The 118,289-nt window shown below is 43.8% G+C and overlaps 1 protein-coding gene and 1 pseudogene across 1 annotated transcript; one reads left to right on the top strand and one right to left on the bottom strand.

Annotated features, from left to right (window-relative positions):
- Positions 1 to 5,211: 5,211 nt before the first annotated feature.
- Positions 5,212 to 34,747, bottom strand: LOC139580273 (probable G-protein coupled receptor 142; annotated as a pseudogene).
- Positions 34,748 to 57,279: 22,532 nt separating this feature from the next.
- LOC139580374 (dual specificity mitogen-activated protein kinase kinase 6-like) lies at positions 57,280 to 110,235 on the top strand. The gene is made up of 12 exons (XM_071408989.1): positions 57,280 to 57,652; positions 71,650 to 71,716; positions 74,121 to 74,169; positions 75,934 to 76,047; positions 76,452 to 76,571; positions 78,822 to 78,938; positions 89,883 to 89,934; positions 90,380 to 90,507; positions 94,305 to 94,382; positions 95,119 to 95,276; positions 101,712 to 101,757; positions 102,784 to 110,235. The coding sequence occupies exons 1-12, from the start codon at positions 57,562 to 57,564 to the stop codon at positions 102,859 to 102,861; spliced, it is 1,098 nt and encodes a 365-aa protein (XP_071265090.1). The 5' UTR covers positions 57,280 to 57,561; the 3' UTR covers positions 102,862 to 110,235.
- The last annotated feature ends 8,054 nt before the right edge of the window (positions 110,236 to 118,289 follow it).

The following is a 118,289-nucleotide window of genomic DNA, read 5'->3' as shown; positions in this document are numbered from 1 at the left end:
TCTAACCATTAAAACAGAGGGGATGGCTCTAACCATTAAAACAGAGGGGATGGCTCTAACCATTAAAACAGAGGGGATGGCTCTAACCATTAAAACAGACGGGATGGCTCTAATCATTATCAAACAGAGGGGATGGCTCTAACCATTAAAAGAGAGGGGATGGCTCTAACCATTAAAACAGAGGGGATGCTCTAACCATTAAAACAGAGGGGATGGCTCTTATCATTATCACACAGAGGGATGGCTCTTATCATTATCACACAGAGGGATGGCTCTTATCATTATCAAACAGACGGGATGGCTCTAATCATTATCAAACAGAGAGGATGGCTCTAACCATTAAAACAGAGGGGATGGCTCTAACCATTAAAACAGAGGGGATGGCTCTAACCATTAAAACAGAGGGGATGGCTCTAATCATTATCACACAGAGGGATGGCTCTTATCATTATCAAACAGAGGGATGGCTCTTATCATTATTAAACAGACAGGATGGCTCTAATCATTATCAAACAGAGAGGATGGCTCTAACCATTAAAACAGAGGGGATGGCTCTAATCATTATCACACAGAGGGGATGGCTCTTATCATTATCAAACAGAGGGGATGGCTCTAACCATTAAAACAGAGGGGATGGCTCTTATCATTATCACACAGAGGGGATGGCTCTTATCATTATCACACAGAGGGATGGCTCTAATCATTATCAAACAGAGGGATGGCTCTAATCATTATCAAACAGAGGGGATGGCTCTAACCATTAAAACAGAGGGATGGCTCTAATCATTATCACACAGAGGGATGGCTCTAACCATTAAAACAGAGGGGATGGCTCTAATCATTATCACACAGAGGGATGGCTCTAATCATTATCAAACAGAGGGATGGCTCTAACCATTAAAACAGAGGGATGGCTCTAATCATTATCACACAGAGGGATGGCTCTAACCATTAAAACAGAGGGGATGGCTCTAATCATTATCAGACAGAGGGAATGGCTCTTATCGTTATCACACAGAGGGTGTGGCTCTTATCATTATCACACAGAGTTTGTTAGAGTCTATTTGAGATAATAATAACATAATTTCTATGCTTCTCTAATGTTGGCATTGAACCATATACTGTACGTATCAAACAACTACATTCACGTAAGTTGACCGAACTACTTAACCCTATAGTACCATACCAAACATGTACTGTACAGTCACGTAAGTTGACCGAACTACTTAACCCTATAGTACCATACCAAACATGTACTGTACAGTCACGTTAGTTGACCGAACTACTTAACCCTATAGTACCATACCAAACATGTACTGTACAGTCACGTAAGTTGACCGAACTACTTAACCCTATAGTACCATACCAAACATGTACTGTACAGTCACGTTAGTTGACTGTCAAAGAAGCTTACAGAGATTGGTATAAGGTTGGTTGGTCTGGTGCTCATGTATGAATACTGTAGATATTACACTTTGACTATGGGAAATCCAACACAGTATCATGTTGATTACTCATCCAACTGGTGATATACACACACAAGTTATTTACAAACATTAATCAGATATAAATGATCCAGGTACATAGTGAAGGATAAGTATTTAGGCTGCCATTTGAAAGACTGGTTATAACGATAGTGTGGGATAAGTATTTAGGCTGCCATTTGAAAGACATGTTAAAACGATAGTGTAGGATAAGTATTTAGGCTGCCATTTGAAAGACTGGTTATAACGATAGTGTAGGATAAGTATTTAGGCTGCCATTTGAAAGACATGTTAAAACGATAGTGTAGGATAAGTATTTAGGCTGCCATTTGAAAGACAGGTTAAAACGATAGTGTAGGATAAGTATTTAGGCTGCCATTTGAAAGACTGGTTAAAACGAGAGTGTAGGATAAGTATTTAGGCTGCCATTTGAAAGACAGGTTTAAACAATAGTGTAGGATAAGTATTTAGGCTGCCATTTGAAAGACAGGTTAAAACGATAGTGTAGGATAAGTATTTAGGCTGCCATTTGAAAGACTGGTTAAAACGATAATCATGTCAGGGAGTAATTTTTGCGTGCGTATATATGATTTAAAATGTGAGATTATGTGCAGCTATTGTAATTTTTTATAGTAATATTTTATAGTAAGTATTTTATAGTAAGTCTTTATGGTAAGTATTTTATAGTATACTTTTTAGTGGTCTTTTATAGTAAGTCTTTATGTTAAGTATTTTATAGTAAGTATTCTATAGTAAATATTTTATAGTAACTATTTTATAGTAACTATTTTATAGTATTCTTTTATAGTGGTATTTTATAGTAAGTCTTTATGGTAAGTATTTTATAGTAAGTATTTTATAGTAGTCTTTTATAGTAGTGTTTTATAGTAAGTATTTTATAGTAAATATTTTATAGTAAGTATTTTAAAGTATTCTTTTATACTAGTATTTTTATACTTTACTTTATTGTTTACATTTCTTTAGATCGATTTCAAAAGTAATCCACATTGGGGGGTGTTTAATAAATGCAAATACACCAGCAATGAGCTCCCTCTGAATACTACATCCTTATTTAGAAGCTTTTCACTGAGGAATTATTGATGAGCCAGAGCTGCATGATCAATCGATTCATTCCAGATAAAAACCTAAACATGGTTCATCATCCCTTAATGAATTCAACAACAGACTACATTTGCCAAGTGTTGTCACAGATCCCTCCGGAACTGTCATTACGCCACACCTTGTCCCCATTCCCACTGATTGTAATTGTACAAATGTGCCCTTTGGTTTCCATTGTCCTGTCGATTATTGTTACAATGTCCGTTGGTGGTGTGAGTACCTGTGCTGTGATGTTTTGGCTTACGCGTGCGCATGCGCTGCGCAGACGATTACAGGTCTCGTCCCGTGTGTTACTCATTCTGCCCTTGTGTATTTATTCAAGGTACTCCTCGCTCTTTTGTTTGGGTCTCAACCCTGTGTTTTGTATACGTGTTTGTTTGGTCTTGGTCCCCGTGCCTTTACACGGCACGCTGTAATTTGGGTAAATAAAAACCCCTATTACGCATTCCTGCGCCTGTCTCCCGATCCCTTTATACCAAGCGTGACAAGTGTTGATTAACATATGGAATGATTAGTTAGAACCAGAGATATGTATAGAGAATAGAAATAGAGCCGGGTAGAACACTCAGCTCCAAATAAATACTGAGGTCACAAAGTGCTTGGTTATCTCATATTTAAAAACGGTAATACAAATTTGTAAGTGGATGTTTCTTGATGATCACAGTAAACCCACAGGTCCTCATGCCCTATTCCTGGGATATATCTCATTTAAAAATGTTCATTTGAATTTGTCCGTATCGTCTTATTGATGTTTCTAGGGTCTTGTACTGACTGGATGGATCCATGTATGTATGTATGTATGTATGTATGTCTGTCTGTCTGTCTGTCTGTCTGTCTGTCTGTCTGTCTGTCTGTCTGTCTGTCTGTCTGTCTGTCTGTCTGTCTGTCTGTCTGTCTGTCTGTCTGTCTGTCTGTCTGTCTGTCTGTCTGTCTGTCTGTCTGTCTGTCTGTCTGTCTGTCTGTCTGTCTGTCTGTCTGTCTGTCTCTGTCTGTCTCTGTCTGTCTCTGTCTGTCTGTCTGTCGACAGTCAGTCTGACGTTAGGTTTGTTTAGGTAGCTGAGATGAAGTGGGGACTGTGTTTTGTAGAAATGGTATTCGCTCCTGCGGCTTTTAGACAGTCACTCACAGCCAGCATTTATTCAAACCTCCATCCAGTTGCCTTTTCATGAGAAATAAACACCAGAGCTAACAGCTGTTGTTTGACCTCACTGTCGCCGTGGAAATGAAGTGCTTAGTGCCATTTCTTTGCTTGATTGGTTTGGGTGTGCTGCTCAGCGAGCCGGATGTTCTGTCATGTTCATGTCCTCTCCATAACAACACCGTATGAACATAATGTCTCACTATCATTTAGCTTACGTTCCGTCCCTGTACCTTGATATGATCAATGTGCAACTAGATGAAGGATTCACATGAAGCAGCGTGCACATGAAAGCGTCATCTCCTTTTCAATGTCTCTTCTCTCTGTGTGCTAACCAAAGCACGTTGAGCCAGTACCTGCTGCAAAACGGACCGAAAAACAAGAAAATAAAACTATGTCCATATGTCTTTCTTCTTAAACAATAAAAAATGATATCATGTTGCGTAATTATGAGTAGCTACCGTATATGGTAAACATAAAAACGCCAGGCCAAGTGCTCATGACGTCACAAGCCAAATGTTCCCCTAAGGATAAATAAATAGTTTGTGAGCCATTTAATTGGATTCCCGCTGGGACATCATAAAATCATAAATAACACGTTAATCAGTTACAAAAAAAAACATGCTGCTTAGTTTTCAGACCAACAGCAGTTCAGTTAAAGGCTCTTTGAGAATGTTCAGCTCAGAGGGCGATTGTCAGCTGTCCACAGAACATGGTTGGAATACACTCTGTAGTTCAGAGGTCATAAGTGTTTAGGGGGACCGTGGGATGGAGGGACGGGATTGGTCTCAATTAGGGCTGGTCTAAGGGTCAAGGTCACATGGTCCGTGGGATGGGCTGATGGAGGGATAGAGGTTTGGGGTTAAGGGAGGGTTGGTTCTCAATTAGGGCTGGTCTAAGGGTCAAGGTCACATGGTCCGTGGGATGGGGTGTTGGGGGAAACGTGAAGTGGGGTGTTTGGGGGGGGGGGGGGGGGACTAAGACAGATGGAAAAGGTGACGTAGGGAAGAGGGTACTGTGTTGGTCACAATTAGGAAGGACCCAGGGTTAAGGTCAAGGTTACATTGTCTGTGGGATGGAGGGATGGGGTGGACGAGTGGGTTGAAGGGATGGAGGGATGAGGGATGGAGGGATGGGGTGGACGAGTGGGTTGGAGGGATGGAGGGATGGGTTGGACGAGTGGGTTGGAGGGATGGAGGGATGGGTTGGACGAGTGGGTTGGAGGGATGGAGGGATGGGTTGGACGAGTGGGTTAGAGGGATGGAGGGATGGGGGGATGGGGTGGACGAGTGGGTTGGAGGGATGGAGGGATGGGTTGGACGAGTGGGTTGGAGGGATGGAGGGATGGGTTGGACGAGTGGGTTAGAGGGATGGAGGGATGGGGTGGACGAGTGGGTTGGAGGGATGGAGGGATGGGGGATGGAGGGATGGGGTAGATGAGTGGGTTGTTCTCAAATAGAGGGTCTCGTCCCATAGTCAAAGGCCAAGGTCAGAGTCACACCCTGCGGAGTGGTAGGGGGTGGGGTTGGTTGAGTCTCGGTGCCAGCACGTGTTTGTCCCGTTAGACATCGAGGATGTGGAGGCGTTGGCGGGGGCATCCTGAGCAATAGAACATCCCTTTACGGCCACTCAGAGTGGCTTACTGACAAAACTTTAGAGAAAGAAGTTGACTACAGTGTTGAGCATGGCCAGCATATTAACAGGTTGTAGGCCAGGTGAACCCGTCTGTCCTTGTGGACCGAGGACACGCACAGTATAGATGATAGATGACCACTAGAGTCCTGGGGTCCCACAGGATGGCGAACACTCTTACCCAGGCACCATAGCCATGCCAACTGAGGCCCACCGCCACCACACTCCTCCTGGCACGGGGCCTGTCTCTGCCGCGCTCTCAGCCGGCGGAGAATCAGCAAGTGCAGAACCAGGAAGATGCTACACGGCAGGAAGTATATTATAGTCACGTGTGTCCATTTGAGGGCGGAGTCAAGGGAGGTGGGCGGTAACATGTCAGAACACCAGAAGAACGGCACGCCCGACAACAGCGGCAGGAATAAGACGATGGCGATGATCCACCGCACCGCAGCGTCGGGTAGCTAATCTGGAGGTGGAGGAGAGAGTGGTACTGCGCCACTTAGCGGTCCATGGTAAGAGGTACGGTGGCCCAGATGGAGGTATGGTTGTCAGTGAACTCCACCACGCTGACCTAGTGCAACAGGAGGGTGGGGATCTAGAAATTCAGTACAATAATTTATTGTCCATTCCTTAACCACTGGGCTGCCATGGTGACCTAGTGCAGCAGGAGGGTGGGGATCTAGAAAATCAGTACAATACTTTATTGTCCATTCTTTAACCACTGGGCTGCCATGCTGACCTAGTGCAGCAGGAGGGTGGGGATCTAGACAATCAGTACAATACTTTATTGTCCATTCTTTAACCACTGGGCTGCCTACCTCCCACTGGAACACGGCTGTTTCCAGCAGGAAGCCCACCAAAATGATGCACCGCTGGGAGAGGATGTCAGAGCCGGTTAGAGCCAGCAGGTACATGTACAGAACTTTCTTACAGTCTGCAAGCTGGGATAGAGCCACCGGAGTGAGGATGTTAACTGAGAGAGAGGGAAGGGGGGGGGACAGGGAGGGAGGGTGAAGAGAGAGGCTGAGGGTAGAGAAAAAAGGGGGAAGTGGGAGAGGGGAAAGAGAGAGAGAGAGAACATTTACTCAAACACCATTTGAAGTCCATTATACTTGGCTTGTGGCTGTGTTACGGTAGACATTCTGTGGAGGGGGGAGATATTTGTTCTCAGCAAGCAGATAGTCCTTCTAAGAGACCCATAACAGTGTGTGTGTGTGTTCAGTGTGAAATACAGGAGCTACATTGATGTGTATTTCCTTCAATATAAAGAGCTCATGTATCCTCCAATGGATAATATCACTGTCACAGCCTTGTCAACAACAGGATATTCCCACTAAAGTCAATTGGAGCACATTGTGAGCACAGTCGGTCTCAGACCTTCGACCTCAACACAGACCTCTCAATGCGCACTGGGGGAAATTAGTACGCTGTGTCTTGGGGTGGGTGTGTGTGTCTTGGGGTGGGTGTGTGTGTCTTGGGGTGGGTGTGTGTGTCTTGGGGTGTGTGTGTGTGTGTGTCTTGGAGTAGGTGTGTGTGTCTTGGTGTGGGTGTGTGTGTCTTGGGGTGGGTGTGTGTGTCTTGGGGTGGGTGTGTGTGTCTTGGGGTGGGTGTGTGTGTCTTGGGGTGGGTGTGTGTGTCTTGGGGTGGGTGTGTGTGTCTTGGGGTGGGTGTGTGTGTCTTGGAGTGGGTGTGTGTGTCTTGGGGTGGGTGTGTGTGTCTTGGGGTGGGTGTGTGTGTCTTGGGGTGGGTGTGTGTGTTTTGGGGTGGGTGTGTGTGTGTTGGGGTGGGTGTGTGTGTCTTGGAGTGGGTGTGTGTGTCTTGGGGTGGGTGTGTGTGTCTTGGGGTGTGTGTGTGTCTTGGAGTGGGTGTGTGTGTCTTGGGGTGGGTGTGTGTGTCTTGGGGTGGGTGTGTGTGTGTCTTGGAGTAGGTGTGTGTGTCTTGGGGTTGGTGTGTGTGTCTTGGGGTGGGTGTGTGTGTGTCTTGGAGTAGGTGTGTGTGTCTTGGGGTGGGTGTGTGTGTCTTGGGGTGGGTGTGTGTGTCTTGGGGTGGGTGTGTGTGTCTTGGGGTGGGTGTGTGTGTCTTGGGGTGGGTGTGTGTGTCTTGGGGTGGGTGTGTGTGTCTTGGGGTGGGTGTGTGTGTCTTGGGGTGGGTGTGTGTGTCTTGGGGTGGGTGTGTGTGTCTTGGGGTGGGTGTGTGTGTCTTGGGGTGGATGTGTGTGTGTCTTGGAGTAGGTGTGTGTGTCTTGGGGTGGGTGTGTGTGTGTCTTGGGGTGGGTGTGTGTGTCTTGGGGTGGGTGTGTGTGTCTTGGGGTGGGTGTGTGTGTCTTGGGGTGGGTGTGTGTGTGTCTTGGAGTGGGTGTGTGTGTCTTGGGGTGGGTGTGTGTGTCTTGGGGTGGGTGTGTGTGTCTTGGGGTGGGTGTGTGTGTCTTGGGGTGGGTGTGTGTGTGTCTTGGAGTAGGTGTGTGTGTCTTGGGGTGGGTGTGTGTGTCTTGGGGTGGGTGTGTGTGTCTTGGAGTGGGTGTGTGTGTCTTGGGGTGGGTGTGTGTGTCTTGGGGTGGGTGTGTGTGTGTCTTGGAGTAGGTGTGTGTGTCTTGGGGTGGGTGTGTGTGTCTTGGGGTGGGTGTGTGTGTGTCTTGGAGTAGGTGTGTGTGTCTTGGGGTGGGTGTGTGTGTCTTGGGGTGGGTGTGTGTGTCTTGGGGTGGGTGTGTGTGTCTTGGGGTGGGTGTGTGTGTCTTGGGGTGGGTGTGTGTGTCTTGGGGTGGGTGTGTGTGTCTTGGGGTGGGTGTGTGTGTCTTGGGGTGGGTGTGTGTGTCTTGGGGTGGGTGTGTGTGTCTTGGAGTGGGTGTGTGTGTCTTGGGGTGGGTGTGTGTGTCTTGGGGTGGGTGTGTGTGTGTCTTGGGGTGGGTGTGTGTGTCTTGGGGTGGGTGTGTGTGTCTTGGGGTGGGTGTGTGTGTCTTGGGGTGGGTGTGTGTGTCTTGGGGTGGGTGTGTGTGTCTTGGGGTGGGTGTGTGTGTCTTGGGGTGGGTGTGTGTGTCTTGGGGTGGGTGTGTGTGTCTTGGAGTGGGTGTTTGTGTCTTGGGGTGGGTGTGTGTGTCTTGGAGTGGGTGTGTGTGTCTTGGGGTGGGTGTGTGTGTCTTGGAGTGGGTGTGTGTGTCTTGGGGTGGGTGTGTGTGTCTTGGGGTGGGTGTGTGTGTCTTGGGGTGGGTGTGTGTGTCTTGGGGTGTGTGTGTGTTTCTTGGAGTGGGTGTGTGTGTCTTGGGGTGGGTGTGTGTGTCTTGGAGTGGGTGTGTGTGTGTCTTGGGGTGGGTGTGTGTGTCTTGGGGTGGGTGTGTGTGTCTTGGGGTGGGTGTGTGTGTGTCTTTGGGTGTGTGTGTGTCTTGGAGTAGGTGTGTGTGTCTTGGGGTGGGTGTGTGTGTCTTGGGGTGGGTGTGTGTGTGTCTTGGAGTAGGTGTGTGTGTCTTGGGGTGGGTGTGTGTGTCTTGGGGTGGGTGTGTGTGTCTTGGGGTGGGTGTGTGTGTCTTGGGGTGGGTGTGTGTGTCTTGGGGTGGGTGTGTGTGTCTTGGGGTGGGTGTGTGTGTATTGGGGTGGGTGTGTGTGTCTTGGGGTGGGTGTGTGTGTCTTGGGGTGGGTGTGTGTGTCTTGGGGTGGGTGTGTGTGTCTTGGGGTGGGTGTGTGTGTCTTGGAGTGGGTGTGTGTGTCTTGGCGTGGGCTTGGGGTGGGTGTGTGTGTCTTGGGGTGGGTGTGTGTGTCTTGGGGTGGGTGTGTGTGTCTTGGGGTGGGTGTGTGTGTCTTGGGGTGGGTGTGTGTGTCTTGGGGTGGGTGTGTGTGTCTTGGGGTGGGTGTGTGTGTCTTGGAGTGGGTGTGTGTGTCTTGGGGTGGGTGTGTGTGTCTTGGGGTGGGTGTGTGTGTCTTGGAGTAGGTGTGTGTGTCTTGGGGTGGGTGTGTGTGTATTGGGGTGGGTGTGTGTGTCTTGGGGTGGGTGTGTGTGTCTTGGGGTGGGTGTGTGTGTCTTGGAGTGGGTGTGTGTGTCTTGGGGTGGGTGTGTGTGTCTTGGGGTGGGTGTGTGTGTCTTGGGGTGGGTGTGTGTGTCTTGGGGTGGGTGTGTGTGTCTTGGAGTGGGTCTGTGTGTCTTGGGGTGGGTGTGTGTGTCTTGGGGTGGGTGTGTGTGTCTTGGAGTGGGTGTGTGTGTCTTGGGGTATGTGTGTGTGTGTGTGTGTGTGTGTGTGTGTGTGTGTGTGTGTGTGTGTGTGTGTGTGTGTGTGTGTGTGTGTGTGTGTGTGTGTGTGTGTGTGTGTGTGTGTGTGTGTGTGTGTGTGTGTGTGTGTGTGTGTTCTTGGTTAATTCCAAAAGGTAATCTGGAGGATTGAGTGAGCAACGCAGCTCTCCCCTCCTCCACCCTCCCTCCAATCTTTAAATAGCACACACATCCCCATATTATTACTTAACCTCTTGCTCTTTTGCACCCCAGTATCTCTACTTGCACATCGTCATCTGTTCATCTATCACTCCAGTATTAATGCTAAATTGTAATTATTTCACCTCTATGGCCTATTTATTGCCTTACCTCCCTACTCTTCTACATTTGCACACATTGTACATAGATTTTTCTATTGTGTTTTTGACTGTACGTTTGTTTATTTGTAACTCTGTGTTGTTGTTTTTGTCGCACTGCTTTGCTTGATCTTGGCCAGGTCGCAGTTGTAATTGAGAACTTGTTCTCAACTGGCCAACCTGGTCTTTTCGGCTTCCGGCGCCGAAAAGAGATGGCTGCCTCGCTTCGTGTTCCTTGGAAAATATGCAGTATTTTGTTTTTTTACGTGTTATTTCTTACATCGGTACCCCGGGTAATCTTAGGTTTCATTACATACAGTCGGGAGGAACTACTGAACATACGATTAACGTCAACTCATCATCGTTCCTACCAGGAATATGACTTTCCCGAAACGGATCCAGTGTTTTGCCTTCCACACAATACAATGGATCTGATCCCAGCCGGCGACCCTGTGCGACGCCGAAAAAGGGGAAAACGTGGCGGTCTCGTGGTCAGGCTTCGGAGACGGGCACATCGCGCTCCACTCCCTAGCATACTACTCGCCAATGTCCAGTCTCTTGACAATAAGGTTGATGAAATCCGAGCACGGGTAGCATTCCAGAGAGACATCAGGGATTGCAACGTGCTCTGCTTCACGGAAACATGGCTAACTCAAGGGACGCTAACGGAGTCGGTGCAGCCAGCTGGTTTCTTCATGCATCGCGCCGACAGAAACAAACATCTTTCCGGTAAGAAGAGGGGCGGGGGGGTATGCCTTATGATTAACGAGAAGTGGTGTGATCATCATAACAACACACAAGAACTCAAGTCGTTCTGTTCACCTGATCTAGAACTCCTCACAATCAAATGTCGACCGCATTATCTACCAAGGGAATTCTCGTCAATCATAATCACAGCCGTATACATTCCCCCCCAAGCAGACACATCGATGGCCCTGAACGAACTTTATCTGACTCTTTGTAAACTGGAAACCACACACCCTGAGGCTGCATTCATCGTAGCTGGGGATTTTAACAAGGCTAATCTAAAAACAAAACTCCCTAAATTCTATCAGCATATCGATTGTGCTACCAGGGCTGGAAAAACACTAGACCATTGTTATACTAATTTCCGCGACGCTTATAAGGCCCTCCCCCGCCCCCCTTTCGGAAAAGCTGACCACGACTCCATTTTGTTGATTCCAGCCTACAAACAAAAACTCAAACAACAAGCTCCCGCGCTCAGGTCTGTTCAACGCTGGTCCGACCAATCTGAATCCACGCTTCAAGACTGCTTCGATCACGCGGATTGGAATATGTTCCGCATCGCGTCCAACAACAATATTGACGAATATGCTGATTCGGTGAGCGAGTTCATTAGGAAGTGCATTGACGATGTCGTACCCACAGCAACGATAAAAACATTCCCAAACCAGAAACCGTGGATTGACGGCAGCATTCGCGTGAAACTGAAAGCGCGAACCACTGCTTTTAACCAGGGCAAGGTGACCGGAAGCATGACCGAATACAAACAGTGTAGCTATTCTCTCCGCAAGGCAATCAAACAGGCTAAGTCTCAGTACAGAGACAAAATCGAGTCGAAATTCAACAGCTCAGACACAAGAGGTATGTGGCAGGGTCTACAGTCAATCACGGATTACAAAAAGAAAACCAGCCCCGTCGAGGACCAGGATGTCTTGCTCCCAGACAGGCTAAACAACTTTTTTGCCCGCTTTGAGGACAATACAGTGCCACTGACACGGCCCCCTACCAAAACCTGCGGGCTCTCCTTCACTGCAGCCGAGGTGAGTAAAACATTTAAACGTGTTAACCCTCGCAAGGCTGCAGGCCCAGACGGCATTCCCAGCCGCGTCCTCAGAGCATGCGCAGACCAGCTGGCTGGTGTGTTTACGGACATATTCAATCAATCCTTATCCCAGTCTGCTGTTCCCACATGCTTCAAGAGGGCCACCATTGTTCCTGTTCCCAAGAAAGCTAAGGTAACTGAGCTAAACGACTACCGCCCCGTAGCACTCACTTCCGTCATCATGAAGTGCTTTGAGAGACTAGTCAAGGACCATATCACCTCCACCCTACCGGACACCCTAGACCCACTCCAATTTGCTTACCGACCCAATAGGTCCACAGACGACGCAATCGCAACCACACTGCACACTGCCCTAACCCATCTGGACAAGAGGAATACCCATGTGAGAATGCTGTTCATCGATTACAGCTCAGCATTTAACACCATAGTACCCTCCAAACTCGTCATCAAGCTCGAGACCCTGGGTCTCGACCCCGCCCTGTGCAACTGGGTCCTGGACTTCCTGACGGGCCGCCCCCAGGTGGTGAGGGTAGGTAACAACATCTCCACCCCGCTGATCCTCAACACTGGGGCCCCACAAGGGTGCGTTCTGAGCCCTCTCCTGTACTCCCTGTTCACCCACGACTGCGTGGCCATGCACGCCTCCAACTCAATCATCAAGTTTGCGGATGACACTACAGTGGTAGGCTTGATCACCAACAACGACGAGACGGCCTACAGGGAGGAGGTGAGGGCCCTCGGAGTGTGGTGTCAGGAAAATAACCTCATACTCAACGTCAACAAAACAAAGGAGATGATTGTGGACTTCAGGAAACAGCAGAGGGAGCACCCCCCTATCCACATCGACGGGTCAGTAGTGGAGAAGGTGGAAAGTTTTAAGTTCCTCGGTGTACACATCACGGACAAACTGAACTGGTCCACCCACACAGACAGCCTCAGGAGGCTGAAGAAATTCGGCTTGTCACCAAAAGCACTCACAAACTTCTACAGATGCACAATCGAGAGCATCCTGTCGGGCTGTATCACCGCCTGGTACGGCAACTGCTCCGCCCACAACCGTAAGGCTCTCCAGAGGGTAGTGAGGTCTGCAGAACGCATCACCAGGGGCAAACTACCTGCCCTCCAGGACACCTACACCACCCGATGTCACAGGAAGGCCATAAAGATCATCAAGGACAACAACCACCCAAGCCACTGCCTGTTCACCCCGCTATCATCCAGAAGGCGAGGTCAGTACAGGTGCATCAAAGCAGGGACCGAGAGACTGAAAAACAGCTTCTATCTCAAGGCCATCAGACTGTTAAACAGCCACCACTAACATTTAGCGGCCGCTGCCAACATACTGACTCAACTCCAGCCACTTTAAAAATGGGAATTGATGGAAATTATGTAAAAATGTACCACTAGCCACTTTAAGCAATGCCACTTAATACAATGTTTACATACCCTACAATGCCCATCTCATATGTATATATACTGTACTCTATATCATCTACTGCATCTTGCCATCTTTATGCAATACATGTACCACTAGCCACTTTAAACTATGCCACTTATGTTTACATACCCTACAGTACTCATCTCATATGTATATACCGTACTCTATACCATCTACTGCATCTGCCATGCCGTTCTGTACCACCACTCATTCATATATCTTTATGTACATATTCTTTATCCCTTTACACTTGTGTGTGTGTGTAAGGTAGTAGTGTGGAATTGTTAGGTTAGATTACTGTTGGTTATTACTGCATTGTCGGAACTAGAAGCACAAGCATTTCGCTACACTCGCATTAACATCTGCTAACCATGTGTATGTGACTAATAAAATTTGATTTGATTTGATTTGATTTAAATAAATGTGAAATAAAAAATAAATAAAATATCCTGCCGGATCAATAGTGATCACCCATGACAACAATTGTTATATATATTATTTTATCTTTATTTAACTAGTCAGTTAAGAACAAATTCTTATTTACAATGACAGCCTAGGAACAGTGGGTAAACTGCCTTGTTCAGGGGCAGAACAACAGATTTGTACCTTCTTAGCTCGGGGATTTGATCTTGCAACCTTCCGGTTACTAGTCCAACACCCTAACCACTAGGCTACCTGCCGCCCCAATGACAACATAATATTGGTGGACTGGGGCTGTGTGTGTGTGTGTGTGTGTGTGTGTGTGTGTGTGTGTGTGTGTGTGTGTGTGTGTGTGTGTGTGTGTGTGTGTGTGTGTGTGTGTGTGTGTGTGTGTGTGTGTGTGTGTGTGTGTGTGTGTGTGTGTGTGTGTGTGTGTGTGTGTGTGTGTGTGTGTGTGTTGTGTGTGCGTGCGTGCGTGCGTGCGTGCGTGCGTGCGTGCGTGCGTGCGTGCGTGCGTGCGTGCGTGCGTGCGTGCGTGCGTGCGTGCGTGTGTGTGTGTATATATACAGTATATAGTGTGATGGGATGTATAGACATTATTGACAGTATATTAGTATATGTAGTATATCTGTAAAATATTATATTACAGTAATAGATAGGATAGGCCTTGACTAGAATACAGTATATACATATGAAATGAGTAAAACAGTATGTAAACATTATTAATGTGATCAGTATTCCATGACTATGTACATAGGGCAGCAGCCTATAAGGTGCAGGGGTGAGTAACTGGGTGGCAGTCGGCTAGTGACTAAAGTTCAGGGCAGGGTACTGGGCGGAGGCCGGCTAGTGGTGACTATTTAACAGTCTGTGTGTGTGTGTGTGTGTGTGTGTGTGTGTGTGTGTGTGTGTGTGTGTGTGTGTGTGTGTGTGTGTGTGTGTGTGTGTGTGTGTGTGTGTGTGTGTGTGTGTGTGTGTGTGTGTGTGTGTGTGTGTGTGTGTGTGTGTGTGTGTGTGTGGGTGTGTGTGTGTGTGTGTGTGTGTGTGTGTGTGTGCGTACTCGCTCCACACAGAGAAGGGCGTTGCAGTAGATGACCGGGACATCTAGACCTCTGCAGCGCTTCACCTCCTGGTTTCAGGCCCTGCTCTGAAGGGTCTCTGTGATATTGGGCCAGTCAAACAAGACCTCAGTGCTTCTCCTGAAAGGGAGATAACTATTTTGAGAGAGGAGGACCATGGTCAGAATACTGCAAAAAAAGATCTGATTTGACTGAAACGTCACTAGTTTTATTAGTCAGTGAACTGTATAGTAAGACTGTTTAGCCATTGTATAGTTTCTTCATTTAAGGCTGCACCTCTTGTCAGCGTTCTAGGGGAATGGATAAGGCCGAGTCAGGCGCAGGACACAGGTATGAGTAAAAATCAGAGCTTTACTCAAAATAAGCAATGTTCCAACAAGGATAAACATAAATATCCAGAGCACATAAAAGAATCCACTTGACAACGACAATCACGCACAAAACAGAAAGGGGAAGCCAGAGGGTTAAATAAGGAACATTGATTATGGAATGGAAACCAGGTGTGAACAATGAAGACAAAACAAAACGAAAATGAAACATGGATCGGTGGTGACTAGAAAGCCGGTGACGTCGACCGCCGAACGCCGCCCGAACAAGGAGAGGCACCAACTTCGGCGGAAGTCGTGACACCTCTACTGTAGTTTGAGCACAAATCCATTTTTTTTCTTTCACTTACAATTTTAAAGATTGAATGATCAAACTATTAAAAAGTGTAAATTAAACGGTATGCTAGGAACTGTCAAACTGCTGCTATGGAATGAAAGTCTTGCTAGATTACCACTCCACATTGAACCACAGCCAGATGGCTTCTACATTACTACTCCACATTGAACCACAGCCGGATAGCTGCTACATTACCACTCCACATTGAACCACAGCCAGATGGCTTCTACATTACCACTCCACATTGAACCACAGCCAGATGGCTGCTACATTACTACTCCACATTGAACCACAGCCGGATGGCTGTTACATTACCACTCCACATTGAACCACAGCCAGATGGCTGCTACATTACCACTCCACATTGAACCACAGCTAGATGGCTGCTACATTACTACTCCACATTGAACCACATCGGGAGGATAGAAACATTACTTCTCCCCATTGAACCATAGCCAGTTGGCTGCTACATTACTACTCCACATTGAACCACAGCCAGATGGCTTCTACATTACTACTCCACATTGAACCACAGCCAGATGGCTGCTACATTACCACTCCACATTGAACCACAGCCAGATGGCTGCTACATTATCACTCCACATTGAAACACAGCCAGATGGCTGCTACATTACCATTCCACATTGAACCACAGCCAGATGGCTGCTACATTACCACTCCACATTGAACCACAGCCAGATGGCTTCTACATTACTACTCCACATTGAACCACAGCCAGATGGCTGCTACATTACCACTCCACATTGAACCACAGCTAGATGGCTGCTACATTACTACTCCACATTGAACCACAGCCGGATGGCTGCTACATTACCATTCCACATTGAACCACAGCCCGATGGCTGCTACATTACTACTCCACATTGAACCACAGCCAGATGGCTGCTATATTACTACTCCACATTGAACCACAGCCAGATGGCTGCTACATTACCACTCCATATTGAACCACAGCCAGATGGCTGCTACATTACCACTCCACATTGAACCACAGCCAGATGGCTGCTACATTACCATTCCACATTGAACCACAGCCAGATGGCTGCTACATTACCATTCCACATTGAACCACAGCCAGATGGCTGCTACATTACCACTCCACATTGAACCACAGCCAGATGGCATCTACATTACTACTCCACATTGAACCACAGCCAGATGGCTGCTACATTACCACTCCACATTGAACCACAGCTAGATGGCTGCTACATTACTACTCCACATTGAACCACAGCCGGATGGCTGCTACATTACCATTCCACATTGAACCACAGCCCGATGGCTGCTACATTACCACTCCACATTGAACCACAGCCAGATGGCTGCTATATTACTACTCCACATTGAACCACAGCCAGATGGCTGCTACATTACCACTCCATATTGAACCACAGCCAGATGGCTGCTACATTACCACTCCACATTGAACCACAGCCAGATGGCTGCTACATTACCATTCCACATTGAACCACAGCCAGATGGCTGCTACATTACCACTCCACATTGAACCACAGCCAGATGGCTGCTACATTACCACTCCACATTGAACCACAGCCAGATGGCTTTTACATTACTACTCCACATTGAACCACATCGGGAGGATAGAAACATTACTACTCCCCATTGAACCATAGCCAGTTGGCTGCTACATTACTACTCCACATTGAACCACAGCCAGATGGCTTCTACATTACTACTCCACATTGAACCACAGCCAGATGGCTGCTACATTACCACTCCACATTGAACCACAGCCAGATGGCTGCTACATTATCACTCCACATTGAAACACAGCCAGATGGCTGCTACATTACCATTCCACATTGAACCACAGCCAGATGGCTGCTACATTACCACTGCACATTGAACCACAGCCAGATGGCTGCTACATTACCATTCCACATTCAACCACAGCCAGATGGCTGCTACATTACCACTCCACATTGAACCACAGCCAGATGGCTGCTACATTACTACTCCACATTGAACCACAGCCGGAGGATAGCAACATTACCACTCCACATTGAACCACAGCCAGATGGCTGCTACATTACTACTCCACATTGAACCACAGCCACATGGCTGCTACATTACCACTCCACATTGAACAACAGCCAGATGGCTGCTACATTACTACTCCACATTGAACCACAGCTGGAGGATAGCGACATTACCATTCCACATTGAACCACAGCCACAGGACTGCCGCAGTCTGGATGGTTTTTGTTTGTCGCACCATTCTCAGTAAACCCTGGACACTGCCGTGCGTAAAAAGCCCAGTAGGCCGTTTCTGAGATACTGGAACGCTCACACCACGCTCAAAGTCGCTTCTGTCACTCGTTTTGTCCATTCTAACGTTCAATGGAACAGTAACTGAATGCCTCGATGTCTGTCTGCCTGCTTTATATAGCAAGCCACGACCACGTGACTCACTGCCTGTAGGAGCGAACCGTTTTCGTGAACGATGGTGTACCTAATAAACTGGCTACTGAGTCTATTTCAGTACAGTATGTCATCAGTGGTTTTGCAGATCAGAGATGCGTACTTAGCCATTTTAATGAAGGAAAAAAAGACTAATCAAATGTTATTGGTCGCATTCACATATTTAGCAGATGTATGTATGTATGCATGTGTGTGTGTATATATATACATATATATGTGTATATATGTTTGTGTGTATATACTCAGCAAAAAAAGAAACGTCTCTTTTTCAGGACCCTGTCTTTCAAAGATAATTTGTAAAAATCCAAATAACTTCACAGATCTTTATTATAAAGGGTTTAAACACTGTTTCCCATGCATCACAGTTATGAAAACTTAGGCCACTAATGAGGCCTTTCTACTGACTCTGAAAAACACCAAAAGAAAGATGCCCAGGGTCCTTGCTCATCTGCGTGAACGTGCCTTAGGCATGCTGCAAGGAGGCATGAGGACTGCAGATGTGGCCAGGACAATAAATTGTAATGTCCATACTGTGAGACGCCTAAGACAGCACTACAGGGAGACAGGACGGACAGCTGATCGTCCTCGCAGTGGCAGACCAGGTGTAACAACACCTGCACAGGATGGGTACTTCCGAACATCACACTTGCGGGACAGGTACAGGATGGCAACAACAGCTGCCTGAGTTACACCAGGAACGCACAATCTCTCCATCAGTGCTCAGATGCCGCAATAGGCTGAGAGAGGCTGAACTGAGGGCTTGTAGGCCTGTTGTAAGGCAGGTCCTCACCAGACATCACCGGCAACAAAGTCGCCTATGGGCACAAACCCACCGTCGCTGGACCAGACAGGACTGGCAAAAGTGCTCTTCACTGACAAGTCGCGATTTTGTCTCACCAGGGGTGATGTTAGGTTTCGCGTTTATTGTCGAAGGAATGAGCGTTACACCGAGGTCTGTACTCTGGAGTGGAATCGAGGTGGAGGGTCCGTCATGGTCTGGGGCGGTGTGTCACAGCATCATCGGACTGAGCTTGTTGTCATTGCAAGCAATCTCAACGCTGTGCGTTACAGGGAAGACATCCTCCTCCCTCATGTGGTACCCTTCCTGCAGGTTCATCCTGACATGACCCTCCAGCATGACAATGCCACCAGCCATACTGCTCGTTCTGTGCGTGATTTCCTGTAAGACAGGAATGTCAGTGTTCTGCCATCGCCAGCGAAGACCCCGGATCTCAATCCCATTGAGCACGTCTGGGACCTGTTGGATCGGAGGGTGAGGGCTAGGGCCAATCCCACCAGAAATGTCTGGGAACTTGCAGGTGCCTTGTTGGAAGATTATGGTAACATCTCACAGCAAGAACTGGCAAATCTGGTGCAGTCCATGAGGAGGAGATGCACTGCAGTACTTAATGCAGCTGGTGGCCACACCACATACTGTCTGTTACTTTTGATTTTGACCCCCCCTTTTGTTCAGGGACACATTATTCAATTTCTGTTAGTCACATGTCTGTGGAACTTGTTCAGTTTATGTCTCAGTTGTTGAATCTTGTTATGTTCATACAAATATTTACACATGTTAAGTTTGCTGAAAATAAACGCAGTTGACAGTGAGAGGACGTTTCTTTTTTTGCTGAGTTTATATGTGTGTGTGTGTGTGTGTATATACAGTGGGGAGAACAAGTATTTGATACACTGACAATTTTGCAGGTTTTCCTACTTACAAAGCATGTAGAGGTCTGTAATTTTTATCATAGGTACACTTCAACTGTGAGAGAAGGAATCTAAAACAAAAATCCAGAAAATCACATTGTATGATTTTTAATTAATTAATTTGCATTTTATTGCATGACATAAGTATTTGATACATCAGAAAAGCAGAACTGAATATTTGGTACAGAAACCTTAGTTTGCAATTACAGAGATCATACGTTTCCTGTAGTTCTTGACCAGGTTTGCACACACTGCAGCAGGGATTTTGGCCCACTCCTCCATACAGACCTTCTCCAGATCCTTCAGGTTTCGGGGCTGTCGCTGGGCAATACGGATTTTCGGCTCCCTCCAAAGATTTTCTATTGGGTTCAGGTCTGGAGACTGGCTAGGCCACTCCAGGACCTTGAGATGCTTCTTACGGAGCCACTCCTTAGTTGCCCTGGCTGTGTGTTTCGGGTCGTTGTCATGCTGGAAGACCCAGCCACGACCCATCTTCAATGCTCTTACTGAGGGAAGGAGGTTGTTGGTCAAGATCTCGCGATACATGGCCCCATCCATCCTCCCTTCAATACGGTGCAGTCGTCCTGTCCCCTTTGCAGAAAAGCATCCCCAAATAATGATGTTTCCACCTCCATGCTTCACGGTTGGGATGGTGTTCTTGGGGTTGTACTCATCCTTCTATTCCTCCAAACACGGCGAGTGGAGTTTAGAGCAAAAAGCTCTATTTTTGTCTCAACAGACCACATGACCTTCTCCCATTCCTCCTCTGGATCATCCAGATGGTCATTGGCAAACTTCAGACGGGCCTGGACATGCGCTGGCTTGAGCAGGGGGACCTTGCGTGCGCTGCAGGATTTTAATCCATGACGGCGTAGTGTGTTACTAATGGTTTTCTTTGAGACTGTGGTCCCAGCTCTCTTCAGGTCATTGACCAGGTCCTGCCGTGTAGTTCTGGGCTGATCCCTCACATTCCTCATGATCATTGATGCCCCACGAGGTGAGATCTTGCATGGAGCCCCAGACCGAGGGTGATTGACCGTCATCTTGAACTTCTTCCATTTTCTAATAATTGTGCCAACAGTTGTTGCCTTCTCACCAAGCTGCTTGGCTATTGTCCTGTAGCCCATCCCAGCCTTGTACAGGTCTACAATTTATCCCTGATGTCCTTACACAGCTCTCTGGTCTTGGCCATTGTGGAGAGGTTGGAGTCTGTTTGATTGAGTGTGTGGACAGGTGTCTTTTATACAGGTAACGAGTTCAAACAGGTGCAGTTAATACAGGTAATGAGTGGAGAACAGGAGGGCTTCTTAAAGAAAAACTAACAGGTCTGTGAGAGCCGGAATTCTTACTGGTTGGTAGGTGATCAAATACTTATGTCATGCAATAAAATGCAAATTAATTACTTAAAAATCATACAATGTGATTTTCTGGATTTTTGTTTTAGATTCTGTCTCTCACAGTTGAAGTGTACCTATGATAAAAATGACAGACCTCTACATGCTTTGTAAGTAGGAAAACCTGCAAAATCGGCAGTGTATCAAATACTTGTTCTCCCCACTGTATATATATAGTATATAGTGTGATGGGATGTATAGACATTATTGACAGTATATTAGTATATGTAGTATATCTGTAGAATATATAGAATATTATATGTACAGTAATAGATAGGATAGGCCTTGACTAGAATACAGTATATACATATGAAATTAGTAAAACAGTATGTAAACATTATTAATGTGATCAGTATTCCATGACTATGTACATAGTGCAGCAGCCTATAAGGTGCAGGGGTGAGTAACTGGGTGGCAGCCGGCTAGTGACTAAAGTTCAGGGAAGGGTACTGGGCGGAGGCCGGCTAGCAGTGGCGTGCCGTGGGCCTGGGGCCTAGGCCTTCAGTGAGGTACTACACAGTCCCACCCGAATTAATCCACCTCTTATTATCATCAATTATGCCATGGCTCTAGACACTATACATTTAGACAGAAACGCAGTATAACCAGGCGTTGCGTCACCTTGAAATTGACAAATTGAAATTTTTGGGTAAACAGTGTTTAACAGACAACTCAAGTTTGCAAAGCCAGTGTGGCTCCAAACACCAAATCGATCACTTGCAAATAATAGGCATTCCCAGCAGTACAGTTTGCAGTGCTTCTCGGAGCCTTTGAGCCATTGACAGCGCTCGTAGTTGAAACTTTGAAAGTGGCGAGCGAACGAACCCCTTTCTCGCCTGTGACAGGCTTTGTGGCGTCGGGCGACCTCTCCTTACAATGTCTAACTTTTCTTGAAAAGTTCGTCTTGAGAATGGCGTTATAATTATATCCTCGACGAAATCGATATTTTCTCCTCCTTCCGCCATTGTGGGTTCAAAAAACAGCTTAGTAGAGTTTCCTAGATCTGCATAGACCTGCCCATAGGACCTGCCTCTCAATATTGGTAATCCAATCAAAAGACGTGGACGCCCTAGGCCTGCTAGCTGGCTCCTGTGTAACACTGGAGCCAGCCAGCAGGCGTACAATAGCCAACTCTAAAGCTGATTGGTTGACACAAAATTTTAATTTCCATTCACTTTAAGCTACAAGCGCCCGCACTGTTGATTCTGAAGGCCTGAGAGCAGATTTTAGACCCCTGGCAACACATGATGGCTGAATATGATTGGATAAAAGATCTAACATAAAGACCAGCCCTCCAAATCTCAACCTGGGGCTGGAAGCAGTGCAACCAAGAGGAAAGCTATGAAATGAAGAGTATAACTCTTACTCTGGGGAATAATTTAATACATATTTGTGGGAAAATATATTTAAAAAAAAATTATATTCTGATGATGTTTAGGCCAGCAGAGAAGGCCTTGCAGGCCCTGACGGCCCACCACTGCCGGCTAGTGGTGACTATTTAACAGTCTGATGGCCTTGAGATTAGAAACTGGTTTTCAGGCAACAAAGATACCAAAGATAACACTGAAGGAGCTACAAAGCTCCACAGCGGAGATTGGAGTATCTGTCCATAGGACCACTTGATGCCGTACACTCCACAGAGCTGGGCTTTACGGAAGAGTGGCCAGAAAAAAAGCAATTTCTTAAAGAAAAAAAAAAGAAAACATGTTTTGTGTTCGCCAAAAGGCATGAGGGAGACTCCCCAAACACATGGAAGAATGTACTCTTGTCAGATGAGATTAAAATGTAGCTTTTTGGCCATCAAGGAAAACGCTATGTCTGGCACAAACCCAACACCTCTCATCACCACAAGAACACCACGTGGCAGCATCATGCTGTGGGGATGTTTTTCATCGGCAGGGACTGGGAAACCGGTCAGAATTGAAGGAATGATGGATGGCGCTAAATACAGGGAAATTCTTGAGGGAAACCTGTTTCAGTCTTCCGGAGATTTGAGACTGGGACGGAGGTTCACCTTCCAGCAGGACAATGACCCTAATCATACTGCTAAAGCAACACTCGAGTGGTTTAAGGGGAAACATTTAAATGTCTTGGAATGGCCTAGTCAAAGGCCAGATCTCAATCCAATTGAGAATCTGTGGTATGACTTAAAGATTGCTGTACACCAGCAGGAACCCATCCAACTTGAAGGAGCTGGAGCAGTTTTGCCTTGAAGAATGGGCAAAAATCCCAGTGTCTAGATGTGCCAAGCTTATAGAGACATACCCCAAGAGACTTGCAGCTGTAATTGCTGCAAAAGGTGGCTCTACAAGGTATTGACTTTGGGGGGGGGGGGTGAATAGTTATGCACGCTCTAGTTTTCAATTTGTTTTGTCTTTTTCTTGTTAGTTTCACAATAAAAAACATATTTTGCATCTTCAAAGTGGTAGGCATGATGTGTAAATCAAATGATACGACCCCACCAAAAAAAATCTATTTTAGTTCCAGGTTGTAAGGCAACAAAATAGGAAGAATGCCAAGGGGGGTGAATACTTTCTCAAGGCACTGTAGGTAGGGCATAGTCATTTGGGATGCATCCAGGTGTTTAATAGGAGAACGTGGGCTCCCAGTAGGGCTGGCAGGAATACAAAACCCACATTTTCCCTTCTAGCTATCGATCCGTTCGACCTGTGTAAAACCAGGCATTGCAGATATTCCTGGTACAAGGCAAAACACGTGATGCAAGGCCATATTCATTAGGCATGAACTGTCTACGGATTGAAACAGGGAGAGACTACCTGGACTTTCTTTTCCTATGAAAAATACTTTTCTTTAACGTTGTGTCTTAATGAACATGACCCAGGTCTGTTTTCTCATATTAGGACAAGAAGTGAGAAATATCATAGTTATGAGAGACCACACCGACACGGCAATTATTACAGTAGCTAGCCGTCGTCAGGCAATAAACCTGCTATCCTCTCCGTGGTACAAGATCTTCTTCAAGAGGTAGACGTATCCACAGAAAAGCATTGAACAATATACAAATCAAAGTCCAGACACTAATATTGGTTTTACTTAAAAGCCTCCATATCAATGGAAAATGCACTAGATATTGGTTTTACTTAAAAGCCTCTACATCAATGGAAAGCGCACTAGATACTGGTTTTACTTAAAAGCCTGTTAAAAAGTGCATGCCCTATAAAGTGACTATATGGATGACTTAGTCATTTTATCTTGTGGATAGAATTCATAATTTTTCAGACCATTACTCTCTGATTCCAAGAATCACCTGTGGATGTTTAGATTATTTTTGTTGTTGTTGTTGCAAGATGTTTTTTATTACAGGAGTCAGTATATATATATATATATATATATATATATATATATATATATATATATACACTGAATAGTCAAATATAAAACTATCTAAGCCTGACACATTCTGTGCCAGGTCAGTGTCTATTTACGAGGAGGTTGTTAGTCATACATACACACTGGAAACCAATGGTTCACCTGATTTCAACTTGTTAATAAAACACATTGGAATTTTAACAATATAACACAGCTATTAAACCAGAATACAAATGCTTTATCGTTCGACAAAGAACTTCTGAGATTGAGAAAGGTTCTTTATAGGAGGCTGTTAGTCATACGTACACACTGAAAACCTAACCTCCTGTAAATGTTTATTTGAATTAAATGTAACCTTTATTTAACTAGGCAAGTCAGTTAAGAACAAATTCTTATTTTACAATGACGGCCTACCCCGGCCAAACCCAGACGACGCTGGGCCAATTTTGCGCCGCCTTATCGGACTCCCAATCACAGCCGATTGTGATACAGCCTGGAATCGAACCAGGGTCTGTAGTGACACCTCTAGCACTGAGATGCAGTGACTGAGACCGCTGCGCCACTCGGGAGCCTTAAGATCTCAGGTTCTATGTAGAACGATAAAGCACTTTTATTCTGGTTTAATAGCTGTGTTATTTTGTTAAAATTCCATTGTGTTTTATTACCAAGTTGAATCAGGTGTTCTAGCTCTGGAACAGCTGGGGGTCCCTGAGGAGAGAAGAGAGAACTACTGCCTCAGTAGCCGTTCTCAAGTGACACAAGGCCATACACGAGTCTTTCACGAGACACCATCACAGGTCATAGTCGTATCTAACATGTAATAGCGTAACACAACAGATAAACCGGAATGACACTCTCACTCTCGGTTGCACAGAAAGAGCTGTGAGCAAACCACGACACAAAATATTCTTATGAGCTACCGACCCCTACATTTGAACTATTGCTAAAATTTAAAAGAACACTTTTCTGAACTGTAAAGAACCACTGAAGGGCTTAAAGGGTTATTTGGGTCAGTATGGTTCCAGAATCATCATTCTAGAACCATCATCCTTCCTAAAGAACCCTTGAGGAACCCTCATTGGTTTTGTATGTAATGGGTGATATCACCATTTTCAGATGAAGATCGGAGAAAGAAGAGAAGACAGAAGAGCCTTTCACTGTTTGCGAGGGAGGTGAGGCTCCATGGTGTAAACCTTTCCAATCCTGTTCACTTTTAAGGACGAACAATAAAAATAAAACAAAAGACGGCGCTGACTGTTAACTGCATCTCAAAGAACAGTGAAACAGCCATTTAAGAATCCAGTATGTAAACATTTGAAGAGATATCCAGCATGTAAACATTTGAAGAGATATCCAGTATGTAAACATTTGAAGAGATATCCAGTATGTAAACATTTGAAGAGATATCCTGTATGTAAACATTTGAAGAGATATCCAGTATGTAAACATTTGAAGAGATATCCAGCATGTAAACATTTGAAGAGATATCCAGTATGTAAACATTTGAAGAGATATCCAGTATGTAAACACTTGAAGAGATATCCAGTATGTAAACATTTGAAGAGATATCCAGCATGTAAACATTTGAAGAGATATCCAGCATGTAAACATTTGAAGAGATATCCAGTATGTAAACATTTGAAGAGATATCCAGCATGTAAACATTTGAAGAGATTTCCAGTATGTAAACATTTGAAGAGATGGAAGCCTTTCCCTTCTCCTCTATTCCCTTTGTACGGACAGCATCTGTTATACCTGTGATGCCAGACAAAACTGTGATGCCAGACAAACCTGTGATGCCAGACAAAACTGTGATGCCAGACAAAACGGTGATGCCAGACAAAACTGTGATGCCAGACAAACCTGTGATGCCAGACAAACCTGTGATGCCAGACAAACCTGTGATGCCAGACAAAACTGTGATGCCAGACAAAACTAGCCGTGTCATATCAGGTAAAAGGATAAGTAAGACTTGTACCTTTTACAGCCGGTCTTCACAGTATCTCCCCACCTGTCTCATAGGTCCCCGTGTCTGTGGTCCTGCCAGGTCCCTACCACTGCAGCTGCCGGTGACAGTAACGACCCACACAGCCACTGGAGAGGAGGAAGAAGAACATCACTACGGCGAGTGTAAGAGTGAGTGAAGGAGGAGAGGAGAGATGAGACAGAGAGGAGCGAGAGAGAGAGAGAGAGAGAGAGAGAGAGAGAGAGAGAGAGAGAGAGAGAGAGAGAGAGAGCACGAGGGACGAGGGAAGAGAGACAGAGAGTGAGATGGACAGAGAGGAGAGAGGGAGAGCACGAGGGAAGAGAGACAGAAAGAGATGGACAGAGAAGAGAGAGGGAGAGCACGAGGGAAGAGAGACAGAAAGAGAGAGAGAGAGCATGAGGGAAGAGAGACAGAATGAGATGGACAGAGAAGAGAGAGAGAGAGCAGGAGGGAAGAGAGAGAGGGAGATGGACAGAGAAGAAAGGGTGGGGATAAAGAAAAGGATATTGATCTATGGATAGATTGAACAGGTAAAGGAGGGGAAGTGGTCGTCGTGAGAGATATAAAGAAACAGAGAAACAGAGAGAGAGAAATTAGAAAGGATATCCAATGGCAAACTATATAGAAAGTAAAAGCCTTCAGTCACCCAGTGTCACCTGTTGTGTCCTGAAACGTGCTATGGCTTGCCTACGTCTGCTCTGCTTTAATGAGATCTTAGAGCCATTCACATGTTGTGATCAGAATGCAAATAACCATACAGTCCAAATATAGCTGCTCCCTAGACTGACACCAGGACGTGAGACAGACCAAATGACACACAGGCAAACCAAGGTGATTATTTAGCTGGATTCAGTATGAATACAGACATACAGTAGGACCACTAATACAGTTACATAGAGTAGAGCCACTAATACAGTTACATACAGGAGGACCACTAATACAGTTACATACAGTAGGACCACTAATACAGCTACATACAGTAGGACCACTAATACAGTTACATACAGTAGGATCACTAATACAGTTACATACAGTAGGATCACTAATACAGTTACATACAGTAGGGCCACTAATACAGTTACATACAGTAGGGCCACTAATACAGTTACATACAGTAGGACCACTAATACAGTTACATACAGTAGGACCACTAATATAGTTACATACAGTAGGACCAATAATACAGTTACATACAGTAGGACCACTAATACAGTTACATACAGTAGGACCACTAATACAGTTACATACAGTAGGACCACTAATACAGCTACATACAGTAGGATCTCTAATACAGTTACATACAGTAGGATCTCTAATACAGTTATACAGTAGGACCACTAATACAGTTACATACAGTAGGATCTCTAATACAGTTACATACAGTAGGATCTCTAATACAGTTACATACAGTAGGACCACTAATACAGTTACATACAGTAGGATCTCTAATACAGTTACATACAGTAGGATCTCTAATACAGTTACATACAGTAGGATCTCTAATATAGTTACATACAGTAGGATCTCAAATACAGTTACATACAGTAGGATCTCTAATACAGTTACATACAGTAGGATCTCTAATACAGTTACATACAGTAGGATCTCTAATACAGTTACATACAGTAGGGCCACTAATACAGTTACATACAGTAGGATCTCTAATACAGTTACATACAGTAGGATCTATAATACAGTTACATACAGTGGGATCTCTAATACAGTTACATACAGTAGGACCACTAATACAGTTACATACAGTAGGACCACTAATACAGTTACATACAGTAGGATCTCTAATATAGTTACATACAGTAGGATCTCAAATACAGTTACATACAGTAGGATCTCTAATACAGTTACATACAGTAGGATCTCTAATACAGTTACATACAGTAGGATCTCTAATACAGTTACATACAGTAGGATCTCTAATACAGTTACATACAGTAGGATCTCTAATACAGTTACATACAGTTGGATCTCTAATATAGTTACATACAGTAGGATCTCTAATACAGTAGGATCTCTAATACAGGTACATACAGTAGGATCTCTAATACAGTAGGATCTCTAATACAGTTACATACAGTAGGATCTCTAATACAGTGCCCTCCATAATTATTGGGAAAGTGAAGAATGTTTTCTTATTTTGGTTCTATACTCCAAATGTTTGTATTGAAATCAAACAATGACCATGAGGCTAAAGTGTGACTGTCAGCTTTAAATTGAGGCTATTTTCATCCATATCCGGTGAACCGTATTCCAAATTACAGCACTTTCTGAACAAATTCCCAACATTTTAGAGGACTAAAAGTATTGGGCCAAATTCACGTGTGTGTTAAAGTACTTAAAAGTGAACTATTTGGTCCTATGTTCATAGCACTGAATGACTACATCAAGCGTGTGACTCTACAAATGTGTTGCATGCATTTGCTGTTTGTTTTGGTTGTCTTTCAGATTATTTTGTGCCCAATAGAAAGGAATGGTAAATAATGTATTGTGTCATTTTGGAGTCACTTTCATTGTAAATAAGAATATAATATATTGCTAAACACGTCTACATTAATGTGGATGCTACCATGAATATGGAATCAAATACTTTACTTTCTATTACTTGAATAGGTTGGACACATAGGTGGATTTGTCCCAATACTTCTGGTCCCCTAAAATGGGGGGGGGTTCACCGGATATATGGATAATTAAAAAAAACTCTAATTAAAGCTGACAGTCTGCACTTTAGCCTCATAGTCGTTTGATTACAAATCCAAACTTTTGGAGTTTAAAGCCATAAGAAGAAACAATGCTTCACTGTCCCAATAATTACAGAGGGCACTGTATTAGCTTCTTCCATACATTATGTAGGTCATTTGTTTGGACCACTCCTCTTGTACAAACTGCTCCAGTTCTCCAGGTGTTGAACGGTGCCTTGTCCCAGCTGCTGTTTTCAGATCTCTACACCCGTTTTCAATGGGATTTAGATCTGGACTCATTTGATGACCACTTCAAAACAGTCCAGTGTTTTGTCTTGAACCGTTCCTGGGTGTTTTTTGAAGTGTGTTTGGGGTCATTGTCCTGCTGGAAGACCCATGACCTTTCGACGGAGACCCAGCTTTCTGACACTGTGTCCGACATTGCACTCCAAAATACCTTGGTATTCACCTGATTTCATGATGCCATGAACACGTTCAAGGCACCCAGTGCCAATGGCGGCAAAGCAACCCCAAAACATCACTGGACCTTCTCCATATTTAACTATAGGGAAGGTGTTATTTTCTTTGAAGGCTTAATTTTGTTTTCTGTAAACATAAAAATGGTGTGCTTTACCAAAAAGCTATAATTTGGTCTCATCTGTTCACAGGACATTCTCCCAGAGGGATATTGACTTGTTCTGGTGTGTTTTGACACATTGCAGCCAGGCTTTCTCATGTCTCTCTCATCAGTGGGCTCCTTCTGGGTCTCCTAGCATATAACCCCCTTTCATTGAGTTGGCAACGGATGGTGCGAGTTGAAACTGTCTTACCTTGTGTCTGAAGGTCAGCTTGAAACTGTCTTACCTTGTGTCTGAAGGTCAGCTTGAAACTGTCTTACCTTGTGTCTGAAGGTCACCTTGAAACTGTCTTACCTTGTGTCTGCAGGTCAGCTTGAAACTGTCTTACCTTGTGTCTGAAGGTCAGCTTGAAACTGTCTTACCTTGTGTCTGAAGGTCAGCTTGAAACTGTCTTACCTTGTGTCTGAAGGTCAGCTTGAAACTGTCTTACCTTGTGTCTGAAGGTCAGCTTAAACTGTCTTACCTTGTGTCTGAAGGTCAGCTTGAAACTGTCTTACCTTGTGTCTGAAGGTCAGCTTGAAACTGTCTTACCTTGTGTCTGAAGGTCAGCTTGAAACTGTCTTACCTTGTGTCTGAAAGTCAGCTTGAAACTGTCTTACCTTGTGTCTGAAGGTCAGCTTGAAACTGTCTTACCTTGTGTCTGAAGGTCAGCTTGAAACTGTCTTATCTTGTGTCTGAAGGTCAGCTTGAAACTGTCTTACCTTGTGTCTGAAGGTCAACTTGAATCTTTGTGGCAGTTGATCGAGATGCTTTCTCCACCATTCGAACAATCCTTCGCTGCAATATTCCATCAAGTTTTCTCTTGCGGCCACGTCCAGGGAGGTTGGCTACAGTGGTATGGGCCTTAAACTTCTTGATAACATTACGTACGGTGGAAACAGGAACACCTGCGACTCACCACAGGTGATTTCAATTCCAAAGTAAAGAAGTATCACCTGCTTGAAATCTCATTATTTCAAACTAATTCTAGAAGGTTGCCGATAATATTGTCCGGACCTTTTTAGGATTTATTTTGTTGAATAAGCTAATATTTTAGTAAATTATTCAGATGTGTTTTGTTGAATAAGCTAATATTTTAGTAAATTATTCAGATTTGTTTTGTTGAATAAGCTAATATTTTAGTAAATTATTCAAATTTGTTTTGTTCAACTGCAACACAAAGACATACATATGTGGATACCTAAAGTGTTTTTATTTTTTTCTCAAACGTTTTTCTGGAAGAAAGTGCAAGGGTGACAATATTTTCGTCCATGACTGTATGTGTGGATAACCATGTGCCTGACGAACAGTCCAGTTGATCTATTATGGCTGCCCTACTGTGTCATGTAGGGTGGGGTGGTGAGGTGGGTTGAGGGGGATCGGAGATTGGTGGGGGCCACTAGACCCACGTGTTTTACATGCGATTTGCTCCATTATGGCTGTGCTGTGGTAGGACTGCAGATTACAGTACACAGCAGGGGGGGGGGACGGAGATAGATGGGGGTCGTCAGAGTGAAGCAGGGGGGCTCTTCATAATCACTATATGTACTATAACTCTACGTACCGCCCCCCTCACCTCTCCCATCACAGGCTCAGTCAAGCACGTAATGAACCCCAGAGCCAATGATCGTGCACAGGCATGGGTCGCTATCAATCAGGCAGGGCCGATGGGCCGGGGCAGGGGGGGTGGTGTGTGGGAGGAAGAAGAGGTGTTAGGGTGGTCTTGACACACACACACACACACACACACACACACACACACACACACACACACACACACACACACACACACACACACTCACACACACAGGGCGGATGCTGATTCTGAACGTACACTTTTATGAAGAAGGCTGTAGTCATGGGCCATGTTAGTAGTACCAGGGGTTATGTTAGTAGTACCAGAGGTTATGTTAGTAGCACCAGGGGTTACGTTAGTAGTACCAGGGGTTACGTTAGTAGTACCAGGGGTTATGTTAGTAGTACCAGGGGTTATGTTAGTAGTACCAGGGGTTATGTTAGTAGTACCAGGGGTTATGTTAGTAGCACCAGGGGTTACGTTAGTAGCACCAGGGGTTATGTTAGTAGTACCAGGGGTTATGTTAGTAGTACCAGGGGTTATGTTAGTAGTACCAGGGGTTACTTTAGTAGCACCAGGGGTTATGTTAGTAGTACCAGGGGTTACGTTAGTAGCACCAGGGGTTATGTTAGTAGTACCAGGGGTTACTTTAGTAGTACCAGGGGTTATGTTAGTAGTACCAGGGGTTATGTTAGTAGCACCAGGGGTTATGTTAGTAGTACCAGGGGTTATGTTAGTAGTACCAGGGGTTATGTTAGTAGTACCAGGGGTTATGTTAGTAGTACCAGGGGTTACTTTAGTAGTACCAGGGGTTATGTTAGTAGTACCAGGGGTTATGTTAGTAGCACCAGGGGTTACGTTAGTAGTACCAGGGGTTATGTTAGTAGTACCAGGGGTTACGTTAGTAGTACCAGGGGTTACGTTAGTAGTACCAGGGGTTATGTTAGTAGTACCAGGGGTTATGTTAGTAGTACCAGGGGTTACGTTAGTAGTACCAGAGGTTATGTTAGTAGTACCAGGGGTTACGTTAGTAGTACCAGGGGTTACGTTAGTAGTACCAGGGGTTACTTTAGTAGTACCAGGGGTTATGTTAGTAGTACCAGGGGTTATGTTAGTAGTACCAGGGGTTATGTTAGTAGTACCAGGGGTTACGTTAGTAGTACCAGGGGTTATGTTAGTAGTACCAGGGGTTACGTTAGTAGTACCAGGGGCCACGTTAGTAGTATCTGGGGTTACGTTAGTAGTACCAGGGGTTATGCTAATAGTACCAGGGGCCACGTTAGTAGTACCAGGGGTTATGTTAGTAGTACCAGGGGTTATGTTAGTAGTACCAGGGGTTACTTTAGTAGTACCAGGGGTTACGTTAGTAGTACCAGGGGTTACGTTAGTAGTACCAGGGGTTATGTTAGTAGTACCAGGGGTTATGTTAGTAGTACCAGGGGTTACGTTAGTAGTACCAGGGGTTACGTTAGTAGTACCAGGGGTTACTTTAGTAGTACCAGGGGTTATGTTAGTAGTACCAGGGGTTATGTTAGTAGTACCAGGGGTTACGTTAGTAGTACCAGGGGTTATGTTAGTAGTACCAGGGGTTACGTTAGTAGTACCAGGGGTTATGTTAGTAGTACCAGGGGTTACGTTAGTAGTACCAGGGGTTACGTTAGTAGTACCAGGGGTTATGCTAATAGTACCAGGGGCCACGTTAGTAGTACCAGGGGTTATGTTAGTAGTACCAGGGGTTATGTTAGTAGTACCAGGGGTTACTTTAGTAGTACCAGGGGTTATGTTAGTAGTACCTGGGGTTACGTTAGTAGTACCAGGGGTTATGTTAGTAGTACCTGGGGTTACGTTAGTAGTACCAGGGGTTACGTTAGTAGTACCAGGGGTTACGTTAGTAGTACCAGGGGTTACGTTAGTAGTACCTGGGGTTACGTTAGTAGTACCAGGGGTTATGTTAGTAGTACCAGGGGTTATGTTAGTAGTACCAGAGGTTATGTTAGTAGCACCAGGGGTTACGTTAGTAGTACCAGGGGTTACGTTAGTAGTACCAGGGGTTATGTTAGTAGTACCAGGGGTTATGTTAGTAGTACCAGGGGTTACTTTAGTAGTACCAGGGGTTATGTTAGTAGTACCAGGGGTTACGTTAGTAGTACCAGGGGTTATGTTAGTAGCACCAGGGGTTACGTTAGTAGTACCAGGGGTTATGTTAGTAGTACCAGGGGTTATGTTAGTAGTACCAGGGGTTATGTTAGTAGTACCAGGGGTTACGTTAGTAGTACCAGGGGTTACGTTAGTAGTACCAGGGGTTATGTTAGTAGTACCAGGGGTTATGTTAGTAGTACCAGGGGTTACGTTAGTAGTACCAGGGGTTATGTTAGTAGTACCAGGGGTTACGTTAGTAGTACCAGGGGTTATGTTAGTAGTACCAGGGGTTACGTTAGTAGTACCAGGGGCCACGTTAGTAGTACCTGGGGTTACGTTAGTAGTACCAGGGGTTATGCTAATAGTACCAGGGGCCACGTTAGTAGTACCAGGGGTTATGTTAGTAGTACCAGGGGTTATGTTAGTAGTACCAGGGGTTACTTTAGTAGTACCAGGGGTTATGTTAGTAGTACCTGGGGTTACGTTAGTAGTACCAGGGGTTATGTTAGTAGTACCTGGGGTTACGTTAGTAGTACCAGGGGTTAAGTTAGTAGTACCAGGGGTTACGTTAGTAGTACCAGGGGTTACGTTAGTAGTACCTGGGGTTACGTTAGTAGTACCAGGGGTTACGTTAGTAGTACCAGGGGTTACTTTAGTAGTACCAGGGGTCACGTTAGTAGTACCAAGGGTTATGTTAGTAGTACCTGGGGTTACGTTAGTAGTACCAGGGGTTACGTTAGTAGTACCAGGGGTTATGTTAGTAGTACCTGGGGTTACGTTAGTAGTACCAGGGGTTACGTTAGTAGTACCTGGGGTTACGTTAGTAGTACCAGGGGTTACGTTAGTAGTACCTGGGGTTACGTTAGTAGTACCTGGGGTTACGTTAGTAGTACCTGGGGTTACGTTAGTAGTACCAGGGGTTACGTTAGTAGTACCAGGGGTTACGTTAGTAGTACCAGGGGTTATGTTAGTAGTACCAGGGGTTACGTTAGTAGTACCAGGGGTTATGTTAGTAGTACCAGGGGTTACGTTAGTAGTACCAGGGGTTACGTTAGTAGTACCAGAGGTTACGTTAGTAGCATTGTTGGGAGATCAATTTATGAGGGCTCATGTCACATGGCTTGGTAGCTGGTAACTGGGAGACCGATGGGGGTACCGGGGGGCTGTTATTCGCATGTCACAAATTAGTAATCTGGCCATAATGGGAGAGTCTATGTTGTCCTGTTGTCAGGAAATGACCCGTGCGTTGCAGTGTGTACAGTATTTCCCCAGGTGAAAGCTGCACATGAGGAGCAGGAGATAACCAAGAGCACGGGCTGAATTCTGGACATTGAGTGTACATCAAGATACATCAGTTGGGGGTGTTGGGACAGCGTTGGTCTGGTCCACACACAGGACACCTTACAGCTCCTGCAGCGGTGTAGATCGTCATGTCTCTCCTCGACGGGTTCATAGTTCTCACAGGAAGTGAAGTCCAGCTCATTAATGGGTGAGCTTGAAGACGTCATGACAGAGGAAGCGGAGCTAAAGAGAGAGAGAGAGAGAGGGAGACTAGATTCCACTGTAGACATACAGATGGGTTGGGTCTGGGAGCTACTTTAACCGCCATAGTTGGGTTGAGTTAGTTGCTTTATTGGTTAATGCATCATATAAAAGGATATATGTCGGGGTAATTGTACTCTGGACAACATTCTGAAGGCATTGATGTGAAACGTAGATACAATGCTGATTAGGGATGCGCACTTGCCTATCGGGTGACGTGCCTATCAGGTGGCAATGGAGGAAGAAGGAGATGGGGAACAAAGTGAAAATGACATGGCTTGGGAACACTTCTCGGAGCCTGTGGCCAGAAAGGGGAAGACTGGGTGAAATGATGAGGTTTTCTTGGGCCTTCATTTTTGTGGAATCCAGCAGAAAAGTATCCTGAAGGCATAGAGTCAGGCGAAGAGAGAAAACACTTTGTGTTTTCAGGCTTATATAATTATGCATAGCTTACCACCTTGTTAATACTGTTATGTTTTGTGTTTCTTTTTGCTTGTCAAGTTTTGTGCTATCACTCTCTTAGGAACCAGAAGGAGAACGTTGAAATGGTAGAAGAAAGGGAAATAAGAGTGTGCTTGGTGTGACTATAGAACAGAGGCCATATGTCTCTGAGTTTGTAAACCTCACTGTGAATGTTAATCATGTTTTATTTTTGGTTCATGTTTATTTTTATCATTGTTTGTTCGTTTATAAGTAATTTCCAATTTTATGTCAGTTGAACAGTAGGAAGCTATTGTTCAAGAGGAGGGACTGTTGGGTCTGATTTCTTGACTAATTGACTGAAATATACGTATTCATAATCTGAGGGAAGGAGGGGAATGTATAATGTATATGATGGATGCAATTAAGCTTGGAATGTACTGAGGGCAGCGAAGACTATCACAGGTGGCAGGCGCCGATAAGAGTGGAGAGCTGGGGATTAGTGAGGAAGGGGGTCGAGGTCAGGTCACGTTAAGGGAGAAGGAACAGTTTATTGCCCGCGTCACTTCATTTCCTGCCTGGCAACAGAGATGTAATGGTCAGAGAGAAGGAGGAGATTCCACACCAAACTGGAGTATATATACCATCAGTGGTGGAACCATGTCTTTGTCTGATGCAGCTGTATTGACCCAATGGACGAATAAACTTGTTTTAAGCTTTCATAGTGTCCGTTGAGTTCTTACTCTGATAATTAGAACCTAACACTACTAATCTCTCAGCAGATATGCCTTATCACAGACAATAAAAAAAGTAACAAATCCTGGTTGAAGATTTTCCTGCTTATTCCCTACCGTTTATAGGAATCTTTCAACAAATGATTTCTGGAAAACTTGGGAAAATTACCAGAATTTTGCAACCTTACCTGCAAGTCACATTATGCTTGCTTGCAAAATGGTTTGTAATTCCTATTGGTATCCAGCCAGAGTTAGGATACCCAACAGTTGAAATTGTTATTCACCCGTAATCTGCGTTCATAATGTCTAGCCAAGTTGCCATCCAATTGGCAGAAGATTCATGTGAATATTCTAAAATATGTGCATTTGCTTATTTTCTTCACAATACGACAAACATAAGCGCATTATGTTCAGGACAATCCAGGGTATAACCTAACGCCATGTCATCCTTGTAACTGTGGATCAAACATAGGCTATTATTAGTTAGTTTATTATTAGTTTTTAGCATAGGCCTTCATTTTCTGCAAAAACACTCCCTCATGACAATCTAGGCTAAGCCAGGTAGAATGGCAACTAGGCTGGGCTGTTAGATGAATCAGTTAGATGAATCAGCCAGTTGGCTATGATGTAAAAAAAAAAAGCTAACTAATCTTTACATGATTTGAATTACCCAGAAGCAAGCACTAATTCCAGAGTATCTCTTGGTCAGCACAGGGGAGGTGTGTGTGTCACTTCACATACAGTGCCTTTGGAAAGTATTCAGACACCTTGATTCTTTCCACATTTTATTACATTACATTACAGCCTCATTCTAAAATTGATTTAAAAAAAAAAAAGTTCTCTACACACAATACCCCATAATGACAAAGCAAAAATAGGTTTTTAGAAATGTTTACACATTTATTATGAATAAAAACTGAAATATCACATTTACATAAGTATTCAGACCCTTTAGTTAAGTCAATACTTTGTTGAAGCAACTTTGTCAGCATCAAGTATTCCTGGGTATAACACTACAACCTTGGCACACCTGTTTTTTGGGAGTGCTTCCATTCTTCTCTGCAGATCCTCTCTGTCAGGTTGGATGGGGAGCGTTTCTGCACAGCTATTTTCAGACCAAAAATACATACCTTATTTACATAAGTATTCAGACCCTTTGCTATGAGACTAAAATTGAACTCAGGTGCATCCTGTTTCCATTGATCATTCTTGAGATGTTTCTACAACTTGATTGGAGTCCACTTGTGGTAAATTAAATATATTGGACATGATTTGGAAAGACAAACACCTTATATAAGGTCCCACAGTTGACAGTGCATGTCAAAGCAAAAGCCAAGCCACGAGGTCGAAGGAATTGTCCGTAGAGCTCCGAGACAGGATTGTGTCGAGGCACAGATGTGGGGAAGGGTACCAAAACATTTCTGCAGCATCAAAGGTGCCCAAGAACACAGTGGCTTCCATCATTCTTAAATGGATGAAGTTTGGAACGAACAAAAGACTCTTCCTAGAGCTGGCCACCCGGTCAAACTGAGCAATCAAGGGAGAAGGGCCTTGGTCAGAAGGACAACCATCTCTGCAGCACTCCACCAATCAGGCCTTTATGGTCGAGTGGCCAGGCGGAAGCCAGTCTTCAGTAAAAGGAACAAGACAGCCCGCTTGGAGTTTGCCAAAAGTACTCTCAGACCATGAGAAACAAGATTCTCTGGTCTGATGAAACCAAGATTGAACTCTTTGGCCTGAATGCCAAGCGTCTGGAGGAAACCTGATACCATCCCGACGTTGAAGCATGGTGATGACAGCATCATGTTGTAGGGATGTTTTTCAGCGGCAGGAACTGGGAGACTAGACAGGATCGAGGGAAAGATGAATGGAGCAAAGTACAGAGAGATCCTTGATGAAAACCTGCTCCAGAGCGCTTAGGACCTCATAATGGGGCGAAGGTTCCCCTTCCAACAGGACAACACAGGAGTGGCTTTGGACAAGTCTCTGAATGTCACTGAGTGGCCCAGCCAGAGCCCGGACTTGAACCCCATCGATCTCTGGAGAGACCTGAAAATAGCTGTGCAGCGACGCTCCCAATCCAACCTAACAGAGTTTGATCGGCAGAGAAGAATGGAAGAAACTCCACAACTACAGGTGTGCCAAGTTTGTAGCATCATACCCAAGAAGACTCAAGGCTGTAATCGCTGCCAATATAAGGGCACAAGGCGAGACCCAAATGCAGACACAGGAGGCAGATGGTTGAGCTCCGATATTTATCATAACAAAAGGGGTAGGCAAAAGGCAGGTCGGGGACAGGCGAGATTCCATAAACCGGGTCAGAGTCCAAACAGTACCATCCGATAGGCAGGCTTGAGTATAAGGGGATAGGCAGGTTCGAGGTCAGAACAGGCAGAGTGGTCAGGCAGGTGGGTTCGGCGTCAGAACAGGCAAGGGTCAAAACCAGGAGGGCTAGGGGAAAAAATATGGAGCTAGGAAAAATGCTGGTTGACTTGGCAAGACAAGATGAACTGGCACAGAGAGACAGGAAACACAGGGATAATACCCCGGGGATAATAAGCGACACCTGGATGGGGGTGGAGACAAGCACAAGGACAGGTGAAACAGATCAGGGCGTGACAGCCAATGGTGCTTCAACAAAGTAAAGAGTTTGAATACTTATGTAAATGTCATATTTCTTTCATTTTTTTATACATTTGCAAACATTTCTAAAACGCTGTTTTGCTTTGTCATTATGGGGTATTGTGTTTAGACTGATGAGGGGGGAAAAAACTATTACATCGATTTTAGAATAAGTCTGTAAGGTACAGTATTGACTCTTAAGGTACAAACTGCAATTGGACAATTGTGTACAGTGGGGTATTATTGACATCCTTGATAAAGACGAGCAAAATTGACTGTATAAAATATTTTCAATGGTGTGTTTGGTGTCGAAATGAGACTACACGAGCAGAAAAGTCTTCTGATGAGAATCAGGAGCTTGAAGAATTGAGTTTGTCGGAAAAGCCAGATCCACTGGGTTTGTCACTTCCGCTTGTTGAGGATGTAGGTCTAGTGTGTCTTCTGATATGGTGGAGGTAAGTGGAGTATGGTGGAGGTAAGGATATAGCTAACGGTTCCCCTACAATCCACATGGATGGTCTTTGGGAGTTGGCTGAAGTTGTCGTCAATGTTCACTTGTCCCTGGTGGTATGTTACGAAACCAATAACTAGCCTACTGATTTTGCTAAACTCGTTATGTCTAGGGGTCTAAGGCCTAGTTATATGGTCTGGAACCTGACTCGTTATGTCTAGGGGTCTAAGGCCTAGCTATATGGTCTGGAACCTGACTCGTTATGTCTAGGGGTCTAAGGCCTAGCTATATGGTCTGGAACCTGACTCGTTATGTCTAGGGGTCTAAGGCCTAGTTATATGGTCTGGAACCTGACTCGTTATGTCTAGGGGTCTAAGGCCTAGCTATATGGTCTGGAACCTGACTCGTTATGTCTAGGGGTCTAAGGCCTAGCTATATGGTCTGGATCCTGACTCGTTATGTCTAGGGGTCTAAGGCCTAGCTATATGGTCTGGAACCTGACTCGTTATGTCTAGGGGTCTAAGGCCGAGCTATATGGTCTGGAACCTGACTCGTTATGTCTAGGGGTCTAAGGCCTAGCTATATGGTCTGGAACCTGACTCGTTATGTCTAGGGGTCTAAGGCCTAGCTATATGGTCTGGAACCTGACTCGTTATGTCTAGGGGTCTAAGGCCTAGCTATATGGTCTGGAACCTGACTCGTTATGTCTAGGGGTCTAAGGCCTAGCTATATGGTCTGGAACCTGACTCGTTATGTCTAGGGGTCTAAGGCCTAGCTATATGGTCTGGAACCTGACTCGTTCCAGTCACCCCCACCCCCCCACCCCCACCATTTGGTTTCAGGTTTTGCGGCCGGAGTCCGCACCTTTGGGGGGGGGGGTACTGTCACGCCCTGACCATAGAGAGCCCTTGGTTCTCTATGGTGTAGTAGGTCAGGGCTTGACTAAGGGGTGTTCTAGGTCACTATTTCTATGTTGGTGTTTTGTATGGTTATGGTTGCCTCTAATTGGGGATCATATTTAGGTAGTCATTTTTCCCACCTGTGTTTGTGGGATATTGTTTTGTGTTTGTGCATGTGCATGACTACTTTCACGTTTCGTTATTGGTTTATTGTCTTTTTGTTTAAAATTTCACCGTAATAAAGATGTGGAACTTCAATCACACTGCGCCTTGGTCCGCTCATTACGACGATCGTGACAATCGCGCAAAATTCCTTTTTCTGGACACTGGATGAAGTCAGCCTAAATATGTTAGTTTCATTTTGAAAAGACCTTTCAGGACCCTCTAGAGCAGATTGTAAATAAATACCTTTTTTAAATCTTTCTATGTGTAGATAATAGGTAGAATATATTGCACACCCAAAGCTGACTTATGAAGGGACCTTTCTATCTGTAAAATACAGTTGTCTCTTCTCTCCTCAGGGACCTCCAGCCATTCCAGAGCTAGAACACCTGATTCAACAAGTTAATAAACACATTAATAAAACCTATGGAATTATAATTTTGCTATTCAACCAGAATGAAAAACCCTGTATGGTTCTACAAAGAACCTTTGCGATTGAGAAGTTATTCATAGAACCATTATCCATAAAGGTTATTTAAAGAACAATAAAAAAAAGTGTAACCGTAGCAGAACCCTTTTTTGTTGCTATATAAAACCTTTTTTATGTAAAACCTTAGGAAAAGGTTATTTATAGAACCATACATTTACTTATTTTACCTTTATTTAAATAGGCAAGTCAGTTAAGAACAAATTCATATTTTCAATGACGGCCTAGGAACAGTGGGTTAACTGCCTTGTTCAGGGGCAGAACGACAGAACGACCTTGTCGGCTCGGGGATTCGATCTTGTAACCTTTCGGTTACTAGTCTAACGCTCTAACCACTAGGCTACGCTGCCGCCCCAATGTCCTTTTAGAACCAGATGAGCATCGTTCTTTATAGAACATTCAAAAAAAGGTTCCATGTAGCATCATAATGTCACGCCCTGACCTTAGAGAGCCATTTTATTTCTCTATTTGGTTAGGTCAGGGTGTGATTAGGGTGGGCATTCTAGTTTTTGCATTTCTATGTTGGCCTAGTATGGTTCCCAATCAAAGGCAGCTGTCTATCGTTGTCTCTGATTGGGGATCATATTTAGTCAGCCTTTTCCCACCTGTTGTTTGTGGGATCTTGTTTTGTGTTTAGTTGTGGTGAGCACTGCATTACTGCACATTTGTTATTCTTTGTTGTTTTGGTTGTAAGTTTTCACTATTAAATAATACGTGGAACTCTACGCACGCTGCGCCCTGGTCCACTCATTTCAACAATCGTGACACATAAAGGGTTCCGCTATGGTTACAAGCCAATAAACCCTTATTTGACACTAGATAGAACCATTTTAGTGTGTACTCAGAGGTATCGTGGCAAGGACCAACATCATTACGTTGTCATCCAGAGTCCCATTTGTTTATTTCCAAGCTACACACAATATGTTACCTACAGCAGGTTTTTAAAGGACTAAAGAGTTTGGTCTGCTTTCTGTTTTCATTTTGGCCATGGAAATTCAAGTATTGGGATATCCTGATACTGGTATCGGGAAATCCCGATACTAGTAGCGTCACAACCCTACTATTGGGACACACCAAATTATTATTGGCGTAAGTGATTTCTCTGACTCACAGTAAGCTGATTTGCTATGAGAATGAATTAATCTGTTCATCTACAATGTGTACATACACTAATGTGATTGGTTATGGAAGAACACACACAGAATTCATTTCGTTTTTAGTTAATTAAAATTAATTGATTTAGCAGGGGTTTAAAAATGGTCTAAACATGTAATCAAACACACGTGTGCATTCATGCACGCAAACACATGCACGCACACGCATGGACGTACACACACACACACACACACACACACACACACACACACACACACACACACACACACACACACACACACACACACACTGGAGAGAGCTCAGATAGAGAGAGGAATCACAGATAGACATCGTTATCTTCTTACTGTTTCCATGGCGAACGCAAGGCCCGGTGCAATGCCCAGAATTAGATAGCCTTTGTCGCCTCTGTGCGGCGACTCCTTTCTATCATACAGACGGTCAGGCAGTTTGTGTTATATATGAAGTGAGCCTGCCCTCTTGTGGCAATGAGATGCTAGTTTTTATGATCGGCCAGATTCAAGACTCCCATGCAAAATGTATAATCAAAACCAATGGGATTATTGAATATTTTCTGTGAAATAAATTCAGCAATCTGAACACACATTATAAAAAGAGGGAAGAAAATAGAAGAGGAAATAAAAAAGGAGAGGTCTCTGAGACCCTTCTGGGCTTCTTGCCCAGGTTGTAAAAGTCCATAATGCACTCTCTGTCAAGCAGCCATTTTTGTACTTTGGGATCCCAGACAGACAAGGTTACCCTCTCTCACAGTACATCTCCTTTCCAAAAACAGATGGAGGTAAATAAAACCCCTAAAGATACTGACTTTGACAGGTTCATCACGCGGGATCATTAAATCTCCCCAGGACAGGCAGAATAGACTAGCGTCAACATTGGCATGATACTGGACTACTGACTGCTCATGCTTCGGCTACTTTAGCAGCCAGCCATTGATTATATTCTGTCTCAGTCTCTGCCTGTACTTTTTATGTTGTGTTTGAGTCATTGTGGGATCTTGGGGTAAATTAAAGCCAGTGTATATTTAACTGGCAGAAAGGAATGGCGGCAGACGGCGCTAAACTAACCGAATGTTAATCCTGATGCCTTTCCACTAACCCAAACCTGAACCTGAACCTGAAACTACATAACCTAAACCTAAACCTGAACCTGAACCTAGTTCCTAAACTTCATTTGAACTCGTATCTTCTGTAGTGTGGTCACAAGACCTGTGTTTCAGCCACGTTCCAAAGATGTTTGTAAGACACAATAATATGGAATAATTGGTCATTGATCATCACATTTATTTTGCATCTAATTAATTAAACGTGCAACTAATTAATTAAACGTGCATCTAATTAATTAAACGTGCTCTCTCTTGTTGCCTGTAGCAGCTCATACGTTAATACCTTGGGTCGCCGTGTCACGCTTATGGACCAATCTAGCTGTTTACACAATCACATGTGCCAACAATCAAATGTGCAGACTATCGCTACCACAACTAATCAATCAGTTTTATGGCCTCAATTGTCCCCTTTTGTAGGCCTAAGCACCTGATGTTGCCAGCATACAGTACTAGCTTTAATCCTCTTGAATCGATCAGATACACGGTATTTTGTTGGGTTGATAATAGGCCTACAATGTAACAAATTGCTGTACATTTACAGCAAAACGTTCACAGTTAGCTACTGAAATTCTATATTACAGTACAGTACTGTAAAGAGCAATGCATTAATGGGGGCTCAATGGCGTTCCGCTACACTGCTACACTACAATTTTACACTAAAATACTGTTCTGCTGTATATTTACAGCAGCATACTGTAAATTATGGTGCATTTGGGGAAAATGTTATGGGCGGTGAAAGAATCTCTGGCTCATTAGCGTATTTTGAGGCAAGCCTTGTGAGAGGCTTTATTGGTTGGACGCATTAGTGAGAATGCTGTACCCAACAGAATACACTACCATACTGTAAATTTGGAGCACCCAAAACCTATTGTGGGCGAATGGGATTGTTGTGGCTCATTAACAAATGTTGAGGCGTGCCTTGTAAGAGGCTATACATGTTGCAACCGTTAACGAGAGTGCCTTACCAATTTAAGTGGTATGTGGTAGTGGTTCCCTACCAATGACATGTATATAGGGAACAGAGCAGAGTGGCAACAAGTCTCAAACCTTTAATGGTTGAGTGTTTAACCATGTCCTTTTGATCTGCTCTGTAGTCACTACCAGTTTAGAAGCCTTTGTTAAAGCTCCTAAAACAGTCATTCTGAAAAATACTTTTTTTTCTCTCATGGCTAACTACCAGGAAGTTTGAAAAGACAGGATGAGTGGGCGGGGATCTTATATTCATGAGCGCTCCTTGACTGACAGCTCTTTGAAATGCCTATGTAAAGCAACTTGGATGCAGTGAGCAGTGCTGCAGTAGAACCTCTAGCTGTGCCCTCAGAGCATGTGCAGACCAGCTGGCTGTTGTGTTCTCTGACATGTTCAGGCCTCTATACCCACCCGCTTCAAGATGTCCACTATCATCCCTGTGCCCAAGAAAGGGAAAGTAACTGAACTGAATGACTACCGACCAATAGCCCTCACTTCCATCATCATGAAGTGCTTGGAGAGGCTAGTCAAAGACCATATCACCTCCTCCCTACCCGACACACTCAACCCTCTCCAATTCACCTACCTTCCTGACAGATCCACGGGCGACGCAATCACCATTGCACTGCACACTGCCCTTATCCACCTGGACAAAAGGGTGTGATACAGCCCAGGATCGAACCAGGGTCTGTGGTGACACCTCTAGCACTGAGATGAAATGCCTTAGACCTCTGTGCCACTCGGGAGCCTCAAAATAGAATTCAACTGATTATTAAACTGTTACAAAATAGGCTTCATGAATTGTAGGACAGGCCGGTGAAATACCAATGACAAAACAGGCATTGAAAGTATTGAAATACTTATATCAAATATATGTAACAGTAATGCACTGTAAATTCTAGAAATACAGCATGTTACTGTAGTCAGGTGTTCCATTAATATGCTGTAAATTTGTGATAGAGTAAAGGTCCTGTAAATCTACAGTAATTTACTGGTTACTGTGCTGCCAGTAATTTACTGTAAAACAACATACTACCAATATGTTCTGTTCAACCTTGACAATTCTGCCCTGCTTCAACCTGATTATGGGCTTCTCAATTTGAGAATGCACCCCCCCCTCCCCCCATAGCCTGCTCTGACTTGCCCCAGCAGCACTACACCCAAAGAGGAGACAGAACTATACAAATCAAAGTGGTTGTCATGGTAATGGCCTACCTGGGCAGATTCATTTCACCAATCGATGGGGGGGGGGGGGGTATTTTCTATCATGTGCAGCATCAGTTGGTCTAAATGGAAGGATGTGTCTATAGATCTAGAATAACCAATGTCCCACATACAGAACCCTCTTTCAGCATTAGGCCAGACAGACCGAGCGCAGGACACCACAGGATACTACACGCGCAGCTGAGGTCAAGGAGAGAGAGAGAGAGACGGAGAGAATAGACAGAGAGAGAGACAGAATAGACGGAGAGAAGAGGAGAGAGAGAGAGACGGAGAGAATAGATGGAAAGAGGAGGTGAGAGACGGAGAGAATAGACAGAGAGAGAGACAGAATAGACGGAGAGAAGAGGAGAGCGAGAGAGAGAGAGACGGAGAGAATAGACAGAGAGAATAGATGGAGAGAGAGAGGGAGAGAGAGAGACGGAGAGAATAGACGGAGCGAGAGAGAGATGGAGAAAATAGACAGAGAGAATAGACGGAGAGGGAGAGAGGCGGAGAGAATAGACGGAAGAGAGAGGGAGACTGAGAGAATAGACAGAGAGGGAGAGAGACGGAGAGAATAGATGGAGAGAGAGAGAGGGAGAGAGAGAGACAGGGAGAGAATAGACAGAGAGGGAGAGAGACGGGGAGAGAATAGAAGGTGAGAGCGAGAGACAGAGAGGGAGAGAGATGGAGAGAATAGACAGAGGAAGAGAGACGGAGAGATTAGATGGAAAGAGAGAGAGACGGAGAGAATAGACAGCGAGAGGGAGAGAATAGACGGAGAGAGAGAAAGAGAGGGAGAGAGATGGAAAGAATAGACGGAGAGAGAGAGAGACGGAGAGCATAGGCGGAGAAAGAGAGAGAGACGGAGAGAATAGACGGTGAGAGGAGGTGAGAGGGAAGAATAGACGGAGAGGGAGAGAGGAGAGAATAGAGAGAGATGGAGAAAAAAGATGAGAGAGAGAGAGAGAGAGAGAGAGAGAGAGAGAGAGAGAGAGAGAGAGACGGAGAGAATTGAAAGAGGGAGAGCGAGAGGAGAGAATAGACAGAGGGAGAGAGAGGGGGAGAGGCAGAAAGAGACAGAGGGGTCGAGAGAGAGAGAGAAGGAGAGTAGAGAGAGAGACAGAGAGAATAGATGGAGAAGGAAAGAAACGGAGAGAATAGACGGAGAGGTAGAGGCGAAAGAGATGAAGAGAATCGACTGACAGGGAGAGAGAGACAGAGAGAGAGAGAGAGAGAGAGAGAGAGAGAGAGAGAGAGAGAGAGAGAGAGAGAGAGAGAGAGAGAGACATAGAGAGAGAGAGACAGAGGGATTAAGAGAGAAGAAAAGTTCTTTCTGGAAGAGGAATAGAAGATATATCTGTGGCCCTTCCCGGGAATAAAAGGGCCCCTGGCTCAGATCAACCTAATGGGGATGCTGTTGTCTCTCTGTCTCCACACCGACCCCGTCCCTGGAGGTAAGGCCACCCAACACCACCACTGTCTGTCTGTTCCCATTGACAACTCACTTTGCAGGGCAGGATGACACAGAAGCCCAGGGGGTAGGGGAATTGAGATAACAAAACACTTCAGTGTAATGTATTTTTAAGGGTCATTTTAGGTGCGTATAAACCGGTATAGAATACGTAACAGTCGCAGTACTGGATTTGTAGTTTGTATTTGTTTGATCATTTATACAGGGAGAATCATTTTTCATTTATTTGATACGGTAGTATGACTAATGCTTGAAAAATAAAATGTCTCCCCTTGCATTTGAACTTGAGGTATTATTTACTTTGATACTGCAAATGAGGGAAGTTTACAAATATATTTAGGAACTGAAACATTCAACTTTAAAACCAATGTTTAAGACAATTAGTCTAGTCGTATAGTAATTTACACTGTCAACCTCGTGCCTGTGTGAATCACGACTGAAGGAGAGTTAAACACTGACACAATAGTTCCGGTTGTTTCTTGTTCCCCTTTTCATCCGGAAAAGGAAGTTTGACCAACAGACTTATAAGAAAAAGCGGAACTTCCTCTGAGAAATTAATAAAAGCTAAAATAGATCCTTAATTCAAATCATATACAGTTTCTGAGTCCCATTTGAATGTGGTCAGGGCATCTATCCAAGCAGCAGCACGTGAATCAAAGTTTCATTAAAACTGACCTACAATCACCCCACACGGTGTGCACAGCTACAATGATTGATCCCATGGATTGGGACTCTACCCCCTCCTCCCAATAGCCGTGGTGAAGGTTGAGGGGGCCGTAGATTGTCCAGTGTCTTTATTTAACGACCACTGCTTCCCCCTCCTTCTCCCTTCCCTGTTCATGGTGACTGGGCCCAGGACATCTCCTGCAGTTGTACCCTTGCTAAAGGCCAATAGCACCACTTTTCAACCTCGTATTCATTATCTCCAGCACCATACCAGTGTCTGCGTATGTGAAAATGGCACATTTGTAGGTTTTGTAGCAAAAAAAATTTAACAATAAAACACACCATTTTCATTGCCCTTTAAACCCTAAAACTGTACAATAAAGGATTCTCCTCTTCTAGGCACAATGAAGGCTGGTGAGATCCAGAATTATGGCGGTGACACCATAAGCCACTCCCTGGCCGTGGTGCAGCGTCTGGAGGCCCTGCTGGCTCAGGGGAACGGCAGCGATGTGGCCCTCAGGGTTCAGGTAGGCAGCTTGCCTAGAGGGTTAGTGAGGTGGGCAGAGACCAAAGGGTTGCCGGTTGAAATCCGGGTCTGACTGGGAAAAATCTTCTGGGATGTGGGTGGCTGACCGTGTCCTCGAACCTGTGTGTGTTTGTGGGAGGGGATAAAGGAAGATGACAAATCGTCTCTGTGACATTTGAAACAAACAAAGTAGTCTTCCTCCAGACGGTGGAGGTGATGAAGATGATCCAAGCCCACTACCTGGTGCTGTCCAAGCCCACTACCTGGTGCTGTCCAAGCCCACTACCTGGTGCTGTCCAAGCCCACTACCTGGTGTTGTCCAAGCCCACTCCCTGGTGCTGTCCAAGCCCACTACCTGGTGCTGCATAAGCCCACTCCCTGGTGCTGTCCAAGCCCACTCGCTGGTGCTGTCCAAGCCCACTCCCTGGTGCTGTCCAAGCCCACTACCTGGTGCTGCATAAGCCCACTCCCTGGTGCTGTCCAAGCCCACTCGCTGGTGCTGTCCAAGCCCACTCGCTGGTGCTGTCCAAGCCCACTCCCTGGTGCTGTCCAAGCCCACTACCTGGTGCTGTCCAAGCCCACTACCTGGTGTTGTCCAAGCCCACTCCCTGGTGCTGTCCAAGCCCACTACCTGGTGCTGCATAAGCCCACTCCCTGGTGCTGTCCAAGCCCACTCGCTGGTGCTGTCCAAGCCCACTCGATGGTGCTGTCCAAGCCCACTACCTGGTGCTGTCCAAGCCCACTCCCTGGTGCTGTCCAAGCCCACTCGCTGGTGCTGTCCAAGGCCACTCCCTGGTGCTGTCCAAGCCCACTCGCTGGTGCTGTCCAAGCCCACTCACTGGTGCTGTCCAAGCCCACTCCCTGGTGCTGTTCAAGCCCACTCCCTGGTGCTGTCCAAGCCCACTCCCTGGTGCTGTTCAAGCCCACTCGCTGGTGCTGTCCAAGCCCACTCCCTGGTGCTGTCCAAGCCCACTCCCTGGTGCTGTCCAAGCCCACTCGCTGGTGCTGTCCAAGCCCACTCCCTGGTGCTGTCCAAGCCCACTCGCTGGTGCTGTCCAAGCCCACTCCCTGGTGCTGTCCAAGCCCACTCACTGGTGCTGTCCCTGCAGAGCCCTGTGTTTGAGGAGCTGCTGCTCAGTCGTTAAGGCACCACCCTGGTCCTGCTAGAGACCGCTGAGTGTGCTGAGGTTAAGTTAATCAGGTGAAAAGGGAGACATATACAGTGTGCTGAGGTCTTTGATAAGTTAATCAGGTGAAAAGGGAGACACATACAGCGTGCTGAGGTCTTTGATAAGTTAATCAGGTGAAAAGGGAGACACATACAGTGTGCTGAGGTCTTTGATAAGTTAATCAGGTGAAAAGGGAGACACATACAGTGTGCTGAGGTCTTTGATAAGTTAATCAGGTGAAAAGGGAGACACATACAGTGTGCTGAGGTCTTTGATAAGTTAATCAGGTGAAAAGGGAGACAGTGTGCTGAGGTCTTTGATAAGTTAATCAGGTGAAAAGGGAGACACATACAGTGTGCTGAGGTCTTTGATAAGTTAATCAGGTGAAAAGGGAGACAGTGTGCTGAGGTCTTTGATAAGTTAATCAGGTGAAAAGGGAGACACAGTGTGCTGAGGTCTTTGAGAAGTTAATCAGGTGAAAAGGGAGACACAGTGTGCTGAGGTCTTTGAGAAGTTAATCAGGTGAAAAGGGAGACACATACAGTGTGCTGAGGTTAAGTTAATCAGGTGAAAAGGGAGACACATACAGTGTGCTGAGGTTAAGTTAATCAGGTGAAAAGGGAGACACATACAGTGTGCTGAGGTTAAGTTAATCAGGTGAAAAGGGAGACACATACAGTGTGCTGAGGTTAAGTTAATCAGGTGAAAAGGGAGACACATACAGTGTGCTGAGGTTAAGTTAATCAGGTGAAAAGGGAGACACATACAGTGTGCTGAGGTTAAGTTAATCAGGTGAAAAGGGAGACACATACAGTGTGCTGAGGTTAAGTTAATCAGGTGAAAAGGGAGACACATACAGTGTGCTGAGGTTAAGTTAATCAGGTGAAAAGGGAGACACATACAGTGTGCTGAGGTTAAGTTAATCAGGTGAAAAGGGAGACACATACAGTGTGCTGAGGTTAAGTTAATCAGGTGAAAAGGGAGACACATACAGTGTGCTGAGGTCTTCAACAGGTTCATTAACAATAATAATAGTTTGGTGTGTGCTTAGATTTGTCCTATTACACACATGTACATGTGTGTATTAATACACGTGTGAATTGAAAATGTTTTTTTTTTTGCTGCATATCCCAACACCCTGAGACACCCTTGGAGAGTGGGGACCCGGTCAGGGTATGCCATTATCAACGGTGACTCTGGAGTAAATTAGGGTTAAGTGCCTTGCTCAAGGGCACATGAACAGATTTCTCACCTTGTCGGCTCGGGGATTCAAACCAGCGACCTTTCGAGGAAGACAGTAATAAGTCACAAGAAATATGATATCATAAGGAATTCCCCCCCTGACAAGTAATACATGGTTTAGGGTTCATGGGGGGGGGGGGGGGGGAAGTGTCAGGAGAGGGGGGTTTAACTGTAGATGTCTCTCTACTGCTTTAGACTGTGTACTCTATATGGGTAACATGCTCAAACAGTTTTACTGTCTATTTTTATATAGCCATCTAGTGGGTGTACTTGGTAGCTGCAACCTCGTGACTGATTCAGGACTAGTCTCGGAAATCCCAGACCTAAATGCTGAATACCAGTGGAGGCTGGTGGGAGGAGGTACGGTCGGTGGGTGTCATACTATATCAATTAGTAAGTAATGAAAACCTAATTGGTTTATGGAGGTGTAACCACATTGATCATAATCTACTGTAGAGGCTTACTCTGGCTGGCTACTGCAACCATAGAATTATAATTCCTGTATAATTCCACTCATTAATTTGAATGTAAAAACTTGTTCTAGGAATTATATCTCTATGACTGCAACACTAGACAGCTGTATATTGTGTACATCCTATAGGGTATAGGTTATTCTATAGGGCATAGGGTATTATATAAGGTATAGGATATCTGGTATTCTTTAAGGTATAGGGTATTATATAGGGTATACTATAGGGTATAGGGTATTCTATAGGGTAAAGGGTATTCTATAGGGTATAGGGTATTATATAGGGTATTCTATAGGGTATAGGGTATTCTATAGGGTATAGGGCATTCTATAGGGTATAGGGTATTCTATAGGGTAAAGGGTATTCTATAGGGTATAGGGCATTCTATAGGGTATAGGGCATTCTATAGGGTATAGGGTATTCTATAGGGTAAACGGTATTCTATAGGGTATAGGGTATTCTATAGGGTAAACGGTATTCTATAGGGTATAGGGCATTCTATAGGGTATAGGGTATTATATAGGGTAAAGGGTATTATATAGGGTATAGGGTATTCTATAGGGTATTATATAGGGTAAAGGGTATTCTATAGGGTATAGGGTATTCTATAGGGTATAGGGTATTCTATAGGGTAAAGGGTATTCTATAGGGTATTATATAGGGTATAGGGTATTCTATAGGGTAAAGGGTATTCTATAGGGTATAGGGTATTCTATAGGGTATAGGGTATTCTATAGGGTAAAGGGTATTCTATAGGGTATTATATAGGGTATAGGGTATTCTATAGGGTAAAGGGTATTATATAGGGTATAGGGCCGTTTTTCCCAAACTGGGGTACGCGCAATGCCGTCGGGGGTACGCCAAATAAAAATGTGATTCACATAAGAAAATTCAAATAATAATAATAATTAAAATATTCACAATTTCAATTAGTCCCTTTATATTTTCCAACGGGGCTATACATTTGGGTGAGTTTTTTCTCTCACCTGAGTAGCCTTGTTTCACTGCCCAAAATAAAATTAAACCATCTAGTGATCAGCGAAATAACAACACAATGTCAAATACAGGTAGCCTAGTCAAATAATTAACATCCAATCACATTAACGCTCTCGCGGGAATTCCACTAACGGTGCGTATGTAGCCAAACATAGCTGCTGCTCATTCCTTTTGCTCGAAAATGGATAAATGGTTAAAAACAGTTAGGCCCGCGTCCATAGAGACACATACCAGCTCTACTGGTAGTACTACTACTACCAGCAGTACTACACCTGCACCTGTCAACGACACAAGTTGTTCTGCTTCCACGAGCACATCCAATGCTAGCATCAGTAATTCCACATTTGTTGTTAGCACAGCTAGCATGGACACTAACAGTTGTGAATCTGATGCAGCCGGAGAGCTATTGCCCCCTTACCCGGGAAAGCACCGAACAGACAGGGACGTTGGACCATCGAAGAGGCGCAAATATGATGAGAACTACATTGATTTGGGGTTCACTTATATTGGGAGTAGTGCCTTTCCTCAGCCACAGTGTGTTATATGTACAAAAGTACTATCTCACAACTTAACGAAACCACTCTTGCGCAGACATTTAGAAACAAAACATGGCAGCCTGAAAAACAAGCCACGGGAGTTTACAGAGAGTCTCTGTAACTATATTTAATGTGAGGGACAAAACTGAGGCTATGATTAGGAAGTTGGAGCTCTTCTCTGTCTGCATTAACAAGGACAACACACAGGTCTTTCCATCATTGTATGATTTTTTTGTGTGCAAATGAACTCAAGATTACGGACAATGTCAAATGTGATATAGTGAGTTGGGTGCGCAATTACGCAGGTACTTTCCTGAAACGGATGACACAAACAACTGGATTTGTTATCCCTTTCATGCCCTGCCTCCAGTCCACTTACCGATATCTGAACAAGAGAGCCTCATTGAAATTGCAAGTGGTTCTGTGAAAATTTAATTTAATCAGAAGCCACTGCCAGATTTCTGGATTGGGCTGCGCTCAGAGTATCCTACCCTTGGAAAATCGCGCTGTTAAGACACTGATGCCCTTTGCAACCACGTACCTATGTGAGAGTGGATTCTCGGCCCTCACTAGCATGAAAACTAAATACAGTCAGACTGTGTGTGGAAAATAATATAAGACTGAGACTCTCCAATACAACCCAACATTGCAGTTATGTACATCCTTTCAAGCACACCCTTCTCATTAACCCGTGGTGAGTTATTCACCATTTTCGATGAACAAATAAGGTTTTATATGTAAGATGGCTAAATAAAGAGCAAAATTATTGATTTTTATATTATTATTTGTGCCCTGGTCCTATAAGAGCTCTTTGTCACTTCCCACGAGCCGGGTTGTGACAAAAACTCACACTCATTCTTATGTTTAATACATGTATCGTATAGCGTGTGTGAGGAAGGTTTACAATGAGGGTAAAAAAACAACATTTGAGAGTGCGCTGACCCTGGTGCTAGAGGGGATACGCAGCTGGAGGCTAAATGTTTGAAGGAGTACGGGACTTTAAAAAGTTTGGGAATCACAGCTATAGGGTATTCTACACGTCAGGGTTTCCCAAACTCGGTCCTCTGGACCCCAAGCGGTGCACATCTTGTTTTGTTGCCCTAGCACTACACAGCTGATTTAAAATAGTCAACTAATCATCAAGCTTTGATTATTTGAAAAAGCTGTGTAGTGATAGGGCAACAAAAACAAAACGTGCACCCCTTGGTGGTCCCGAGGACAGAGTTTGGGAAAAGCTGCTACAGGGTGTGTAGGCCAGGGCTATTAAACTCTGACCCTACGAGGTCCAGAGCCTGCTGCTTGTCTGTTTTACCTGATCATTAATTACACCCACCTGGTGTCCCAGGTGTAAATCGGTGACTGATTAAGAGGAAGGAGGCTTATTCTGGCTGGCTAACAATAGACAACACTAGACAGGAGAAAATACTCTCTAGGCTTCTGTATGCCGGGTACAGCCTACTACCATAAATAGCTTTGATCTGTTGCCATTTTTGTTGGGGTTTGAGTTTCTGTCTTGGCTGGAGATACCCACGATAAAGTTAGACTTTTAAAATAATAATAGCAACTAAGACTATTCTGTGGACTCTGCGGAGGTTGGATGTACTTGGATCAAGTACAACATAATTTCCTTGGGTAAAACATAACATGTATTTGGATCAAATACAACATAATTTCCTTGGATAAAACATAACATGTATTTGGATCAAATACAACATAATTTCCTTGGGTAAAACATAACATGTATTTGGATCAAATACAACATCATTTCCTTGGATAAAACATAACATGTATTTGGATCAAATACAACATAATTTCCTTGGGTAAAACATAACATGTATTTGGATCAAATACAACATAATTTTCTTGGGTAAAACATAACAAGTATTTGATGGAGGCAGGGCTTTCTCAGCTGGAGGCAGGGCTTTCTCCTATAGATCTCCATTTTTATGGAATGGTCTGCCTACCCATGTGAGAGATGTAGATTCGGTCTCAACTTTTAAGTCTTTACTGAAGACTCATCTCTTCAGTGGGTCATATGATTGAGTGTAGTCTGGCCCAGGAGTGTGAAGGTGAACGGAAAGGCTCTGGAGCAACGAACCGCCCTTGCTGTCTCTGCCTGGCCGGTTCCCCTCTCTCCACTGGGATTCTCTGCCTCTAACCCTATTACAGGAACTGAGTCACTGGCTTACTGGTGCTTTTTCATGCCGTCCCTAGGATGGGTGCGTCACTTGAGTTGGTTGAGTCACTGACGTGATCTTCCTGTCTGGGTTGGCGCCCCCCCTTGGGTTGTGCCGTGGCGGAGATCTTTGTGGGCTATACTCAGCCTTGTCTCAGGATGGTAAGTTGGTGGTTGAAGTTATCCCTATAGTGGTGTGGGGGCTGTGCTTTGGCAAAGTGGGTGGGGTTATATCCTTCCTGTCTGGCCCTGTCCGAGGGTATCATCGGATGGGGCCACAGTGTCTCCTGACCCCTCCTGTCTCAGCCTCCATTATTTATGCTGCAGTTGTTTGTGTCGGGGGGCTAGGGTCAGTTTGTTATATCTGGAGTACTTCTCCTGTCTTATCCGGTGTCCTGTGTGAATTTAAGTATGCTCTCTCTAATTCTCTCTTTCTCTCTTTCTTTCTCTCGCTCGGAGGACCTGAGCCCTAGGACCATGCCTCAGGACTACCTGAGGACTACCTGGCATGTCCCCGGGCCACATGTCCCCAGTCCACCTGGCCGTGCTGCTGCTCCAGTTTCAACTGTTCTGCCTGCGGCTATGGAACCCTGACCTGTTCACCGGACGTGCTACCTGTCCCAGACCTGCTGTTTTCAACTCTCTAGAGACCGCAGGAGCGGTAGAGATACTCTTAATGATCGGCTATGAAAAGCCAACTGACATTTACTCCTGAGGTGCTGACTTGCTGCACCCTCGACAACTACTGTGATTATTATTATTTGACCATGCTGGTCATTTATGAACATTTGAACATCTTGGCCATGTTCTGTTATAATCTCCACCCGGCACAGCCAGAAGAGGACTGGCCACCCCTCATAACCTGGTTCCTCTCTAGGTTTCTTCCTAGGTTTTGGCCTTTCTAGGGAGTTTTTCCTAGCCACCGTGCTTTTACACCTGCATTGCTTGCTGTTTGGGGTTTTAGGCTGGGTTTCTGTACAGCACTTTGAGATATCAGCTGATGTAAGAAGGGCTATATAAATAAATTTGATTTGATTAGCCTCCTCCATTTTCGTACATGCAGTGACACGGTTGACACCATGTAAGCCAAGCACTGCCCTCTTAAAACATCACACTCATATCACATAATACACACAGTCAAGGGAGAACCAACTAGCCAACCAACCCAATCATGTCTGCATTCAACCAACCAGCCAACTAGCCAGCCAGCCAACTAGCCAGCCAGCCACTAGCCAACCAACCCCATCATGTCTGCATTCAACCACCAGCCAACTAGCCAGCCAGCCACTAGCCAACCAACCCCATCATGTCTGCATTCAACCAACCAGCCAACTAGCCAGCCAGCCACTAGCCAACCAACCCCATCATGTCTGCATTCAACCACCAGCCAACTAGCCAGCCAGCCACTAGCCAACCAACCCCATCATGTCTGCATTCAACCAACCAGCCAACTAGCCAGCCAGCCAACTAGCCAACCAACCCAATCATGTCTGCATTCAACCAACCAGCCAACTAGCCAGCCAGCCAACTAGCCAACCAACCCCATCATGTCTGCATTCAACCAACCAGCCAACTAGCCAGCCAGCCACTAGCCAACCAACCCAATCATGTCTGCATTCTACCAACCAGCCAACTAGCCAACCAACCCCATCATGTCTGCATTCAACCAACCAGCCAACTAGCCAGCCAGCCAACCAACCCCACCATGTCTGCATTCAACCAACCAGCCAACTAGCCAGCCAGCCAGCCAGCTAGCCAACCAACCCAATCATGTCTGCATTCTACCAACCAGCCAACTAGCCAACCAACCCCATCATGTCTGCATTCAACTAACCAGCCAACTAGCCAACCAACCCCATCATGTCTGCAACCAACCAGCCAGCCAGCCAGCCCCATCATGTCTGCAACCAACCAACCAACCAACCAACCAGCCAGCCAGCCAACCAGCCAACCAGCCAGCCAACCAACCCCATCATGTCTGCAACCAACCAACCAGCCAACCAGCCAGCCAGCCAGCATGTCTGCAATGTATGGATAGCAGACCATACCTGTTTGATAACATTTGGTACAGTATGTATATTCAAGATCAATATGTCTTACAAGCTTTGCTTTAGCGATGTTTTAAACGCTATTTCTCTGACATTCACCTCAAAGGGTCCCTCATCACACCCATGTAGCATACCCAGGCATACAAACCAAAGTACTAGAAACCATGTCAAAGGGTCCCTCATCACACCCATGTAGCATACCCAGGCATACAAACCAAAGTACTAGAAACCATGTCAAAGGGTCCCTCATCACACCCATGTAGCATACCCAGGCATACAAACCAAAGTACTAGAAACCATGTCAAAGGGTCCCTCATCACACCCATGTAGCATACCCAGGCATACAAACCAAAGTACTAGAAACCATGTCAAAGGGTCCCTCATCACACCCATGTAGCATACCCAGGCATACAAACCAAACTACTAGAAACCATGTTGAAAGCGAAATTGATTGAATGCATAAGAAATAACACAAAGGTTATACATATCGTGATTAGATTCATTGTCATTTTGCTTTTTTATTAATAATAGATAACTAATATTATCTTACTAAAGATTAACGTAGTTTTTTTGTTGTTGGTATTATTCTCAAGCTGTTTACCATGGAGGAGGTTGTTAAAAAATGGCTTCCTCTTCATTGACATTACCGTTGATGATATCTCTTGCTTGCGGTACCATTCAATAAAGCAAAGTTATTCCGGGACAGATTGACTGTGTGTTTGTTTCCAATATTTAAGAGTGATGTATTACAAGTAGCCTATGCCTATTGTTATTGATTATGTCGGCATAAGAGTGCAAACAAAAGTGGAACTTCAAGTTTCATTTCATGTAAATCATAATACACTTGAAATTAATATTTTGTATTTAGCCTACAAGAAAACATGCGGATCATTTATCACACATAGCCGTACTCACATACTGTAATAAAGTAATACAATACTGTAATACAGTACGCATAACTACAGTATGGACTACAGCTCCCACCATCCTTTACGCCCAAGCAGGAAGAACGTTCGTAATATAGGCCAATGCCACTCACTGTCTGATCCAAGTTAGGCGCTTTCAGCTGCCAGCCGTGGCCCATTATGTAAGTGCCGCTAAGAATTATTTGCAGTGCCATTGCAAAACGACCCGTTTCCTGACCGTTTTGCAAGGTTTGCAATTGTAATATTGCTCTTTGCACGGACACACACGGTTCAGACGCAAAAAGGCTCCAAGTGCATGAAGATCGCGGCTTGTATTCCGCATCCTTGTTGCAAAGCAAGCCGCTGAAGCAAGCTTCGGTGCGAGGGCGATGGAGGGAGGGAGTGAGAAGGAAGGCAAAGTCTCTAGTGCATCCCCTCCCCCCCATCAAAGCAAAGGGGAAATGTCTCAGCCAAAGGGAGGTAAGACTATATTACATGCGATCTGTGCAAAACGACTGAAATGCAATTAGTTATGCATTGTCTGCAATGTGCATTGCTGCAGGTTGAATATCGTCAATGCATGTTAAAGTTTATGCGGTAAAAGGGTCAGTTGCATTTCCTGTTTAGCTCTTCCCCTTTGCAGAGTTCCTGGTAAAACGATGCTGTCTGTCTGTCTACTCTCAGCATATAATAGCTAGATGCTTTTTGCTCATGTTGATGTTATTTACAGTCCTCTTGTACCAGGGATATTATAACCTAATCAAAGCTGTCACATAGTCAGCAACTCCCTGCAGACATATTGCAACGCCTTTTATATAAAGCATGTACGATCACATGCACATTTCGACGAGATGTTGCCTTTACAAGGTAATGAATCGAATGCATTTATTGCAGTGCATCGATTAACTGCGTAACTGTAAACTTTGCTATTAAAGTACGTGCGTTGTAAACGGGGAGTCAGGGGACACGATTACAACGTGACATGCAGCTTTCAATTGGTTAAGTTCAGTTCAAACTGCTCAGGATAATCACACTGAAGTTCTTCTGACAATTGTATTAAATTCAGTTTTATTTTCACTGTTAGTGGTGCATAATGGAAATTATTGGGACGCCTATAGACCTATTTTTAAAAAGCAAAATAGCTAAATATAGATTTGCTGTATGTAAGTCTACTGTACTGAGGTGAACAGTTAAAGAAACAGGGCAGTAGGCTATTAAAACACGAGTCTCCAAGCAAAACATCCCTGCCACATTCACTAAGTAAAAGCTCCGACACAGGTAGGATTGCCAAACGGTTACCTGCTGACAGTACTTAGTACCTGTGCAGAGTGCCTGCAGTCAATCTCTTTTTGTGTTCACACAGCAAAGACCTTGGAAGTTGTCAGTCACTCAGCCTTGTTAAAATTCTACTAAGCAGAAGGTGGCAGAGTATTATTATTATTATTATTATTTAATTTTTTTGGCAATGCATAGCTGTGCGTCTTGTTTTTGGTCTAGATTCCAAGCTATCTGCTCTAATGTTGCTATTTTGTAGAAAACCCTTGTTGATACTAGCCAGATGGCCACAGCTGTATAACTACCTAGCAAGATGACGAAGAAACAATTTAATTCCCTCTCCATAATACTGCCAGTCCAGCCCATAGTCACATGTTTAGCTCGCTACCGTTAGCACATTCGCTAGCTAGCACTACATAGCTAGCTAAGGACACTGCACTAACTCGGCAGCTGTTACATGGAAGCTAGCTAATCCATTGTGATTTAATTATAATGTCAATACCTGCTACAGTGGTTAGCTAGCTTGGAGGAAGTATTCAGTGCATTGCGTCTCTGCACTAAGCTAGCTACCATCCCATAGCCCACATTGCATATGGAGTCTGACTGGCTCATCTATGGATGTACGGAGAAAATGCCCTCTTTTTCCTTTTTTTGGCTCCCCCATGTGGGGGGGTTCGTGCCCTCTAATTGGCTCAAAGTCAGGTTGTTGGCTACCGATGAGCATTGCGATTCTACAAGTATAATCAGTAGGTTTGTCGCTACCGGGTCGGCACGCACCACGTACAACTTCTGTTCTAGCAAGAGAACAGCTTGCCACTGTATTAAGTGTGTATCGGCAGTGAGATTCTCATTTGTTTCTTGCTTAACAGTTTCTCTTGAGGTGGACCACTGTACAAGAAGACTAGACCTAGAGACAATCTCTATAACCCTCTGGAATGTGTTGCTATTGATCTCTGTTGTGTGCTTGATTAATTAATCAATTAAGGTCTCTGATCAATTAGAAACTCCCCTCACCTGGTTGTCTTGGTCTTAATTGGACACACATTGACAAAAACCAGAAGTCACTCGTTTCGTACCTACATGGAAGGAGTTTTGAATATTGATGAATATTTTCAGAGAGTATTTATCGTTTTCACAACATAGGCCTAATTGTCCTGTTACTCCGATCCATCTAAACTCATTCATTGGATGATTCCTTTCCACTTGTGTCCATTTTTTAAAAAGACCTAGACAGTGGAGTTCTTAACCAATCAGTGGCCTTACTTGATCAATGAAGAACAAAGGGAGAAGTGAAAATCTGCAGACACTCAGCCCTCCATGGAGTGATGTAAAGGATGCACATGTCCCATAGCTGCAGGCCTCTGCACTTAGTGGACCCTACTGCATTCCTAAGGCCAAGGCAAACATCTATTTTAACAGATCATCAAGGGGAAACATGTGTATGATTTGCATAGCCAGGAAGGCTATTATCGGATGTGTCCCAAATGACACCCATATTCCCTGAATAGTGCACTACTTTTGACCTAAGCCCAATGGGTGCTGGTCTAAAGTAGTGCACTACATAGGGGAATAGGGTGTCATTTGGAACGTAACCCAACTACTTTGTTGTGAGGTCGTCTAGTATGGGCTCTCCAATTGCAGATGGTTGGTTTTCACAGTCCGAGGTTCAGGTTAGATTATTGCGTAACTAACAGGTTACACACCTGTTTTGTTGAAGTAAATGTTTTGTCTGTAATCCCCCCCCCCCCCCCCCCCACCAAACACACACACACGTGAATGTACACATGACGGTGTGTTTAGCAACAAAGCCGATGCGAGCGCAACTTCGGCGCAAAACGGACAGGGTTGGCTTAGAATCATGGGATTATTGACAACATATAAAGTATATTTAGTCTCCGATGTTTCTTGAAAACTTAAATACATTTGCACAATAAGCACTTGTTGTCGCTGAATTACATCATTACAGTTATTAGTTACTTAGCTATTGAATTTTTCCCATATTGTCAGACTTGGTATGAATCAAAACACTTCAAAATACAGCTAGCTGAAACAAGCCACCTACGGACCCCCACCATAGTAGCTTCTTGTCTTTGTTTCTAGCTATCTGGCCATCCAGAATCACTACCACGCACTGCTTTCTACACCTGCAATGCAGAGCACAGCACACACTCTGGCTGGCTGTGCAGGATATGACCAGCTAGTGGCTCGCCCCTGATTGGCAGCAATGTTTACCTTTACCTGTGGGCTTCTGTCAATACAGGTGAAATGTCAACCCCCCCCCACACAGCTAATGTTTAGGCGGACGCTTTCTATGTAGTTAATACAAAGCCAGATTTTAATTTATGGACTCGGCTGGTTTGGGACTTTTATGTGGTATTAAGACGGAACACTGTATTCACACTTTTGTTTAATCTGTGCAAAATAAAACGCCTGCAAAATGGTTTCCATTGAGTATTTCCATTGTTAGAGATGCTTAACACCAGACGTTGTAGTGTGAGCATACCTTGCAGATACATATGTTCTTTCCTTTACTCTGGAAATAAATAAAATAAAATCCTGTGATAGCAAATGCCAAAGAATTTATCAAGAATTTAGATATTCTGCAAATGATACTGGCTCCTGCTCTAATTCTTGTGCAAGATAAGTGCAAGTGTCAGGCCTCGGCTAGGAAGGGTTTACAAAAGGGGTGGGCTACCAGACACATCTATTACAACGTGTGTTTCTGTAATTACTGTCCTGTCATGTCAGTAGGGACTAGGGAGTAAATGATGCTGTGAGTCTTTAAAAAAAGCAAGAAAAAAAAAGCAGTTTGGCCCAGAGACGGACCGTTGTGCTTTCATCATTGTCTGTTGTACTGTGCTGTGGCACTGGTGATGGCAGCAAGTCAGCCAGCCAGTGGCCCTCTGTGTGTGTCCCTGTTGTCTGCCACTGTAGCCCAGCCTCAGCCGACCCTCTTGCCCCAGCCTGGCCTGCACAAACACCCCATTTGTCATGCAAATAGACCCTGCATCGTTTTCAGCTGCACAGATAGTAAATTTGCTGTTTCGACGGGCCTATTGTTGGTCCGGTTCCAAGCCTATAGTGGCTTTCTGCTGCAATAACAGCAGGATTGTTCACTGCATTGTTAGCTGATGATCCACTAAGTGTGTGTGCGTGTGTGTGTGTGTGTGCAGAGATGGAAATGATTTGTTACATATATTTGAAATACAGTGCCTTCATAAGGTATTTATACCCCTAGACTTATTCCACAAATTGTCTTACAGCTTGGATTAAATATATATATTTTTTCTCTCACCCATCTACACACCATGCCCCATAATTAAAAAAATTTAAATCTTTTTTTAGAAATGTTTGTGTAACGGATGTGAAATGGCTAGCTAGTTAGCGGTGGTGTGCGCTAATAGCGTTTCAATCGGTGACGTCACTCGCTTTGAGACCTTGAAGTAGTGGTTCCCCTTGCTCTGCAAGGGCCGCGGCTTTTGTGGAGCGATGGGTAACGATGCTTCGTGGGTGACTGTTGTTGATGTGTGCAGAGGGTCCCTGGTTCACGCCCGGGTCGGGGCGAGGGGATGGACGTAAAGTTAAACTGTTACATTTGCACATTTGTTAAATGTAAACACAGAAATGTATCATTTACATAAGCGTTCACAACCCTGAATCAGTACTTTTTTTTTGCTAGAAAGGCATTTCACTGTACTTGTGACATTAAAACTTAACTTGTAGAACCACCTTTGGTAGCGATTGCAGCTGTGAGTGTTTCTGGGTAAGTCTCTCAGAGCGTTCCAAACCTGGATTGTGCAACGTTTTCCCATTTATCCTTTAAAAAATTCTTCAAGTTCTGTAAAATTGTTTATTGATCATTGCTAGACAACCATTTTTAGGGCTTTCCATAGATTTTCAAGTAGATTTAAGTCAAAACTGTAACTCGGCCACTGTCTTCTTGGTAAACAAGTCCAGTGTAGATTTGGCCTTCTGTTTTAGATTATTGTCCTGGTGAATTAATCTCCCAGTGTCTGGTGGAAAGAACACTGAACCAGATTTTCCTCTAGGAGTTTGCCTGTGCTTAGCTCCATTCCATAAAAAAAAATTATCCTGAAAAACTCTCCAGTACTTGACGATTACAAGCATACCAATGACATGAATCAGCCACCACTATGCTTGAAAATATGGAGAGTGGTACACAGGAATGTGTTAGATTTGTCCCAAACATAACACTTTGACTAAAGACATTTCAGCATTTCATATTTTTTTATACATTTGTAAACATTTCTAAAAATATAATTCCACTTTGAATACTTTCTAAAGACACTGTATGTATTTTATTACTTCTGAGTATTTTGTAATTTGTATTACACTGGACTGAACTACAATCCAATGTATTTTGCAATAAGATACTTTCGAGGGCTTTAATTTGTATTTTCAAAATCTTTCTTCTGTACCATTTTTTTTTTTTGGGCCCCCTTTCAACCTGCATTGGTATCAGAAGTTTGATTGCGCTATGGTCTGATAAGAGTGTATTCTAAATGCGTATGTTAAAATGAACAATTGCAATGCATGCTGAGTATTATGCTAATGAGCTCCACCCTGAAGCAAGGCCAATAATAATACCTGCTGTGCTTTGCAGTTTTATTTTGGTATGTTCATTTTGACATGCATTTACATTTAAGCAGTTCAGCAGACACTCTTATCCAAAGGGACTTAGTCAGTGCATTCAACTAAGGTAGATAAAGAATCACATTTCACAACGGTTACAAAACGTTTCTGTAACCGTTGCTAAGAATCTTGTTGCTGTTCGGGCCGGCTTCTTGCATGTTTAGCACATTGATTCACTCTTCGGCGTGCATCATGCTCTCTAGTACAGTAACAACTTACACAGTTGCAAAATCAAGATGTAAGCAGCAGGAATAGAAATGCCTACTCAAATTCCAACATAATAACACTGTCTGCAAGAGGGCATGTACTGAACTATACTCTACTTTACTGTACTGAACTCTACTCTGCTTTACCGTGATGTCCAAACTTGTGAAACATGAGGAGAATGACATTCATATTCTTAACAGATCAGGGACCCATGATGTAATTCCGGTACGGTAATTCCGTTACCGGGTGTAAATCCACTTCACATACTGTAGTTCAATAACCAAAATAGATTTTTTTCTAACTCGAGGTGTCATAGCTGACACCCCATTCTTTCTGCAGACATTTTTTTCATCTTAATTCGTAGCAGATATTTAGCAGTTTTTGGAAAACGTGGTCGCGTAAACCTGAGGGGGATTTTACTGTATTTTCGTTACCAAAGCTTGCATCTGCATATTTCTTCCACTAAAATCGTTTTTTGTAACATTTTCAGTGGAAATTGTTAAGTATTCCTTGTGCATAGAGTTGTATGGTTTGTTAAACTTTCAAATCAATGGTTTTTTGTTTGACATACATTTGAATGTAAAAAAAAAAAAAAATCCATCAAAGCTCAATTCCGTTATCGTGGAATTGCCGGAGACCACCACACCAAGTCATCTGTGCAGGATAAAGCTTGATGCGCCAGGACAGTGGTTGGCAAATAAATGTCAACACAAAGTACAACTTAGTCAGACTGCAAGACAAGACAGTAGATGGCTCCACAGGGTTAACATGACACATGCATCTTCACGAGCCTCGAGCTCTCTGTGACCCTCTCTCTTTGCTGGAGCTCTCTGATAGGAGCATAAATCTAGTCTCATCTTCATTCATCTTGCCTGGAGCCAGCCACCCCGCGGTGAATGCGATCACAGCAGGTCTCCAGCAGTGTTTTCTCTCTTCCTGATCTCAAAGGGGAAGGGGAAGAAGTCTGCATCTACTCTGTAGCTGAGCTTTACTGCTTGTCAAAATAATACAATCAATGCATCACAGCTGAATCCTAACATTCATCTTGAAACCTCATCAGGCTTCCTGAATAAGCAATCAGCTCCTTTCTCTACATGGCATTTCTCCTGGCATAACCTCCCTCCCTGCAACTATAATCCTACAATTCTTTTTTTATTTAACCTTTTAATTTCTTGAAGGGCCGTTTTAGGAAAATTGATTTGGTGTGTCTGAAGGGCTGTAGAGTTAATGTATGTTTTAGTAAATCAATGTCATGTGTCTGAAACAACATTTCTTGGTTCCACTATGGCTGCGTTTACACATGCACCCCAATTTGGATCTTTTGCCCCATTTATTGGCAAGAGCTGATCTGATTGGTCAAAGTGTGTTAAAAGATCAGAATTGGCCCGCCTGTTTAAACCCAGCCTATCAAGATACAGGGTGAAAGTTGTCTCCCCGGCTCTGCTGGATGCAATAAATAGACCCAGCCATTGTCATCATGGCTGGATCAAAGGTGTTTTGATATTAAAGCATTCGGGTGGCAGTGCACTTAGCTGCCCCCTGCCTGATTACCAGTTGGACCTTGTGTGTGCAATTGACCAATAAAGTGCTGTCTCTTAAAACCCCCCAGCTAGCACACTGAGGAAAGGAAAGCTTGCCGACCTGCAAATTACTGCTCTCCGGTTACCACCGAGAGAGTACATCTCATCGCATGCTATCCCACAGTAACCCTATTTCCTACATAGTGCACTACGTAGGGGAAATATGTGCACTAAATAGGGAATAGGGTGCCATTTGGGATGCTATGACATTACTCTGGATGTGGGACATTACTCGATGTGGGCCAGACAAGCTGTCTGGAGGTAAATAGACAAGACATTTTGATGCACGTTTTTAAATGGTGATTGGGGAAAGTTCCTGAATTTGAATAGGAAGTGCTTTTAATTATGTGAAACCCAGCTAAAGAGAGATGGTGGGCTAACTCGCATGTTAACAACACACCTGTTAGGGTTTTATAAATGTAATGGATGTCCTTAGCGAGTACTGCGACTTCCTGTTTCGGCTCACACCGAGGCTCAAACCCAGGATTTCTGACTTCCTAGCACCTATGACCGCCCTCCTGAAACGTCTTACCAGTTGGCGCCACGCAAAAAGCAAACTATTCGCTGCCGCAGGTGGGGACACTATAGGTTCAGGAGTTCGTTTCACACATCCCCATGTGCTACATAAACATCTCTCTCTCGACTCCAGCCACTTGTGTGTGTGGGTGTATTGTTGAATAATACAGGACGTCACCTGGTCCACTTGGAACCATATACAGTTGCAGTCGGAAGTTTACATACACCTTATCCAAAAACATTTAAACTCAGTTTTTCACAATTCCTGACATTTAATCATAGTAAAAATTCCCCGTCTTAGGTCAGTTAGGATCACCACTTTATTTAAGAATGTGAAATGTCAGAATAATAGTAGAGATTTATTTCAGCTTTAATTTCTTTCATCACATTCCCAGTGGGTCAGAAGTTTACATACACTCAATTTGGTAGCATTTAAATATTAGGTAGCATTTAAATTGTTTATAACTTGGATCAAACGTTTGGGGTAGCCTTCCACAAGCTTCCCACAATAAGTTCCCACAGAGCTAGTGTAACTGAGTCAGGTTTGTAGGCCTCCTTGCTCACACACGCTTTTTCAGTTCTGCCCACAAATGTTCAAAAGGATTGAGGTCAGGGCTTTGTGATGGCCACTCCAATAGCTTGACTTTGTTGTCATTAAGCCATTTTGCTACAACTTTGTAAGTATGCTTGGAGGTCATTGTCCATTTGGAAGACCCATTTGCAACCAAGCTTTATCTTCCTGACTGACGTCTTGAGATGTTGCTTCAATATATCCACATAATTTTCCTGCCTCATGATGCCATCTATTTTGTGAAGTGCACCAGTCCCTCCTGCAGCAAAGCACCCCCACAACATGATGCTGCCACCCCCGTGCTTCACGGTTGGGATGGTGTTCTTCGGCTTGCAAGCCTCCCCATTTTTCCTCCAAACATAACGATGGTCATTATGGCCATAGTTCTATTTTTGTTTCATCACACCAGAGGACATTTCTCCAAAAAGTACGATCTTTGTCCCCATGTGCAGTTGCAAACCGTAGTCAGGCTTTTTTCTGGAGGTTTTGGAGCAGTGGCTTCTTCCTTGCTGAGCGGCGTTTCAGGTTATGTCGAATTTATAGGATTCGTTTTACTGTGGATATAGATACTTTCCTACCTGTTTCCTCCAGCATCTTCACAAGGTCGTTTGCTGTTGTTCTGGGAATGATTTGTGGAGTGGTTGAAAAACAAGTTTTAATGACTCCAACCTAAAGTCTATGTAAACTTCCAACTTCAACTGTAAGTAACTGGAATGAAATGGCCCTGCAGTTCCACAGATTGTGTCAACTAATCTTGGGGATGAATTTATTTTCTTTCTGGACTGTAACACCCTAGCCTCTCACATCCAGCCAATTTAACCAGGCCAGTAGGGCCTACATCCTACTGAAGCCTGGCCAACAAAACCAGGCCGGTAGGCCTACATCCTGCTGAAGCCTGGCCAACCCAACCAGGCTGGTAGGCCTACATCCTGCTGAAGCCGGGCCAACTCAACCTGCCTGGTAGGCCTACATCCTGCTGAAGCCTGGCCAACTCAACCTGCCTAGTAGGCCTACATCCTGTGACAATATGCTATGAGAGAGTTAGCAGGCTGTAACGCTTGGAATCCTAAATAATGCTAGCTCATGTTAGGCTGCTACCAGGCCAACAACTGTTACAGTGGTGCTTCCCTTAATTGATAATTTATCCACTTGATCTTACTATTGCCTTGGCCCATTCTTCGTACTCTTGCAGATGTGGTCTAAAACCAGGTGTACTAAATAGGATCTGAAGATCGCATATCCCCATAGTTGAGCAGTGATCTCATGTTATAGTCATGGAGGTGAAGTTAGCTGCCGACCTAGTTAACCGCTACTTAGGCAGGACTGTGCTCTGCCGTGACCTGGAGCTGATACCCTCAGCACGCAGAGCACTGCCGTCAGTATCGTTTAAGTCAACCCCGGCCGTGTAGGAAGTGTATTGCCATGTGATCTGCTGGTGAAGACATGGTTCCCAATAGAGCTTCGTAATATAACAGCTGTAACCTAATGGATCCATATGTATCTGACATCTTTGAAAGTGTATGGTATCTCAGACTGCCAGGACGGTCAGAAGTGGCATAACAGCCGCAGGCTCAAGAAGAGTTATTTTCATCCCATCTCTCTGTCTCCATTTCTTTGCCCTGGCCCTGTCTCTCTTTTCCACTCCATGGCTGCCCCCCGCACCCCCATCTCTCGTTCCCTCACTCCCTCTCGCCTTCCTGCCATCCCTCTCGCGGATGTCTGATTCATCTTTCTTCCTCTGGGTCTGTGTAATTCCATTGAGGGACTTTTGGGATTGTTGGAATTCCCGGCATGCGTGTGTGTGTGGGTTTGGAAGAGTGAGAATGAGCGGGTTGGTTGGTTCCGCCTGCTTTGAATGCCTCCCTGGGTTTATTATCAGCCTGGCTGGGCCTGGCTGGGCATGGGCATGGGCCTGTCTGGCTGCACTCTCACACTATAGCTTTTGCTCCAGATTCACAGTGCTCAAAGCATTCACTCTGAGGCCGCCTTGGTTTCAGCACAGATCGCTCTGGCATAGTCTCCTGGCTGTTAGCATGCCGTCTCTGACGGGACATGTTTCCCCTGGCTTCGTTACATGCTGAAGGAAACCAAATACAAGACCTGCTTGGTTGGTGGTATTTCAAGTTAACATTAGGTGAGGCAAAGACGGCAGGGCAAAGACTCCTTCAATTGTCTTTTCTTTGGCTTCAGTACTTCTCGCTGGTATTTTAGTTTTGCCGTCTTCACCCCTGACGCTAAATCTTTGAGAGAGAGAGAGAGAGAGCGAGAGAGAGAGAGCTTCTCCCCAGTGACCTCTTGCTGGCATCTCACAACATATTTGTATTCAGCCCATGTGCTGCAAATCACTGGGAATGATATACTACTTTTAATTAGGTTGCATTGCAAAACAAAGCTACATCGAATGCTGAGATCAGCGAGGAAAAAGCCTAAAGGGGGGTGACTTTGTATATTTTGATTTGAAATTGTGCAAGATAATACGGAATAACTAAAAACAGCGACTGTATTTGCATAGCTTGCAATAATTTCCTCTCAGTTGTGAAAATATATGACACAAGAATTGTAATGTTAGGAAGGCCTGTTGAAGAAGACATGTTTTTGAGATGAAAATATTCTATTGGCTCAGGACAGACAATGCAGCGTTTTAGCTTATTCCTGCCCTGTACACTGTAAATTATATCATTTATTGATTAGTGGAACAAATATATATCCGTTACATATCAGGATATTTATTTATGACAAAATAGGCCTATCGCAATATTATTTTGGACGATATCGCAATATTATTTTTGCGCAAGTCAGCTCAGCTGTAAGAGGTGAGCCAATATGTTTTCAGCACTTATTTTATTTTGATGACTTAATCAAAACTTGTTTTCTCACGGGTCTCTTTTTTGTTCAGCCGCAGGTTCTGTCCCTTGTGATTTTCCTTTCTGGAGAAATCTGCCAAAGTCTGCATTAGAAATGGTGCCCTATTCTCTTTCTAGGCCTCTGGTCAAAAGTAGTGGATTCTATATGGAATTGGGTGCCATTTGGAAATTAACCTGTGTCTGATCCAACCACTTTTCAACATGTTGCGTGACTGTGTGAGTGAATGCAAAGGTAATTATTTGTCATGCAGCTCAGTGCATGACTGTCTCTTTCTACCATTATGAGTTGCTGCCCTTTGCTTACATGTCTCCCAACTCTCATTCGTGCAAATGTGAAATGAATGTATAGCCGACAGTATCGGTAAGATGTTAAGTCGGTGTGTGACGTGCATGCAGCAGGGATCTCAGGGGGCTGTGTCTGTGGACTGGAGATGGAAGCTGTTGTCTTCGCAGAGCGTGCCACGTCTTGTTCCATCGAGCCAGAGACTTGGAGGCTGAGGACCGTGGAGTTTTGCTGAATCCCCTGTCAGCCTTAGCAGCATGGCATGCATAGTCATGGAGATAGCCTGGGGAAGCTGGTACTCAGCCATGGCCACTCACCGATTTCTTCATTTTGGCAAAGTGTTGGTAAGGAAACGGTTAGAGAGCCTTGCCTGTAGCATACCCTGCCAGCCTGGCAGAATGGCATGCATATTCATGGAGAAAGCTTGGTGGTGCTTAACCAGTTCTTTGTTTTGGCAAAGTCCTTGTAATGAACTGGAGAGAGAGTCCCTCGCCAGCCTGCCTGGCATTGACATGCATAGACTAGTCATGGAAAGAGCTTGATGAATGTGGTGCCTGGTGCTCAGTCATGTTAATAACCACTCACCAGTTCTATATTTTGGCAAAGCCTTGGAAATGTGCGGCAGGTAGCCTAGTGGTTGGACTAGTAACCGAAAGGTTGAAAGATCGAATCCCCGAGCTGACAAGGTATAAATCTGTCGTTCTTTCCCTGAACTAGGCAGTTAACCCACTGTTCCCCGGTAGGCTTTCATTGAAAATAAGATTTTTTTTCTTAACTGACTTGCCTAGTTAAATAAATAAAAATGTCACAGCACTATTTTGAGGGAGCAGTGGGAAGCGCTAAGCGCTTGTCCAAGAGGATGTAACATTGCTAAGCATTCAGTTCAAAGCATTGTTTGTCAGCTCTAGAAATAAAAAGAATATAAAATGTAATACATCACTGAATACACTCCGGGTGTCGAATGGAGCTGCGAGCTCCTATTTTTACATTCTGAAACCTTCAGTTGGTAGTGTAGAACTCCTTTGTGGTTTGGTTTGGTTCATGTCCATTCAAACAGTCATAGGCTTAGGCCTATTAGAAGACTAGTGTCGGTTTGCAGATGCTATTGTTGTCTGTGTTAATACGTGTGGGAGAGGCCCAAAGTGACATTTTGGTGCAACAAAGCTGCTTTGGAAAATGGAAATCCTGAGGCATGCATTGAGAAGCCACGGTGACAGTACAGCGACGCAGGGAGATGGTGGCGGCACGCTTGTCTGTGCTTGTGAGGTTTCGATCAGTATGTATTTTTTTTTTTTGTGACGGAATTAATGTTTTCCATTTAATGGGGATCCTAATAAAATACCAAATAGAAAATATATAAAAAAAATCTTAAAAATGTGAATAATTCTAGTTGAGTGAGTTCATTGACTGAGTATCTTTATCATGGCTTACTAGAACTGCAGTAGATCATAGCACAGACGTTGCATTGTCAGGTATGTTTACCATCAAGTACTGCTGGGTGTGTGTGTGCGTGCGATGTGCATAGCATTCTCACAAATACCTACGGTATGTTCAGTTACTTGAAACAGTTCCTCACGCTCCCAAACATTCCCATCAAGCCAACAAAAAAAAACAATAGGCAATATGCTTCCTCCCTCCTCCTGGGAGGAAGCACAAGCATACTCCCTCCACTTTAAAGATCTATGTACTTACTAGGTGACGCCACCACCGCCCATAGCCAGGTGGTGGACGTCACCTAGTAAGTACATAGATCTTTTAAAGTGTGGGCGTGTCTGTGTAGCTCTGCTGTGTGAGGATTAAAAATACTATTTGAGATATTTCAGAATATATTGAGCGTTTGCTTTAGTCTGCCTGGAGTACCAGGTGGGTGTGGTTTCCACTTGTGGGATTTTCTATTGGTTCTGTTGCAACAGGCAAGCTCTATCAAGCACAGCTAAAGTACATGACAGGATTTTGAAATAGTACTTGAACCCAGGTCTGTGTGTGGAAGCACTAGCTGCTGTGATCCAGTCAGGGGAGGTGTGATCCAGATGCTCTGATGAACCACACACACTCTTTGTCAGCGACGGCAACCTGTCACTCACACCCTCAGGAGTGTCCGTAACGCCCTGTTACCGTGGCACGGAGCCATTGAACCTTCCACTGGTTCAGCGCAGTACCTCCCAGATGTAGAGAGCTCTAACTCACGTGACTCCAACGCTACAGACATATCTCCTCTCGCTGCTCGCAATCGCAGCGGCGTGTTACATTCAATTAGGTTCTGGAGTTACTCACCGCATCCAACCGTAAGTGTCTGACGGGCTGCTGGACTCAGGCCCTGGACCCTACAGCAGTGGAAATACACTGCAGGATAAGACATCTGAGATGACTAGAAGTAACATTTTAAAAACTCAGGAAGAAACTCCACTTTTACAAATCAGATCATCCAAACTGCCTTTCTAACTTTGTTGAACGTGAATTGCTTTCTTCAATTTGTATAATTGTATTGTTCTACCAACTGTTCACTGTTGTTATTTCTCTCCTGTCAGGTAAGAGGAAGCCTGGGCTCAAGCTCTCCAAGGAAGTGTTTGAGCAGCCTCCTGCTGCTGCTGCTACGTAAGACTTTCACTCTTCAAAATCTTTACCTTTACATCTAAACATTTACATCTTTACATCTAAACATTTACATCTTTACATCTAAACATTTACATCTTTACATCTAAACATTTACATCTTTACATCTAAACATTTACATCTAAACATTTACGTCTTTACATTTACGTCTTTACATTTACATCTTTACATCTAAACATTTACATCTAAACATTTACATTTACATCTTCACATTTACATCTTTACATCTAAACATTTACATCTACACTTTTACATCTTTACATCTAAACTTTTACATCTAAACATTTACATCTTTACATCTAAACATTTACATCTACACTTTTACATCTTTACATCTAAACATTTACATCTTTACATCTAAACTTTTACATCTAAACATTTACATCTTTACATCTAAACATTTACATCTTTACATCTAAACATTTACATCTAAATATTTACATCTAAATATTTACATCTTCACATTTACATCTTCACATTTACATCTTCACATTTACATCTAAATATTTACATCTTCACATTTACATCTTCACATTTACATCTTCACATTTACATCTAAACATTTACATCTAAACTTTTACATCTAAACATTTACATCTTTACATTTACATCTAAACATTTACATCTTTACACATGTTCCCTAAGATGATAAGAGATATTAATAAAATGCGTCAGTGATTTGTATTTTCCTTCAACTTCCTGAAGACCCATTGGTAGTGGGAATGCATCTGTCTTTGTTTTCCTGTTTGTCCGCCACTATGTAGACGTCAGCATGATGCTAATGACAGGCTTTCCATCTGCCAGAATAGGTTTTCTCAAAAAACTTCTCGTTTAAATGTTAACTACAAAGTAGACTATGGATATCTGGCAGAATGATATCATGATTATTTGCATCAATCCAGTGGTGATTTTGGTCGGCAAACTCTGCAATCACGTGCGCGCTACAGAAGCACAGCTAACCAAGCAAGGATCTTGCTGGGCACATAAATTAAAGTTGCACTATGCAAAAATCTCTCCGCCATTTCCTGTTTGCTAAAACTCTTAATAGTTTGCCTAATTTCAGTTTGTGACAAAATAAACTAGTATAGTGTAGAGAATCATTTTACCATCTAAACCGCTGTGAAATATATTTTCCATAACCAAAAATATTGTTGTATCACCCCCCCCAAAACTACAGTAACTGTTGCCATTTTATTCCCCCACTGTACCAAATCGAACCGTGCCCCCCAAAACCGCAATACATTCCAAACCGTTGGTTTGGTGAACCGTTACACCCCTACCTACTATGCAACAATTCTATTACCATTTTATTATTACGTTGTTACTAGTGTAATTACAAAACTCTTTGGGCACTCTAGTGTCTACTTACCCGAGTCGCCTACATCACCTAAGCCGCCCGCTATCGTGCTGTAACACAGGTGGTGTCAGTGGACTTGGAGCCTATATTGACTGTGGGCACAGAACCCCTTTTTTACAGGCCTCAGATTCATGTTGAACCCAGTCTTCCACTGTCGGTAGTTATCGTAATTCTTTGGGACGAAGTGAGACTTGAAGCTGAAGGGATTTTCCCTGAGCCATTCTGCCCCAAGCGGTCCAATTTTTCCCCAATAGACCAAACATGCCTACCGTGTACCCTGCTCTTGACGTCAAAGCTGCAATCTATGGTTGGTATGAGCTTATGATACATGTAATTCAATTTTTATAAACTTATACAAATAAGACTGTTTTTTTTTTTAGATGGAATATCACCAATCTACATTGTTTTTTTTTTTAGATGGAATATCACCAATCTACATTGTTAAATTTATGGACATATTGTGCAACCTGCCCTTTTTTAATATAAAGTGTTATCCTGTTTTACTATGAGGCATATTAATACGGATATGATGCTGCTTAATCAACATGATGATCCTAAAGATGTCAGTGACGGCTCCATTTCCTCCGTTTTGGACGTGTTCACCGATAAGTGGTTCACAAACTGATATCTTTGGAGCAATCAAATATATTTATAAAGCCCTTCTTACATCAGCTGATATCTCAAAGTGCTGTATAGAAACCCAGCCTAAAACCCCCAAACAGCAAGCAATGCAGGTGTAGAAGCACGGTGGCTAGGAAAAACTCCCTAGAAAGGCCAAAACCTAGGAAGAAACCGAGAGAGGAACAAGGCTATGAGGGGTGGCAATGTGCCAGTGAATATTGTTAATAGCATAATTTCAATGTGATGATGATGATGATAACTCAAGACGAACACTGTTTCTTACATTAACATCTACATGCAGGTTTTTCTCCAGAACATTTTGAAATCTTAAAGAATTCATGCATGTAGTTTTATGTACATAACGTTTTTTAATTTTTTTATCCTAACAACTGTTTGACTACTTTACAGACCCCCAAGAGATTTGGATTCGAAAGCTTGTGTGACCATTGGAGAGAAGGTACTACTTACCACTTCTTCTTCATGTTCACTGAACTGTTCAGTGTAGTTTACACTCTCAACACATTCTTACCTTTCGTCTACGTTTTTGTCCCCACACGTTCCTTCGACTAAACCTTTATTTAAAACTGAAGTACAAACTTCGGGTTTAACATCTGGGTGTAGTTGTTGTAACCTTATGTATACTGTGTTTAGACGGTACGAGGTAAACGGCAAATGTTTTTCAATGAGAGTATGACTGTAAATGCCGTTGAGGCTGACGGAGAGTTCAAATATTTCAACTTTTACTGTCTGCCGTAGTGTTGTTTTCTACCGGATGTTGATTTGCACTGTTTGTTTACTGAAATCACCATAACAATGCATACCTTCATGACAGATGGAACAATTAGACAGATATTTCACTGGCTGTGTAAATGTGACCCATTCGGTTGGCGTTTCCACTCACTACCAAATATAGTGATGAGAGGATGCCCAGTGGACGGCAGTGGGAGAAGATGGATTTGTTTGATTTTGGCCAACATTCTGCAAATCTTCTCATTTGATGAAACATTTTGGTATCCATACTGTTTTCTGTTTCTAAAAACTATAATAATTGTATCAAACAGAGTGGACTGTGTTTTGTATATTTAACGCTTTGCCAAAGTTGTAAAACAAATTGCGTTGTTTATAAGGAGTGCAATGGCAAATTGAGTTAATACACACGTGCACTTCAGAGTAGGCGTTCCCTAACGGAAATATGCAAATAAATGCTAGGACGCGCCAATAGGATCTCACTAGCTCGTGCTTGGCTCTGCCCACCTCCTTGCTTGTTCTACCCACTATGATTCATATGCTCAGACCAGAGCCTGTCGTTTCCAATCGATCTTGGGTTAGTTATAAAAAAATCTTTGCTGTCGGGCTGGCTTGCTTTTACCGTCACCTTCTTTCTTGTCCCACTATGCCGACTGGTGTGACGGTTTTTGCGTCCCTCGGTCTGAACGCAGCATTAGGTTGAGTAAGATCCTCTCTGTGGTCTGCATACAGAAAGATGAAAGCTTGGCTCAATTTAAGGGTCTGTGAGCCGTATACATAACGCCCTAGCAAACATTACGACTCGGAGTGAATACTTCTGATTGTAGGCAGACGGATGTGTTTAACTTCCTGACGGGCAGTAAAAATACTTATTTTAAACTTATCAAATAAGTGGACTTTTCCATTGGTAAAGATGCTGGCTTTTTTCACCTCTTATAATTTAGCCTGAAGTCAAAGTCGGGGAAACCATTGATTTAGTTGTTGTATGAAGTGAGAAAAGGACAGAAGTTCCCATTCTTTACTGGAACCAGTAGTTTAGATGGGAAAAAGGGTCATTTTCGAAAGTGTCTTTCGACTCAGCCCCCTTACAATGTCCAATGCTTTCCTGTTGATGAGAAGCTGTTGGTTGGAGTAGTTGCTTAAACAAAGACATAGCTCTGAGCCACTCTCAAAGAGGAATAACCTCCTGGTCAGAATGACACTGTTGTTGGGAGATTAGACCTAGTTTTTCTTTAGTGCTTTTCCCTCTCTGTTACTGTTTTGTTTTCACCAGATGAGGATTGGGTAAAAAAAACAAGGAACTCTAGTGACTCATCTTTTTACCCTGCTCAATTTGTGTTCAGTGATTTACGTCAAGGGAGGGAGAATTTGTTACATTTGTTTTCTTCCTTATTACGTGTCACCCTTTCATGTTTGATCTGTCACAGTCGAGCGTGACACGTCTCTCTCCCCTCTCTCTGCCGGTCCTGAGCAGAACTTTGTGGTGAAGGCAGATGACCTGGAGCAGATTGGCGAGCTGGGGAGAGGGGCGTACGGCGTGGTGGACAAGATGAGGCACATGCCCAGTGGCCTGATCATGGCAGTCAAGGTATGCGAGATTTGATGCTGTAACTGGTGTTCTCTTTAAGGGGATCTAGGGCTACGTTTACACAGGCAGCCCAATTCTGATATTTTGCCTAGTTATTGGCAAAAGTGCTAATATGATAGGTCAAAAGACCAATTAGTGGAAAAATATCAGAATTAGGCTGCATGTGTAAACGCGGCCTTAGTCAGGTTACTATAGCTAAGCACTTTGGCTTTATTTACACAGGCAGGCCAATTCTGGTCTTTTTCCCCACTATTTGGTCTTTTGACCAATCAGATCAACTCTTACGCCAAGAATTGGGCAAGAGATCAGAATTGTGCTGCCTGTGTAAACGGCCATGGTGACAGCTGTTGATGTAATAAATAGGTTGGCTGGATGGATTTGATGTCCTTTCGCTCCCACCCTAGAGGATCCGTGCCACAGTGAACACCCAGGAACAGAAGAGACTGCTGATGGACCTGGACATCTCTATGAGGACAGTCGACTGCTTCTACACAGTCACCTTCTACGGCGCACTCTTCAGAGAGGTAGCCAGCTTCTTTATAAAAAATAAAAAAAGACAATTAAATAATAATACTTAAGTCTTGTAGTCTTTAAGTCTCTTTTACAATAGACAATCTTTAGGTGTAGCGTATTGTTTGTGTATTTGGATCCCCATTAGTTGTTAGTCACCACAGCTCCTCTTCTTTGGTTTCCTCTACTGCTGGTCTTGTTCATTACTATGTTTAACACAGGCTTCCTACAGTGTCATTCCAGAGATGTCGGAGGACAGGGCCTTGTAACGACGCTGTCAAACATATTGGTACCCTTACACTTTACAGTAGAGTGCAACAGTTTTTATATTTTTCAAAACTAGTTGGTTATTTTTTTTACCCAGTAGGCACCTGCAACTTACAAAGAATAGGATAAAATATACTTTCCAAGAATCACTCGCCTTCCACCAAATTTAATTTGAATTTTGAATAGTTTAGTCCAGGCCATTTTTTGACTTAACTGAAATTAAGGTTTTGCACTTTTGATCAGTTGTATATCAAACAAAATGTGAACACTGTAAAATTTCAACTTATTTTAGAAGTAATTGTGAGTCATGCACGGGTGCCTATATATTTGCCTGTATCTGTATATTCAGAGAGACAGTTATTTAGCAAGTAACTTAGTCCTCTTCATTTCTACACTATATAAAAAATATGTGGACACCCATTCAAATGAGTGGATTCTGCTATTTCAGCCATACCTGTTGCTGACCGGTGTATACAATCGAGCACATTAGCAATGCGATCTCCATAGACAAACATTGGAAGTAGAACAGCCTGTACTGAAGAGCTCATTGACTTTCAACGTGGCACCGTCATAGGATGCCACCTTTAAAACAAGTCAGTTCGTCATATTTCTGCCCTGCTACAGCTGCCCCAGTCAACTGTAAGTTCTGTTATTGTGAAGTGGAAACGTCTAGGAGCAACAACGTCTCGAATGCAAAGTGGTAGGCCACACAAGCTCACAGAACGGGGTCGCTTGCAACACTCACTACCGAGTTCCAAACTACCTCTGGAAGCAACACCCGCACAAGAACTGTTCGTCGAGAGCTTCATGAAATGGGTTTCCATGGCAGAGCAGCCGCACACAAACCTAAGATCACCACGTGCGATACCAAACATTGGCTGTAGTGGCGTAAAGCTCGCCGCCATTGGACTCTGGAGCAGTGGAAATACGTTCTCTGGTGTGATGAATCACGCTTCACTATCTGGCAGTCCAACAGACGAATCTGGGTTTGGTGGATGCCAGAAGAATGCTATCTGTCCCAATGCATATGTAAAGTTTGGTGGAGGAGGAATAATGGTCTGGGACTGTTTTTCATGGTTTGGGCCCCTTAGTTCCAGTGAAGGGAAAGCTTAACACTACAGCATACAATGACATTCTAGACGATTCTGTTCTTCCAACTTTGTGGCAACAGTTTGGGGAAGGCCCTTTCCTGTTTCAGCATGACAATGGCCCCATGCACAAAGTGAGGTCCATACTGAAATGGGTTGTCGAGATCGGTGTGTAAGAACTTGACTGGCCTGCACAGAGCCCTGACCTCAACCCCATCGAACATCTTTGGGATGAATTGGAACGCCGACTGCAAGCCAGGCCTAATCGCCCAACACCAGTGCCCGACCTCAATATTGCTCTTGTGGCTAAATGGGAGCAAGTACCCGCAGCAATGTTCCAACATCTAGTGGAAAGCCTTCCCAGAAGAGTGGAGGCTGTCATAGCAGCAAAGTGGGGACCAACTCCATATTAATGCCCATGATTTTGGAATGAAATGTTCAGCTAGCGGGTGTCCACATACTTTTGATCATGTAGAACATAAGACTTTCTGATTTACACACAACATTGTACTGTAGGACTGGGCTGCCATCCAGACAGACAGGTACCATGACCCCTTTTTCCTCATGTAGAGATGTCAGATGATAGAGCGGTGTATGTTGTAGTCAAGATAAACAAATAAAGAATTCCCGATATTGCCGGATGTAGTTACCTACCACTTGAAGAGAAGAGAGCGTTCCACAGGATATCCATCTGCAGCGGAGCACATTGGAAAAAGCTCCTTCCTGTTAGCCAATCTGTGTGTCTGGAATGTGGTTCTGTTTTTCCAATCCTTCCCTCTAGCGCTCTCTCCATAGCCCCCTTTTTCCGTTCCCACTACCCCTCTCTCCATCCCAGTATCTCCCCCCACCTCCTTAACCCTTAAACTCTCACCCCAATCTGACCTTCTCATGTTGTACCTGCGTTGCCAGGGTGATGTGTGGATCTGTATGGAGCTGATGGACACCTCTCTGGATAAGTTCTATAAGCAGGTGATAGAAAAAGGCATGACCATCCCTGAAGATATCCTGGGAAAGATGGCCGTCTCGGTGAGTAGGACTACTTCTTTACTTCCTTTCCTCATGTAAATAGGACTAACTATGTCACATCATTCAGCCTAGAGACCAAGCGGAATATTACATGTGTTATGTAGGACTGGGTTTCCGTTAGCCGGTAATCGCCGGCTTTGGGCCGATTTTTTTTAAATAAATGAAAAGCTGAACAATAAAATTGTACCCGGCCAAATTGTCCAGGGGTGTCCAGCTGCTGAGGAGAGGGAGAACGCGAGAGAGGAGCCTTGGCCTAGGCTACTGTTGATCGTGAAGATGGAGGCCTTTTTTAATTTGAAGTATAACAAAAGTATTAAAATAAAAGTTAGCTTATGCCTAGAGTGAAAAGCCTACAAGGCAGGGCTCCAGACTGTGACCATTTTAGTCGCAATTTGCGACCCTTTGACTTGGCTGTGCAAGTCAAATAAAAATGTGTCGTGTCGGTGTGGGCTGCACATTCATTCACCGCACTAAAAATGTCTTCTTTTTTTTGTCGGAGGCTCAAACCATGATTTGGTCAAACAGTAAAGTATCCTCATGTAATAGAAGTGTCTGCCTGCATGCCCCTGTACCTGTTTCGGTGGTGCCTGTTGCTGTGTTGAGCAGCCACTCGCTTTCTCTTTTCACAGGGGAAAAAAATTATCCCGGAGGAAGAAAAGTGTTCTGATTTTATAACATTTTAAAATCCAATTGCTGGGGGGGGGAAAAACACTATTGTGTTGTCACAGATGGGGAGAGGATATTCTCAGCTTTCTGTAGGTCCATTTTCATTAACATATTGGATACGGGGGTCACTAGCCTTTCAAGGTAATTGCTGCAATATAGCCTGTTCAGATTTAAAACAATTCACAAGTCTTCTGTTTCATTCTGTTGATGCATTTTCTGTGGCCAAATTAAGTTCCAACTGTAATGTTATGTTTGACACAGTATAATATCCTACTCATTTCCCTATAAACAATAGCTTGACTTAATTTTATTAGGATAATATCAAAAGTAAGAAGCGTTTGAAGGTTTGGTGTGGCTATTAGCCTATTATACTGCAGGCCTGTGATACAAAGGCAATGCGCACCGGCCCGCCAACTGACAGGTGAACTTGAGGAAGAATGTTTTAGGCCTACTGGATTTACTCCTATAATCTAACAATATAATGCTCATCTTTATAAAAAATATTCTAATTGAAAATTAATGAATTAGCTTCCTGTAAACTTACACAAGTAAGTATTCACCTCACTTGGACTTTTCCACATTTTGTTGTGTAAATTAAATGATAAAAATACCAATTAAATCCGTTTCAATTCCAGGTTTTAACACAATATATACTTAAAACCTTGGAGGTGCAACTATTTTTGACACAAGTGAATTTAAAAAAAAGTGTTGGTTGCATTAGTGCCCAATACTTGGTAGAAGCACCTTTGGCAGCAATTACAGCGGTAAGTCTATCAGCTTTGCACATCTGGATACTGCAATATTTGGTCCATTCTTAACAAAATTGCTCAAGCTCGGTCTAGTTGGATGGGCACTGTTGGTGAACAGCAATTTGTCAGATTCTCAATTGGATTGAGGTTTGGGAATTGACTGAGATATTCAAAGACATTCAGGTTGTAGTTTTTAAAATACTCCAGTGTAGCTTTGGCTGTGTGTTTAGGGTCATTGTCCTGCTAGAAGGTGAACCTCCGCCCCAGTCGCAGGTCTCTTGCTGGATGGTGAACCTCCGCCCCAGTCGCAGGCCTCTTGCAGACTGAAACAGGTTTTCCTCTAGAATTACCCTGGATTTGACTCCATCTTGCCCTCAAACCTGATCAGTTTCCCAGTCCCTGCTGATGAAAAGCATCCCCATAACATGATTCTGCCACCACGCTTCACCATGGGGATGGTGTTTTCAGGGCGATAAGCAGTCTTGGCTTTGACCAGAGAACTTTTTTCCACGTTTGCTGTCTCCCACATGTATTTTGTCAAAAATATTTTTTTTTACAGCAATGGCTTTATTCTCACCACTCTTCCAAAAAGCCCAGGTAATAGTTGTCCCATGTACAGTTTTTCACATCTCAGCTGTGGATCTCTCCAGCTCCTTCAGAGTTACCATTGGCCTCTTGGTTGTTTCTCTGACTAATGCCCTCCTTACCCGGTCACTGAGTTTTGGTGCAGGGCCTTCTCTAGGCAGAGTCGCGGTTGTGCCATATTCTTTCAATTTTTTTAAATAGAGGATTTAACGGTGTGCCGGGGGATGTTCAAAGTTTGGGATATATATATATTTTTTTTGAACCCGACCCTGATTGGTGCTTCTCTAACAAACAGGTGTTTTTAATGAGATCATGTGACACTAATTGCACACAGGTGGACTCCATTCAACTAATTATTTGACTTCTGAAGGCAATTGGTTGCACCCTAAATAAGCTCTGGTGTCACAGCAAAGGGGGTGAACGCTTAATAAGTAATCAAGACTTGGTTAAGTAGGTGAACACTTATGCAGACACAGCCTATCTGATTAAAGAAATTAATGTTGGCGTCGTGGCATAGCGCTCTCCCTGTCTGGGGTAGGCCTAAGCTTTTATATATACAGTACCAGTCAGAAGTTTGGACACCTACTCAAAGCAAGGGTTTTTATTTTTACTATTTTCTACATTGTAAAATAATAGTGAAGACATCAACTATGTAGTAACAGTGTTAATCAAAATATTTCATATTTGAGATTTTTCAAAGTAGCTACACTTTGCCTTGAGAGTTATACATTCTCTAAACCAGCGTCACTGGAAATGCTTTTTCAACAGTCTTGAAGGAGTGCACTTGTTGGCTGCTTTTCCTTCACTCTGTGATCCAACTCATCCCAAACCATCTCAATTTGGTTGAGGTCAGGTGATTGTGAAGGCCAGGTCATCTGATGCAGCACTCCATCACTCTCCTTCTTGGTCAAGTAGCCCCTTTACAGCCTGGAGGTGTGTTGGGTCATTGTCCTGTTGAAAAACAAATGATAGTCCCTCTAACACGGAACCCAAACCGGCTGTGCGCGTGCGCCATTGTGCATAAATGTATTTTGTCTCCCACCACCAAACGCGATCACGACATGCAGGTTAAAATATCAAAACAAAATCGGAACCAATTATATTAATTTGGGGACAGGTCAAAAAGCATTGCACATTTATGGCAATTTAGGTAGCTTGCACTTGCTAGCTAATTTGTCCTTCTTAGCTAGCTTGCTGTTGCTAGCTAATTTGTCCTGGGATATAAACAGAGTTATTTTACTTGAAATGCAGAAGGTCCTCTACGCCGCCAATTAATCCACACACAAAACGGTCAACCAAATTATTTCTAGTCATCTCCTCCTTCCAGGCCTTTTCTTCTCTTGACTTTATATTGCGATTGGCAACTTTCATAAATTAAGTGCATTACCGCCACTGACTTTGTTCATTACATTTACATTTAAGTCATTTAGCAGACGCTCTTATCCAGAGCGACTTACAAATTGGTGCATTCACCTTATGATATCCAGTGGAACAACCACTTTACAATAGTGCATCTAACTCATTTAAGGGGGAGGGGGGGGTTAGGAGGATTACTTTATCCTATCCTAGGTATTCCTTCATCTTTCAGTCACCCACGTGGATATAACCAATGAGGAGATGGCACGTGGGTACCTGCTTCTATAAACCAATGAGGAGATGGCAGAGGCAGGACTCGCAGCGCAATCTGCGTCAGAAATAGTACTGACTTCTATTTTAGCCCTTGGCAACGCAGACGTCGTTGGCGGCGCAATAATTGAATAACAGATTCCTGAATTTATTTTGCAGTGTAGTCAACCTGTAAGCCCAAACCAGATGGGATGGCGTATCGCTGCAAAATGCTGTGGTATCCATGCTGGTTAAGTGTGCCTTGAATTCTAAATAAAGCAGACGGTTTGGGGGTACTATGCTGGTAACACTATCACACCTCCTCAATAATTCACAGTGGGAGCCACACATGCAGATATCATCCGTTCACCTACTCTGCGTCTCAAAGACACGGCGGTTGGAACCAAAAATCTCAAATTTGGTCTCAACAGACCAAAGGACAGATTTCCACCGATCTAATGTCCATTGTACACATTTCTTGGCCCATGCAAGTCTCTTATCTGTTACGTACCCCTCTTGGAGGAGGGAACGCAACACCCTGCTACAGCTCAACTCCCCGAGGAGTGAAAAAAAAGTATGATCGGTGTGGGGAAGGACAACAAGAGGCAGAGAAAAACAGTTTACAGGGAATATATTATTCTTAACACAGTAATGTGGGGAAAGGGGGCTGGATGGAACCAAAGCAAAATAAGTAAAAGTTAGTCCCCCCCTCCTACCTTACCTGCCTTCCCACCTAACCTTTAGCACCAACTGGCGCGCTAACCAAAATACAGGGTGATCCGCCCAGGTCTTACCTAGTGTGCATAGACAGATTCAATACTACGGGTTATGTATTCCCGCAGGCCTCTTGCCTAAACACTCCCAAGGTGCGTTCCCCCCTCCCCCCCCCCAGATGTATCTGTTACTTGAACTCTGTGAAGCATTTATTTGGGCTGCAATTTCTGAGGCTGGTAACTCAGAAATCTGCAGCAGAGGTAACTCTGGGTCTTCCTTTCCTGTGGCGGTCCTCATGAGAGCCAGTTTCATCATAGTGCTTGATGTTTTTTTTGCACTTGAAACTTTAAAAGTTCTTTATGTAACGGATGTGAAATGGCTAGCTAGTTAGCGGGTACGCGCTACTAGCATTTCAATCAGTTACGTCACTTGCTCTGAGACTTAAGTAGGGTTTCCCCTTGCTCTGCAAGGGCCGCGGCCTTTGTGGCGCGATGGGTAACGATGCTTCGTGGGCGACCGTTGTTGATGTGTGCAGAGGGTCCCTGGTTCGCGCCCGTGTCGGGGCGAGGGGACGGTTTAAAGTTATACTGTTAAATTGATGCTGTTGACCCGGATCACTGGTTGCTGCGGAAAAGGAGGAGGTTGAAAGGGGGGTGAGTGTAACGGATGTGAAATGGCTAGCTAGTTAGCGGGTACGCGCTACTAGCATTTCAATCAGTTACGTCACTTGCTCTGAGACTTAAGTAGGGTTTCCCCTTGCTCTGCAAGGGCCGCGGCTTTTGTGGAGCGATGGGTAACGACGCTTCGTGGGTGTCAGTTGTTGATGTGTGCAGAGAGTCCCTGGTTCGCGCCCGTGTCGGGGCGAGGGGACGTACTAAAGTTATACTGTTACATTTACATTTTCCGCATTGACTGACCTTCATGTCTTAAAGTAATGATAGACTGTCGCTTCTTTTTGCTTATTTGAGCTGTTTTGCTATAATATGGACTTGGTCTTTTACCAAATACGGCTGGCTATCTTCTGTATACCACCCCTACCTTGTCACAACACAACTGATTTGCTCAAATGCGTTAAGTAAAGGAATTCCACATATGAACTTTTAACAAGGCACACCTGTTAATTGAAATGAATTCCAGGTGACTACCTCAAGAAGCTGGTTGAGAGAATGCCAAGTGTGAAAAGCTGTCAAGGCAAAGGGTGACTACTTTGAAGAATCTTAAATATAAAACAAATATTACTACCTGATTCTGTGTGTTATTTCATAGTTTTGATGTCTTCTATTATTCTACAATGTAGAAAGTAGTAAAATAAAGAAAAACCCTTGAATGAGTAGGTGTGTCCAAATTTGTCTTGTACTGTATATATTTTTTATATTAATATAATACATTGGAGGCCTATGTCAAATATTGACTGGCTCTCATCAAGCTGCCCACTCAAGAAAAAACTTCAAACTGTAACCAGTGCCTGCAACCTGGTTCAGGTGGTCAGCCAACCTACCAGGGTATTTACAAACAGCACAGGAGTGAAATCATCAACATGTAGTGATCACATCTTTACTGCAGACATTTGCTTTAAAGCAGTATCCAAATCCATAGGATATAGTGATCACAATATAATAGCCATATCTAGGAAAATCAAAGTTCCCGAAGGCTGGGCCTAATATAGTGTATAAGAGGTCATACAATATGTTTTGTAGTGATTCATATGTTGATGATGTAAAGAATATTTGCTGGTCTGTGGTGTGTAATGAGGAGCAATCAGACGCTGCACTTGATAAATTTATGAAATTGCTTATTCCAGTTACTAATAATCACGCACCAATTAAGAAAATGACTGTAAAAACTGTTCAATCCCCTTGGATTGATGAAGGAATTAAAAAAAATATATGGTTGAGAGGGATGGGGCAAAGTATGGCAAATAAGTCTGGTAGCCCAACTGGCAAACGTACTGCATATTAAGAAATCATGTGACTAAGCTAAATAAACTATACTATGAAACAACAATAAATGATATAAAGACTGATAGTAAAAAGCTTTGGAGCTCCTTAAATTAAATACTGGGGATAAAAGCCAACTCGGCGCCATCATTCATTGAATCAGACGGCTCATTTATCACAAAGCCCACTGATATTGCCAGCTAATTTTAATGTATTTTTCATTGGCAAGATAAGCAAACTTAGGGATGACATGCCAACAACAGACGCTGACACTACACATCCAAGTATATCTGACCAAATGATGGAAGACAAGAATTGTACTTTTGAATTCCTTGAAGTCAGTGTGGAAAAGATGAAAAAAATATTGCTGTCTATCAACAATAAGCCACCGGGGTCTGACAATCTTGATGTAAAATTACAGAGGATCATAGCAGACAATATTGCCACTCCTATTTGCTACATCTTCACACTAGAAAGTGTGTGCGCTCAGGCCTGGAAGGAAGCCAAAGTCCGCTACCCAAGAATAGTAACGCCCCCTTTACTGGCTCAAATGGCCGACCAATCAGCCTTTTACCAACCCTTAGTAAACTTCTGGAAAAAATTAGCACGTCACTTACTCAAAGGACTGATGATTGGTTGAGAGAAATTGACTATACAAAGATTGTGGGGGCTGTCTTGTTAGACTTCAGTGCAGCTTTTGACATTATCGATCATAGTCTGCTGCTGGAAAAACGTATGTGTTTTGGCTTTACACCCCCTGCTATAATGTGGATAAAGAGTTACTTGTCTAACAGAACACAGAGGGTGTTATTTTAATGGAAACCTCTCAAACATAATCCAGGTCAAAGCAGGAATTCCCCAGGGTAGCTGTTTAGGCCCCTTGCTTTTCTCAGTTTTTACTAACAACATGCCTCTGGCTTTGAGTAAGGCCAGTGTGTCTATGTATGCGGATGACTCAACACTATACATGTCAGCTACTACAGCAACTGAAATGACTGCAACACTTAACAAAGAGCTGCTGTTAGTTTCGGAATGGGTAGCAAGGAATAAGTTAGTCCTAAATATTTCCAAAACTAAAAGCATTGTATTTGGTACAAATCATTCACTAAACCTCAACTGCATCTTGTAGTGACTAATGTGCAAATTGAGCAAGTTGAGGTGACTAAACTGCTTGGAGTAACCCTGGATTGTAAACTGTCATGGTCAAAACATATTGATACAACAGTAGCTAACATAGGGAGAAGTCTGTCCATAATAAAGCGTTGCTCTGCCTTAACAACACTATCAACAAGGCAGGTCCTACAGCCCCTGGTTTTGTCGCACCTGGACTACTGTTCAGTCGTGTGGTCAGGTGCCACAAAGAGGGAAAGTTGGCTCAGAACAGGGCAGCTCGGCTGGCCCTTAAAAGTACACAGAGAGCGAACATTAATGACATGCATGTGATTCTCTCATGGCTCAAAGTGGAAAAGAGATTGACTTCCTCATTACTTGTTTTTGTAAGAGGTGTTGACAAGCTGAAGGTACCGAGTTGTTTTTTTTTTTAAATACTAGCACACAGCTCGGACACCCATGCATACCCCACAAGACATGCCACGAGGTCTCTTCACAGTCCCCAAGTCCAGAACAGACTATGGGAGGCGTACAGTACTACATAGAGCCATGACTACATGGAACTCTATTCCACATCAGGTAACTGATGCAAGCAGTAGAATCAGATTTAAAAAGCAGGTAAAAATACACCTTATAGAACAGCGGGGACTGTGAAGTAGCACAGACGCATGCACACACACACACATGATAACATACACACTATACACACACGTACACATGGATTTTGCATTGTAGGTATGCGGTAGGAAGTATGGGCCTGAGGGCACACACTTAGTGTGTTGTGAATTCTGTAATGAATGTATTGTAATGTTTATAAAATTGTATAACTGCCTTAATTTGCACGAACCCAAGTAAGAGTAGCTGCTGCCTTGGAGGCAGCTAATGGGGATCCATAATAAATACAAATAGGTCTATGCATGCAGTGCCCTGATGCATTTAGTGATCAAATCTCCGACAATAGGCTATAAAGTTGTTGGAATAGTGTTTTTGTAATTAGTTATAGGGTGTTTGCATGGACACGTAAATGTGGCTCATTTGGCCAATATCCCTTGTTTATGGATGGTGGTGGTTTTTGTTGGTGAACGGCCTGATGGGTTACTTACCCAGTGCATATGGATGACCGGTAAATTTCTCAAATGTCCGATAAATTGAAAAATCTTCCTGTCACTTGTCTGACGCCAAATTTTCCTAACAGAAACCCTGGTGTAGGAAAAGTATTCCTGCTTTCAGAAAGTATTCACACCTCTTGACTTTTTCCACATTTTGTTGTTACAGCCTGAATTTAAAATGGATTCATTTTACTTTTTTTTTTGTCACTGACCTAAACATAATACCCCATAATGTCAAAGTGTAATTATGTTTTTCAGAATTTTTACAAATTAAAAGCTGAAATGTCTTCAGTCAATAAGTATTCAACCTCTTTGTTATTGCAAGGAGCCTAAATAAGTTCAGGAGTAAAAATGTGCTTAACAAATCACATAATAAGTTGCATGGACTCATTGTGCGTGGAGTTGAGTTTATTGTATTTTTACAGGGACAGTGCACATTAATCAACGTTTCAGTAAAAGTGACGGTTTTAGCCAGCTGGCTAATTTTCAACCGCAGTCCCTGGGCAGGTTATTAAAAACAATAATAATGTTCAATATAGTGTTAACATGAGTTTTGAATGACCAACCCATCTCTGTACCCCACATACACAATTCTATGTATGGCCCTTTGTCATCGTGTAGGCCCTCTATGTAGGCCCTAATCAATGGATTTCACATGAGTGGGAATACAGATATACATATGTTCGTGACAGATGACTTAAAAAAAAAAAAAAAAAAGTTTGGGCGTGATTCAGAAAACTAGTCGGCATCGGGTGTGACCATCATTTGCCTCATGCAGCGCGACATCTCCTTCACATAGAGTTGATCAGGCTGTTTATTGTGGCCTGTGGAATGTTGTCCAACTCCTTTTCAATGACTGTGCAAAGTTACTGGACATTGGAGGTAACTGGAACACGCTATCGTACATGTCTATCCAGAGCATCCCAAACATGCTCAATGGGCGACATGTCTGGTGCGTATGCAGGCCATGGAAGAACTGGGACATTTTCAGCTTCCAGGAATTGATCCTTGCGACATGGGGCCGTGCATTATCATGCAGAAACATGAGGTGATGAATGGCACGACAATCTCATTAAAATGTCCATCACTGAAATGCAATTGTGTTCGTTGTCCTTACCTTATTCCTGCCCATACCATAACCCCACCACTACTGTGGAGCACTCTGTTCACAACGTTGACATCAGTATACCGCTCACCCACACAACATCTTCCCGGTACAGTTGAAACCGGGATTCATCCATGAAGAGCACACATCTCCAGCGTGCCAGTGGCCATCGAAGGTGAGCATTTGCCCACTGAAGTCGGTAACGACGCCGAACAGCAGTCAGGTCAAGACCCTGGTGAGAACGACAAGCATGCAGATGAGCTTCCCTGAGACGGTTTCTGACAGTTTGTGCAGGAATTCTTTGGTTGTGCGTACCCACAGTTTCATCAGCTGTCCGGGAGGCTGGTCTCAGACGATCCCGCAGGTGAAGAAGACGGATGTGGAGGTCCTGGGCTGGTGTGGTTGCACATGGTCTGTTGTTGTGAGGGCAGTTGGATGTACTGTCAAATTCTCTACAATGACATTGGAGGCAGCTTATGGTAGTGAAATGAACATTAAATTGTCTGGCAACAGCTCTGGTGGACATTCCTGCAGTCAGCAAGCCAATTGCACATTCCCTCAACTTGAGACATCTGTGGCATTGTGTTGTTTGACAAAACTGCACATTTTAGTGGCCTTTTGTTGTCCCTAGGACAAGGTACACCTGTGTAATGATCATGCTGTTTAATCAGCTTCTTGATATGCCACACCTGTCAGGTGGATGGATTATCTTGACAAAGGAGAAATGCTCACCAACATGGATGTAAAACAATTTGTGCACAACATTTGAGAGAAATAAGCTTTTTGTGCGTATGAAAATGTTCTGGGATCTTATATTTCAGCTCATGAAACATGGGACCAACACTTTACATGTTGTTTCTATTTTTGTTCAGTATAGAAACATGTTGCCAGTCTCTTGACCAAGAGGCTATTACTGTACAAAATGACTGAATTCATGCCAGATGTTTAATATACTAAGAATTAAATAAATACTATATGCAAACCAATGGGTATGTCTGGGAAGTTAGACCTGCATTCCCCATGTTGATATCCTTCTCCAGCTGCTGATGTTCTAATGTTCCAACCTTGTGTTCTGTTGTAATGTTCCAACCTTGTGTTCTGTTGTAATGTTCCAACCTTGTGTTCTGTTGTAATGTTCCAACCTCGTGTTCTGTTGTAATGTTCCAACCTAGTGTTCTGTTGTAATGTTCCAACCTCGTGTTCTGTTGTAATGTTCCAACCTCGTGTTCTGTTGTAATGTTCCAACCTTGTGTTCTGTTGTAATGTTCCAACCTTGTGTTCTGTTGTAATGTTCCAACCTTGTGTTCTGTTGTAATGTTCCAACCTTGTGTTCTGTTGTAATGTTCCAACCTCCCTCGTTACAGACAGTGAAGGCTCTGGAACATCTGCACAGCAATCTGTCAGTCATCCACCGAGGTAAGAACAAGCACAGAGTTAAATATAACGTTTTATATATGGTATGTTATGTATATCTCTCTCTTGGGTACACTTTAAAACAGTTTTCACTAGTGTCCATCTTTTTAAATCTGGAAGCTTTAGCGGGGAACCTGCCACATCCGTTTGCGATGTTACAAAAACAACGATGTTACTTGAAACAACATTTTACATAGCATTTCTACAGATGTGCTTTGTGGGCTGTGTTGAGCGAGACAGATACACTGCTTCATAGTTATGTTGCTGAGGCTAAGGAAATCACTTTAAAAGATGTTATACAGTAGGTCTGTTTTGGACTGACTCCAAAATCTGTGATTTCTCTTTCACTTCCATCTCACACCACTCTTCTATTTCTCTGTTTTGTTTCCTCCATCTCTCTCTCTCTCACTCACTCACTCACTCACTCACTCACTCACTCTCCCCTCAGATGTGAAGCCATCCAACATATTGATCAACACCCAAGGGCAGGTGAAGATGTGTGACTTTGGGATCAGTGGTTACCTGGTGGACTCTGTGGCCAAGACCATGGACGCAGGCTGCAAGCCCTACATGGCGGTGAGCGGTTGTGTGGGGGTGGGTGGTTGTGGGTGAGCGGTTGTGTGGGGGTGGGTGGATGTGTAGTAGAGGTTTCTGGGATTTAAAAGAGACAAAATAAGTCTATCGGTCAAATCTACTCAATAAAAATCAAACAGTGGAGTTGGGCTTAAGCTGGCTCAGTGAATAACTGTTTCAGAAGGGAGATATGATACATGAAGTACCTCATACCCCGGCACATCGATCTGGTGCTTCCTGTATATAGCTGCACATCGATCTGGTGCTTCCTGTATATAGCTGCACATCGATCTGGTGCTTCCTGTATATAGCTGCACATCGATCTGGTGCTTCCTGTATATAGCTGCACATCGATCTGGTGCTTCCTGTATATAGCTGCACATCGATCTGGTGCTTCCTGTATATAGCTGCACATTGATCTGGTACTTCCTGTATATAGATGCACATTGATCTGGTACTCCCTGTATATAGCTGCACATTGATCTGGTACTCCCTGTATATAGCTGCACATTGATCTGGTACTCCCTGTATATAGCTGCACATCGATCTGGTACTTCCTGTATATAGCTGCACATCGATCTGGTACTTCCTGTATATAGCTGCACATCGATCTGGTACTTCCTGTATATAGCTGCACATCGATCTGGTACTTCCTGTATATAGCTGCACATCGATCTGGTACTTCCTGTATATAGCTGCACATCGATCTGGTACTTCCTGTATATAGCTGCACATCGATCTGGTACTTCCTGTATATAGCTGCACATCGATCTGGTACTTCCTGTATATAGCTGCACATCGATCTGGTACTTCCTGTATATAGCTGCACATCGATCTGGTACTTCCTGTATATAGCTGCACATCGATCTGGTACTTCCTGTATATAGCTGCACATTGATCTGGTACTTCCTGTATATAGATGCACATTGATCTGGTACTTCCTTTATATAGATGCACATTGATCTGGTACTCCCTGTATATAGCTGCACATTGATCTGGTACTCCCTGTATATAGCTGCACATTGGTCTGGTACTCCCTGTATATAGATGCACATCGATCTGGTACTTCCTGTATATAGCTGCACATTGATCTGGTACTTCCTGTATATAGATGCACATTGATCTGGTACTTCCTGTATATAGATGCACATCGATCTGGTACTCCCTGTATATAGCTGCACATTGATCTGGTACTCCCTGTATTTAGCTGCACATTGATCTGGTACTTCCTGTATATAGCTGCACATTGATCTGGTACTTCCTGTATATAGCTGCACATTGATCTGGTACTCCCTGTATATAGCTGCACATTGATCTGGTACTTCCTTGATTTGGCTCTACTTCTGTTTTATTTTATTCCTCGTGTTACTATTTGTTCATTTGTATTATAATGTTTTAACGCTGCACCGTTGGGAAGGGATCGTAAGCAAGCATTTCACGGTTAAGTCTACACCCGTTTGTATTTGGCACGTGACAAATAAAATGTTGATTTGTATTTGTTAATGTTAACTAATTCACCTATTAAGTTTGACTGAGCAGAGCTGAGTTGGCCGCTTACACCATATATGTGTTAAGTGATGCAGGTCTGTTATGTCAATAGTCATGCATTTAAAGGGTAGAACGCATGAGTTTTCACTCACCGATGTGAAAACACAGACTTAGTAACTTAGTTCTAGTCATGATCAGATAGTTATGTTTTTGGGTTATTACATATTTATTCACTTATTTCTGGATATTTTCTAAGCTACCCACAATGCCCTATTTCTCAACGTTATATGGAGGATCTAATCCAGTCTGTGCTACTGAGTTTGTATGCTAGCTCGGTATCTAGCTCAAGCTGGCTAATGTTAGCTACTAGCCATGCTAGCATGTAATTACATTCCAGACCAACTGTTGGCAGTGGTGAGCTACAATCCATCAAACAAGGAGCAGATGGGGCATGTGCATCAATGCAGCATGCCCTTCAGACTTTGTGGCTGTGTTATTATCTAGTGGGAACTCGTTAGCATGGCAGGTTCTGGTACCTTCTTGCCGTGGGCTAAAAACGAAAGAGCAAATCATACCTGCTTGCTCTAATTGTGTAGTACCTCGTCTGTTCTCCTTTCTGTCTTGTCAACTTTTCGGCATGACCTCTGAAGTAGGCTACAGCAGTTTGGTAACTTTTTCCACCTTGACTTAGTGCTAGCGCGCTAGCTGACGGACATCTGGAATCTATCAATTTTGGGTTTCCCTGACTCCATCGGCCTGGCGAAGCGCCCTCCTCCTCACTTTGGTAGCTACCTCAGCCTGCACTCTTTTCAAAGTTTTACCACAGGATGGGCCCCAGCCATCAATCTGTTAGTCTGCTCTACATTTATATTACATTTTAGTTCACTTTCTCTCTTTGCTTCTAATCTGCGGTTATGTTTTGGTTGTGTTCTAGCTGGTCTTCAGTAGTTGGGCTCTAGCTTGCCGACCATAACCGTGGTTGTTGGCTAGGCTGGCTAGGCTAATAGCTAGTTGGCTAAATAACTAACGTTAGCTGGCTGGCTAGCTTGCTGCATATAGCTAACATTCTTTGATAACTGGTTAGATGGTGTTATTTTCAATACTTTGGTTTTCTTTAATGTAGCTGTAAGCTAGGTGTTGATAGCAACTGGCTGACTCATGCACAGCTGGTACGGCTAATGTTAGCAGGCTAGTTGGCTAGCAACCTTGCAAGTTGATTTGTATTGATACATTCATAAAGTATTTGCTTCTATGTTATCTGAAAATGAAACTAAAACCAGTAGTCATCAATGGAAACGATTTGGTTTAATTTGAAGTTCTACATTTGAAGATATTTCTGTTGGAGTTTACATTATAGGGAATAGGCTGGCTTGCCGGTCCTCCATATTACATCACACCCCGGAAAAACATTTTCCTTCGGCATGCTTCAGAATTTGGATCGGTTTTGCCTCCCGAGTGGCGCAGCGGTCTAAGGCACTGCATCGCAGTGCTTGAGGCGTCACTACAGATCCGGGTTCGATCCCTGGCTGTGTCGCAGCTGGCCGCAACTGGGAGCCCCATGAGGCGGCGCACAATTGGCCCAGCGTCGTCCCGGTTAGGGGAGGGTTTAGCCGGCCAGGATGTCCTTGTCCCATCGCGCTCTAGCGACTCCTGTGGCGTGCTGTGTGCATGCACGGTGACACGGTCGCCAGTTGTGCGGTGTTTCCTCCGACACATTGGTGCGGCTGGCTTCCAGGTTAAGCGAGCAGCGTGTCAAGAAGCAGTGCGGCTTGACAGGCACGTGTTTCTGAGGACGCATGGCTCTCGACCTTTGCCTCTCCCGAGTCTGTACGGGAGTTGCAGCGACGGGACAAGACTGTAACTACCAATTTGATATCATGAAATTGGGGAGAAAAAAGGGGTAAGAAGTAAACAATAAAAATGTCAATCTTAATAATTGTGTAAAAAATAGAAAAGAGGGGGGTTGTAACTTTGCATTGGGGCTTTTGATGTGTTTACTTATGCAAATCCATATGTTACACGTGGTACCGTTTATGCTAGCTACCCTTTTAATAACCTCCAGTGTGCCCAAACAGTGTGTCCACAGAGCCTTTGATTGGCTGAGGCAGTTTTTTTAGGGCCATGGTAGCACTCAGAGAACAGACTGGGCTGTGTGTGTTCAAGAGGTACAGATGACGGAGGAGGTTGGGCCGTCTAGGACAACTGTCAGTTAGCGACTCTAAAGTGATGTCACCCGTGTCTCGTTCTTTGTCTTTATGTGTGTGTTTGTGTGTGTGTGTGTGTGTGTGTGCGTGTGTCATTCTGTCCCCTAGCCGGAGAGGATCAACCCAGAGACTAATCAGAAAGGCTACAACGTCAAGTCTGACATTTGGAGTTTAGGAATCACTATGGTGAGTCTCTATTTTATATCACTTTTTATTATTAATATTTATGCAGATTTATTAAAACAAAATTGTTATGTGATTATTACACTAGTAGGTCTATTTTATATATTTTTCTACATTAAACTAGCAACCTCTGATATCGTAAGGTCAGGTACAGTAACTACAGATAAATAATAGTATTTTATTTTTCCTGAATGATGTCTTCACTATATAACCAGTACGTTGTATTCGTTGCCAGTAATAGCCTTAAGTGAGCAGATAGAGTTCCATTGAATTGAAATGCATTGCTGTTCATATAGGACAGGTTCTTCATGGTCAAGAAAAGCCCTGCCTTTTCTCTGCGAGACACGATGACACACTACGGCTCTGCTCTAGACTAACTGGTGTCTAGACATTTTATTAGGAGAGTTGTTACATATTACTGGCTCTCATCTGCACGTCCTAAACTGTCTCACATCCACGAACAGTTTTGGTTTTAAAATAAATTTGATGGTCCTCCAACTGCCCATGGTAGTTTTCAGGATGTAACACTGTCTAGGGTCATAAACCACCCAATTTCAGGCTTTTATATACATAATATTTCAATTTTCTTCATTTTATGTACAGTAATACAATGATGCGTTCACATAGCCTGACCTCTATGTACTGTCGTATACCTGTGCTCTGTCATACCTGTGCCCTGTCATATACCTGTGCCCTGTCATATTTTGTGCCCTGTGATATCCTGTGCCCCCTTCTTCAGATTGAACTGGCCATCCTGCGGTTCCCCTATGACTCCTGGGGCACGCCCTTCCAGCAGCTGAAGCAGGTGGTGGAGGAACCATCGCCCCAGCTCCCTGCTGACCGGTTCTCCCCTGAGTTGGTTGACTTCACCTCCCTGTGGTATGATCTCCTCTCCCGGTAAAGCTAGCCTGGTCCTATATCTGTTATGGCTGTCTTTCCAACTCCATGGTCATTGTTATGCTTGTTATGACAGAGACGACAGTTAGAGTGGGCAAGACATCAGAAACAGATCTAGGACCAGGCTACCTGTTCATCATCTAGTCCCTCCAGGCTACCTGTTCATCATCTAGTTAGTCTCTCCAGGCTACCTGTTCATCATCTAGTTAGTCCCTCCAGGCTACCTGTTCATCATCTAGTTAGTCTCTCCAGGCTACCTGTTCATCATCTAGTTAGTCTCTCCAGGCTACCTGTTCATCATCTAGTTAGTCCCTCCAGGCTATCTGTTCATCATCTAGTCCCTCCAGGCTACCTGTTCATCATCTAGTCCCTCCAGGCTACCTGTTCATCATCTAGTCCCTCCAGGCTACCTGTTCATCATCTAGTTAGTCTCTCCAGGCTACCTGTTCATCATCTAGTTAGTCCCTCCAGGCTACCTGTTCATCATCTAGTTAGTCCCTCCAGGCTACCTGTTCATCATCTAGTCCCTCCAGGCTACCTGTTCATCATCTAGTCCCTCCAGGCTACCAGTTCATCATCTAGTCCCTCCAGGCTACCTGTTCATCATCTAGTTAGTCCCTCCAGGCTATCTGTTCATCATCTAGTCCCTCCAGGCTACCTGTTCATCATCTAGTTAGTCCCTCCAGGCTACCTGTTCATCATCTAGTTAGTCCCTCCAGGCTACCTGTACATCATCTAGTCCCTCCAGGCTACCTGTTCATCATCTAGTCCCTCCAGGCTACCTGTTCATCATCTAGTCCCTCCAGGCTACCAGTTCATCATCTAGTCCCTCCAGGCTACCTGTTCATCATCTAGTCCCTCCAGGCTACCAGTTCATCATCTAGTTAGTCCCTCCAGGCTACCTGTTCATCATCTAGTCCCTCCAGGCTACCAGTTCATCATCTAGTCCCTCCAGGCTACCTGTTCATCATCTAGTCCCTCCAGGCTACCAGTTCATCATCTAGTTAGTCTCTCCAGGCTACCTGTTCATCATCTAGTTAGTCCCTCCAGGCTACCTGTTCATCATCTAGTTAGTCCCTCCAGGCTACCTGTTCATCATCTAGTTAGTCCCTCCAGGCTACCTGTTCATCATCTAGTTAGTCTCTCCAGGCTACCTGTTCATCATCTAGTTAGTCTCTCCAGGCTACCTGTTCATCATCTAGTTAGTCCCTCCAGGCTACCTGTTCATCATCTAGTTAGTCCCTCCAGGCTATCTGTTCATCATCTAGTCCCTCCAGGCTACCTGTTCATCATCTAGTCCCTCCAGGCTACCTGTTCATCATCTAGTTAGTCCCTCCAGGCTACCTGTTCATCATCTAGTTAGTCCCTCCAGGCTACCTGTTCATCATCTAGTCCCTCCAGGCTACCTGTTCATCATCTAGTCCCTCCAGGCTACCAGTTCATCATCTAGTCCCTCCAGGCTACCTGTTCATCATCTAGTTAGAGCACCGTTCATCATCTAGTCCCTCCAGGCTACCTGTTCATCATCTAGTTAGTCCCTCCAGGCTACCTGTTCATCATCTAGTTAGTCCCTCCAGGCTACCTGTTCATCATCTAGTTAGTCCCTCAGGGCTACCTGTTCATCATCTAGTTAGTCCCTCCAGGCTACCTGTTCATCATCTAGTTAGTCCCTCCAGGCTACCTGTACATCATCTAGTCCCTCCAGGCTACCTGTTCATCATCTAGTCCCTCCAGGCTACCTGTTCATCATCTAGTCCCTCCAGGCTACCTGTTCATCATCTAGTCCCTCCAGGCTACCAGTTCATCATCTAGTTAGTCCCTCCAGGCTACCTGTTCATCATCTAGTTAGTCCCTCCAGGCTACCTGTTCATCATCTAGTCCCTCCAGGCTACCTGTTCATCATCTAGTCCCTCCAGGCTGCCAGTTCATCATCTAGTCCCTCCAGGCTACCTGTTCATCATCTAGTCCCTCCAGGCTACCAGTTCATCATCTAGTCCCTCCAGGCTACCTGTTCATCATCTAGTTAGTCCCTCCAGGCTACCTGTTCATCATCTAGTTAGTCCCTCCAGGCTACCTGTTCATCATCTAGTTAGTCCCTCCAGGCTACCTGTTCATCATCTAGTCCCTCCAGGCTACCTGTACATCATCTAGTCCCTCCATGCTACCTGTTCATCATCTAGTTAGTCCCTCCAGGCTATCTGTTCATCATCTAGTCCCTCCAGGCTACCTGTTCATCATCTAGTTAGTCCCTCCAGGCTACCTGTTCATCATCTAGTTAGTCCCTCCAGGCTACCTGTACATCATCTAGTCCCTCCAGGCTACCTGTTCATCATCTAGTCCCTCCAGGCTACCTGTTCATCATCTAGTCCCTCCAGGCTACCTGTTCATCATATAGTTAGTCCCTCCAGGCTACCTGTTCATCATCTAGTCCCTCCAGGCTACCTGTTCATCATCTAGTCCCTCCAGGCTACCTGCACATCATCTAGTCCCTCCAGGCTACCAGTTCATCATCTAGTCCCTCCAGGCTACCTGTTCATCATCTAGTTAGTCCCTCCAGGCTACCTGTTCATCATCTAGTTAGTCTCTCCAGGCTACCTGTTCATCATCTAGTCCCTCCAGGCTACCAGATCATCATCTAGTCCCTCCAGGCTACCTGTTCATCGTCTAGTTAGTCCCTCCAGGCTACCTGTTCATCATCTAGTTAGTCTCTCCAGGCTACCTGTTCATCATCTAGTCCCTCCAGGCTACCTGTTCATCATCTAGTTAGTCCCTCCAGGCTACCTGTTCATCATCTAGTTAGTCTCTCCAGGCTACCTGTTCATCATCTAGTTAGTCTCTCCAGGCTACCTGTTCATCATCTAGTTAGTCTCTCCAGGCTACCTGTTCATCATCTAGTCCCTCCAGGCTACCAGTTCATCATCTAGTCCCTCCAGGCTACCTGTTCATCATCTAGTTAGTCCCTCCAGGCTACCTGTTCATCATCTAGTTAGTCTCTCCAGGCTACCTGTTCATCATCTAGTCCCTCCAGGCTACCAGTTCATCATCTAGTCCCTCCAGGCTACCTGTTCATCATCTAGTCCCTCCAGGCTACCTGTTCATCATCTAGTTAGTCCCTCCAGGCTACCTGTTCATCATCTAGTCCCTCCAGGCTACCAGTTCATCATCTAGTCCCTCCAGGCTACATTCCACCCTCTGTGGAATGTCTTAATATTCACTTTCACCAGCCTGTTATGTCCACTGTTCGGTCTTCACAGCAAGTATTTCATATTTACTCATGGTGTGTTTTTCCTGTAACCCATAATTGTTATGAATTTCTCAGTAGAGAAAGACAAATGTCATTTCCCCCAACATTTTGAACCTTGTTCATCGGTTATCTTTGTCTGTTGTGTTGTACAATGTAGGCCCTAGTTTTTTGGGTCATACTGCTGTCCAAAATGGAACCTATCGCTTTCCGTATGTAATGCACTACATTTGACCAGTGCTAATCTCTCTTTGATAATGGGTCACATACTGCACATTGTGTATCCACATTCTAAGTCCCATCTTAAGTACTGTTATTGCTCATGCATGCAGGTATTCCTCATTCATCTCTTACCAGGATGTTTGTCCCATGTTTAGCTGGGCTTTGGGATAATGTACCAGTAGAGCTGTGGTTTAATTCAGCCGGGTCAGATGTTAAAGCAGGATTTTTCCAGCAGTGGATCAACAGCATTGTTTTATACCCCGGTGACTCAACTGTTTATGTGACAATAGGAAATTGGAATACCTGAGCAAACCGCTCCTCTGGCTTGAATGGACATTATCCTCCTGTGGAAGAGTGGACTATTAACATGTAAAAGGGGGCATTGGGGATACTCTTACCTCACCCCACAATGTCAGGCATACACACTAGAGCCCTGCACAGGCATGCATTTTAAGCCTCAGCCCTACCCATGCCCACAAAGTGCAGGCCCTACCCTAGCCATGCCCACAAAGTGCAGGCCCTACTCTACCCAGGCCCACAAAGTGCAGGCCCTACCCTAGCCATGCCCACAAAGTGCAGGCCCTACCCTAGCCATGCCCACAAAGTGCAGGCCCTACCCTAGCCATGCCCACAAAGTGCAGGCCCTACCCTAGCCATGCCCACAAAGTGCAGGCCCTACTCTAGCCATGCCCACAAAGTGCAGGCCCTACCCTAGCCATGCCCACAAAGTGCAGGCCCTACTCTACCCAGGCCCACAAAGTGCAGGATCTACTCTAGCCATGCCCACAAAGTGCAGGCCCTACTCCAGCCATGCCCACAAAGTGCAGGCCCTACTCCAGCCATGCCCACAAAGTGCAGGCCCTACTCCAGCCATGCCCACAAAGTGCAGGCCCTACTCCAGCCATGCCCACAAAGTGCAGGCCCTACTCCAGCCATGCCCACAAAGTGCAGGCCCTACTCTAGCCATGCCCACAAAGTGCAGGCCCTACTCTAGCCATGCCCACAAAGTGCAGGCCCTACTCTAGCCATGCCCACAAAGTGCAGGCCCTACTCTAGCCATGCCCACAAAGTGCAGGCCCTACTCTAGCCATGCCCACAAAGTGCAGGCCCTACTCTAGCCATGCCCACAAAGTGCAGGCCCTACTCTAGCCATGCCCACAAAGTGCAGGCCCTACTCTAGCCATGCCCACAAAGTGCAGGCCCTACTCTAGCCATGCCCACAAAGTGCAGGCCCTACTCTAGCCATGCCCACAAAGTGCAGGCCCTACTCTAGCCATGCCCACAAAGTGCAGGCCCTACTCTAGCCATGCCCACAAAGTGCAGGCCCTACCCTAGCCATGCCCACAAAGTGCAGGCCCTACCCTAGCCATGCCCACAAAGTGCAGGCCCTACCCTAGCCATGCCCACAAAGTGCAGGCCCTACCCTAGCCATGCCCACAAAGTGCAGGCCCTACTCTAGCCATGCCCACAAAGTGCAGGCCCTACCCTAGCCATGCCCACAAAGTGCAGGCCCTACCCTAGCCATGCCCACAAAGTGCAGGCCCTACTCCAGCCATGCCCACAAAGTGCAGGCCCTACTCCAGCCATGCCCACAAAGTGCAGGCCCTACTCTAGCCATGCCCACAAAGTGCAGGCCCTACTCCAGCCATGCCCACAAAGTGCAGGCCCTACTCCAGCCATGCCCACAAAGTGCAGGCCCTACTCCAGCCATGCCCACAAAGTGCAGGCCCTACTCCAGCCATGCCCACAAAGTGCAGGCCCTACTCCAGCCATGCCCACAAAGTGCAGGCCCTACTCCAGCCATGCCCACAAAGTGCAGGCCCTACTCCAGCCATGCCCACAAAGTGCAGGCCCTACTCCAGCCATGCCCACAAAGTGCAGGCCCTACTCCAGCCATGCCCACAAAGTGCAGGCCCTACTCCAGCCATGCCCACAAAGTGCAGGCCCTACTCTAGCCATGCCCACAAAGTGCAGGCCCTACCCTAGCCATGCCCACAAAGTGCAGGCCCTACCCTAGCCATGCCCACAAAGTGCAGGCCCTACTCCAGCCATGCCCACAAAGTTCCGGCCCTACTCTACACAGGCCCGATTTGCTTTGCCAAATGATAGGAAATCAGAAATAACTTCCTTCGTTAGTATCCGTTAGGCACAGCTGCACAACATAGCTCTTAAAGGGGCAATGGCGTCTTAAAAGGAAAATGACATACTTTGTAATCGAATCCCCCAAATAAAATGTTGAGTGAATAAGAATGAATAATTAATTATATGTATTCATATTTATAATACAGTTATTAGTATTCTTAATAATGACAATCTGGATGTGTCCAATGGGGTAAATGCAGATGGATAAACCCCAACTCTGCTGCATGTTATAGGATAAAGTTGATCATGCTTATTGCTAATAGCACATCTGATAATATAGGCCATGCATAGAAATTGTATTTTAGATAGTGTCAGCATCATTTTTATTTTAATACATTTTGAGGTATAATGTCCTTTCTAAAAAAAGTCACTAGAACTGAGCTTTTCACTCCTTCAACATAGAAATTATCTCGACGAAGACCCCGGACCCTCTACGCAAGGGGACTGGAATTGGGCAATCTCGCAGTTTAATATGTACAAAATTAGCCTCTTTCTCTGAAAGCATGCCTTCTAGTTTCAGTAAGGGGACGTTAACTTGGCCCCAGATAATCAATCTGAGATCCACTTAAGTTTCAGTCATGGCATTTTTTTGTTGCTTTTACCCCTGAGCTAATTAACTTCCACATGGCAGAAGGGAGGATAGATCACATGCTGAACACTGTACTACAATTATCTCGTTTCTTCTCAACTATTATTTTTACTCTGTTAACAGTTCCACGTTCGCTTGCAGCTTGCAGCTGATGCAATCATTCAGTCTGCCTGGACTGGGAGATACGTTACCAGATATTACTAATCTAATCTTCTATCTCATTGCCCATTTTCATTCTCAGCTTAAAGAAAAATTCCAAAGAGCGGCCAAACTACCCAGAACTCATGGTGAGTGTGTTTTGAACTTTGGAGATCTCCCGTTATGTGGACACATTAATGTGTCCTCTTGCATTTACTCTTAGTTCACCACTAGATGGGAGACTTAGTCCAGTGATACATCATGTTTTGTTATCAATCAAATTTCAATCAAATGTATTTATGAAGCCCTTCTTACATCAGCTGATATCTCAAAGTGCTGTACAGAAACCCAGCCTAAAACCCCAAACAGCAAGCAATGCAGGTGTAGAAGCACGGTGGCTAGGAAAAACTCCCTAGAAAGGCCAGAACATAGGAAGAAACCTAGAGAAGAACCAAACTATGAGGGGTGGCCAGTCCTCTTCTAGCTGTGCCGGGTGGAGATTCTAACAGATCATGGCCAAGATGTTCAAATGTTCATAGATGACCAGCAGGGTCAAATAATAATAATCACAGTGGTTGTAGAGGGTGCAACAGGTTAGCATCTCAGGAGTAAATGTCAGTTGGCTTTTCATAGCCGATCATTCAGAGTATCTCTACCGTTCCTGCTGTCTCTAGAGATTTGAAAACAGCAGGTCTGGGACAGGTAGCACGTCCGGTGAACAGATCAGGGTTCCATAGCCGCAGGCAGAACAGTTGAAACTGGAGCAGCAGCACGACCAGGTGGACTGGGGACAGCAAGGAGACATCAGGCCAGGTAGTCCTGAGGCATGGTCATAGGGCTCAGGTCCTCCGAGAGGGAGAAAGAAAGAGAGAATTAGAGAGCGCATACTTAAATTCACAAAGGACACCGGATAAGACAGGAGAAGTACCCCAGATATAACAGACTGACCCTAACCCCCCGACACATAAACTATTGCAGCATAAATACTGGAGGCTGAGACAGGAGGGGTCAGGAGACACATCTCCCCATTTTAATAATCTCCCCACTTCATTTAGATTTTTATCCAATCAATGCTATTGATTATATATCACACTGTTGTTGAGGATATTATTTTAATGTTATATTTGATTCTGCATAAATCAGTCTCTTCTTCTGGTTTCTTCTCTCCATCCCAGCAACATCCCTTCTTCATCTCCCATGAATCCTTAGACACCGACGTGGCTAGCTTTGTCAAGGTCATCCTCGGGGACTGACGAGCGCCCTGATCTAACCCAACCCAATGCTCTGACCAATGGCCACGGGGGAGGCGGACCTACAAAAAGAAAGCACCAATCACAAACCCTATTACCTGCGGGACTCCACCCCCTCCCTAGTTCCCGACCCCTCCTTTTGGCACAGTGCAGATGGACATTAGAGGAACTCAGAGGAACTGAGTGAGGAGTTATCCTTAAGGCCATAAGGCCCTTGCATATTACATATGGGCAGGGGGCCAAGATGCAATTTTCAGTATTGGAGCACCGGCCCATATATAATCTGGATTAATTTAAATGTTTAATAATATCTGTATGAAATGTGATCCCCCCAACCTCTAAATTTGTCCCACCCTTGTTACTGTACTAGACTCAGTACTAAAACAGATTTAATTGTTAGATGTTAGTGAATTAAGCAACGTGTGGATTATGCCCTGTCCTATACAGTACCACAGTATGAGTAATAATACCCATAAAACCTAGCGGTCAAACAGGGAAATATTTCCAATTGTTTTTCCACCATTCATTTTTCCCCATTGGGGATTTTTAGAAAACACTTAAAATAAGGGCTGTGTTTCGTGTAGACTTACCGTGCCATGACGTTTTGATAACCATGTAAATCTCTCTCAGACAAGGTGACTTTCATCAATATATTCGCCTGTATTTACCCCCCCCCCCCCCCCAAAATGAAATGCTAATTAGCTGCTAATGTTGCTATCATAAAGATCTACAAATGTTGTGATGATCTGGACTGCCGAATCGAGGCAAAGGTAAGAATCTCTGTATCACAGGAGGCTGCTGAGGGGAGGACGGCTCATAATAATGGCTGGAATGGCATACCATTCCATTTATTGTGTTCCAGCAATTACTATAAACACATCCTCCCCAATTAAGGTGTCACCAGCCGCCTGCGCTCTGGATTAATTATCTGATATTAGTAATTAACAAATTGGCTACATTTCTTTAAATGGGCAATTCTGTGAAGTGTCTTGTGCAAGTTTTAAATTGACACAATACATGTCAGCAAAGGTGTCTTTTTATATTTTTAACGTTTAATTTTATTTGATGTGCAGGAGCTTGCAGGGATTTGTAATTTGCGTGTTTTCTACTTTGATGCTAATAATCATTTTTTTTAAATCTGAAAGTCACCTTGTCCTAGAGAGATTTACATGGTTATCAAAACGCCTTGTCCTAGAGAGATTTACATGGTTATCAAAACGCCTTGTCCTAGAGAGATTTACATGGTTATCAAAACGCCTTGTCCTAGAGAGATTTACATGGTTATCAAAACGCCTTGTCCTAGAGAGATTTACATGGTTATCAAAATGCCTTGTCCTAGAGAGATTTACATGGTTATCAAAACGCCACGTCGGGGTAAACGGCTCTTATTTGAAGTGGTTCGAAAAAACGATTGGAACCATTTCCCTGTTTGACCGCTAGGTTTCATGGGTATTAGGACACCTCCACTGTGGGTCTCTATTGGTCAATCCCTGAAATATTTTCAAACGCAATGTAAGAAAACAGAAAACATTTTTTTTTTTTTTTTTTTTTACAACAAAGTGATATGAATATATCTGTATAATCTCAGTGTTTGTATTATACTCAAGCTCAAGTGTTGTATTGGTTTACTAATTCACTGCATGTACAGAAAATATATAATATAGAATGGACTGGTATCAGTCGCCTTTGAAAGACCGAGAGATTCAGATTCTCGACTGTCCAGTGGTTAAGCAGTACACAAGTCTGTAATGGTTGGGAGGTGTCATTCAGAAGTGCAGTGGGTTTGTCAAAGGAAGTTACTGCACTTTGCTCTCGACTGCGCTCTCATGTATAGGTCTACTACACATTGTGGGCTTTGTGTGTGTGTGTGTTCGGTGTCTCTGTGTGTGTGTGTGTGTGTGTGTGAGGAGCGTGCGTCTGTGTTTATGTGGCCCCCTTCTATGTGTGCTACATGTGTTTTAAAGTGAAGTATATGTGGTCGTTGTGGTCCTAGTCACTTCCTGAATATTCTTCTCTTCTGAGCCAGTCACAATACTTTCCCCACTGTATGTTGAACTGGAATAGACTAATAGTTATACTGCTATTATTATTATTATATAGCTTATATTTATGTATACTGATGAGATACAGGATACTGATATATTAACTGCTGTTTTCCCTTTGAAAACGTAGTATTAACAATATACCGTCTTATTTTACTGTGTGTGTGTGTGTGTGTGTGTGTGTCGTTCTAGACAGAATGCTTTAATGAAACAGTTACTTATAACACAAGCCTTATCTGTGCCTCTAAAAATACAGAGAACAAAATAACTGTTGCCAGGTAAAGAGATGTTCTGTATTCAACAAGGCAAGTCCCCCCCCCCCCTCCCCCACACTTTATTCACTCGGCATGTGCCCCTTTCTGTCCAATGTAATTTATGGACAATATTTAGGGTGCCCCTTTTGGCTCAAGAACACCCCCAGAGGCAAACATAATGTACAGTCCTTTTGTTCAGCGTTAACTCCTCCACATTACTCTATATATCATCGAATCTACTCTACCTGCTGAACACTGTAGGAGCATATAAACTCACAATTAGCTTGCATAGGTTCTAGAATGAAGCTGTTTTTGCATTTACCCCCCCCCCCCCACCCCTCCCTCCTCCACATTTTTCTCTATCATTAAGTTTGCCTACTTGGACTACAGTATCATATTAACTCACCACTTGCTTGCATAGGTTTTAAAATGTATTTGTTAGCATAATCCCTCTCCACCCCTCTCCCTCCCGACCGAACCCAGTCTACTAGATTGTGACAGTCATGCCAGTCTTTGGTTTCACAACTGTGGGATGAATAGAGTCTGACGTATGCAGTGGTAGTTTGATGCCGTGTCAAAACATACAACTCATTTACATGAGATTTCAATTTTTTTTTTTTTTTTTTTAAACGCTTCTGAAACTGTAGTCTAGTTTGACGGAAGCCTTGGTTGTCGCTTGTTATTCTTGTGGTGGCTGATACTGTGTACAGGCCGACGTCCGTTGCTTTCTGCTGCTTTCTGAGAGTGACTGGCAAGATGGCTGATGCTATTGAGCCTCTGTTATTATGGAAGAACTACTGTAAATGTTATGATGCGGGAAAATGGGAAGGCGGGATATAATCACATTTCAATAACGAAATGCACAGTTCTCTTTTTGTGTGCGTGTGTGTCCTGCTTTTGGAAACTTTCAACGGTTCTTTTAGCAAACAATTTCTATCTTATTTCAATGTTGCTTAATCAAGAAAACAAATATATTACGGACTCCAGACATTCATACCTGTATTCCTGTCTTGTACTCATTTTGCAAAGTAGACCCAGATTTGAATATGTTGTAACTTAGTGTTAGGGAAACTGTCATCTGTTCCACCTTGGTGTTGAGTCTGAGTCCCGCTATTCTCTTGTCCAGTAACCCGTTCTGTTCTGTCAACTATACAAACATCCATGCATTGATGTCCTCTGCGTGTCTGTAGAGACAATCAGCCCTGGGCTATAAAACCTTTCCTGTCCTTCTTATCTATATGTGCTGTTGTAGCACCTTCCTCTTTCAACCACCATCCAAGAGCCCAGACCATTACCAAACCTACTGCGTTCAACCACCATCCAAGAGCCCAGACCTACTGCGTTCAACCACCATCCAAGAGCCCAGATCATTACCAGACCTACTGCGTTCAACCACCATCCAAGAGCCCAGACCATTACCAGACCTACTGCGTTCAACCACCATCCAAGAGCCCAGATCATTACCAGACCTACTGCGTTCAACCACCATCCAAGAGCCCAGACCATTACCAGACCTACTGCGTTCAACCACCATCCAAGAGCCCAGACCATTACCAGACCTACTGCGTTCAACCACCATCCAAGAGCCCAGACCATTACCAGACCTACTGCGTTCAACCACCATCCAAGAGCCCAGATCATTACCAGACCTACTGCGTTCAACCACCATCCAAGAGCCCAGACCATTACCAGACCTACTGCGTTCCACCACCATCCAAGAGCCCAGACCATTACCAGACCTACTGCATTCCACAGTAGTGGATCTATTGTGCTTTGCCCCTTGGCATGACAGGTACAGTGGTACAGTACATGCTGTGCCATCAACACACATGATTGCTAAGGTCTGGTCACCCACAATGTGGCGCTGTTTTCCCCCTGCAGCTTCTGAAAGCCACTGAGATCTTAAAGACCAACGTCTCTTTTCAACAGTGTTCCATGACTGTTACTGTCTTCTGCTGGTCCAATGTTTTATAATATTAGATAGATTTATATGCTCATAAGATTCAAGTCATGAAACCAAAATATATTACTTTATTATTATAACTAATGGTTTGTCCAGAAATCTGTAGCCATCTCCCACAATTTTTGAATTGGTCACATCATCCCTGCTTTCTTTTGTAATGTTTTAACTCTTTCTCTCAGACTGTTCCTGTCCTGTCTCTTCCTAGAAAGAGGAGTCTTAGTGTGGCCACCCACTGATGTCCTGGCCAGGTCCCTAATGGGCCCAGTCTCCTCTCTATTCTTCACACACACCCTCCTCATCACTCTGATTTATTCATTGGGTGGGCCAAGGAGCTGGAACACATGAGTTCAGGCTGAGGAGAGAGAGACTAATTCAGGGACATGGTGTCTGTACCCTACCTATCCCTTTGTGACAGACTCTTACTATCAAACAGCCAGAGCCCACGCAAGACGTGCGATATTTGGTTCTGTGTGCCAAGATTTGTGCCCTGATTGGAGCGATGATTGGCTGGTAGAACACAGCTTGTTAGTGATGCTGTTCCCATCTGCTAGTTATCATATCAGTCACTTTTAGACTTTTTATTTAATCTTTGCTTGAGGCTGTTTAGGCCTATCTTCGAACACTGAAAATCTTTAATATCGTTAGCATCATATAACCGGTTGCATTTGGTGAAAGGAGGTTTTAGCTCAGCCAATGTTAGGGGCAGTTTGTGTGGTTACTGTTATTTTTTTTTAAATGTATTTTATTTAACCTTTTATTTAACTAGGCAAGTCAGTTAAGATTAAGAACAAATTCTTATTTACAATGACGGCCTACACCGGCCAAACCCTGACAACGCTGGGCTAATTGTGCGCCGCCCTATGGGACTCCCAATCACAGCCGGTTGTGATAAAGCTTGACATCGAACCAGGGTCTGTAGTGACGCCTCTAGCACTGAGATGCAGTGCCTTAGACCGCTGCGCCACTCAGGAGTTTGAATTTACTAGAGGTATGATTTCAAGTGTTGTTGTTGGAAGTTGGTTGATATGATATATTGTTTGTTATTTTTGTCACGTACAGTTGTTGATATTGCATTTTTGTTGGGGATAGAGGATAGTGCTCCGTTTTATTCTGACTAGTGTGTGTCTGTGTGTGTGTTGGGTTCTTCTGTTCCTGTAGGGATCTAAACTAAAGGGATCTAAAACAAGGATACATTTCCCACATCCCCATGAGGACAAAAGCTGTTTAAGGTTAGGGTTAGTATAAGAGGTTTGGGTTATGGTGACGAGTTAAGGTTAGGGTTAGTATAAGAGGTTTGGGTTATGGTGACGAGTTAAGGTTAGGGTTAGTATAAGAGGTTTGGGTTATGGTTACGAGTTAAGGTTAGGGTTAGTATAAGAGGTTTGGGTTATGGTGACGAGTTAAGGTTAGGGTTAGCTCTTAGGGAAAATAGGATTTTGAATGGAAATACAATTTAGGTCCCCATGAGGATAGAAGAACATAAGATGTGTGTGTGTTATGGGACATGTCTAATACAGTCAGTGGATAGGCTGGAGGGCAGTGCTATCTTTATCCTCTCTAGTCCTGAACTGAGCTGGAGGGCAGTGCTATATTTATCCTCTCTGTTCCTGAACTGAGCTGGAGGGCAGTGCTATATTTATCCTCTCTGCTCCTGAACTGAGCTGGAGGGCAGTGCTATATTTATCCTCTCTGTTCCTGAACTGAGCTGGAGGGCAGTGCTATATTTATCCTCTCTGTTCCTGAACTGAGCTGAACTCTCCTGGAAGATACTAAGACCTGTCATGTCTGTCACACACACACACACACACACACACACACACACACACACACACACACACACAGTAGGCTCTCCCAGGGAGCCAGACGTGCATGATGGAAGGATGATTTCCTGCCTCTCTCTCGTGTGTGTGTGTCTGTCAGTGGTTCTATTTGCGTGCTCATTAGTAGTACCCACCTGCTGAAATTGTCACCCAGGGTTTGTCATCGTGGCAGGACGTCACAGTGGAAAATATGTCCAGTCAACTATCCATCCTCACGTGTGCTGTCATATCCCACTGTCTGATTCTTCCAGGTTTCTGACTTATCCCATTTAGTTTTTCCCAGCTGTGTATTTTAGGACTTTGTATTGGTAAAACGGGAATTCTTCTTTCGGGAATTGGAGGGTCGGTTATTAATTTTAAAAAGTCACAGGTCACAGGTTAAACAGGTAGGGATGAGTCATTGTCTGAAAAGTTGAAAGCTAAGAATCATAGGATGCTGTTTTTGTCACCATCTTCCTCATCCTCTTCCTTCTCATGCCTGATAAAACCAGTGACATGATGACTTCCCATCCAAACTGTAAATGGAACGTTTTTAGTCAGTTTGTACTTTCCCCGTTGTTCTTCTCTACTCAAACATCACCCAGCCCTCTTCTCAGAAGCTGTAAATTTAGTCGTCATCAAAAACAAATTGCTGTTTTGTTATGCATTTGCCAGACTATATCAAGTGTAAATTTGTTGTGTTTGTGAAGTGTGTGAAAACTATGCTTTTGTTTTCACACATTATTGCAAAACATTTTTGCTTAAATGTTCTTTGTTAAGGTGAGCTGTGTATCAGCCATCAGACTCACTTTCTTGGAATATGGAAACTTTTGGAGCTTAGTGTCTCTGTGGCCAATGGATACCTGGCTGCAGGTACAGTACATGCAGCTGTGCTTGTGTTGTGCTCTTTTGTGGGGGATCCGATTCAAGCCAGGCGTGTGTTTGTGGGATAATGTGAATGCAATGAGGAGGGAGGGTGGATGAGTCCATACAGTCATTGCTGACTGGTTTCAGAAAATACATTTGCAGAGATGGTTTCAAATGCTACTGTAAGTAAAATGGAGAAGAGCGAGGGGGGCATATATTCTATTGTATGATGGGCGGTTGGGCAGGGTTACCGTGGTGACCGTTGCCGTGGGGAGTTCTCAGTATATTTACACGTTGATCTCTTTAAAGCTTCTGATTTAAAAAAAAGACTGATGACTGTTTGCTTCTTAGAGCTAAATGAATTTCTATTAAATATTTTAAAAAGATTGCTCAAACTGATTGTGTGCGATTGTAATGATGGAAATTCAATAAAAGGTATTTTTACACAATAATTTTGTGTGTGTCCTCTTTCTTTCTTATTCTTCTTTGTGTCATTGTGAGAAGGGCCAGCCAGGACCGGGGCAAGGAGGAAAATAGTTTTTCTTCTTTTTTTCTTCTTTATGGCTCTGGCCCAATGTTAAAAGAACAGACGGACTGAAACCTGTCGACAACAGCGAAAAAGAGAGATGTGTTACGTAGTACTGACTGACGTAGTACTGACTGACGTAGTACTGACTGACGTAGTACTGACTGACGTAGTACTGTCTGACGTAGTACTGTCTGACGTAGTACTGACTGACGTAGTACTGTCTGACGTAGTACTGTCTGACGTAGTACTGACCGACGTAGTACTGACCGACGTAGTACTGACCGACGTAGTACTGACCGACGTAGTACTGTCCGACGTAGTACTGACCGACGTAGTACTGACCGACGTAGTACTGACCGACGTAGTACTGTCCGACGTAGTACTGTCCGACGTAGTACTGTCCGACGTAGTACTGACCGACGTAGTACTGACCGACGTAACGTAGTACTGACGTAGTACTGACCGACGTAGTACTGACCGACGTAGTACTGACCGACGTAGTACTGTACTGACCGACGTAGTACTGACCGACGTAGTACTGACCGACGTAGTACTGTACTGAACGACGTAGTACTGAACGACGTAGTACTGACCGACGTAGTACTGACCGACGTAGTACTGACCGACGTAGTACTGACCGACGTAGTACTGTCCGACGTAGTACTGACTGACGTAGTACTGACTGACGTAGTACTGACCGACGTAGTACTGACTGACGTAGTACTGACCGACGTAGTACTGTCTGACGTAGTACTGACCGACGTAGTACTGACCGACGTAGTACTGACCGACGTAGTACTGCACTACAAAGACAGAGGATGTGTCCCAAATGATACCATGCCCTGAGTGAGGAGCCCTAAAGTAGTACACTACCCTATGGGTCCTGGTATAAAGTAGTACACTACCCTATGGGCCCTGGTATAAAGTAGTGCCCTGCCCTATGGGCCCTGGTCGAAAGTAGTGCGTTATATGGGTGATTCTACAGAAGTGGTGCAAATTGCTGTTCCCCCCCCCCCCCAATTTTTTTTTTTATATATACCTACCTACCTACCTACATACATGCAGTTGTTCCTCCTTTAAAAGTTACACTGCGGGACTTAGAGGTACCCAGCGTCACTGCTTCATTGCTCCAGACCACCACAAGGGGGAGTTAGAGCACTCATTCATTTGGGTCCCAAGGTTTTTATATGACCAATCATATCGAGTGGTTCCAATGACGAATTTGACGTGAGCCACCTGTCCCTGGTGACTTTCTTCAGCAAAGATGGCATAAGCAAATGTAAGTAGTTATAACATCATAACGAGTCAAGCAAAACATGTACAATTCAGAGAATTATGTTAGTTAATGTAGAGACAAATGATTGTGCATATTTCTTTGTCATAAAGTTCATTTACAAAAATCGCTATTTAGCAAGTTTTTTTTTTCTCCAGTCATATCCAGTACCAGGTTTACTCCATTATTTGAAAGATGCTGTGTCTGCATGTATGCATTACAATTATACACTTCAACAGTGTTTACCACTCATGCTCCTGGGACATCAATGATTACACATTGTAACTATGCAGTAGACTAGAAACATGATTTAAGTAAAGGCTGATTTGTAATTCATATATACAGAATAAAAAACAGTACGTCCTGCCAGCATGCCCACAAGCGTGCTGAATGACGTGTGGAAGAGAGCAACAATCCAGGCTATTTGCTCTGAGACCTGCATAATAATGTAATGAAACAAGCAGGGAGCAGGTTTTAGCTGAACAATAGACTATTCAACCTTTACTAAAGAGTGTCGTGGAAAATCATTTTCAAATACAACGCTTACCAGAACTTTTAAAATCAAACATGCTCTTTATTACAACTGTACAGCCCACTGGCATGTCCCCGCGGAACACACCCCGCGGAACACACCCCGCTTCCCAACCCCGGTTCCAACATTTATACATAAATAGCATATGGGTCCACCCCATATGCAAATAAGCATACTTCCCCTAATTCTTCCTGCCATCCTTATCTTTTTAGTTCAGGCTTCCTGCTTGTTCACGCCTACTAACGCCCATTATCTGCTTTCAGTTAAATTATAATAGTGGCCAGACCCATGCTTGTCTTAAAAATAATATATGTCCCTCTATACTCTAGGCCTATGACTCAACCCTGTATTTAATTCAATGCCCCAGCATGTTCTCTGGTATGTCCTTATTGGAATTGGCAGACTCTATGTCTCTTCTTGTCATTAGTGTCCAGTTGCCTTAAGCATATTTCTCTGGTATGTGTGCTTTTAGTGGAATGTGTAGACTATAAGTCTAGTGTGTCCAATTATTTTAGGTGCCCATGTGTCTGGTCAGTCTGTCAGCACAATGGAGAAAATAAGAGGGCCAGAACGTCTCTTAGTATATCTCCATTACCACAGTCTCATGATAAATGTGAACATGTGGTTCGTTACTTTAATGTTCAGCTATCTTTTATATTTATATTTTATCCATGTGTTTTATGTTACTACTACAATCCCCCCTCTGGGGCTATTTAGCCACATAAATGATACAAATAAGACTTTGGGATAGTAAATTAAAATACCTATGATAAACAAGAAAATACAAAAAATAAAAACAAAGTGAAGCATATAAACCAACTAGACCAAACATCTCCAATGTGAAATAGGAGTAAAAGAACCAATCAGAAACATTAAAGAAAACCAACTAGACCAAACATCTCCAATATTCATAAGAGTAAAAGATCAAATTTGGTATAAAAATATAATTAATCCATTCTAAGTTCATATTTGGTGTTATCCACAAAAATATAGATTCAAATCCTGATTTAACCTCATCTCTGGCCTTGAAATCCCTAGGTAGACCTCTAAGCAGTCCAATTGCATTAAGGTATACCTCAGGATCCTTATCATAAGCCATTTTAACTCTAGGTTTAACATAGTCATCATGGAGTGATTCAATAATAATAACCTATTTAATTGCTCTAACTAAGGCACAAGGACCAATCCATCCATCAGGCAATACATTCAACAGTTAGTTTTTTTCCACACATCCAGAAACTATCAGCAATACCTCTGTCTTGATTTTTCAACATAGTAAGAGATGGCGCAACCTGAGTTATGTAACTACACAACCCTTTTCTATTCATAATCAATCCTTTATCATTACTTTTACGAACTCCCGCATTCTCTAGCACCCAAATAATATCACATTCTACAGTGGTGTTTCCTACATCAATTCCTTCAGTGTGGTGTCTGTAAAAACATTCATATTTTCCTTTAACCACAGTACTTCTGTCTAACTGGGGTCCATTTAATTCAGTTCTAATTTCATAGGCAGCACAATCATTGTCTCCCAACTTAGTCTCGTTTAACATGGCTCTGCCTCTAGTGCTCCCTTGAGCAATCCTACATTCAATGTCACACAAGGAAATAGAATACTTTCTATTGGTACAATGGTCATTTTTCCAACTTACACAGTTTTTAAATGATGCTGGTTCAGAGACTATTAAAAGATCAGACAAAGGTGATTTTCTACACAAAATACAATTGTCCATTCTGTGTTTGTTTGCCATAGACTTAACCCATTTGTACCACTCGTTCTTCACTACTTCTTCTCGTGTGCTGTCCTTGAGTGGTTCTAATATATCTAATTCTGTCGCTTTTTCAATGTTCTTATCTTGAGGTAGATCATTAGAGTTTATCAGAAAGTTTCAAATATCAGTAAAAATTCTCCTGACTGATGTCTCAGGTTGCTTTGTTGGCACGGTGGTCTGCTTGGTAAGGGCAGTCGATGTCATCTAGTGGTAACTACTGTGGTCGTCACAGCAGCCGCCACCCTTGTTGTTGTCACAGGTTCTTCCTGTTCAGGTGCAGGGGTAGGTCTTCACCTTCCACTGGTTCAATCTTGTTCATGATGAGCACCTACTCGTCTTTTTCTTTGATTCATGTCAGGTCACATCCTTTCGGGTCCCAAACGACTTCTCCCTTTGTTTGGTGATGTGTCCATCCACAGAGTGCAATCTCCGATAAGGGTTTGATCCTTATGATTGAGATAGACTTCAGTTCTCCTGCTTCTGTTATACATTGAGGTGGAACATAGATTCTAACCTTGTCAGTCTTTTTGGATTGTTCGGCTGATTTCATTCTTCTCTTCCTGCTCCCACCATACATCTTGATTGTGCATTAGTCTGTTGTTTCTATACTAGCATTCACTGTTGCTTCTGTTATGTCAATGTCATTATTCTTTTGTTGTTCTAACATCAATTGTCTGTAAAGGAGGCCATTCAAAAGTTTAAAAGTCAATTGTGGGGTAATCCCCATTTTCTTCAGCTTGCGGGACTTTTCCTCCTCTTTCTTCACCTGAAGCTCCCTCCTCAGGCCGGACTTAGCTTCCATCTGGAAGGGTTTCAATTTTAGGAAAGAAACGTTCTTATTCTGTTCCTTGTGAGGCCTCTCCTCCTCTTCTGGGTGCATTAGTCGGTGCACGTGTCATATTTTGGCTTTCACTTGATTTACTGTTTTCTTGGCTCCTCCCTGGCATCTCAATCGTTTCCGCTGCTCCTGCTCCCTCCAGGCTCCCTCCTGGTGAATCAGCATCCTCAGTGTCCTCATCTCTATGTGGTTGTATCCTTCTCTCTGTTGGGACTCAGCTGCAGTGGTTCAGATGGTACCACGTCTGGCTTCTTTTCACTTGGACGGCCGTTCTTGTTGCTTTGGCCACCTCATAGGGTCCATCTCTCCTCGGTTGATCCCACTTCCTCCGGATCCCTCCAACGTGGACTAGATCTCCTGGTACCACTGAGAGAGGTCCTTCTGGTCCCCTTGGATCATCAGACGCAGAACCTCTCATCCTGGTTCAGGTTTCTGCCTACTTTCTGTGAAGCATTCATACTTAGAGACTTATGGCCTCTGTTCTAAGATTGCACCATACATCCTCTTACTTCCATCACTCATCACACAACAAACAGACATTCCAGCTGAAGCTGGCGAACCCCTCTCCTTCTGGTTTCCTAAACATAAGACTTGGAAAACAACAGACAAAACATAACAGCATTGACAATGTTATGTGTTATGCATAAATATATTCATGCAAACTGAAATCTGAGACCATGACAATTCCCACTCTCTCTTTACCTGACTCTATGCCTCCAGGATACTTTTCTGCTGGACTCCACAAAAATAAAAGCCCTAAAAAGCTTCCTCATGCTTCCACCCAGTCTTCCCCTTTCGGCCACAGGTTCTGAGAGGTGTTCCCAAATCATGTCATTTTTACTTAGTTTCCCATCTACTCCATTTCAACTGATAATCATGTGCATAACCTACAATTAACATTCTCTCTTCTTGAATTAATTCAACACTGTATATGCTTTCATATCAATCCCTTTAACATGTTTGTTTAGAGTATAATATCCTATCATCCATTCTCTTTCACATGATGTATTAAAAATAAAACATGTAGCCTCCAAACTCAACCCAGTATGTCTATAGTGGAATCTAATCTCTCTCTCTTTCTCTCTCTGATTCCACATCCTCTGTCATGGTGTTTTCAAGCTCACCCATTATTCAGCTGGACCTTACTTCTCGTGAGACTTATGCACCCACCAAAGAGAGACATAAAGAACTTTACCACTGCAGTGTTGTAAGAAGTATACCACCAGCCTGGTGTATCTTGATGTACACTCAGTCTCCAGAATGCAGCCCAAGCCCTTCCATTTCTGGCTGTTTTTTCCTGAGGACATACACACTAACACATGGGTTATTTCCTGACAACATTAGCAAGATCACTAAATCTTAAGTTTTAATAATAGCCCTATGTAACCATTCTGCCTCAAATACCTGGCCTCCTGCCACAGAAATATTCATAATGATAGTTAAATGATGGTCCCTACGGCAACTGCTGTAAAATAACATTCTTAAAACATTCTCAAATCTTTTCTAATCAATTTAAAATAGATATCAGTCCCCCCTTAGGAACATATTCACAACCTTATGTTCCTCAAAACACAAATAAATTGACCAAACGAGAAAAAGAGAAAAAGAAATTACAATAATTGCACAGTTGCAATATTACCACTACTTGTAATGTAATTAAACCTGGGGAAAACGTCCAGCCTTTTTCAATCTATGCCAATGTTATTGTTGGTCTCTTTCTTCTACATTCTTGGGTATCATCGCACAACAGACTACCTTTATAGTCAATCAAACAATACAATTTATCATTACAATTCCAATGACATTAGAAAACAAAAGAAACAAAAAACCGATAATCAAATATTCTGGAAGTTTTGTCAACCTCCTTGTCCCAGGATTAGATTCCAGAGCGGCCCTAGGCCTATTAAATTCAAACAGTGCTATATCTAAATAACTAAACAGTTATGTTTATTGTTTATACATTTACCAACCCAATATTCAGGATAACAATCCTTAGTGTTTACTTTAACTCAAATTTGACCTGATCAATTCAATACACATCATCCCTTTAATAATTAACATTTAAACTAAACACTTTTATTACCAGTATTATCTATTTTCCCAATAGCCCTTTTGTCTCAGTTTTTCTTACATGAGTGGCCTGGTAATAAAAGTTCAATACCCCAATTCCTTTAATTCATAATACACCCTGGCCCATATCATTTCAACATGTCTATTATTTGATACAGTTCACAGGTCATCAGACACAGTTGTCCCTCACTATTCAGTCGATTAGGGCGGGTATGAGCTCCACACCCACTAGTGGTGATATTCTCTCCCATGCCCTAAAGCATTCTGACGTCACCTTTCATGACAACTCCCTTATTCTACTGGTGATCTCCCAGATGAATTACAGATGATGTAGTTATCAACAAAACCCTTACATAATCCCACACTCCAATAAACCCTTTAGAAAAACTTTCAACACTTTTTATATGCATAATGAACAAAACACATTTGTGTATTCCCCCAAAGACCATAACCCCAAAGAACTGATAGTTTTACCTATGAACCCATGTTATATCGAAAATAAAAATTAAAATAAACCTATTCGAATAACTTATTCAATTTAAGGGTACAACTCTTCATAATTTTCCCAGGGACATAATAGATTTTCAAAGTAATTATACAGTTTGAATAGAGTCTGGTGTCTTAAACATTTTATAAGTATATCCCACCTGTTCCAACAATTTCTAGTAAAAGGTGATCAGTCTTTCACAAGAAATTCCTAGGATTCAGGGCATTTTGAGACCATTAATATGTTTCCACTCCCCCTTTCTTTAGGAGCAACTTAAATACATTTTTCAAAAACATGTTCATCCTTTTGCATACCCAATTTGAAACTGAATTGGAAAAAACCCTTCCAATAAACCTACTAATGTATATTCATTCCCAGTACATGGTGCACTTAGTAGTAAATCATAAGCCAATAATCGCAAAGGGGCTGGACTCACTCATCCAGAACTCCATGTTTTAGCCTTATCCAGATATTTTTATTTTTAAAGCAGCTGACTTTAATTAACTGCTTTCCACAGTAATGCAGTCTCCAATGACATTGTTGACCAGAGAAGATTAAAAAACCCTTTTTTTTCCCTTATTCTTTCTGGAAAAGAAAGTGTACATATTGTTAATATTCACAACGTTACCTTTTAGTCAGCAAACCAATAATTTTACTTATCCATAGATTTTATTCTAAAGCGTCTTTAACAGTTCCAGAGAATTGTGGTATAGAATGTCTAACAATTAAAATTCCATCGTTATTTTACTAGATGTCAAACGTGATCCAATACTTCTTCTTGACCACATATAAACTGTAATCTCTATGAAACACTCATTGTTCGCTCAGAGACTATACACCGACAAGTAAAAAATTCCATTCTCACTAACCTCAAACCAATTAGTTGTTTGTTATTTTGACAAGGAAATAAACTCTTGTATAGCGGCATTTCCTACTACCGCACTAAGTTCTAGTGTCACCTTACACTAATTTTCCCCATAACCCGCTATATCCATATTCAAA

This window comes from Salvelinus alpinus, chromosome 7 (genome assembly GCF_045679555.1).
Source record: "Salvelinus alpinus chromosome 7, SLU_Salpinus.1, whole genome shotgun sequence".
In the NCBI taxonomy this organism is placed as follows: Eukaryota; Metazoa; Chordata; class Actinopteri; order Salmoniformes; family Salmonidae; genus Salvelinus; species Salvelinus alpinus.
This window is presented reverse-complemented; position numbering and strand designations above follow the sequence as displayed.

Coding starts and splice junctions, on each gene's coding strand:
- LOC139580374 (XM_071408989.1), top strand. CDS start 57,562: ATGGAGGGAGGGAGTGAGAAGGAAGGCAAAGTCTCTAGTGCATCCCCT. Junction 71,717..74,120: donor CCTCCTGCTGCTGCTGCTAC/GTAAGACTTTCA, acceptor ACTACTTTACAG/ACCCCCAAGAGATTTGGATT. Junction 78,939..89,882: donor TGGGAAAGATGGCCGTCTCG/GTGAGTAGGACT, acceptor CCCTCGTTACAG/ACAGTGAAGGCTCTGGAACA.